The sequence below is a fragment of the Trichosurus vulpecula genome, chromosome 7, assembly GCF_011100635.1.
Source record: "Trichosurus vulpecula isolate mTriVul1 chromosome 7, mTriVul1.pri, whole genome shotgun sequence".
In the NCBI taxonomy this organism is placed as follows: Eukaryota; Metazoa; Chordata; class Mammalia; order Diprotodontia; family Phalangeridae; genus Trichosurus; species Trichosurus vulpecula.
The window spans coordinates 88,893,682-89,037,860 of NC_050579.1; the positions used below are offsets into that span (position 1 = coordinate 88,893,682).

The 144,179-nt window shown below is 38.7% G+C and overlaps 1 protein-coding gene across 2 annotated transcripts; it reads left to right on the forward strand.

Annotated features, from left to right (window-relative positions):
* Positions 1–6,734: 6,734 nt before the first annotated feature.
* On the forward strand, positions 6,735–83,982 carry C7H6orf118 (chromosome 7 C6orf118 homolog). 2 transcript variants are annotated; one of them, XM_036765843.1, is made up of 13 exons: positions 6,735–6,830; positions 10,502–10,609; positions 19,885–20,022; positions 25,595–25,676; positions 28,614–29,290; positions 38,713–38,835; positions 39,765–39,824; positions 52,463–52,587; positions 61,186–61,244; positions 67,761–67,942; positions 71,372–71,425; positions 74,379–74,440; positions 83,477–83,644. In XM_036765843.1, exons 5-13 carry the CDS (start codon positions 28,625–28,627, stop codon positions 83,535–83,537), a joined length of 1,392 nt encoding a protein of 463 aa, XP_036621738.1. In that variant the 5' UTR covers positions 6,735–6,830; positions 10,502–10,609; positions 19,885–20,022; positions 25,595–25,676; positions 28,614–28,624; the 3' UTR covers positions 83,538–83,644. The 2 variants fall into 2 exon arrangements, with proteins under 2 accessions (XP_036621738.1, XP_036621737.1); XM_036765842.1 differs by lacking the exon at positions 10,502–10,609 and having other exon boundaries at positions 6,739–6,830; positions 83,477–83,982.
* Positions 83,983–144,179: the final 60,197 nt, after the last annotated feature.

The following is a 144,179-nucleotide window of genomic DNA, read 5'->3' on the forward strand; positions in this document are numbered from 1 at the left end:
TCAGGGATTTTCTGCGACTGTTTTCGGAGATACTTCTAGGGATCTACAAATTTTCAGTTCTTCTAAAGTGGTATGATCAAAGAAGAGGTGTTTACTCCTCTCCTGGCCTGAGCTCTGATCTATGAGTGAACACAAGCACTCTTTTCTGCCTTGGGACTGTGAGGAGGATTCCCTCTCCATCACCACCACAAGCTCTGCCATGCCAGTGCTCCTCCTCACCCTAAGCCCGCCACCCAGGACTGTGACCCAGATCCAAGCACAGGCAAAGCAAGAGAATCCTGCCTGAGTGCCAGCAAAGAGATCCTTGTAATGCCCCTTTGATCAACCAATCAATCCCCCCACCATCTATGGGCCAAGAGCTCTGGAAGCAGCTCCTGCACCTAGACTGGGGCTGGACTGCACTCCTCTCTCACCCAGGTTCAACAGACCTTTCCTACTGACCTTCTAAGTTGTCTGTGGCATTTGCAGGTTGAGAAATCTAGAAACCACCACAGGTGCAAGTGATTCAGTCCCCTAAGTCCTACTCCAGGTTCACTGGGGCCTGGTCTATGCTGGCACATTTTGTGCTAGACTATGTTTCTCTCTCAGCCTGGTGCAACAGACCTTTCCTGATGCCCTTCCAGGTTGTCTTGGGCTGAAAATTTGTTTAACTCTGTCATTTTGTGGGTTCTGCTGCTCCAGAATTTGTTTAGAGTCATTTTATAGGTATTTGGAGGAGTTTGGAGGAGAGCTCAAGCAAGTCCCTGCTTTTACTCTGCCATCTTTTCTCTGTCCCCCCCATGACCCCTTTTCTTTATCTTTAGACAGGAAACAAAAATTTCAACCACTTAGGTCAATGCAGAGATCAATTGCTAACTCTTTGAGAAAAGTCTGTAAGATGGTAAATCATATTTGCTGCTTTCAATTTTCAGCTGAACTTTTTAAAGTGTATTAAAGCACCATCTAGAGTTGAAAAGCAAAAATACCATGTAGTATAAAAATAAATCCTACTTGGTAAGTCATTCTCTTTTTATTCCAAATTTAGAAAATACCAAATAAAATGGTCATTTGCATACACACACTAGAAGGAAAAAAGAAGGTGGTACAAGTAACTGCACATCTTATTGCACATAGCTTGTTTTTCTTTTAAAATATATAATGAATTCAACATATAACTTTGAAAACTGATTTGCTTATCTGTGATTCCTTCTAGTCTTGCTTCTCTTTTATGCTTTTAAAATGATTCAGTGGTTCTCTTTCCTTTCTTTCCTCTTTTTTTTCTTTTTTCCTTTTCTTTTAAGGGGAGGAGGTTTTCCTATATCTAATGCTCCTCTTCCCTCTAAAATTGAAAAATGAAAAAAAACCCTTTGCAAGAAATATGTATAGTCAAACAAAATCAATATCTACGTATTCTACAAAGAAAAAAATATGTTACATCTTGGATCCATCACCTCTCTGTCAGGAACCAGGTAGCATTGTCAATCATGGTCGGTCATTATATTGATCAGAGTTTTTAAGTCTTTCAAAGTTATTGGGTTTTTTTGGTGAAATATGATACAAGGTTCTCACCTGGGCGGGGGCGGAATCAGGGATAGCTATAGGAAGTTTGAGGAGGGATGAAAAGGTTTTAGAAAAGCCTCTGTAGAAAGTGGGATAGTAAGCTGACAAGGGAGGTAGAGTAGAATTGCCTAGCAGCAATAAGGGCCCAGTGGAGGTTAAGTAATGTAAATTTTTAGTGGACCCAGTCAGAACAATTTGGTGATTTTTTTCCCACCTTCATTGAGCACTATGTGTGTAGGAGCAAAGGCCAATGAATGGTGGGAATGGTCCAAGGCTGAGGCTTGGCTAAGTGTAATAAGCAACATGATAACGAGGCTAAGGATTCAAAAAAGGATGATAGTGTAGAGTTGAATTAGTTCACCAAGGAGTCAAAATGGGGAAAAGAGAAGAAAGCACCTCATGCGAGGGAGGTGGCCTGGGAAAGAATTGAGGGGTGAAGTGATTGGAGGGCACGGTATGGATGAAGAGAAGGGTTATGTAAGGGAAGACAGAAAGAGATGAGAAGCCAATAGATTATGGTTGGATAGGGCTATTTTGGAATCCTTGAACATGGAGGTGGTAAATTTGTGGGTGACAGCAAGAGCAAGGGTATGATCGTTTTTGTGTGTGGCTGAGGTAGGGTGGAGTAGCTCATGAGACTTAAGTAGGTTGAAGAACTGAATAGTTAGGGTGTTTGAGGGAGAATCAATGTGTACGATGAAGCCCCCTAATGTGAAGGCAAGAATTGGGAAGGAGAGAAAAATTGTAAGCCATTACAGTTCTTTCTTCCTCATTGAGGAAGAAAGAAGAGTGATCTGGGTAGTCTACAGGCAACAGCTACCAGGATTTTGATTGGGTGGCAGATATGAACAGCATGAACCTCCAGGGAATAGAGGTTGCTGAATGATGGAGGAAGGGGAAGAATCTGGAAGTGGCAATGTGGAGCAAGGAATATTCCAACTCCCCTTCCTTGATTAGTGAGTTGAAGAGAATAAAAATGCAGCCATTACTGGAAAGGGTGACCAGGGAGACTACGTTATCAAGAGAGAGACAGTTTTTAGAAAGAGCTAGTAGATAGAATGAGAAGGAAAGGAATAGATTTAAGATAAAAGGGAAGTTGCCTATGGAACGCGCATTCCAGAGAGCCCAGTGGAAGGACTGGGTTTAGTTAGGATGAAACTTTGGGGTATGGGAGTTGAGGGGGATGGGAATGAGGAATCAGGTGGTAGGTGGTGGAGAGAGGGGTTTGGATGATGGTCTGTAGGAGTTCAGAGCCACTGGGATGTGAAGGGTGTGACCAGCTGTGAGAATGTTTATCATTGACTTGAGGGTAGCACTCCTGTACCCTCAAAGGGCAGGCAAGCAGGAAATGGGAGGTCTGAAGTCAAAGGGAGGATCACTCTTGGCACTGTAGTTCTCCACATCTGGTATCCTGCTATGGGTCTGCACAGCCTCCTATATTTTTCCTTCTGCCTACCCTGGCTTGTCTCTCTACTCAGAGCTTCTACAGACTTCTGGCCCTCTCTTTGTGAGTCCTGAACTGAATGAAAGAGTTTATACCTTTTTATCTTTGGTTTTATCATTCCTACTTCAGGTGCATTTTTAGAGATTTACCAGGGTGTTTGGAAGATGTCTGAAATCTCTTTGTTCCTAATGTCTGTGTGCCACTATCTTTCCACAATTTCTTGGTAAGTCATTCTCAAAGGCTGAAGATGTTACTGGAAGAACATTAGAACACAGCTAGTTAAAACTTTCATTTTTTTTCCATAGACAAGAAAACTAAGGACATTAAAAGCTAACTAACTTGTCACAGGTCAGTTTGTGAAAGAGCCAGAATTACCTCCAGGTCTTTTGTGGGTGATTGCAACTTTCTTCCAACTACACCAGTTGATAAAGAATCTTAGGTCCGTAGAATGTATGAGTTTAAGATATCATATCTCTCCATTTTATAGAGAAGAAAACTGAGACCCAGAGAGGTCAAAATGATTGTTTGAGGTAGTATTTTTCATTTGAACTATTCAAAAAGAGTGGGCTGCCTTGAGAAATTACTGGGTTCCTTCAGGTTTTCAAATGATGACTTACATGATCATTTGCTGTTGATATATCCTCCTTCAGGTTTAAGTGGGATTAGATGATCTCTATGGTCCCTTTGATCCCTGGGATGCTGTAATATGTTGGTCCTCTCTCAAAATTTTGTATTGTTAACATAGCCAAATTGGCTATGTTATTTAATCTGTTCCTGTGATTTCATTGGGAGAAACTGTGTGAAAACTCTCTCCACCAATGCAGATGGGCAATTATTGTAATGTGGTCTTAGAAAGTTGCTGGGAATACTGTAAAGTGAGCTTGGTCATTTAGCTTGCATGCTTAGAGTCTTCTGACTCCAAGACTACCCCTTAGTCTATTTTACCATACTGTCTCTCCAGTGCTTGTTAATCTTTACAAATTATCCAGACTAGCTTTGGCTCACAGCAGTTCTTGAGGTTTCCTGTGCCAATATAAATTCACTACATTGGCAAAAGTATAATTGAAACTAATTTTGCTCTTGTAAAGGTTTTTATAGTAGAATAGTGAGAAATGGGAGACCTGCAAAAAAAGATTTTAGGAACCAAAAATGGATTAGGATGATATTTTAAGGTTTTTTTAAGCACTGTTTAATTTAGTTGGAAATGTAATGTCATGCAAGCAATGCCATCTGTAAACCTGTAGACCTGGGCACAGATGGATCATTTCATTTTCATTCCCAGCTGGGTTGTTAGGGCCAAGGCAAGGCCTTTTCATGGGCAAATGAGCCAAAGGCATTTTATGCCAATGAGCAGGTATGAGGGAAGCCATATGCTGAAACTTTGAGCTAAAAATTGGCATCAGGCATGTTAAGTTCTAATTGTTGGCACTGTCCTCATACTGTCCCATGCCTTATTTTCTCCATCTTTGAAATGAGAATGGAAAACTACTATATGCCATCTGCCTACATGAATAACATTATTCATTTAGAACTGGAAGAGACCTTAGCCACTATCTAGTTCGATTTCCTCATTTTGGAAAGAAACCTGCTGTGGAATTATGCCTCCAAAAATTACTAGTTGTTTGATCGGGGGGAAGTCATTTAGCCCCTTTGAATCTGTTTCCTTATCTATGAAATGAGAATAATAATTCAAGTCAAAAGCATAGTGGGAAGCACTGTCCAGGGCAGGACTGAAAACCAAGCAGACCAGGAAGGAGTTCAGAGTAGAGGCAACAGCGCTGGAGCTTCCCAGGGGAGGAGATGAGGAGGGAGATCATGCCTTCTAGGTAGCAGGGAAAGCTTGTACAGAGACAAAGAGCTGGGCTAGAAGACTCCTAATGTAAGACCCAGATGAGATCATGTAAAAAGAGCACTTTGCAAACATTAAATCATTATGCAGATGGAAGTATTGTTTTTTGTAGATGAAGAAATTAAGACTCAGAGGAAGGGAGTAATTTGTCCCAAGCTATCTAAGTGACAGAATCAGGTACTGAACTTAACACTTTCCAGGTTTAATGCCAGCACTCTTTCTACTATATGTCCTTTACTGAGGATTCTGAAACCTGTAAAGCATGTTATAATTGATGTGCCTCATTAAGTCCCTAAATAAGTAGAAATATCACTTTCCTTTTTGGATTCTGAGCCTGAAGGCTCAATGCTCAAGGTCAAATATAGGATCATAGATTTAAGCCTAAGAGGTCTAGACTGATCCTCCTATTTAGACAGAGGTAAAGTGACTTATCCACGATCACATCAGCCGTAGTCAGGAATAGAGCTCCTCGACTCAGGTCCTTTGATTATGCATCTAGAATGATTTTCTCAAGTGAGAATTTTGACTTAACCTCTTTGGTCCTGATTCATCATCAGCTAATGGTGTGATGCCCAAAGACATTTTTTCTTGGGTGTTGGTAGAACTGAAAATGATGCCCCTAATTCTATTTAGAAATTTGTTCATATTTAGGTCTTTTTTCACATTGCTCTAGGCCTAGAGGACCTTCAAAATTAAGGGAAAGAGGAAATAATCAGTTTATAATGGAATCTTTTCCCAGATAAAATTTTCAGAAAGCCCCAAGAAAGGGGTTGCATTGACAGATTTGTTTATATTTTAGCATTGGTTCAAAAATATGCAAATTTAGAATGCCTAATAACTGGTTGGTGGGGATTGGAATATAAACAAATCTTATAACTTCGGCCATCGTCCCACCTCTATCATTTGCTAACTATTGATGGTGGGAAGATCATAATGGGCTTGAGTTTCATCTGCAGAATGATGGGGTAACCTGGATGACCTCACAGATCCCTTCCAGCTCTCAACATCATGAGAACTGTGATTTGTTAATAGATAACTTTCTTTTTCTCCACCTAATGTTCCACATCCCCCTCTCTGCTCCCACCCCCTGCCATTCCCACCAGTGACCATTCTCGCCCATCTTTCAAAGTTCAGCTCAAATGCTACCTCCTATGGTAGAAGACTATGAAATCTTTCCTTATCCCTACTGTCATCTACTTTTATGTCCCTTCATAGTGCTTCATACTCCTCTTACTAATTTGTATGAACCTAATTTGTATTATATTTTTATAGACGCCTTGTCCTTCCCTACTTGTCTGTAGGAAGTGGGAAGATCACAGGCTCTGGGATTCTGGGTTAAAATCCTAAGCCTTATACTACCCATGTGACCTTGGGCAAGTCATTCACCTTCCCTGGGCCTCAGTCTCCTCATCTGAATAGTAGAATTAATTAAATATAGAATTAAGGACGTTCGTCTAAATTGCCTCTGATCTATGATCTGATACCTTAACTCCTCAAGAGTTGCGGCCCTGCTTCATCTTTGTACTTCCCTCACCATTCCACAGAGTTGTTTATCAAATGAGTGTTGAAGGAACGGTCTTTCATGCTATAGGGAGGATCTCTGCTCCAGCAAGAGACAAGAACCAGAATACCTCTTGAGACCTCCTTTTAGCTTTCCATCTACCTTTTTTCTGACTCTCACCTGGCCAAGACTCCAATAGGCAAAGCAAATTGCTTAGCGGTACTCACCAAATGGAACCGCGGGGCAGGAGGGCTAAAAGGGGGCTAAAAGGGGCTCCCCCAGCCCCGGAAGGAGATGGGGTAAGAGGACAGCGAAGAGGAGCGGAGAGTTCTCTTAGCTGGGGGTAGGCAGTTCTATGTTGCTGTGCAGCAAAAACAAAAGCTGGGGGTGGGACATAGAATGTTTGACAGTTTCCCCAGTAACCCAGCACCTTCTGCCTGTGGTGGTGGTGGCTGCAGCAGGGACGCAAGTAGATGGCCCGAATTCGGAATCTGCATGTAAGTAGACACGGAGTATTTCGTTTTTGCCTTTTGTTTTTGACACCCTCAAATCTTATGAACTGATTAAAAACAAAAAGCCTTTTTTTTTTTTGCAAAAGGGAACAGATTCCTTTTTTTTTTTTTTTTTCCATTTTCTGGAGGCTGGATATGGCGTCATAAGATGCGGGCATTGGTCTGGGAGATAGCCGGAGAAAATCTGTTAACCACTTTTCAAGTTCTAACTTAACAAACTGAGGACAGGAACATCCAAAGAACTCAGTGAAAGGGGACAGTAGCGAAAAGTGGGAAGGTGGATGCATGAATATGTTTCTGTCTGATTATGTGTTTTCATCTGGGAGGCTGGGAGGAGATACAGGTTAAAAGGCAAGGTGTTTAAAGTCAAGTTCAGGTTATATACCTTAAAAAAAAAGGTAGGTCTCAGAAAATTCTCTAGCGGTAAGTGCTATCTCACCCATTCCTCTCATAAGTTGAATTCATACAGCCTAGTCCCAATATTACAGACTAGTAGGGGAAAGGACTGACTGAAATTAGTTAAAAATTTGAATTACATAATTTTTTTAGAGAAATGCCATTTTATTATTTTCAAGTATATATAAAATGTATAGTGCAGCATAGTAGAAAGAGGACTACTCAAAGTTTTATAAGAGTCTTCGTTTGGAGTCCTACTATGTGCCAGTCCCAATCCCAAACACATTGCTGGGGACACCTCTCATCCTCAACACCCACATGAGAACACCCTGATTCACTCTCTAGGAAATGTCAAATGGACTGCAACAGCCTGTATACTCTGACCTCTTCACCAGACCCCCTTATCTCACAGGTCCCACACTCACAATAAAATAGCTGACTCGACTCTGCTGTGCTTGGGATGGTGTCTCTAAACACTCTCCATGCCAAATAAGACGCTATGTCCTGATGCTTCCCTTTAGAAGCTCCTTATATTGGCAGGACACAAGTAAGAAATGTTACTTCTTGGCACCTATTTATGCCTTCTCTGCCTTCCCTTTCCTTCCTTCTTATGGCCCGTGGCATCCTAGTAGTGGGAAATAAGTGGAAAGCATAAAGGATTTGGAATCCCAGGATTTATTTTGGAGTCCAGACTTTGTCCTCTACCACCCAAGTAACGCTGGGTGAGTCACTCTTTCTGAGCTTTGGTTTCCTTCTCTGCAAAATAAAAGGATGGGACTCAATGATTTCTAAGGTCTTTCTAGCTCTAAGTCTGTAATACCAAATTCCTGACAAGCTAAAAAGGTTAACTTGAAATGAACTCCTGTCCAAACAATTGAAATACTTAATTAGTTGATTCTCAACCGATTAAGCTTTACATAGACATTGGAAGTTAAAAGTTTGGAAACAATTGACCTTCAGGTTCATAAGATTAAAAGCTAGAATGAACATCATAGATCACCTAGATAAATGCTCTCATTTTATAGAATAGGAAACTGAGTCCTAGAGGCAGAAGTAATTTGCCATAGGTAGCAGAGCCAGGAATCAGACCCAATTCCTCTGTCTTCAAATCCACTGCTCTTTCCCTATGCAGGGGTAGGGAACCCTCAGCCTCTAGGCTGTGTGTGGCCCTCTAGGTCTTGAAGTTCGGCCCTTTGACTGAATCCAAACTTCACAGAGCAAATCCCCTTAATAAAAGGATTTGTTCTGTAAAACTTGGGCTCAGTCAAAAGGCCATGCTTGAGGACCTAGAGGGCCATGTGTGGCCTTGAGGCTGCAGGTTCCCCATGCCTGCACCATCCAGAAGAAATATTTAATCAGCAAGAGACCTTAGAGAATCTATTCTAACTCTCCTAGCCCACCCACACATACACCCAAAGAACTGAAATTACTTGCCCCTGGCCGTACAGCAGAGCTGTGATTGGAATCTGGTATTCTTACACCCTGTCCCATGCTCTTACTACTGTGCCTGGCTACTATACTAAGTTTTTTAAGCCTCAATCTTTCTATCATTCAAATATTTTCTTTACACATGGTAAATTCAAAAACTTTTGCACAAAATTGTGCTCATTATTATAGGGAGGAGGTTAAACAGCAACTTAGAAGTCATTTATTATCTTGTTACTTTTTTCTCCTTACTAATAACACTTCCTCTTAAGGAATATAATTCCCTTAGCTTAAAGCACCAAGTAAGTCTCTTGGCCTTATGCAAAAAGAGTGATGCGCTAGTCAGAATGTAATGATTTAACGTTGTTATTTCTGTACTTTTTGACATGTACGTCTGTAGACTATAAACCAATGGAGGAGAAGCTCATTGTCAACCATATTTCCAGCCTACCATCTAGGCCCAAAGAGACATCGTATCAGAATTCATGCCTCATGACCCCATCACCTGTATTTCAGGCATGAAGATTCATGGGAATGGAGTCCTGAACACCTAGCCCAATTAGGGATACCTTCTTGTACAAAGGCATCATTGAAGATAAGCCTTTCTCTGTTACATTTGGTTGATCTATTAATAAGATTTGTTTGTTTCAGGGGCAGGTCTTACACTGGCTTTTGTACATGTCTTTCTCCTCTGTGGCTGTATTCTGGACCTTTTGATGACGCTAGTGCTATAGTTCTACCATATCCCTCAAAATAATATACTTCTTGGATCAGTGTGAAATTGTTTAATGTGCTCTGTCTCCTAGGAAATTTTGTTTTTAACAAGGGACCAGCAGGATGAGGAATGAATGCAAAGGACTGACTAGTGGTGGAATTTAAGACCCTCCTATCTGGTAGCAGCAGGATTTGGTGTTTCTGAAATAAAATAAGTTGTGTTGACTGCCTCAAGTCAACTTAGACTCCACTACAATGATTTTTTCCATTTGAACTACCTCATCAAATAATAATGAGCTTTAAATCTAACTCTAACTTTTATGATTCTGAAGGTCAGTTATTCTCAAACTTTTAGCATTCAATGCCTAAATAAAGCCAAATTTGTTGAAAATCAACTAATTAAGCATTTTGATCATTCTCCTTCCCAAAGAAAATCCAAAATGCTGTTTCTCCCTCCCCATAACTTTCCTCATTATTCTTTCCATACTTTCCAACATCATTCTCCCTATCCTCTGGCAGAATGAGAGACTAAAGAAAATTCTTTCCCCTTGCCTTTCAAACCCTAACTGGGCAAGCATACATCTCTTGTCTCTTCTTTGTCTCTTCCTCCCCCCGTTCAGGTGACTTTCCATACCCTCACAAAAAATATGGATTCATTTACAAGGAAATATAGGTTTGAATAACTGGAACATTAATTGAATTTCTTCTTCCTTTCCTCCTCTTAGATTCTGTAAACCTCTTTGATTTTTATCTCTTTCAAGGCTTTTGCCCCTAGGTAGTCTTTCTTTGACTCTCAAACAATGTGAAAGTTTTTTTTAACCAATACACTTATCTAGTTTTATAACCATTAATACTTTAATTTTACTACTTAATCATCTCTTCTACTTAGCTGTTATTTACTTTTTATGTTTTGAAAGGTTTATATATTGAATATATTGATCTCTGTTTTTCTTTTGGACTAATAACTTAAATGCCTCCTATTTGTTGAAAGTCCACTTTTTAAAAAAAAATTGGTTATTAGGAGGATTGCACTTTGCAGGGTATGTTATTTTGGGAGTACAATTAAATCTCCTAAACTTTTCAGAATGTCACATTCAAGTATCTTCTTCGAATCCTCATAGATAAAGTATATCCCTGGGCTATTGAGATGGATTTTCCTTGATGACTGAACACTTTTCTCTTGGCTATTTACAGTATTTGTTGTTGCATCTTGACTACAGAATTTCTTGGTGAGTTAAATTAAGATTTTCCCTTTGTAGGTGATCAGTGGATCCTAATGATCGACATTTTGATTTCTACGAAGGAGATAGGGAGTTCTATGGAGAAGTGATTATCACAGTACCTGGTACAGGAAGAGGGATACCATCAGTACAGTCCACTTAAAAGCTGAAATATTTTAGTTCAAGGAAAGGAGACATCCATGCTGTGGAAAGGTGGCAAGACCATGAGTTGCTTTGAATAGGGATTTGGTTGCTGTGTGGACAAAACTGGTCAACAGTATGACCGCACCAGAAACTATGCAAGACCTTTTCCCATGTCCTAGGGTATAGTTCATTTTGAAAAGTTTTTCTTAATTTTCCCATCTGAAAGCCATATGGATGACCAGAGCAATCTTGAAACCCAAGGATTCCAGCACTGAAAGCTGTATCTGCGTTGTTGCAGCAAGGGGGAGGCATTTTCTCATTTTAGACTTGTCGATCTTAAAAATATCCCTTTCCCAGGCTACTCTGATTGGAATCAGGGATAAGCTTGCATTTAGTTGCTGGGTTTTTTTCATTCCTTTTAATTGTTTTACTTTAAAAGTACATGTCTCAAATTTCTAGCCAGAAGACAGTGAGAGTCTACTTGTCAGCAAAACCTCTATTCCTGGTACTTCAGAACAAGGAATATAGCCAATAAGGTAACAAGAATAGAAGCTAGAAAATACCTCCACAAAATGTAAATTATTGCACTATAATAACAGAAAGCTATACGAAGGACCTACTCTCAAATATCAAATCAGTCATGCAGTGAATATGATGAATGCTGGAAGACAGAGCTGGGTTTTGAACTTTGTGCTTTCTATCTTGTTTCTGCAACCAGACTCCCATCTCCATATCGTTAATGGAAAGAGGGTATTGAACTCATGTATTCCAGCGATGGAGAGAACAGGTGACTGACTGACAGACGAAGATTGAAAGGCACACAACGGTGTAAAGTTGGAAAGAACAGAATTAAAGGAAATTGCTAGCAGGAAAAGGAAGTTTTATAAATCCAGCTGTGTTCTTCTCCTCACAAAATTTCCGTAGATCAGAAATATAGTTCTCCCCTCACCTCCTTCCTTCCAGCAATACAAGATTATTGAAGCCACCAAATCCCAGTGGTATGGATGGGGGAAAGGGAGAGGACAAGTGATGTTGGAAGGACTAAACAGTGAGGGAGCCTGGTACAGTACCACTCAGAATAGAAGAAAAAGGGCAGAAGGGAAGAAAATCCAAAAAAGAAAGATTGGGGTTAGCCTCAGCCCCCAAAGAGATAAACCAACAATGTGCTCAACAAAGTAGAAGGAAAACAGTCATTTAGTTTTGAAAAAAGGCTGAAAAAGAATAGTTTTGCCATCAGTCATAGAGACCCCAAAACTCCCTATAAAAAAGAAAGCATGGAAATTCTATAGGATTCCCAGAGAAAATGGAAAAGTAAGAAAGCCCAGAACAATTAGGAAGTGAAATGAAATATTTTAAAAAATAATTAAAAGAACATTGGGAATTACGGCAGAATTTAAGCAGAGCTCTCAAAGATGAAATTAGTAAGACAAATAAATGATTAGACAATTTATAACATCTAAAGGAGAATTTCTCCAAAACAATGGATTGTGTGAAAAATAAAAATCAGTTTAGAAATACAAAGGTGGAAATAAATTTTTAAATAAGATAATAAAAAGATAACAGCATTGGAAGAACACATACATTCTATGCAAAACCAAAGCAAATGACTTTAAAGATAGGATCAAAGAAGACATCAAGGCTCAGATTTAATGAAAAAGTCTGCATGACATGCTTTATGAAAAAAATTAAATTGCCCATAAATACTGAAAAGGTAAGGAAAAATACATATCATTAGGATCCATAGATCACCTGTGATTTGAATTTAAATTACCAGAAACTTCTGTAGTTACAACTAAGAATTTCAGTATCAAACAACAAATATTGTAAGTAGCCTAGAGAAAGACTTTGGGTCACTAAGAAAAATCCACCTGAATAGCTTAGAATATACTTCATCTCTGATGATTCAGAGAAGATAATATAATAGTCTAAAAAATAAAGAAGATTGGATTGCACCCCAAAATAACATCTTACAAAGTGGATCCTAATAATCTTTTTTAAAAATAGACTTTCAACAAAAAGGAGGTATTCAAGTTATTAGTCCACAAGAAAAACCTAGGAGATCAGTATATTCAATATGTAAACCCTTCAGAAAAAGAAACACAAGAAAAGTAAATAATAGTTAAGTAGCAGAAAAGACTAAGCAGTAAAATCAATGTACTAATGTTTATAACACCAGACAAGGGTATCATTATTTTTTAATGCAACTTTTCACACTGCTTGAGAATCAAAGAACATCTAAGGGCAAAAGCCAAGGAGATAAAAATCTAAGGCATTTACTTGATTCAGGAGAAAGAAAGGGGGAAGAATTTGATGCTTCAGTGATTTAAACCTATATTGCCTTGTAAAAGAATCTGCATGTGTATACACATATACATACATACACACATACAAATATGTGCATGTATATATGTGTGCGTGTGTGTGTATGTATATATTTGTGATGGTGTGAATAACACACAGGGCAGAGAGGAGGCAAGAGACAAAGGAGAGGCAGAGATTCACACTTGCCCAGTTAAGAGTTTGAGAGGCAAAGTAGAAGTGATTTCTTCAGTCTCTCATTTTGTCAGAGTATAGGAGGAATGCCATTGGAAAGCATGAAAGGAAAAAAAAGGAGGAAAGATATGGGGAGGGAGGAACAGGATCTGGGACCTTCCCTGGGAGAGGAAATAATGGAGGAGATAATATACATTCACATGGAGTTGAATGGAAAGAAAGCAACCTAACAATGGATTTTAACCAGAGAGAGAGAGTACCTTAGAAGATCCCCTCCTTAGAAAAAGGATCATGCTTCCCACAACTGTATTCTACCCCTAGGAAAGGGGATTACTGGTGCCCTAAGGTCCCTTACTGTGTAAGATGAGTTTATGTTAGGAAGATAAAAAACTAGTTTTAAGATTAACTGGCCTTAGGGTGGGCAAATGCTAATAATAAAGTCACAGAGGAAGTCCATCCCCTATGTCAAGGGATATGTATATCGACACCCAGCTCATCACATTACCTTCTTCATCCTTTAATTCTTCCAAGAATAAGACTGCACAGAATAAGGTTCTTTAAAAGATTTTTTTAAATTAAGGGAGAGGAGAGTGAGTGCTATCTGCAGACAAACAAAAGTAAATTACACAGAGATAGAAAATTTCTATCTTCCAGAAACCTATTTTGTATGAGGGACAAAAAAAAGAACCTGTAAATATAAGACCTATAAATGAAATAATGTGTTTCAGAATAGTGTAGAAGAGAAAGAAATTAAGAGGGAGATGAAATAAATGAATATTCCCTGAAAAGGGTGCTACAAATGAAAATTACTAAAGTTGATAGTAGGTGAGGAGGGGGTGGCACAAACAGGATGCTGAGCTCTTATCTGGACAGAGAAAGAAAAAGCTGAAAAGACAAGGAAAAATATTAAAGAGAGTAATAATTGAAATGAAGTCAAAGTTAAGAAGAACAGAGAGGTTATGGGAAGAAAGTAGAAGGAAACTGGATCAAATTGGTGTAAGCAAAATTAACCACAGAGACAAAACGTTGACTGAAAAGAAAGAAAAAAGGAGTGATGATACAAAAAAATTAGCAAAGTTGCAAACCTAACACCATAATCTTAAACATGAACTTTCTAATAAAATGAAAGATAAAAGAAACCCCAACTATTAACTACTTACAAGATTAAGATCTTAAAAAATAGAAACACATACAAAATGAAAATAAGGGTAAGGAAAAAATAACTGTCCCAAAAGAACAGTAATTTCAGTCATAATGTCAGGTAAGGCAGCAATTAAAATTGACAATATTTTAAGAGATAAATTATACTATGTTTAAAGGAGTTATAGTCAATGAAATAAAATCATTAAGTATATATGGACCAAATGACATAGAGCTCAGTTGCTTAAAGGAAAAATGACCAAAGACATTGAGAGTATCACAATAATTGTGATAGTCCTTAATGTTCATCTTTCAGAGCTGGATAAATGCAACAGATACAAAGGAAAACAGGTGAGATTTTTGTTATTTTATGAATGGGAACATCAAAGAATATAGATATTTTCAGCACTAAAAAGTATCTTTACAGAAGTATATCATGGATTATGACACAAATAAATTGTAAATGTAAATAGGAAGAAATCTTAAATATAATATTCAGGCCAGAGTACAATATAATACAGTAATCAATTCAGGGAAAACAATCGGAAGATATGGACCCAATAGAAAACTAAGTAAAATATATAAATAATGAGTTCATCAAAGAAGAAATCATAAATATCATAAATACATATATTAAATAGAATAATAACAATGGGATGCCATTAACACTTTGGGGATAAGTGAGGATTAATGAACTGAACCAGAAAATGCACACATTAAAAAATAAAACCCAGAACAAACACAAAAGAAGAAATCCTACAAAGTTCTATTTGAGTGAGCAGAAAGACACTGGATGAAAAGCATAAATTTGAAATGATTCATAAAACAAAGAATTCAACAACACTGACAAAATAAACTACTAGCTAATCTGATTAATAAGAAAAGAAATTAAAAGTTATATTAGTCAGTTTGTAGTAAACAGACTAATAAAGTCAAACCTTTATTAAGTGCCTACTATTTCAGCATGGGCACCTAGGTGGTGCAATGGATAGAGTTCCAGGCCTGAAGTTAGGAAGACTCATCTTCCTTAGTTCAAATCCAGCCTCAGGCACTTACCTAGCTGTGTGACCCTAGGCAAGTCAAACCTTGTTTGCCTCAGTTCTTCATCTCTAAAGTGAATTCAAGAAGGAAGTGTCAAACCGCTTCAGTATCTCTGCCAAGAAAACTCCAAAAAGGGACACGAAGAGTCAGACATAACTGAAGGAGCTGAACAAAAACAACACATTTTCAGCAGTGTGCTAAACACTAGGCATTTAGAAAGACAAAGTCCCTGCTTTCAAGAAGCCTGCAGCTTAACGTGTGGCATGCAAACAGCTATGTACAAACAAGTAGAAACAGGATAAATTGTGAGGGAAGGTGTGAAGATTAAGGTTTCTTGTAGAAGGTGGGACTGAGCTAGAAGGCAGAGTGTTCCAGGCAAGGAAGACAGCTAGTAAAAGCACCCTGTGTTGGGAAATAAAGTATTGTGTGGAATAGCAAAGAAGTCAGTATCAGGAGACTACAAAATATGTAGTGGGGAGTAAGGTATAAGAGAAATAAAAAGGTAGGAATGGGTCAGTTTATAAAGGGCTTTTACAACAAGAAGATTTCATATTTGGCTCTAGAGGTGATAATGAGCCACTGGAGTTGATTGAATAGGGGAGGGTGACATGGAATTTTGTGATCAGGGTGACCTGATCTTTAGGAAGATTAGGTTGATAGCTGACTAGAGGATGGACTAGAATGAGCAGAGACTTGAGGCAGATAGACCAACCAGCAGACAATAGCAACAGTCTAAGGGTGAGGTGATGAGATGGCAGTGGTAGGAGGAGAGAAGGATGCACATACAGGAGATGTTACTAAGGTGTCATTGACAGGACTTGACAACTGTTTGGATATAAAGGGCGGGGGAGGGTAAGAGAGTAAGAAGTAGAGGATGACACCTAGGTTGCCAGAAGGTACTGGAACCCTAAACAGTAATAGGGAAATTAGAATGAGGGAAGGGTTTATGTGGAAACATAATACATTTAATTTGGGATATGTTGAATTTCAGATTTCCTCAGGATACCTAGTTTGAGATGTACAATAGACAGTTGGAGATGAAAAACTGGAGGTTAGGGTTGGATAAGTAGATCTGAGTCATCTGCATGGAGATGATAATTGAACCCAAGGAAACTGATGAGATCACCAAATAAAGTAGCAAAGAGGGAGAAAAGAAGAGGGCCCAGGACAGAGTCTTGGGGAAGACCCATGGTTAGCAGGCATGACCTGGATGACCATCCAGCAAAGGAGACAGAGACAGAGTGGTCAGATAGGTAGGAGGAAAACCAGAAGAAAACTGTCTTGAAAACCCAGAGAGAAGAGAGAGCAAGGAGGAGGGGATGATCAACAGTTGTCAATGGCTTGTAGAGAAGTCAAGGAGGATTATTAGTGACTTTAGAGCAGTTTCAGTTGAATAATGATGTCGGAAGTTGGATTTTAGAAAAGTCAAGAAAATAAGAGGAAAGGATGATAATGGGAATGAAATTATTTAATTGAGTTTTTTAAGGATAGGAAGAACATGGACACTTTTGTAGGCAGTAGAAAGCAACTGGTAAACAGGAAGTGATTGATGATGTACAAGAGTAGGGATGATGGGGGAGGGGTGAGTAATCTGTCAGAAAAGACAGGATGTGATGACATCACTTGGATATGTAGAGGGGTTAGTCTGGATAGGGAGAAGGGCTGTCTCTTCATGTGACACAGAGGTTAAGGATCAGACGGTGGCAGAAAGCATCTGGATGATGTAAGATGAGGAACAGGGCAAAAGAGGGAGGTCTCTGTGAGTGGCCTCAATTCTTTTCAGTGAAACATCAGGAAAGGTTCTCTTTGAAGAGAGTAGGAGGAGGGGAAGCTGTGGGAGGTCTGAAGAGGGATAAAATGATTTGGAAAAGCTCCTGTGGCGAGTGGGACATGTTGGGAGGTATAAAGGATTGCCTTGCTACAGTGAGGGCCCTGTTGAGATTATGTAAACTTGTAGTAGTAGACCCAGTCAGCAGTTTTAGGATTTTTATCCAGCTTCAGTAGGATATGAGTTAGAGCAATGGCAGTGGATGTAAACTGAGGCAGGGATCTTATATCACAAGGTCATTGATAAGATAAGGGACGAGGGACTTGGGAGAAAGAGACACTGTAGAGTTGAAGTGGTTCACCAAGGGGTCAAGATGGGAAAGGGAAGAGAGTGTAACTAGTGCAACGGTGATGGCCTGGTAAAGAAAGGAGGGGTAAAAGGTCATGGTGAAGGCAAAAGACAGGATTTGGAGTTGTAAGGCTGAGAGGTGAAATGACAACAAATGATCGTCACATAAAGGACTTTCAGAGTTCATGAGCATGGACGTGAAACACTTGGTGATGGCAAGATGAAAAGGTATAGCTATCTCTGTATGTCGCTTTGGTGGGGTGGAGGAGTAGGTCATGGAAATGAGTAAATTAAGGAATTGAGAAGTTAGGGGTTTTAAGCAAATATCAATGTGTACGTTGAAGTCCCCTGGTATAAAGGCAGGAGTTGTGAAGGAGAGAAGGACTTTGAGCCAGATGAACTCATTGAGGAGAGAGAGAAAATCCTGAATGTCTATGCTGTTATTCAGTAGTTTCAGTAGTGTCCAACTCTTCATGACCCCATTCGGGGTTTTCTTGGGAGAGATACTGAAGTGGTTTGCCATTTCCTTTTCCATCTCATTTTACAGATGAGGAAACTGAGGCAAACAGGGTCTAGGGTCATACGGCTAATAAGTGTCAGGCCAGATTTGGACTCAGGAAGATGAATCTTCCCAGTTCCAGACCCAGCACTCTATCCACTGTACCACCTAACTGCCCCACATATCTATTGATAATTGCTAATTTGTCCCAGAGAGGGACAAATCAGAAAAGGAGAAATACATATATATCTATATATATATATATATATATATATATATATATATATATACACACACACACACACATATATATACATGCACATGCACATATACATACAGGTATATATATAAATACATTTATGCATGCATATGTAGATGTGTGCGTGTGTGTATAGAGAGGGAGAGAGACAGACAGACACTGTTCTCTTCCCATCCTGAGAGTGATAGGAATTACGATATCTGAGATAGGGAAGGTTTTTCTGTTTCATGAAGAGCTTTGGAGCAGATTCTGCAACAGAGCAAGAGAGAAAAGGGAAGAGTTGCTTGTAAAAATTAATGGAGTATCCCATGATATTGGTTCCTTTGAATGGAAATTAAAATAAGTTGCTGATATGATTAGAACTTCCCTTACTCCCTACATCACCTCTTAAAAGAACTTTGACGAGGGTAATTAGAATAGACTGAGACTGTTATCTGTGACCATCACTGTATACAGGGGCTATGGAAAAGCTGTGAAAGGTTTAACTTCCCCTGTGACTGTTGCTGGCACACACTTTGTCTATGATTTTAAAATTTCATTAAACTTTTCAATATTATAATTTTATTTGCTCTGAAAATGAGCAATCGCCACTTCTTTGTGATGCATTTATTTCATCTTGACTTGGAGGCTGTGATCTGAAAGTAAGAGAGAATCTTATGGTTTTGATTATTAATAATATTTCCCTGAAGGCAAAATTAAGGATCATTTTTTTTAATCCTAGTCTACAAATGACTCAGAGGTCCTTTTTTTTTCTAACTGGGACAAGGCAGGTGCTATTAGGTCACATATCCTCATTTACTCCTTCCTCTTTCCTCCCTGTTCTCTGCAGGGATGGAATCAAGGAGACAGGAGCTGCCAAATGATAGGCTAGATAGGTATAGCCAGACCTGCCTGGTTAACTCCCAAATTCTGAAAGTTGGAGGGAGAGCCATCACACAGCAAAATCTTGTCTCACAGCGCCACCTAGTGTAACAAAGGACTCTAGGCTCTGAGTAGCCACCTAAACACTAAGTTAAAAAAATCAAGCCCACAAACATTTATTAAGTGCCTATTCTATGGCTAATATATACAGCTTAGGTAGAGGTAAGCCTAAAGGAAAGCCACCAGCATTAAGAGGAACAGGAGAAGCTTTTCCGTAGAAAGGATTTTAACTGGTACTTGAAGGAAGGCTGGAAAGCCAGGGGTCAGAGATGAGGAAAGAGATCATTGCAGTCAGGGGGACAGCCAGTGAAAATGCACAGAATCAGGAGAGAGAATGTTGTGCTCAAGGAACAGAGTATAGGAGAAGAGGTTATAATATAGTTAGGGACACAAAACTAGCTAATACAAGAATTAATTGTATTCGACATTTTAAAAACTGCATTTGGGTTAAATAAAATTAGGTATATAAGAGTCCAATAAAGGGGTGTTGTGCACATGTGATCTGTTATTATCGTTTTCAGACCATTTTCAGATCATTTTCCTCCTGAGAGTATGGAAGGGTGAAATACCAGGTTTGGATACACAGAAGAAGAGGGACTGAAAGGGGAGGGAAAGTATGCCCGAGGAGTGGGACAGGTGACAAACTTTGCTTACTTCACGCTTTTACCTAGGGCTGCCACTGAGCAGATGACTGTTCTCATCTCTGAAAGAAATCAGCTGTGCTGCTAGATCTTGGGAGGAAGCCCTTTCCCTGGCAGACAGTGTTGATGCACCAGAAGAAAGAGCAGTAAAAGCAGATGTCATTGGAGGTGAAGTACCGCTACCATTCATTAAGAAAGATGGATATTTCAGTAGGAGGGAGGGCATAATTAAAGGACTATCAGGTTACTACACAGGAGAGGGCTAACAGCCAGTGCTATGATTCAGATTTCCAAGGAACCAATGAAAAATTCATCCATTCGTTCAACAGGCATTTATTAAGTGTTTACTATTTGTAAAGCACTAGGCACTGGGAAATCAAAGTAAAAAAAATGAAACAGTTCCTGCCCTCAAAAGCTTATTTTCCTTTGAGGAAACTCACAACTATCTCTGCATAGAAAATTGAGGGGCAGCTAGGTGGCACAGTGAGTAGAGCACCGGCCCTGGAGTCAGGAGGACCTGGGTTCAAATCTGACCTCAGACACTTGACATATTTACTAGCTGTGTGGCCTTGGGCAAGTCACTTAACCCCAATTGCTCTGCCCCCCCCCAAAAAAAAGAAAATCGAATCCAATATATGTACATAACAATGTCACACATTGCTCACTTTTCCCTACCACCAAACTTGTGGACACTGGGTTCACATGGATTCTAATTTCGTGAGGGGGAGAGGGGAAAGCTGACTGAAAGGAATCATTATCTTTCTTGTTGGCTCATTGTTCCGGCCCCAGAGTAAGTCTGAATAAAGCTTAGCTATGGCTCAGGTATAGGTAACTAGATCCCCAATTCTCACAAAAATACTCAACATATAACATGGGTCCTAAGTAGCCTTTATTTAAAGGACTCACCTGAGCCCCTGAATGAGGCTGAGTGAATTCAGAAATAAAAAGCCCATCCTTAGTGTATCCCCCTGGCTTCCCCCTCAGGTAAAGACTTTGGGGCTGCTAAATAAACATTTTCCTTATTCTACATTCATTTGCATCTCCACTGTCTAAACAACTTGCAGCAATATCATAGAGGTTGAACAGATCGATAGACATCTCTTCTTCTCCCATGATGTGGCTTCCTTCCTTCAGCAGCAGCAGCTGCAGCACAGTCATCTCCCTAAACTGCAGATTGTTGAGGAAGTCTCTCTGTGGGAAGCCAGTGCCTCAGTCTCTTGGGAACGAAAGGGTCCATTCTCAGGATCACACGTTTTTTGACTTCTGCTCAAAAAAGGAAAAAAAAAGGCAGATTGGAAAGCTGGAGGTCCAGCGAACAACCTGATGCAGAGAAGGGAGGGGGCTGTAGTTGGAAAGAAGAAATCCTTTCTCCCCTCTCCCACCTAATGGGCCAGTTTTGGAAGTACCAGGGAGATACTCTAATTATACATAATAATAGAGGTGCAACTCTCCTAATGAAAGTATGTCTCCCTGACTCTTGGTTACCATTTTACCTAGGAGGAAGTCCAAGTGACTAGAGCGGAATTCAGAGGAATTCCCCGTGTCCTCTCTCAGTAAGGAGGGATTAGGGTAGTTACCTTCCTGGGAGGTGTCCTTCTGATAAAGGCCCATACCTAAAATCCCATTCTGGCCATTTTGTCATCTGCCTGGCTTCTCTTGAGTTGGACCAGCTCCTTCAGTGCTACAACTATATTATTACCCTACAGCAGATCAAAGGAAATGTATTCATTTAACTTTGGAGCTCCTGCCCTGAGGCTGTTGTCTTAAATTGAGGGCTCAATGTGTGCTTACTTAGCCCAATATAATCCTATGGGATCTCCCACCACACTCCACAGGCCCAGAGATCATCTTCCTATCTGCCTAGCTCCTGAAGGGGTATTACTGCACACCCCACCTTTTTTTAATTACCACAGTAATTAAATCAATAATCATCTTGCCCCATAGAAGAACTGATCCTCCAGAACCTTATACCCCCAAGACTACCACTCCGCCATAGTAGTTATCTCTTCTTATTAGAATACAAATACCTGGAGGGCAAAAATTGTCTCACTTTTAGTGTCTGGCCAGTAGTAAGCCCTTAAATGAATGGTTTTTGATTCATTCATTCATACCTTCATTGTGATGAATTATCAAATGAGATCGTAGGAGATTTTTGTGGAAGTAGAAGAGTCAAAGAACTCCCTCCCTAAAGCTATTCTTAAACTTTAAAAATGCAAATTGTAAGTCAGCCCTTCAATTATCTCTAGCCCTATAGGCAGTCCTGGAGGTGGGGCAGAGAGGAAGAGTCAACTTCTACTTTCGCTTTCAGTGATTTAAATTTTGCTGTTCTATTTCTGAGTAGGTATAAACTCTCCTCAAAAACCTCTCATGTTCACTTCCACAAACATTAATAAAATGCCCACTTTGTTCAAGGCACTTTCCTCTACCATCTTCTTCCTCTAACGTATAGGGTTGCAAGGATAGTAAGACGTTCTCTGAAGTGCCTTAAGTTCCTTGGACATAATATGAGAATTTCCACAATGGGTTGACCACAGGCCCTGGAATCAGAGGACCTGAGTTCAAATTCCATTTTGGTCGATTAGATCTAAGTGACTTCAGCAAGTTATTTAACACCTCTGGCCTTCAAAATAATAGACATTTGCATAATTCAATATCATGCAAATAAATTATGCCTCACAGGTACTTTCCTGTTCTAGTGCAATAATTCTATGGTCTTAGATTTTCTGCACTCAGGAAGTATATGTTTTTACTGGAGGATATAGCTTATTTATTTCCAAAAATTAGATGCTAATTTTCTTCACAAATCTGTTCTTTGATATAGCAAAGTAGAATTTAGAGTTGTTCAGGACTATCTTTTCTAAACTCCTGATTTTTCAAATGAAAAAACTGAATATTGAAGAATTCAAGGGCCTTGCCCAAGGTTATACTTGGTAGAGTTGAGGTTTAGGAGTGCTGGGACCCTGAAATTGTGAAACACGGGTCCTGCCCTAATGAATTTGAACCAAGCTTTCTTTCAGCCAAAGAAAAACAAAGTTTATTAAAAATCCACCATTTTGGCCAGACTCTTAAGGAATCTCAGCATTGGCTAGACTCTAAGGAAACTGAACACTGGTAATGCTAATGTAAGAGGGCCAGATTGATATCTGAGCACTTTCGCGGAGGCCTAGAAGGATCTTACATACAGAAAGACTGTGGAGGGATCTAGGGTTGGCCAAGTAGTTTGGGGTGATTGGAAGAGAGGGTCTAGGGAGGATGTTGATGGGAGGGGCCATAGGCTCTGGTGACTGGAGGTAGGAGTCCAGGAACTAAGGTAGGATTAAGGGTGGCCAGTAGCCATAGGAGATCTGGAGATAACAGACAATGCAGGGATAGCTTAGGTTAAGGGTAACAGAGAATTGGGCATAGCAATAATGAAAGGCTTTTAGCCTCAGGCAAATGCCGGATCAAGTGGGGAAATCCAAGGAGAGTTCAAGGGCCTATAGACAAATGGGACCCAAATTCTTTTGGGGAAAGGGACAAAGGTCTAGGCTTGGGCCCTTATGGTCATTAGATAGGTTTCTGACATCAATCCCAGTGGATTTTCCGTTGGACCAGTGGTTCCCATTTATAATAACCCAAGTAGTTTGTGCTTTAAAAAATCATTAATGGTACCTTAGGTAGTAAATAATTTTAAAGAATATTATAAGTATTATATTAAATTACTCCAGGATCACAAAACATTTTGTATTTTTTTTTTGTTATTGCTGTTGTTGCTATGTTATTGTGCTGGTGGTTGTTGTTATTGAAAAGAGTTAGTGGAACAAAAAAGGTTGTGAACCGTTTCTGCTGTTCAGTTGTTTCAGGCATGTCTGGCTCTTTATGAGCCCCTGTATGGTTTTCTTGGCAAAGATACCACAATGGTTGGCCATTTCCTTCTCGGGCTTACTTCACAGATGAGGAAACTAAGTCAAACAGCATTGAGTGAGTTGCCCAGACTCACACAGCTAGTAAATGTCTGAGGCCAGATTTGAACTCAGAAAGATCAGCCTTCCTGACTTTAGGCCTGGTACTCTATATACTGTACCATCTAAGTGCCCTGTAAACAATGATGCTGATTACGTTTAGCATCCAGTGCTTCCCCCTTCTAAACTAGCTGTGTCTTCCCATCATGCACTTGTGAAGAGGTAGCTAGGTGGTACAGTGAACAGAACTCTGGACCTGGGGTCAGGAAGATCTGAATTCGAATCAAGCCTCAGATGTTTACTAACTCTGTGACCCTGGGTAAGTCACCTAACCTCTTTCAGCCTCAGTTTCCTCAATGAACAATAGGTCTGATAAGAGAAATGGGTATGATATGGGTATGATTTCCAGGTTTGTCGAGCGGATCAAATGAGAGAATATCTGAAAAGGGTTTAGCGCAGTGCCTGACACATAGTAGGTACTTAGTAAATGCTTTGTTCTTTCCCTCCTTTTTGAATCCCAATTTAAAACCCAAGGTAAGATGTTACCTTATTTGTTTTTAAAGCGTGTTGTTATTGATTGACTATCTACAGCATCTCCCAGGAAGGGAAAATGGCTGGAAGAGAATGGATGAAAAGATGCTTCATTAAGGGCAGTTTTCAGGAGGGAAATCAACTATAAGTTCTATAAAGTCTCAGAAATAAAGTTAAAGGGACCAATTCAAAACATATTTGTTAAGCAACTTCTATGTATAAGGTATTGTGCTAGGGGTGGGAGTTGGCAGGGGGTGGGAAGAGGGTGGGATATGAAGATGAAGAAAGAAATGATACAATCCCAGACATCAAGCATAAGGCCAATCTGTAAGTGAAAGATCTTTCTCACTCATTGAATAGGTCTCAGGTGAAGTCAACAAGGGAGGCCTGATTAGAGTCAGGCCCATACCCTTTCACTAACTAGGTGTGAGGTCCCACACCTTTTTGCTAAGTAGGCTGTGAGCCCTCAGGGCCCTGAACAGGGTATAAGAGCTCTGAGATTGGTGTTTTGCCTTTGGGGACACACTCATTGAAAGAGTTTTGGTGGCAAGACTCTGGGTAAGCTGTTGAAGCAATCCCCCAGCTTTGAAAACCCAGATGTTGGTGCTTTTCTGGTAACTATATATTGTGATTTGGTTAGATGGAAATGCTGATCTGTTTATATTGATTCTGTTTGTAATTTCTGTTTTCATTTGCTCTGAAGTTCGGGGTGCTGACTTTCCCCCCTGAACTAAGTGAATAATATATGTATGTTTAATTAAAGTGAGATCGTTAACCCCTTAAAGTTGCTTTCCATAGAAAAGGAGAGCAAAGAAGCTGTGCTAGAAGCCTTCCTGTGTGCGTTTGTTGTTGGCCTTTCACCCTCACAACACCTGCTAGCAGCATTGTTGTTACATCAAGTAGCATTCTCCTTTCAGACATGGTAGAATGGAAGGGCCCTGAGATCAGTAGTTATCAGTTTTGGCATCATGGATTCATGATGAAAATGTTAACTGGGGGGAAAAGGTAAACCAGTGCAGTCTTTTTAGATGTTAAAATATGCATTGGTTACATCTCAAAAGATCTGTTGTGTTTGCTATTTTCAATGGGATTGGGTCCAAAGTCAATTTTGCTTTCCTCTAACCCAGTGTTCCAACCCCTTGTTCTCCATGGCAAACACTTAGGGTAAAACAAAACTTATGTTACCAAAAGTCCTTGCTTCTTAAAAACTTATAAACTTATAAAAGTAACCATTATTTTTCTTTGTTTCTTGTTCCTGCCTTCCCCAGCTTCCCCTCTTCTCTAGCTCCATGCCCCCTGTCTCCTGAATTGTTTAATACAACAGGTGTTGAGACCTTGGATAGCAGAGAGGTAGGAGACAGAAAATGGTATTTCATTTACTCTTCCATATAACAATTTGGGTTGAGAATCATTGTCTTAAACTATCACATTTTCAAATAGATTTATATATAAACATATTTTTTTTTAAATTAGGAATTAAAGAAAGAAAATGATTTCTGTTAGTCCAGTGGTAACAAATAAGAAACGTCGTTGTTTTCAAGTAGTAAATAATGGGCTCTAAGTATAAAATTATTTGTTAACTCATTTCCCCAGGTGGGTTGGTTATAACTTGAATTTCTTATATTGTCTTTTTGGAGAAGATGAAGAGGTATAAACTGGATGATAGTACAGTTAGGTGAATTCAGGGAACTATGCTCGGTGCTGGAGTAAACCAAAACCAAAACCAAACCAAACCATCCCTACTCTCAGGGCAGGGAGTAGAGGACAAGAAAATCAAACCAAACTGACACAAAAGTAGATTTAAAAGTACCTTCTATAGGAAAGGAAGGAGTAGTGCTGATGGTCTGGCTCTCTCTTATCTCATCCAGCTTGCGAATGCATCGTCAGCCAGCCACTCATGGCCTTGATCTCACTGCTGATTTTCTCCAAGTTTTGATGGGTATGCTTTGTTTTTGACCTGGACCAATACATCCCTCCTTAGGGATCATGCTTCCAAATACTCAATAAAAGTGTGTACACTTGATTGACTTGCTGTTCAGAACCCCCAAACTCAAGCAATACAACAGTGTCAACCTCCCTTGTAGCAGGAATTACAGACGTGAACCACACCTGGCCCAAGTCAAAGTTTGAAGGAAGCTAGGTATCTCAGAAAGCAGGGAGGAAGAGGGAGTTCCAAGCATGGGGGAGAGCCTGTATAGAGGAATAGAGATGAGAGGTGGGATATCATGTATGGGGAAACAACATTTAGGCCAATTTACCTGGGACACAGATTGCTTGAAGGAGAGTAATATTCCATTAACCTGGAGGTGTAGGTTAGAGCTAAGTTTTATGAAGGGTTTTAGATAGCAGACAAAACAATTTGTATTTTATCCTAGAGCGGTGTTTCATAAGCTAGAGTACATGGACCCCCAAGGGATTGGTAGATGGATTTCAAGGAGTCTGTGAACTTGGATGGGGAAAAAAAAATGCCTCTTTATTTTCGCTAACCTCTAATGGAGACTCAGCATTTCCTTCAATAGTGAATGTAGGTCAACAAAGATTATTCTGAGAAGAATCACCAGATTGCTAAAGGGGATCCATGACACACAAAGAAATTTAAAGAACCCTTGTCCTCAGGAGAATGGAGAACACTGGAACTTCATAGGCAGAATAAGAACATGTGCAGATATGTGCTTTATAAGTATTATTTTGGCAGCTCTGTGGAAGATGGATTGGCAAGAGGAGCATCTGGATGCAGGGAGATGATTTTGGAGGCTATTGAAATAGCCCAGGAAAGAGGTGATGAGGTCAGGTTGTACCTGTGAGTTAAAACAAAGGGACAGATGTAAGTGTTATGGTAATTTTTGCTGTTCTTCTCTTTTGGAATGCTAAGGCCATCAAGTGCTTTTAATGAGCCTTGCCTTTGTTTGAATGGGGCAGGTAAAGTGGGATCCTTTTGTCTTTTGTAGTGCTTCTCAGCACTGAGGTAATCAAGTACCTTTGATGAGTCTTGCCTTTCAAATGTAATGACAAGCAAAATGGGACTTTTTGCTGTTTTTTTGTTTGAGTGTTTCTCAGCCCTGAGGTAATCAAGTGCCCCAGGGCCCTGAGACTTGTATGTAAGATCTGAGGTTGGCATTTTGTTTTGGGGGCACACTCATTGAAAGAGTGTTGGTGACAAGACTCTGGGCAGCCATGGAAGCAGCACCCCTGGCTTTGAAAACCCAGATGTTGGTGCTTCTCTCTGGTAACTATGTATATATTGTGATTTGGTCAGACAGATAAAAGCCTGCCTGTTGATCTGTTTGTAATTTCTCTGAAGTTCAGGGTGCTGGCTTTCCCCCCTGAACTAAGTGAATGGTGTATGTATGTTTAATTAAAGTAAGATTGTTAACCCCTTAAAGTTGCTTTCCTTAGAAAAGCAGATCAAAGGACCTGTGCTAGCAGCCCTCCTGTGTGCCCTTGTTGGTCTTGTTTTTGGTCTTTTGCCTCCACAGCAGCTGCTAGCAACATTGTTGTTACAGCAAGAGATATTGTTATTTCAATGGGATCAAGAGTACAAATGGAGGACTGGCCATGGCAAGGGGGTGGGGCCGCCTCTTCATCAGAGACTAGAATAAATTAGGAGAGAATGGAGTTTAAAAGGAATTTTGAGATGAGAAGTAGGGAGAAGAACATGGTCCTTTATTTTCTCAGTGAGATTTTCTTTTGAGAGGGAGAGGGGAGGTGGAGTAGAAGACTTGAGAGAGGAGAAGGATTGGATCTAATACACTATAGTGTAGAGTCTCACTGTGGAGAGTCTGAAAAATAGCATCCGTTAGGAAAGAAATGCCTTGCATGAGTGAGGGCCCAGTTAAAATTAGAGACCATACACTTGCAGTGAACCTAATCAGCATGGCTGTATGACTTCTTCTATCACCACTTAGCGGGATGTTGAGTAGGAAGGGAGATGGTTTTTAAATCTTGCCTCTTAAATTTAGTTGTAGTGATACCCTGGGCAATTCATTAAAACTTTCTCAGAACCTCAGTAAAACAAAGGAGTGGAACCAGATGGTCTCTAAGATTACTTCTAGCTCTGCAAATAGCGCTGGGCTTGTATTCAAGAGACCTAAGTCCAACTCTTGGCTCCTACCATAAGCTTCAATTTTTGTCACATTTAAAATGAGAACACTTTTCCTACCTTTCAGGATGGTAGGTAAAGTACTTTGTAGACTTCAAATCTGGCATTTTTATTATTAATATTAGATGTGTCTTGCTATGTAACTTTAGATAGTGACTTTTAATATTTCTTTGTTCTCTTTTGAACAGTCTGCTTAAGGATGAAAAGCTCTACAAGGCTGGACCCCAGTCATGGGTGGAAGCTCTCTCAGCTTCTCGATGAACTGCAACGAGTCCATCGAGATGATGTTAAACTTTATACCTCAGGACACCTGAATCCTAATAAACTCTTCAATCCCCCTAGGCCCACACGTTTCTGGTCTGGTTCCCTTGGGCCAATAAGCAAGAGGACTGTACCAAAAGATCAATTTGATGAGAAATCAGCAAAGATGGAAGATGCTTTGTCTGAATTTGCCATCAAAACTGCTCTGGTCTCAGATGCTTCTGATCGTCCTGGCTTCTTGAAGATTCTGGATGCTCAACCACAAAGTGGTTTACTTCCTAGCCTTCCAATCTCTGATATAGCACTTGAACAAAAACTGAAAGAAGAGAGAAAAAAACTACACGATGAAATGTTTAAGAAAGACCTCAAATTGCCGGAGCTCCGACTGCTGAAGTATAAAACAGGCAAAAACAGTCGCCAGTGCCTTTCTTCTTCTAGAGATGAATACCAATTTATTAGCTCCTATTTGTCTGGTGTGACTAAAAGGGATAAGTTTCTTAAGTTTTTACAATTTGAAAAGGATGTGGTGGCGAAGCAAGATCTTGTCGAAAGTGATTTCACTGGGGCCAAGGTCGCAGTAAGCCATGAAAAGAAGTTGGAACAGGTAAGGAATCTTATCGTGTGCCCCTGTGGCATCACTCCAAAGCTTTAGGGTAACTTACACTTGTGTGATGTTGGAAATTGGACCAAGTCTGACATTTGCTAGTTATGTGATGATGGACAAGCTACTTAACCTCTCTTTGTGTCAGGTTTTCCATCCAGAAATAATGGAAATAATAATATTTGTAGTCCCTACCTTGCAGAGTGGTTAGGCTCAGATAATGGATATAAAAATACTTGTGAAATTTAAAGATATTATATGAATGCCTCTTCTTATGCTCTCCCCCTTTCTTGTTTTTCGTGCTTTTTTGTTGCCATTCTTTTTTCCTACTTCTCATCCTTCTTCCTTTTCTTCCCCCCCAACCTGCTTCATTCTCCTCTACTTCCTTCTCCTCTACCACTGCCACCAAATAAAATTGGCATGGAATATCTACCTATATTGATGGCTGCTGAATATGCTTTCAAATCTTTCTCAGTTGGTGTTCATTAGCAATATCTTCAATTATTACTACTATTAAATTATCAATAACTCAGAAGGCATAGGGTAGCATTTGGATTATTTCTATAAATACCTTATGCTCCAGTTTCTTTCATTTAGCAGTATAGTGGCAAGGAATCCTTGCAGTTGATTTATTAAGTACCTACCACATATCAGGCACTATGCTAGACCCTGGCCATACAATGACAAATAATGAATGGTACTTGCTCTTAAGTAGCTTATATTCTATTATAACACCAAGCAATGTCATTTCCCTTTACCTCAAGTCGTTTAATGATTTTAGGTACATCCTTTTACCTTAGCTCCCTTCCCCCTTCTCCCCCCGCCAAAAGTTCTGGATTTGAATTTCTGCAGCAGTGACTTCTCATGACCCGTGTATTTAGGGGACTTGGTGATGAGAAGATTGAATTGATCCTATATCATTGATTTATTTATCCTATTTACAACCAATTGATTTTGTCCTGTAACTACTTAAGTCACGATTTTTTTGTCTCTGTACTTGGTTCAGAATTCAGCTGATCTATTATGGGTTGAGTTTAAAAATCCAGCTTTCCTGCTAATCACTGATCTATTCTTGCCTCAAGGAATTTAGTTGACCTTGAGGGTTGCATGTGAACCCAAGGAAATTGGGTCTTGTGTCTTTATACCACCAAGCTATCCTTCAGTGATGTCTGCTTTGCTGTCCAAAGTCTGGCCCACTGTCTTGAACCTGGACTCCGAAGAGAGAAAGAGGGGGTCATTGCTAGCCCCTGTTACCAAACTTCCAACCAATCATATTGTTCCTTATGCTTCATTTCTATAACCAAACACATTGTCTTTAATCTCATGATATATATCATCTACCTTGTTCTGTTCTTTGTTCTGTATTTCCCAAAAGCGATTAAATGGGAACTCTCCTTTTACTTGGGGTCTTTGGCATAAATGGAGGCAAGCTATTGACCTATTTATTGACAGACAGCGTGTCCCTGTTAATAAATGTTATCCTCCTTGGAGAAATGTGCCTCAGTTTACCTCCTTGTTAAATTTCACTTGCTACAGTTGCAATCCAGGCTTAACTAGTGCAAACAGCACTAAAGGACAAACAGAATAAAGGAAATTTGGAAATTGCCAAAGGCGACTTCCGGGGGTGGAGCCAAGATGGCAGCTGGAAAGCAGGGATTAGCGTGAGCTCCCCACCGAGTCCCTCCAAAAACCTATAAAAATGGCTCTGAACCAATTCTAGAACTGCAGAACTCACAAAACAGCAGAGGGAAACAGGGCTCCAGCCCAGGACAGCCTGGATGGTCTCTGGGTGAGGTCTATCCCACGTGGAGCTGGGAGCTGGGAGCTGGGAACGGAGCAGAGTGCAGCCCAGCATAAGCAGCACGGACCAACCAGACCAGGAGCCTGGTGGAACAGTCCCTAGCGCTCTGAATCAGTGAGCTGCGGCAGTTACCAGACTTCTCAACCCACAAACACCAAAGACAGTGGAGAAGGTTAGTGGGAAAACTTGCAGGAGTGGAAGATGGTCACGGTTCGGCCACCGCCCCCCCTCCCCGGGCAGCAGAGGTGGGGCAGCTACAGCTGCTGTTGCTTCCTGCCCCAGGCCCACCTGGTGGGAGGAATTAAGTGGCTGATCAGAGCAGGATTGCACAGCCTGCTGAAGATCTAAGCCCAGTCTGGGTTGGGGGTTCTTGGGAAGGAGGAGTGCTGGTGCGGCAGACCTGGCACATCCCCCCCAAACGTGGAACATAGAACTCTTTAGTCTACAAGCAGTGTCATACCCCACTGAAAAACTCACGGGTCAAGTTAGTTGGTTGGGAATATGGCCAGGCAATGAAAACACACCCAGATTCAGTCTCAGACTTTGGATATTTTCTTTGGTGACAAAGAAGACCAAAACATACAGCCTAAAGAAGTCAACAAAGTGTAAGAGCCTACACCAAAAGCCTCCAAGAAGAACATGAACTGGTCCCAGGCCATGGAAGAGCTCAAAAAGGATTTAGGAAAGCAAGTTAGAGAAGTAGAGGAAAAATTGGGAAGAGAAATGAGAAGGATGCAAGAAAACCATGAAAAACAAGTCAATGACTTGCTAAAGGAGACCCAAAAAAATACTGAAAAATACACTGAAGAAAACACCACCTTAAAAAATAGACTAACTCAAATGGCAAAAGAGCTCCAAAAATCCAATGAGGAGAAGAATGCCTTGAAAGGCAGAATTAGCCAAATGGAAAAGGAGGTCCAACGGACCACTGAAGAAAATACTACCTCAAAAATTAGATTGGAGCAAGTGGAAGCTAGTGACTTTATGAGAAATCAAGTTATTATAAAACAGAACCAAAGGAATGAAAAAAATGGAAGACAATGTGAAATATCTCATTGGAAAAACCACTGACCTGGAAAATAGATCCAGGAGAGATAATTTAAAAATTATTGGACTACCTGAAAGCTATGATCAAAAAAGAGCCTAGATATCATCTTTCAAGACATTATCAAGGAGAACTGCCTTGATATTCTAGAGCCACAGGGCAAAATAGAAATTGAAAGAATCCATCGATCGCCTCCTCAAATAGATCCCAAAAAGCAATCTCCTAGGAATATTGTTGCCAAACTCCAGAGCTCCCAGATCAAGGAGAAAATACTGCAAGCAGCCAGAAAGAAACAATTTGAGTATTGTGGAAACACAATCAGAATAACTCAAGATCTGGCAGCTTCTACATTAAGAGATCGAAGGGCTGGGAATACGATATTCCGGAGGTCAAGGGAGCTAGGACTAAAACCTAGAATCATCTACCCAGCAAAACTGAGTATCATGCTCCAAGGCAAAATATTGACTTTCAATAAAATAGAGGACTTTCAAGCTTTCTCAGTGAAAAGACCAGAGCTGAATAGAAAATTTGAATTTCAAACACAAGAATCAAGAGAAGCATGAAAAGATAAACAAGAAAGAGAAATCATAAGGGACTTACTAAAGTTGAACTGTTTTGTTTACATTCCTACATAGAAAGATGATGTATATGATTCATGAAACCTCAATATCATAGTAGCTGAAAGGAATATGCATATACATATATGTTTATGTATATATGTGTAAGTGAATGTGCATGTATGTACATATGTGTGTGTGCATATATATATATGTATGTATATATATATATATATATATATATATACAGAGAGAGAGAGAGAGACAGAGAGAGAGAGAGAGAGAGAGAGAGAGGGAGAGGGAGAGAGAGACTGAGAGAGAGTGGACACAAGGTGAGTTGAAGATGAAGGGAAGATATCTAAAAGAAATAAAATCAAATTAAGGGATGAGAGAGGAATATATTGAGAGAGGGAGATGGGGGAGATAGAATGGGGTAAATTATCTCGCATAAAAGTGGCAAGAAAAAGCAGTTCTGTAGGAAGGGAAGAGAAGTCAGGTGAGGGGGAATGAGTGAATCTTGCTCTCATCAGATTTGACCTGAGGAGGGAATACCATACATACTCAATTGGGTATCTTACCCCACAGGAAAGAAGAGGGAAGAAGATAAAAAAGGGGGGGATGATGGAGGGAAGGGCAGATGGAGGTGGAGGTAATCAAAAACAAACACTTTGGAAAGGGGACAGGGTCAAGGGAGAAAATTCAATAAAGGGGGATGGGTTGGGAAGGAGCAAAATATAGTTAGATTTTCACAACACGAGTGTTGTGGAAGGATTATACATAATGATACACATGTGGCCTATGTTGAATTGCTTGACTTCTTAGGGAGGGTGGGTGGGAAGGGAAGAGGGGAGAGAATTTGGAACTCAAAGTTTTAAAAACAGATGTTCAAAAACAAAAAAAAGTTTTTGCATGCAACTAGAAAATAAGATACATAGGCAATGGGGCATAGAAATTTATCTTGCCCTACAAGAAAGGAAGGGAAAAGGGGATGGGAGGGGAGTTGGGTGACAGAAGGGAGGGCTGAATGGGGAACAGGGCAACCAGAATATGTGTCATCTTGGAGTGGTGGGGAGGGTAGAAATGGGGAGAAAATTTGTAATTCAAACTGTTGTGAAAATCAATGCTAAAACTAAATATGTTAAATAAATAAATTAAAAAAAGAATAAAGGAAATTTGAAAAGCCCTCTCGGAGATCATCTAGTCTAATTAGTTTCTGAGGACCACAGAAGTTAACTGACTGCCTTGGTAGATGGGATTTCTATACAGGAACTCTCTATACCAACCAAATCATGGGCTAGGTATAAAAACAACAACAACAAAAAATAAAACAAAAAGGTTACTCTTACATAGAATCACAATCTTAACAGAAGTTTCAGTCCATAGTGTTGAAGAGGCTCAAAATATAAAATGAAAGAGAAAAAGAAAAAGGAACAGAAAATAAGCTGTAGCTTAAGTAATGTCAAGCAAACATACAGGAAAGATAGTTTATAAAGTATAATTCAATGCATTTCAACTAACATTTGCTAATGACCTACTTTGAATGAAGCACTGAGGACACTTTTGTACTTTGATGGATCTATTATTTCTTCTGTAGATAGGCTTTTCAATAGGGCAGTTCATAATTTATCTATGTTGGCCCCACCTATGTGACTCTTGACCCTTTTGTCCATGTTATTTCATAAATCCTCCATCAGGGACTACCCAACATGCTGAGTGAGAGCCTTCCCCTAAGTCTCTTACCAGTGCATAGACACCACTAGGGTTATTTATCTCTCATATAAATGATCTACTTACTGTTGTAGTCATACAGCTCTCCAGTGGTATCATTTAGGTTGCTTCTCCTAAACAATTCTCCATCAGTAATATGTTGTAGCTTATTTCTTATCCCAGTGAATATACCTCTATATTTCTTGTGAGTGATCTTGCAATAATCCTGTGTCACTGCAAGAATTCTATTGTTAAATAGATGGGTTTGTTTCTAGGAGAAGCTTGCATACAAAGAGAAGCACTGCACAATTTTCCAAAGAGGATCTGGTCCTTTTTCTTCGTCTTCTTCTTTGTGGGCCCAGTTCTTTATCCATAGTGATGGTCCAAGATATATTTATTAATGGACCAGCTCTGTCAGTCTAACAGCCTATTCCTCACTGCATTGGCATTCCTTTTCTACTTGTTTGTTCTCTCTCTCTCTCTGTCTCTCTCTCTCTCTGTCTCTCTGTCTCTCTGTCTCTCTGTCTCTCTGTCTCTCTGTCTCTCTGTCTCTCTCTCTGTCTCTCTCTCTGTCTCTCTCTCTGTCTCTCTCTGTCTCTCTCTGTCTCTCTCTGTCTCTCTCTGTCTCTCTCTGTCTCTCTCTCTCTGTCTCTGTATTGTCAAGCTGAACTCTTTTGGGTCATTACAGATTTGATTTAGTAGCTTCTGCAGTGTTCAGGAGCTTAATGCAGTAAGCACAATTTAATCCACAAAATGGTGTCTCTGGAGCATCGCACTATTTTATAGGGAATCTCTCTTCCTTTTGGACTTTGTCCTGGACATCCTAAATAGTGGCAGCAATCACCTTTGGCGAGCATAGCTTTCCCTGTTTTATGCTTCCCTTGGTATTAATAATCAGAAAGTCACTGAACAACGTTATCTCTTAACCCATCTCTAATGAATCTGGTATGATTTTGACCTATGCATGAGAGAAAATTTCTTGGAGGAGAAATTTTACATGAGTATTTTGCTTACCAAATCAAATTTTTTTAAATAGTCAACAAACAATAAGCTAGGTGGCCTCTTGTGTATTATCTACAACTTTCTATCCGTGAGATTCAGATTCTGCTTCTAATATGTACTAGCCCTGTAACCAGGAGGAAGTTTATCACCCTCTCTGAAAGTCAGTTTTCTCATCAGATAAATGTAGATACTACAGATAAGTGTAGAAACTACATCAGAGGGCTATTGTAAGAATCATATGAGATAATCTATGTAAAATATTTTAAAACTTGAAACATTATATAGACATCTTCCATTATTATTGTCACCATAACTATTAGTATTGATTATATTTCTATACATACATAGTCTGCTATAGATTTTCATTTTTAAAAGCTTAGATATTGGTGACAGAAAGAAAAAAAATTGATAAGCCTTCCAGAGCTTGTATTCTTCCAAAAGATACAACATAGACATGATATTTGAGGAGCAAGAAAGCACTAACAAAATGGGATTGTGGGGGCAGGGAAGACCTCATGGCAGGCAGCGGCACTTCAGTTATGCTTTGAAGGAAGATAAGGATGTTCAGAGGTCAGAGATCAGCAGGAGCATATTCTAGGCACAGATGATGACCCCAGTCTAGTCTGAATAGAATATGGCATATATGTAAGGGGGTATGATGAAAAAAGACTAGAAAGGTAGGTTGGAGTGATATGGTGGGCATTAAATGCTATGCTGAGGGATTTGTATTTTGCTCTAGGGATAATAGTCAATCTTCAACATGGTAGAAAAGAAGAGGATTAAGAAATATTGAGACATAAGACGTCACTTGAGGTGTATAAGACTCTAATAGTTGAATTCAGAGCTGATTAATGACCTACAGTCATTCACATTTTTATGTCAGCTTGGTAGGTGGTGTTGAGCAGGGTACCCTAGGGACGTAGCCCTGGGGTATTCTGCTGTTCAACACTTTTATTAATGAATTGGATAAAGTGTCGATGACATGCTTAGCAAATTTAAATATGAAATACAGTTAACAAAACTAGCTAACATTTTGCATTAGAGAATCCAAAAGAGCTCAAAAAGTTGAAATGATTGGCTGATTCCAGTTAGTAGGTATAAATGTATATTCTTACACATATGTTCAATAGATCAGTTTTTGTAATACAAAATATGGAAGGTTATGGTTGGATAGCAACTAATTTAGAGAAAAAGATTTGGTCGTTTTAATATGAAACAAGCTCAACATAAGTCAACAGTGTGATGTGGCACCCAAGAGAACAAATAGCATCCTCCAATCCAGTCCAATAAATACTTACTAAAAGCCTGTGACATGCCAGACACTGTGCTAAGCTTTGGGGATACAATTTATAAAAAGAAAGATAGTCCCTGCCCGCAATGAGCTTATACTTTAAAGGGGAAATCAGTATACAAAAGGAGGCAGGAAAGAGGGGAGGGGGGAAGACCCTGGTGCTGGGGCATCTTTTTCCATGGAGTTGAAACTTGGCAGGTTAGTAGATGCAAAGCAGAGTGATCTGAGAGTCCAATTTCTGCCGTCTATAAAACAAGGCATTGTGAGGAGTTTGATTCTCTGCCCTCTACCCCTGCAGAGGGGAGAGGAGGCTAAGAGAGGCGGTGTCAGTTAGGCCAGAGTTAGCAGCATGGTAGTGAGTTTAGAAGCTATGAGCTTATCCTTGGAGGGGTAACTTGTTCCTTGGAGTTGAAACCAGGCAGGGCAGCAGATGGAAAATAAACAGGTTGCTTTAACAGAGAAATAGTGCCAAAAACTAGAAGGGTGATATACTATGTTTTCTGCAGACCTTGTATTGTGTTCCTCTCACATTTTAAGAAGCCCATTTTTTTTAGTTGGAGGTCATCCAGATGAAGGTGACCAAATTTGTAAATCACTTCAAGATTATACCATATGGGGATCAGGGCATTGAGATGGTATAGTCAATAGAATGTTGGACTTGAAGTCAAGAAGATCTGAGTTCAAATCTTGCCTCACTTAACTTCTGGGCAAGTCACTTAACTTTTCTCAGACTCAGTCTTCTCATCTGTAAAATGAGGCTAATAAAAACACTTACCTCAGTGGGTTGTGGTAAATAACATATGTAAAGCATTTGCAAACCTTAAAGCACTAAGTATTAGCTATTATCACATACTAGAACTGGAAATGTTTGGATAGAAGTATCTGAAGGGCTGCCAGAGAGATGAAAGAGATCTCCATCTTCTTGGCTTTAGAAAGCTTGTGCTCAGAAGCCATAGGTCAAAGTTGCAAAGAGGCAAAATTTAGCTCTATCTAAGGAAAAAACATCCTAACCAAAAGTGTTATCCAAAAGGGGACTGGACTGCCTTGGAAAGTAGGTAGTGTCCCATCACTATAGGTCTTTGAGCAAGGGTGGCCTGGAACCAGCTCATACTGGTTCATGAGCTGAGTGTGAGAATCAGAATTGGAAATCAGCAAACACTGTAAATCAGGGTTTAATTTATTGTTTTATTGATTGTCTAGACTAAAAAAATGATAGAGAAAATGTTAATAATTCAAATTAAATTTAAAAAATATGCAGTACATACAGAGTAGGTTGTTAAATACTTACCAGCACACTACTACCTTTAAGCAAAACCAGAACATCAGGAATTTAGTGAAAGGATTTCTTTTTCAGGTGTGGGTTAGACTTCTTATCATGTCCTATTCAACTCTGAGAAATTCTGTGAACAAAAGGGAGCCACTGATAGTTTTTGAGGGAGGGAGTGCAATAGGCAAAAATGTGTCTTAAAAAATAATTTAACAGCTATGTGGAGGAATATCTGGTAAGGAGTGAAACTAGAAGCAGGGAAGACAATTAAGAAGCCATGGTAATTATCTATGCAAGAAAAGATGACAAGGGCCTAAACTGGGGTGGGTAAATTCTAGAAGGAGGAGGGTTTGAGACTCAGAATTCTGGTGAAGTACCCAGGGAACCAGGTGGCTTAGATTAAGATTATTCAAGTAGTTGGCAAAGGACTTTCCCCTTTATCCCCTAGTTAAAGTCTGGAGGTTGGAGGCCAGGAAGGAAGAATTTATAGTTGTCTACATATGAAATAAATAAGCTTGGATATGACATTTGGTTATGGAAATGGAGGAGGCAAGAAAATTGATCTTGGAAAAAGATGGTGGAGGGATAGGTGAAAATATCTGGTGAATCATTGAGTAAGTAATATTTCTTCTGTTGGGAAACTAGGATATCACAGGCAGTGCATATTACAGTGATTGGGGGGCTGAATAGTGGAAAAAACGTTTGTAGGGAACGAAAGCATCCTAAATGAATCGCTAATTCTGATTTTCTTCAAGGAACTCCAGAAAATACATAATAATGCTCCCCCAGAATTTAACAGACTGCATGTGTTTGGGAAAATCTTTGAGGACATTTGTAACAGCTCTCTTATGTTTGGTGACCTCCTGAAGGAAGTGAAGGTAACATAACCTCAGACATTTACATTTTTTTTTGAAATTTTTAATTTCCCAAATAGTACTCTTCTACCAAACCTCAATCAGAAAGACTTGTATATTTTCACATGGCATAATCTAAATTGTAAGGCTCACTAAAGTAAATACTGACTTATGTCTGTCTTCAAAGGACTAGCTTTCTAAATTTGAGGAGGTTCATTCCAAGGTCAGCTGTAGGGTAATGGGCTTTTGGTTGTTTTTTTTTTTTCTTCACCCAGAGCAACTCTCAAAGGCTGTCAGTAAAATTTTAGATGGGTTGCAATCTTTATTAGCAGGAGTACTCACACCAACTAAATCATATCCTTTTTATACTTTTGAAATATGGGTTAAAGAAGCTGTAATTGGTTGTCATAATTAAACAAATATTATTGCTTATGTTCAACAGAGAATCCTTAGCTGTAGTAATTTATTAATATTTCATGACCAAAAAATGACCCTTGTTGCTGAATTTGAGTTAGAATAAGAAGGTCCCTTTTGAATCCAAAGTAGCAGCAGAACACTCACTGCAGAAAGTTCTAGGTTTTGTAATGTGTTTCCATGGATGGCATGCTGCGAATCAAGTCCATTGGCTTTGTTCTTGTGGCACAAGGTAATTATATAAGGCATGTATCAGGTCATATGGTCTTGACACTATAAAGTACTAGGTCGAGTAACACTGAAATTTGACATTGGAGAAATGTCTTTTTGTTGATAATGCCTTTTTTTATTTACCCAAATAATAAAGTGAACTATTTAACAATAGGTGATGGCCTGAAACATAATTAAGAGTGGAAATCCTTGTCAGGAGATTTTTACAATATCACAAGATTTTCTGAAAGGACTACCTTAACTTCTGTTTAGTTACGTATTATCTCCTCTTGTCTCATAACACTTTTCAATGCTTTTTATTGATTTAGAATGAATATGAACTCTACATGGCAATTCTTCTGGATTCCCAGTCTTCCATCCAGTACAAGGTAATAGCTACTCATGAAAGTCTTAAAAGAGGGTGTTTAAGTATTCAGGTGAAGCACATGGTTCATGAATCATTTCTCCCTCATATTCAAGAAAGCCTCCTGTGAACTTCACTATTTGGGGGTCTTCAATTCCTGGGTCAAGTGTGAGTTTTGTACTATGGGGAAAAGTTTGCTAAAGAAGTTAATGTAATAAACGATAGTGCAGAAAGGGCAGCCATCCTCCTTAAGGGAGGAGCTTGCTTTTAAACCCTTTGGCACTTATCTGTATGCAGGCCTTTGATGCATTAACTACAAAGAGGTTTTACGAATTCGTTGCAGCAAGACAAGGATGCCTACTTTCCAACACCATTTGCCTTATTTCTTGTGATTGTTGAATTCAAAACTAATTAAAAAGCATCACTTGTTAAAGTTCTTGCTCATTCAGAGTGGCATTCCTCCAAGCAGTTTGAATTGGTAAGCTAAGAAAATAGAAATAGCTGACATATAAATTACCTGAGGTGACATTTCCTTTTTATCCATCTCTTACCATAATCCTCCAATTCATAGAAACACTAAAGCTGAGTTAGATTTCAACTACATCTTCAATTTCAAGATAATTTGAACGTGAATTTCAATGTAAGTAAAGGAAAGGAGAGCTACTTTAAAGAAATGACAAGAGATTACAGAAATCTAGCATCTTTCTCTGCCCCCGATGTTCTCCTTGACATGCTTGTTAATGAACACACAGTTTATGCTGGTGAACAAGTAGTGCTGTTAACAGCTCTCAGAGCTTATCATTCTTCAGCATTTGACTCCAAAGGACTTTGTTAAGACTCAGTCTAGTTCATCTCTGATACCACATGCCTATGAGCTGATAAGACACTGTGGTGTCGGGGACAAGGTACTGGATTTGGAGTTAAGAACTTGATTCAGATCTTGTCTCAGGTGCTAACTATATAAACCTAGGTAATTCATTTTCACTTTACTATGCCTCAGCTTTCTCACCTTTAAAATGAAGGTGTTGGACTCAGTGACTTCCAGCTCTAAAGGTGTATGCCTGATACCTTGGCTTTCCAAAGGGCTTCATTTCAGAAAATATTAAGAGAAGAAAATGAGGAGCTGAAATATATCTAGAGGGTAAAGCAACAAGGCAACAAGCATTTATTAAGCATTTACTATGTGCTAGGTACTGTGGGTTGGTTGGTTATTGTCCTTCGTTCTCGGAGAGGACCAAAATGACATCACTATGCTAGAGTTAAGTTTCAGTGTGTCTGACTGTGACTGATTAGACCAATATGAGCTGAGAACGTTCTACCACGGTCTGGGAACAAATAGTCCCTGTGAACATTTGGGGTGGATTCTCTAAATTTGTGCACCCTGCATTTCTTTGAGCTGTTTCAATTCTGCTTTGCTTATACAGCACAGCACCTTCTCTGATGTGGGTGCACCATGCTGAGAGGTTCTGTGCCAATGTCCCCCATGTCACAATCAGTTCCAAAATTCTTAAGAGAGACTTTGAGAGTATCTTTGTATTGCTTCTTCTGACCACCATGTGAACACTTGCCCAGTGGGAGTTCTCCATAAAATATGATGTATCTCAACTATTCAGTGCTAGGCACTGTGCTAAGCATTGGGAATACAGATAAAAGCAAAAAGAGAATCCTGGCCCTCAAGGGGAGCCCTCAATCCCCTTACATTCTAACGGGGAAAGCAGACTCACAAAAGGAAGCTGAGAAGGTGGGGAGAAGGTACCCTTCGTGGAAAGTTGAAAGAAGAAACAATAGAATTAAAGCTGGCTGGCCTGGACTCCTCTCCAAAATGGAAGCCCAGGGAGGAGCTTAGCAATGGGAGAAGGGGCCAGTTTGGTGAAGGGATATTCTAGGGTGAGAAGGCCACAGGAGAAGATGGATGTTCTAGGGTGAGGGGGCCAAAGGTACCAAGAGAAGTTCTGGGTGAAATGACATTTGAGGCATTGTGGCAAAGTCTGAAAAAAATCTTATTAGAGTGAATAATAAAGATAAACGAGGGAGGTACTAATGGATTATCAAGTTTTATAGCAGGTAGAAAGAGGCTTTTATACCCTTTTGAGAAACATTTTGTTTGCTGTCAGTTCTCCTCTTTCTCCAGGAAATGTTTTGTCATTAAACAGAAAAAAAGAAAAATAGTAAAAGCAAAACAAAAATCTTTTGCATGGCTGAGAGTTTTGAATCTATATTGGATTATTGGCCAAATAAGTACTTAAAAACTTGTCCCTATCTGTTCTATAAGTCTTGGGACATAAAGAGTTAAAAAACAAAAAGAATCAGACCAAAATATGTAAGACAATAGAGCTTTAAGATGAGTGCATTTGAACTCACACACAGCAAATCCTATGGCTAGATAGAAAGGGAAGCAAGATTCAGAATGAAAGCCACTGCTGGACCTCACCTGCCAGAGTGGGGGGTCACCAGGCTTCAAGTGTGATGTTCTTTAGGCCCTGGAGGAGGAAGAGGAAGGTGCCCTGAGGTTATGTAGCCAAGCTCTCATCACTCCCCTAGGTTCATGCCTAAGTTTTATTGCTTCTGCATCAGGGCTGCTCAAATGATGAAGGGGAGGACCATGACTTTGACAGAGCTGGGAAGCAAGTCCTTCCTAGAAAGAGGAAGTGTGGTATAGAAGAATGAGCCCTTACTCTGTAGTTAGAGGGTGAGAGTTCTCCATATCCAGGTGCCTTCAGACTTGCCATGATGCGTTCTGTCCATCTTTATATCATGTTTGTTCCACCCCCCACTTCCCAACTGGTAATCCAACTCTTGACTTGGGGTACCATATTCCTAAAAGTGGGGGTTCACCATATCTAGGCACCCCCAATTCTGGCTCTCTTCATTTATTACTGCCCTTCTCCTCCCCTTACCCAATTTTCTACCTCTAGCTGTGAGAACAGTGGTCAAATTAACAATATCATTCCCAGAAAGGATATGTTGTTCCAATGCCTTGCAACCTCCCAGACCAATATGTTTCTTCCTGGTGACCGCTACCCAATATGTGTGGATTTCCTCTTTTAGAATATAAACTCTTTGAGGAATTATGTTGCTTTCTGTGTTTGTATCTCCACCCTTTGGCATAATGCCTAGCATTAAGTACATGGTAAGTTCATTCATCCATTCAAATCCCCTTTCTATTACTCACCACTGGTATAACTAACCTTGGGCAGATCACCCAGATTCTCTGGTCCTCAGGTTCCTCCTTGGTAAAAGGAAGGAGTTAGATTAGATGGCCTCTGCAGCCCCCTCCCACTCTAGTTCTGTATTCCTGGAATCTTAAGGGAGGGGTTGTAACCAGAATGGCCTTTGTTTTCTTTGAGTGACTCAATTTATCTCAGTGAGCTTTACTAGGTGCTAAGCCCCAGGCCCAAACCCCATTAGGTGTTAGTAATCCATGTGGATGTGAACCTCCCAGGGTCCTAAGGGGAGGGGCCAACTCAAGAAACAATCACCAGAGCCTGAGCTCTGGTGATTCAGATGATGTTTGATGTCTGAAGCCCTATAAGAAGGGAGGACAGAGCCATTTGTGTGGGGCTCTGGAGATGGTGTTGATGAGGAGACTCCGGGCAGCTGTAGTTAAGGAGCCCTCCAGCTTGTAAACCCGGATGTTGAAACTTTGTTGAACTCTGGTAACTATCTTTTGGGAGTTGAATCAGACAAAGTTTGTTGATGTCTGTAATTTGTTTGCATTTTGTTTTGAAGTTCAGGGTGCTGGTTTTTTTCCCCTGAACTAACTGAATGATATTTGAATTAAAAGTAAGCTTGTCAACCCCTTCACCTTGCTTTCCTTAATTAAGCAGATCAAAAGAACCTGTGCTGTTGGCAGCTTTCTGGGTGCTGGCTGTGGGTGAATCTTATACCCCCACAGAAGCTGCTAGCCAGGTTGTTGAAACAGGGGTCAGTTAATCCAAGGATAATAAATAACTGCACATTGGGGGGGGTTTAGGGGTGTGGTGACCCCCATTAGCCAGAAAATCCATATAAAATATTTTGTACCAGAGAAGAAAGAAGTCTGAATTATTATGGCATTAAAAAATAAAATATGTTGATATTATGCAATACTATCCATATACTTTATGCATTTCTGAGTTTCTAAACTTTTCCTGCATCATCTGCTGGCCTTCATGTGTCATCTGTGGCTTCTGTAAAATTCCCCTAAAATTCCCATTTAATTTCTTGTGCCAACCTGCGCAAGTGAAAATTGCAATGTTGAAGGGATGACTGTATTTTCTCCCTCACATTTTCTAAGGGACAGTTTCTAATATGCTGACACAAATAACCAACAGTGCTGTGTACGTGAGTGTGGCTCACAAGGCACATTTGTACACCAGATAATTTGGACCTGCCTCACAACCACAGGACAGTGTCATTTTTCATAATGAAATAAATGTCCTTTATGGGAAGATACAGTTTACTTTGTTAATCTAGGAATACAAAAAATAATGTCTCACTTTGCTCACAGAATAATAACGTGTGGTACATTTAATATAAAAGTATAAGTAATTCAGATGAAAATTATGAATTTACGAATTAAATTTACTTTCAGATTTTGTTGACTTTTGTTTTAAATAGACCAACAAGCAATTGAAGTTAGAAAGTATCTCTTTTATCATGGTAGGTCACAGTTTGCATTCTCTTTGCAGAATCTCTGAGAACCCAGGCTCACTGTCATGAAAGTTTTCCTCATTATGGAAGGAAAGTGAACCTGGGTCCTTAAGGCAATGTCAGCAGAACACACACTTTGAGAGATCTTTCCAAGCTTGAAAACCTTCAAGGATGAGCCCACAGCCTATATCTATTTGCCAAGAATTTGTCTAGCTCAGTTCAAGGATTCCCATCAGTGCACTCTAGGACACCAAGTGATGGCTTACTATTTTGTTGCAGGAATGCATAAAACTGGTTCATAAATTAAGGGGTGGCTGTATCCATGAAGAGAGCAACTGCTCCCCACTCCCCCCCCAAATAATGGACCTTTGAAGTATTAAATACCTCTTAGCTAGGACAATTTATGAGAGGGAAAACCAAAACCTAAAAATTTAGTAGAGAACAATCAATATCATAGTCAAACCAAACAGTTGTTTTTTTTAGGAAAGCTTCTGGGAGGGAAAAAAAAACAGGAAGAAGAAATCTTTATTGATTACATGGAATTCTATTTAATCATTTTTACTTTTGAAATTCACAACAGTTTTTCACCCTTTGGATGTTTCATTTTCATGATCTTCATGGGTTTCTGAAAACTGAAACTTTGCTGGGATTGAGAAAAAATTTCTCTACCTTCACAAATCAACCAGTTCATTTCTTGATTTCATGTAATTTAAATGTAACCCATGGGCTTTGTGACTCTGGGCTCCCATGAGCTACTGGCTTCCGGGTGTAATTTTTTGGGAGATAAGTACCCCTCAACTCAAACTCCTGGCCCAGTTCATCCGGGAAACTCAAAAATCATTTGAAGTGACTTTGCATTTCGCTAGCAGACCAGATCAGGAACATAGCTTTTATAAGTAAAATATTTAATTGGAATTATTTAATCAGCAAGAGGATAGAAAAAAAAAACACATCAATAAACACTTTCAAGGCGAATTACAATTCAAATCCCACCATATTCCAGGGACTATGCTAAGTAATTTACAAATATCTCCTTTTTGAGCCTCACAATAACCTTGCTTGTAGTAGGTGCTATATTATCCCCATTTTATGGGTGAGAAAACTGATTCAGACAAATGTTAAGTGACTTGCTCAGGTCACCCTGCTAGTAAGTATCTCAAGCTAGATTTCCAGTCAAGATTTCCTAACTCGAAGCCCACTGCTCTGTCTGTGATGCTACCTAGCTGAAGGAGAGGGAAATCTATTGGTTCCTCTAAAATTTGCTACTTCTTTACCCAAATGAGGCATGACTGGACTTTAGTGGAGGTGAGCCTGAGTACCCAAAGGCTATGCTAGGCCAGAGCAAGCTCTAGCTGGCCCTAATGAGGTAGACAGAGACTCTAGTTAGATTTGAAAAAAATTCAGCATTTTGGAGAGGCAGCCAGAGAGATTTGCATCCAAGTCTGAATCATATTGGCTGTGTGACCCTGGGAAAGTCACTTCACTCCCCAATGTCCCAAACAACTCTCTAAGAGCATAAATAAGTTACCAAGATGGTGGAAACTTACATTGTTAGAGAGAGTTTCCTCACTACCATATTCCATTGAAATCACAGGACCTATCAAAAAATTAAGACCATTTTCAAGGAGATTCAAAGAAGTGCATAATTATCTCAATGAATCACGTTTTTAAACTTAATATACCATACATGATCATTCTATGGCTAATTCGAGTTGTAAAATCTAATGTTTAAACAGTAAAGATCTGGCCTTTAGAAGCTACTTCTTACGAAGTAAAAGAGAGATACTATATATTTATTAGCTCTAAATGAATCACCTACCTATCTTATACCTGAGGTGATAAAGAAACTAAGATTGGTTTTCCATCTCTGTAATGTACAGTCCTTATCTGCATGGTAGCCTGGGGAGCCAGAGGACGTAGGTTCAAATCCTGCCTCTGACACACTTCTTGTCTAACCTTGAGCAAATCATTTCATTTCTCTGGGTCTCTGGTTTCATCATTTGTAAAAATGAGGAGATTGGATTAGAATACCTCTAAGCTCCCTTTCCATTCCATGTCTATGATCCTGGAATCCCTAATCTTGGAGAAATGATGAGAACTTGATGTAGTCTTTACGTGTCCAACATCTATGGATTTCCGCTATATCTTCACAGAAAGAAGCCCTTTTCCTCTATCAGCTTATTTTTGGCAATAAGCAAGCATGCGGCCCACCTGCCATCCCTTTTCCTGCCATAGGCATTGGTTTAATTGCATCCTTCACGTGACTTCCTGCTTTTATTCTTCTGCAGCCCAGAAATCCCTGCTAATAAGTCAAGGTCTGCCCATCCAGATGTTCTGCACTGAACTTTCTTTCTTATGGGAAATTAAGCTCTTGGAAACATCTATCAATGAATAAAACCCCCCTGGGAGCAGGCATCATGGAAAGTGGACATGGAAAGGAATTGCAGTCTTCTTTTTCCTACCCAAGCTTTCGCTGAAACACTGCACGGTCTACACAATGGAAGAATATGAAGTGGGGGAGCAGCTACAACTAGAAGGCAATGTTATATAAAAGTCTTATCATCGTGTTATAGAAGGAATATCTCTGGTTGAATTTCAGAATGCCTTCCTGAATCAAACACCTGAAGGAACTCTACGTTCTGCAACATTTGAAATTTGCTCTTTAACATGAAATGTCTTGCTTATTTTGTAGTGTAGTCTAATGAAGTAGCAAGGCTACCTTACATTACTACTTTTGAATCTTGGATCTGTGAGATTTGTAGTCTCTTATAGACATGCAGTGTTCTTCCCATTTTTTTTTTTTACAAATAAAGTCTTCTTTTCTTTTTCTTTTTTGAGGCAACAGGGGTTAAGTGACTTGCCCAGGGTGACACATCTAGTAAGTGTCTGAGGTTAGATTTGAACCCAAGTTCTTCTGATTCCAGGGACATTGCTTTATCCATTGTGCCAACTAACTGTCCCCCTAAAGTCTTCTTTTTAAATGTGAAGATAAAATTAGATTCTCAAAAATAATTTACTTTTATCTGGGCTATTTGGAAAGGAAGTCTGACATTTGCACTGCCTGATTTAAACCCAATGATTATTGAAGAAATTGGCTTTGAAATCTCCAGTGAATTTTGGAGTGCAACCCAGAACATATTCTCAACAAATACAGTGTTCCCAGAAACAGACCCAGAAGGGTGAACTTCTGAGAAGTTTAAGGTGTGCAACTATTTCTGTTTCTAAAGAATTTATTTTTTTTCACTCAACTCAGTTGCTGCTTTTTTATCATTTGAAATTTTTCCATTTGTTTCTTCTTGGAGAAGGCAACTATCAAAGGAGAAACATCACATGAAGAGCTGATAGGATGATGATAATGAATGATGGTGAAAAGAACCACTTAACACTTTGCTCCTGACTTCTCAAAAGAGAATGATCTTTGGACTGGAAGGAACAGAACAAACACCACTAATGGGTATTTGGAAACCTAGCTAGGCGAGTAAGGAAATAACATGAAAAATACTTTGGTGAGTTAACAATACTAGATCAAGACGGACCTCATACCAGAATACTGGAAGAGCTGTGGAATATGATTGCTGAGTCAGTTGCTGTCAGTGAACTTTGAAAAGTTATAAAGGAAAGGAGAGAGATCATAGAAGAGAAGAAAGGAACATTCTGTTCTATCTTTGATAAAGGAGAAGAGAATGAAATCTTTGAAATTTTTACTTCAGATGTAGACTTTGTTATTGAAGGGATGGTTTCTTAAAATCTGGAAAGGGAAGATGTGATTAGAAGGAGGTAGCATGGCTTCATCGATAGGCCATTAGAGTGTAAATATTTGATTTTTTATGTTACTATGATACTAGATCAGGAAAATGCTTTATAGCTCATCAAGGTTTTAGAAAAGATTTTAAACAAAGTTTGTAATGTGGATAAGATGGATGTCAGCTAATGGGTTTTATTGGGCCATACAGTGTTTAAGGGCAATAATGTGGGTGAAGCCTAGACTGTGAAGAGTTTTAGTTGCCAAATGGGTGTTTGTATTCAGTCCTAGAGGTACTATAATGGGAAGCCCCTAGAGTTTATTGACTGATGTGGTCACACATGTACTTTGGGAAAATCGCTTTGGCAGCTGTGTGGAGGATGGATGGATTGGAGTAGGGAAAGACTTTGAGGCAGACCATCAAGGCAACTATTATAATAATGTGGAAGAGAAGTGATGAGGGCATAAATGAGGGTGCTGGTCCTGTGAGTGGAGGGAGGGCAATGGATAGGAGACACAATGCGGAGCTTAAATCGACACGTCTTGTTAGCTAATTGGATATGTTACGTGATCAGTGTCAAGGAAAGCTGAGATTGCAAACCAGTACGGCTGGGGGTAGGGAGGCACTCTTAGAAGAAACAGGGAAGTTGAGGAATAGGGTAAGTTTTAAGGGATATATAATGAATTCTATTTTGGGCATATGTTGAGTTTAAAAGTACCTGTAGGACATGTTCAATGAGCAGTTGGTACTTTGTATTGTAATTCAGGGGAGAGACTATAGATATAGAGAGATGTAGAGATTTGGGAGTCATCGGCTTAGAAGTGAGGAAGTCACCTGGAAAGAGTGTGAAGGTAGAAAAGAAGATGTCCCTGGATAGGACATTAAGGTATACCCACAATTAGGGGCCAGGATTCTGATGCTCCAGAAAAGGAAACTGAAAAAGAAGTGATGGTAGTAGTAGTGTCAGAAGGGAGCAATGTCACAAACATCCAGAGAAGAGAGGGAAGCCAGAATGAGAAGGGTGATTATTAGTGTCAGATACTGCAGAGAAGTCAAGGGGTCAGCACAGCTATAGAGAGGATTCTTTTTCAGGTATTGGTTGAACAATATAGCCTTTGAAGCCCTTTCCAACTCAGAGATCCTATGATTCCTGGTACACTTGACATGTTTTCTGGCTTAATTTGTTCTTCTGTAGACTATCACTGAGAGCCCAAATTTATGACACCATTAAAAAGCTGCTTGAGGACATGGTGGGCGCATAGACCTAATGGGTGGGCCTTTATCCTTTATGATTTGCTAAGCTGCTACTGTGTCACTTGCATCATAAGCCTGCAGAACAAATATTTTAATGATCCCCATCTTAAATTTCCAACTGGTATAATCTTTAGTGTTTCTATTCCCATCTGTTCTAGTACTTCTGTGAAACAAACAAACAAAAAAACCCCAAACAAAAACTTGTTAAGAAGATTGGATTTGGAGTCAGAGAATCTGAGTTACCACCATTCTGCCCCTTACTAATAATGTATCTGTGGGAAGACATTTCCCCGATCCAGTCCTCAGTTTCCTTATCTGTAAAATGAAAGTATTGGTTTAGATGAGCTCTAGTATTCCTCTGAGCCCAAAATAATAATAGCTAGCATTTATAGAGACATTTAAGGTTTGTAAATTGCTTTACAAATTGCTTATCTCATTTTATCCTTACAACAATTTTTGGAGGTAGGTGAGGTGATATTATCCCCTTTCTACAGATGAGACAACTGAGGGAAGAAGGTTGAAGTTAAGTGACTTGACCAGGGTCACACAGCGAGCGAGTGTCTGAGGCCATATTTGAAGTCGGTGCTTCTTAATCCCAGGTCCAATGCTACATCCAGTGTGCCACTTCATTGTACCAAAATCTATAAACCTATGACCCCATGAACTGTTTGAGGTATTATCACTAAGATTATGACTACCTTAATGATGTCACAGTCAGGCAGTGTTGCCTAGTAGATAGAGAGCTGGCCTCGAAGCCAGGAAAACTTGGGTTCAGATCCTGTCTCTGTGACGCAGTCACTGTGGAACCCTAAGTCTTCAACCTCCCAGGGGTCTAGGTGGCTCTCTAAGATTACAAATTGCAAACAAGTTGCCCACTTGCATTTCTGGAGGGAGTTTCCTTACCCACGGGTTTCTCACACCAGTGAAATCTCCAGTGTAGTCCCTGGCTCCTGGTCAGTTGTTTCATTCCTGTCCTACTCTTTGTGATCCCATTTGTTGTTGTGTTTGTCCTTCGTTCTCAAAGAGGACTGTGGCATCAGGGAGCTGATGACATGACTTGCAGTGGGTTGTGATTTGAGTGAGGGAAGGCTCTGCAAGGTCTCCAGTCTCATTTTCTCCTCCACAGCCATCTGGGTCCAGGGGCTTGATATTCATCAGGAAGACTGGAAATGGCCCAGGATGCAATGAGAGACCCTGGCCTTTTTAGGCCAAGGCCATTTAGAGTTTTCTACACAAAGATACTGGAGTGGTTCGCCATTTCCTTCTCCAACTGATTTAATAGATGAAGAAACTGAGGCAAACAGAGTTAAATGACTTTCCCAGAGTAACACAGTGTCTGAGATTGGATTTGAACTCAAGTCTTCCTGACTCCAGGTGTATGCTCTATCCACTGCACCATCTAGCTCTCTGGTCCCTATCCCTCTCCTTATATAATTATCTATTTTTAAATAAATAATGCATTGCTTTATTGCTGCATTTAGTTTTAACAACATAGACAAAAAATATGATTTAAAGGTAGTGATCTCTTTAAATACCATTTGTTATACATGTCATACATGAAGCAAAGTGTTTACCTTTGCACAGTATGCCATTTTGAGTGAAACCTAATTTGTTTTGTTGTATGTAAGATATTGTTCATTTTCTTACATTCTTATCGTTGTTGAGTAGTCTTGCATGATTCAAATTGATGCCTTTTAATACACTTTCTCCTAATATCTGAAAAGGTTCCTTGATGTTGAAGCTCTGTAACCAGTCAAATGTGCTTTATTGACTAGTCTCTGGAAAGGGTTAGGATCAACAAGCAAAGAAGTATGCAGATAACAAGAGAGAGGCCCTGCACCTACTCTCTTTTGGCATGACAGACGCCATCTTTAAAATGGCCTCCAGTTCAGCAGAAAATGAACAACCATGTCCTTTCCTCCCACCATCTTGGTTTGTTTCTGTTCTTCACCCGTTCCCATGTTGTGCTAGTCCTTCTAATTCTAGGTGTCTTCCCTCTGTTGACTGTCTCCAGTCATCCTGCACATAGCTTGTTTGTGCATGGTTGTTTGCATGTTTGTCGCCACTGTTAGAGTAGGAGCTCCTTGAGAGCGTGGGTTATCTTTCTTCAGATCTCTGTTTCTTAGCAGGTACCTGGTACTTGGTTGACACTTCCATGTTTATTGACTGGCTAATTGACCAAGTTGCCTTTCTCTTTTTTCCCTCTAAGGCCGGGAGACAGCTCTCCTACCTCTCTATCCATAGTTGTTCAGATAGCACTTGACTGATGAAGGAAAGCTGTCAATCAACTTATCACTGCCTGCCAAAAGCTTGTCTATCTGATTTATACTCCAAATTCGGATTGCCATGGTCATTTTTTACTATTAAAAGAGGCACAGTTCTTTCCTTTTCAAGACTCCAGAGGGTCAGAGACATGTTATAATTCTTGTCCTTAATGTACGGAAGTGATGTAACATTGTCCATTATCTTATGTGGAAAACAACAACAAACAAACAAATCAACACTTCTATCACTTTTAGAAATTATCTAGGGATACCCAAGACTGGGAAGTCAATGAACATCTTTTATCTTAATTATTTCATTCATAAATATAAACACAATCTAATACAAAATATTCAGATTTTTCTAATACTTTTTAGGAAAAAAAATCACAACCTTCAAAGTCTCTGGAAGAAAAGCATTCATAGGATCTTAGATTTAGAGATGGAAGGGAACATCTAGTCCAACCCCATCATTCTATGGACAAGGAAATTGACGCCAACTTAACTGAAATTAAATGACTTGCTCAAGGTTGCTCAGGTACCATGTTTTATAGCTGGAATTTTAATCTAAGTCCCCTGACTACGAATTCTTCCCATTACACTTAACGTTTCAATAAAAAGCTTCCCACCTCTAAATGTCCCAGTAAGCATATGGCACCAGATTTCTAAAAAGGCCATGATTCATCTTAAATAAAGAATGAAATTTAATTATTATGCAATTTCTCACATACTCTTGTGTCTCATTTTACTCCTGTGTGTGACTACACTGCCAGACTTTGCTGGCTCAAGTAAAGGGAATAGAAAAGAGAACTGTGATGACCTCAGATATAGAAGAAGCCAGAGATGAAGTAAAGAGGCTTGTGAAGGTGGCCAAAGGAGCTTTGGAGAGAAATGAAGAGTGAGTGTCATGATATTTAATATTTAACATTTTATTCTTTTAAAATATATTTGGCACGATTAAGTTCAAATCCACAGACTTTTAATGTTATGCATACTTTTATAAACTCTGTTACTAACCTCCAGTGGTCTCTTCACCAAGCCATTAATCATGTAACTTGGACTTCCTCTTGATAGTGGGAGCTTAATCTGGGCAATCACTAATTCCAGATTCAGAGGAAGACTCAGTCAATATCTTGGTTGCATTCTGGGGACATAGGTAATGGTACCTTTTGGCCTTTTGTTGAAAGATTACTATTTGTAAGCTGATACCAAAGGATATCTTGGATTTCTTATCTTGTACCCAATATAAATGGAGATACCCCTATTAAAACACACAAACAAAAATCTCTTTTTACCAAATCATATAAATTCAGCAAATTTTGTTTGGCAAAGGAGAGGGCTATAGTGTTACTGATTTTATAAAAGGGTATAGAAAATAAAAGTCAAGGGTTGAATTTTCTGTCATAACAAAGAAGACTCAGTAGTGTTTGTTAAAATTCAGTCAGTTAATCCTGAAGTTTAAAAATCACTATGGATCAGTTGTCTGTCGCTGATTGTAAGACAGACTCTTTAAAGGAGTTGTCTTATAAATTCTGTCTCCATATCTTCCACGTCTGCTCCTTCCTGTCTATTTATATGGCTATGATTCCAGTTCAAACCTATATCACCTCTTATTTAGGATACTGTGGTAGTCCACCAGCTTGTCCTATTGCCTCTAAGATCTTGCCTTTCCAACCCATCCTCCCATAGATGTCAAAATAATCTTCCTAAAACACTGGTAGAGATCACTCCCCTGTTCAAAGACTTTCAGTAGTCCCTTTTGCCTATAGGATAAAATACAAACTTCTGAGATAAGGCTATCTTTCCAGATTTATTTCATATTCTTCCCCTTTATACACTCTACTTAATAGCTCTTCTCAAACTTGCTGTTCCATGTCCTGCTGCCAAAGCCTTTCCATAGACTGTCCTCATTCAAGCAATCAATAAGCATTTATTAAGTGCTTACTATATACCTGGCCCTGTCCTAAGCACTGAGGAATCTGAAAAAAGGTGCCTGGAATATGCTCCCTTGACAGCCTTCCTCTTTGAAAGGCTTCTTTGAAACCTCAACTCATAAGTCAACTCTTACATAAAACCTGCTCTGATCCCCCAAACTATTAATATTCTCTTTCTTCTCAAACAGTATTTACTTACTGATGTGCCTGATGTATTCCCAGAAGAGTATAAGCTTCTAAGAGGCAAGGGATATTTTAGTTTTGGTATTACTGGTTCTACACTAGTAGAGTGTCTTACCCATAGTAAGTACTGAATACATATTTGTTATTTTGAACTGAATTCTTCCTTCAAGGAAAGCTACCATGTTCAAGGCAATGTGATAGGTATGAAAATGATCAGGGAGAAAGAGCTCCTGTTCTCTGTGAGCTTACATTCTACTGGCCTATCTCTAAATTCAAACCTCAAGATACTATCAACCAATGCTACATTACTCTCCCACTCAAGAATATGTAAAATCTTCCTTTACTTGTAAAATGAAGTCTAAAACCCCGGGCTGCCATTTGAGTGTGTCTGAGACCAGGCGCAACCTGCCTCTTTAGTATTCTTTAGTATTCTTCCCACTATTCCGATTATGTAACCTATATTTCAGACACCCTGGATGACTCACTGTTCTCCATACATAATCTAGGTTTTTTTCCACATTGGATCCTTTGCTCATTCTGCTTCTTCTGATTGAGATGCTCTCTCTTGCAAATTTCCCCATTGGAGGCCAGCCTAATCTTCATGATGCCTACCATGATCTCTACTTGTAATTTCACCATCTTTTTGCATCCTCCTAACAATTTTTCTATGTATCTGTTAAAGGCATTTTTTGTAGTCTACCTTGTTCAAACTCTATCTTTTTAATGGATTTATTCAACATAGTAAGCATTTATGAGATGCCTATGCTGTGCAAACCACTGTGTTAGTTGTTGAGCATACAAAGTTATCCTCACCCCTCTCCACCAACTTCTTCCAAGCTGCAAACTCTTGAAGGTAGGGACTATTTCTTACCCATCTTTATTTCTCACATAGCACCTAACTCAGTGCTTTGTGTAAAGGAGGGTCTCAGTAAATATTATGCTTGTATTTATGCATATACATATGTATATATGCAGAATATCATGCTTATAAAGGAGGCTAATTTATTTATTTTTAGTTTTCAACATTTACTTCCATCCTATTTCCCCTGACCCCCTGTTTATGCTTATCTCTCTCCCTTACCTCCTCACTGGAGTTTTGTTTTGACCACAGCCTCCCTCAATCTGCCCTCCCTTCTATCAGTCCCCTCCCTTTTCTTCCCTTTTACCCTAACTACTACTTCCCTCCCTTCTATCCACTCCCTTTCTTTTCCTTTTCCCCTCCTACTTCCTATAGGGTTAGTTAGATTTCTATACCTAACTGATTATGTTATCTCCTCTCAGCCAAATCTGATGAGAGTAAGGTTCAAACAATGTTCATCTCCCTCCCTTCTTTCCCTCTACTGTAATAGGTTTATGTACCTTTTCATGTGATATAATTTACCCTTGTCTGTCTCCTTCTTTCTTCTTCTCCTAGTACAATCCCTTTTCACCACTTAATTAGATTTTTCATTATCAACATCAAAGTCAACTTATACCCATGCCCTCTGTCTATGTATACCCCTTTTAAATGGTGTAATGATGACATAGTTCTCAAGAGTTACAAAAGTCATCTTTCCTTGTAGGGATGTAAACAGTTTTCCCTTGTTAATAAATAAATTTTCCATTATGAGCCTTTTGGAGTTGTCTTTGAACCTTGCAATACTGAGAAGAGCCAAGTCTATCAAAGTTAGTCATCACACAATGTGGCTTTAAAGATGCACAATGTTCTCCTGGCCTCTCATCTTTTAATGCAGAAGCTGCAAGGTCCTACATAATCCAGACTGTGGCTCCATGATATTTAAATTATTTCTTTCGGTCCACTTGCAGTATTTTCTCTTTGATCTGGTAATTTTGGAATTTGGTTACAATATTTCTTGGTGTTTTCAATTTGGGATCTCTTTTAGGACGCGATTGGTGGATTCTTTCAATGACTATTTTACCTTCTAGTTCTAGGACCTCAGCGAAGTTTTCCTTGATGATTTCCTGAAAGTAGCTCTCCAGGCTCTTTTTTTCATTATGATTTTCAGGTAGACCAATGATTTTTTAACTGTCTCTTCTAGATCTATTTTCTAGGTGAGTTGTTTACCAATGATGTATTTTATGTTCTCTTCTATTTTTTTCTTTCTTTTGTTTTTGTTTGACTGACTTTTGATATCTCATAGAGTCATTTGCTTCCACTTGCCCAATTCAAATTTTTAGCAAATTTTTTCTTCTGTTAAATTTTCTACCTCCTTTTCCATTTAGCCCAGTTTACTTTTTAAGGAGTTCTTTGTGAGTTTTTGTGCTTCCTTTTCCATTTGTCCAATTATACTTTCTAAGGAATTATTTTCTTCAGTGTACTTTTTTCCCATGTGGCCAACTGTATTTTTAAAGGACTTGTTTTCTGCAGTCAATTTTTGTCCTTCTTTCTCCAAGCTATTGGCTCTCTCTTGCATACCTCTCATTTCTTTTCCCAATTTTTCTTCTACCTCTCTTATTTGATTTTTAAAACCCTTCTTGAACTCTTCCAAGAAGGCTTTTTGGGCTTGACACCAGTTCATATTCCCCTTTGAGGTTTCAAATGTGGTCATATTGACAATGTTGTCTTTTTCTGAATTTGTGTCTTGATCTTCTCTGTCCCCATAATAAGAATCTGTGGTCATTGTCCATTTCTGGTTTTTGCTCATGGTATTTGCCTATTTCCTGGCTTTTAAAGTTGAGTTCTCTTGCTGGAGCACAGTGGCACTGACCCAAGCTTCTTGTGCTGTGATCCTGGGACCTGATCACTGGCTTTGTGTGTTGGTGCCTCAGGTTCAGACAGCTGGAGGTTGTAGGGGTCTGGCAGTTTACCTGGTGCTGAGCCTGGGTCAGCAACACTGGAACTCTTGGGTGTGGGTGGGAATTCTGGCTCCTGGGGGATGCCTGCTCATCTGGGCTTCTTTAAAGCACTCGAATGTTTGGCTGCTGGTGGATGTCTGCCAGCCTGGAGCTGTGCCTCCTTGAATTGTGCTTCCCTGGAATTGTGCTGAAGCAATGGGAGATTTGGCTGCCAGAGAACCCTGGTGCACTTGGTGGTTTTCTGAGTTGGTGTCTACCAGTTCCCCTGACTGTTCTGAGGCACTTGGGGGATCCTGCTATTGTTGCTCTCCTGCTCCACCACCCTGGGGCTCAGGATCTCCCCTTGGTTTGTTGAGGTGGAGCTTGCCATTGGCTTGCTGGGACACCTCTCATCCTGTACTGCTCCCCTTGCCCCAGAGGGAGAGGGGACTTTCTTGTTAATCCTCCACGCTCCCCGGGCTACCAGCCTGCTGCAATCTATCTTTCTGATGGCTCTGCCCTTTCAAGGTTTTTCCTGGGGTGATATTTTCTGGGCTTTCAGAGGTCAGTAAAGGAGGTGAGAGTGACTTACTTCTTACTCAGCCATCTTGGCTCCCAGAAGCAGAAATCCACTTAACCCATTCCTGATCAAGAATCTCCTCTACAAGGTATTGCACTTCTAGTGAGGAGGAACCCATTATCTCCTAAGGTAAGCCATTTGACTTTTGAGTAGCTCTAAATGTTAAAAAGGTTTTCCCCACAGTAAGCTTAAATTTTCACCATTGCTTCTAGCTATGCCTTCTAAGATCAGGCAGAAAAAGTCTAATAACTATTGTATGTGACAGTGCTTTAAATATTTGAACATACATTATGTTCCTGATATATGGTGGCCAGAATTGAGTTCAACAGTACTCATGTTGTCTGGTCAAGGTAGTACTATTACAACACTCTCTTATGTTTTACACACAATACCTCGAAAAACAGTCTAAAATTTCATTAGGTTTCTTGTACTGCATGTTACATTGTTGACTCACATTGAGCTTAAAGTCCATTAAAAAGGGTCTAAACCTTTAAAAAAAACTGCTATGTAATCAAGACTCCATCATCATGAGCTTCATTTTTTTGAACCTAAATGTAAGATTTTATAAATATCTATCTATATCTATCTCTCTGTCTACCTCTATCTATCTATCTATCTATCTATCTATCTATCTATCTATCTATCTATCTTTATTAAATTTAGTCTCATTAGATTTGTTCTGGTTTAGGGCTGTCAGAATAATTATTAATCAGGCCTCTGTCATGAAGCATGCTCTCTATCCTTGCTTTATGTTTTTCTGTAAATTTGAAAAACTTGCCATGTATATAAAACATGCCATCCAAGTCATGAATATAAAGATTAAACACCACTAGGACAAGTATGGATGCCCTGGGTACACCACTGGGGACCTTCTTCCAAGTCCACATCAAACTATTAGTCACAACTCTTTGAGTCAGGTTGCTCAACTAGTTCAAATTCCATCTAAAGGTACTATTGTCTAGCAGTCCCCATCTCTCCATATTTTATCAAAAGAGTAGTTTTATCAACTGCTTTGCTGTGGTACAGGTAAATTATATCAATGGTATTTTCCTGATCTACTGGTTTAATAATTACATGTCAAAAAAGGAAATGAGCTTAGTGTAGCATAACCTGCCCTTGATGAAGCTCTCTTACTTCTTTGGCATCTGCTTCTTTTACTAACTATCCTTTAATAACAGGCTCTAGAATTTTGCCAAGAAATGAAGTCAAGTTTTCTTGCTTATAGATTGCTAACTCTTCCCTTTAAAAAACAGGGACACATTTTCTATTCTTCAATCCTGTATTACTTTTTGGAATTGTTTCAAGTATCGTCTATCTTTTTTCCACCACAGAACTGTAGGATAGAATTTATCTTATAGGATGTAAATTCCTGTTTCGTTTCTTGAATTTATATATCCAATACCTATGACAGTGCTTGGTACATGGTAGGTGCTTAATATAAATGTTTATTCATTGATGGATTAATTGATGGACTACTGACTTGAACTCAGCAAAGGCAGATAATGCTTTCCTTGACAACACTTTCTTATGTTCAGAATCCATTTCTTATTAGCCATTTTTATTCTGTCTTTTCTAGTCAAATGCTCATTTTCATTGGCAGAGAAAGAGAGAAGCAAAATAAATATTTAGCAGCTCTGACTTCTTTGTTGTCATTTATCATTGTCTAATCTACTCCAGGGACCAACTATTCTTTAATCCTTTTCTTTTCCCTAATATACCTTTCCCCCTAGAAAATCTCCACTTTTTGGGATGGTTTTTAGCTTCCCTTATGAACCATTGCTCATAGCTTTAGCCTTCCTGAAACTATTTTTACAGGACAAGGCCACATATTTGTATTTATCCTCCTTTCCTTGCCCTTGCTTTCATTTCCTATCATTACAAAATCAAAATTGGATGATGAGTTCCCTATGTAACCACTTTGATCTCTTTAGGTAACTACCATTTCCCCCTGTTCATTAGAAGTATTTTTCTTTGTGATTTCAAAATTTCACTTTTGAGAACTTCCCGTTCCTCCTGGGGTGACTTCCTTTGTAGAAATTTAGTCCATGGGAGTCTAGTTTTTCTCTGAACAATTCAAAATCTGTCCTCTTCAAATCCAACATATATGTCAGACTACTGTGAGATTTCCTCTCCTCATTAATTCCTCCCTTCCTTCAAAAAACATTTATTCTTCATCATAGTTTATAAGAAGGAGTAGTCACTTTTTCCTGAGATTGCTATTATTTCAACCCTAGCAACCAATTCTTTAATAGATCCAGAATACAATGTCCTCCCTATTAATTTCATTACCGTTTGAAGGAAAAATTCATATTTATAACAAGCCAAGTTTTGGGAAGAATGAGAGTTCTAGTAGATGTGTTGTTGAAAGTCTTCCTTCATTAATATATTGTACTTTTTTGTCAGACTTGTGATATCGTCCCCAAACTCTTCATCTATTTCCTATTTCTGTCAGGTTGGTCTGTTAGTTTACTCTAATGACAATGCCCTATCTGCTTCTTAATTCATCGATCTTTAACCAGATGCTGTCCACCATGCTTTTCTTCTCTGTTTCCTGGATTTTGTCACATGAGTAGAGCATCTTAATATACAACTATATTCTATTTCCCCTTATAACTATACTATTGTCTTGTAAAAAAATAGTTATATCCAATTAGAGTTATGTTTCAATCATTGATCTCATCTAACAAAGTCTCAGTGATAAGGCCAAATTAATGCCCTTGCATCATGATCTATAGTTTGCCTTCCTTGTTACCCATATATTGTGCACTTTTTGTCAACATCTGAGACCATGGAGCCTCTGAGCACTTTCTTTTTTAAAAATAATATCTTGTTTTTTCCAATTACATGTAAAAACATTCATTTAAAACTTTTTTTTTGTTTCAAATGATCTCTTTCTCTCCTTCCCCTTACCCCTCCCTTAGATGGTAAGCAATTTAATATAGGTTATGTGCAGTCATGTAAAAATATTTCTGTATTAGTCATATTGTGAAAGAAAACCCAGACCAAAAAAACCCCCATAAAAATAAAGTGAAAAATAGTATTTGTATTCAGACTCCATCAATTCTTTCTTGGGATGTAGACAGCATTTTTAATCCTGAGTTCTTCGGAATTGTCTTGGATCATTGTATTTCTGAGAAGAACTGCGTTATTCAAAGTTGATGATTATACAATTGTGCTGTTACTGTGTACAATGTTCTTCTGGTTCTGCTCCCTTCACTTTGCATTAGTTCATGCATTTCCAGGTTTTTCTGAAATCATCCTGCTTGTCATTTCTTATATCACTGGAGTATTACATCACAATCATATACCACAACTTGTTTAGACATTCCACAATTGATGGACATCTCCTCAATTTCCAATTCTTTGTCACCACAAAAGAGCTAGGTCTGAGCACTCTGGAAGATTTTTTTTGCTGCTTCCGAGTTTTTGCCACAACTCTTCTTCCTAGATTGTAACTACTCTCTTGATAGATATCCGTATGCAGTTTTCTCCCTCCCACTTCCATTTCAGTGTAAATCCATTTTGATAATATTTCCAAAACTCTAAAAACAGTATATCCTTATGAGCCCTTGTTAGGAGCATGAGAACTGTAGCCAGAATCCTATTTATTTCTGTAAGATCCCAAATAATAGTATTTGACTTCATTTCCTTAACCAGCTATTTGCTTATCATAGTGATGAATGGAAAATGAAAGGAAGTTATTCTTATGAAAGGAATTTATTCTTACTTTAAAAGACTATCTCTTTTAACTAGGAGTATATATTTATATATATGTATCTATATATATATACATATACATATGTGACTATGCTTTCCAGTGTTTTATTCTCTTTATTTTTAGGTCAAATTGTTATTATTTTGTCATAGGAGCCAAAGCGCCTGGTTAATTTTGAAAAGTTAAAAGCAGTAGTTATAAAAAAAACACTTTTTTTTAACCATGCCATGGTTATTACGACACAAAGTATAGAGCAGAAAACACATAGTAGTGATCCAAATTGTTATTCACTCTTTTCTGTATTTATAGACTCCGAAGTGAATTGGAATTAGAAGAGTCGCTTAGCAAGACTCCTAGTGCTAAATCAGGCAAGTAAATGTATGATTGATCTACTGACATTTTTCTGTGACCAAGAGTATATATACAAAACAACTTTAGACATACTATTAAACCTTAAGGCCTTCTATGAAAGTTTTTAACCATTTGAATGGGAAGGAAGGAAAGATGCATTAATTAATCACTTCCTATGTGCAAGGAACCATTCTAAATGCTTTCCAAATATTATCTTACTTTATCCTCACAACAACCCTGGAAAGTAGATGCTATTATTATCCCCATTTTACAGTTGAGTAAACCTAGGCAGGTGTAATATTAATTAAGTTGGGACTTTCTTACTGTTTTAAAATGATTAATTAAGTGTCTTTGAGTCTTGTTAGGTGCTACGTCTGGTGCCCAACCCCCTATTAGGTGTTAAACCTATGTGGGTGTGAATTGGTAACTAAGGTGGGGCCCCAAGTGCGGCTAACTAAGGGAGGCCTGATTAAATCTTTGCTCCTAAGTTTGCCCCAAACCCCTAATTACTAGGTGCTAAGCCTATGTGGGTGTGAAGCTCCCAGGGTGCTAAGGGGAGGTGCTAACTCCAGAGCCAATCATAGGAGCCTAAGTTCTGGTCGCTCGGATGATGTTTGATAACATCTGAAACTGTATAAAAAAGGGAAGACAGAGCCATTTGCTTGGGGCTCTCACTCTTGGTGGCACGCTGATGTGGAGACTCCGGGAAGCTGTAGTTAAGAGCCCTCCAACTTGCTCAGATGTCCAATGTCCAGACTTGGCCTTCTTGGTAACTATCAATTGTATTTGGTCTGTTTGTAATTTGTTTGTATTTGCTCTGAAGTTCAGGGTGCTGGCTTTTTCCCCTGAACTAAGTGAGTGATATTTGCATGCTGGATTAAAGTAAGCTTGTTAACCCCTTAATGTTGCTTTCCTTAGTAAAGCAGATCAAAAGAAGCTATGCTGGCAGCATTCTTGTTGTTGGGCTTGTGTTGGTTTTTCACCCCCGCAGCAGCTGCTAGCCGGATTGTTGAAACAGCAGGCAGAGCTTAAGTGACTTTCCCAGGGGCGCATAGGCAGTATTTGAATTCAGGTCTTCCTGACTCCAGTACTCTATACAGTGTACCATCTAGCCACTTCAGCATGGGTGAGTGATGTAAGCTGCAGAAGGGGTTTCCCAGCTGCCTACAGACAACTTTATGTCTCCTACATTCTTAAAACACTACCCCTTTCTCCTATCATTGCATCTAACTACCATCTTATATCTCTCTTGCCTTTCATGGCTAATTTCCATGAGAAAGCTGTCTACACTCCATGCTTCCATTTCATCTTCTTCTCATCCTTCTAATTACTCTACATTCTTGCTTTCAGACTCATCATTTATCTGAAACTATCCTCTGTAAAGTTACCACTGATCTCTCAATCACCAAATCCAGTAGCCTTTTTTTCAGATCTCATCCTTCTTGACCTTTCTGCAGCTTTTGACACAATTGCTTATCTTTACCTTCTGGTTATGCTATCCCAAGACTGGGGAACCTACAGCCTGGAGGCCACAGGTTCCCCACCCCTGTGCCACCTCTGCAGTATTTCATGACACAAATCCCTCTTAACTCTCCTCTTATCTATATAACTGCTTCTTCTCAGTTCCCTTTGCATATTTCCCACCCACCCCATGCGCATTGACCATGGTTGTCCCCCAAAGTTTTATCCTGCACTCCCTCCTTTTTTACCTCTATACCATCTCATGGGGGTATTCTCATTAACTTAACAGCTTAATTCTGTTCATTTATCACCTCTACACAGATGATTCCCAGATTTCTCTATCTCTATCTATCTATCTATCTACCTATCTATCCCAGCATAGCCTCTGAAACTTCAGTCATCCAACTGGATGACACTTCAAATTCAGCATGTCCCAAAAAGAACTAATTATTATTATCCAAAAACCTTCCCCTCTCCCAGACTTTCATTTTTCTTTCGAGGGCACTATATCTTCCCAGTCACCCAGAATTCTTAAGTCTTTCAAAGTTATTTTTCTTCTTAAGATCACATCCTTATAAAATTTGTTTTTCTAGTTTTTCCTGTGTAATTATAACTCTATTTTCATTTCTCATGGTGCAATATTGTGCCATTGCATTCATATTCCATAATATATCCATTTCCCCAATATATGTGCCCCTCTTGGATCACTGCTTTGTCATGGTGGAGGATCTTGCATAATTCAGTGAAACTCTGAACTATACCATGCAGGGTTATCAAAGATGGACAGGTCATAGTGGAGAGTTCTGACAAAAGATGATCCACAAGAGAAGAGAATGGCAAACCACTCTAGCATCTTTGCTAAGAAAACCCTATGGATGGTATTAAAATGATAAAAGATATGACACTGGAAGATGAACCCCTCAGGTTGAAAGGTGTCCAATATGCTATGGGGAAGAGCAGAGGACAACTACAAGTAGTTCCTTTACAATGAAGCCGCTGGATCAAAGCCAAAAGGAAGCTCAGCTGCAGATGTGTCTGGTAACCAGAGGAAAATCCAAAGCTGAAAAGATCAATATTGCATAGGAACTTGGAATAAACCAAAGTAAACTGGATCTAGTCAAACAGGAGATGGAAAGATTAAACATAAACATCTTGGCTGTCAGAAAATTTAAATGTATGGGAATGGGTGAATTTAGTTCAGGTGAGCCCTACTATGGGCAAGAATCCCTTAGAAGAAATGGAGTAGCCCTCATAGTCAATAAAAAGATGAGAAAAGCAGTACTGGGGTATAATCACAAAAATAAAACGATATCTGTTTGAATCCAAGGCAAGCCATTCAACATCGCAGTAATACAAATCTATGCTTCAGCCACTGATGCCCAAGATTGATCAATTCTATGAAGACCCACAAAATAACACACACACACACACACACACACACACACACACACACACACACACACATACGATACATGCAGATATCACAGTTATAAAAGGGATTGGAATACTAAAGCAGGGAGTCAACTGATGATTGGAATAATAGGCAAGTTTGCCCTTGGAGTATAAAATGGAGCAGGGCAGGGACTAATAGAGTTTTGTAAAGAAAACTCATTAATCATAGCAAATACTCCGTTTCGACAACCCAAAAGGTGACTCTACACCTGGATATCGCCAGATGGTTACTATTGAAATCAGATTGATTATATACTTTGCAGTTAAATGTGGAGAAGCCATATATAGTCAGTTAAAACAAGACCTGGAGCTGACTGTGTCTCGGATCATGAGCAAAATCCAAACTTAATTTGAGGAAAGTAGTAGTTTTTTTTTCTGGATTTTCCTTGCTTTCTTCATTATCCAGTGAATGTTGACAATTTGGTCTCTAGTTCCTCTGCTTCTTTAACAACCAGCCTTCTCTTCTGTTGTTTCTTGGTTTACATATTGCTGAAGCCTAATCTTGCTGGCATGTAAAATGAATGCAATTGCTTGGTAACTTAAGCATTCTTTAGCCTGCCCTTCTTTAGGATTAGGAAGTAAACTGATCTTTTCCAATCCAGTGACCACTGTTCAGTTTTCCAAGTTTGCTGGCATGTTGAGTGAAGCAGTTTAACATCATCATCCTGTAGGATTTTAAATTACTCATCTGGAATTCCGTTATTTCCACTAGCCTTATTGCAAGTAATGCTTCCTAAGCCCATGTAACTTCATTCTCCAGGATGTCTGGCTCTCAATCAGTAACCATACCACGATGGTTATCAGTGATGCTAAGACCTTTCTTGTATAGTTCTTCTGTATATTCTTGCCACATCTTTATAATTTCTTTTACTTCTGTTAAGTCCTTGCCATTTTTGTCTTTTATAAAAACGTGCCCATTTTTACATGAAAGGTTGTCTTGTTGTCTTTAATTTTCTTTTCTTTCCCATTCTATGGTTTTCTTCTATTTCTTTGCATTGCTCATTTGAGAAAACATCTATCCTTGCTATTCTCTTGAATTCTGTATTAGTTGGTACACTTTCCTTTCTCTTTTACCTTTTGCTTACTTTCTTTCCTCAGCTATTTTTCCTTATAAGAAAGCCATTTTGCTTTTTTGTTCTTCTTTTTCTTTGGAATAATTTTGTTGCTGCCTCCTGTACAATATTGGAAACCTCTGTTCATAGTTCTTCAGGCACTCTGTCTATCAGATCTAATCCCTTAAATCTGTTCATCACTTCTACTCATATTCATAAGGGATGTTATTTAGGTCATATCTATACATGAGCTTGGACAGACTTTGGGAGATAGTAGAGGATAGAAGAGCCTGGTATGCTGTGGTCCGTGGGGTCACAAAGAATTGGACACTACTGAATGACTAAACAGCAACCAATATATGTACATCCTCTGCTTCTGGTTCTTAGCTAAAACAAAAAGGGTTAATATTAAGAGATTTTTAATATATGGGTTGTTTTCCTATGTATTTTACCTCTTTGGAAAATATGCCCAATACTGGCATTGCTGGATCTGGGCATGCTCAATTTAGTAAATTTTTATATATAGTTAAAATTGCCTTCCAGAATGACTGGACTAATTCTTGAAACTGTCATGACAGACTCCCCTTAAGGGAGAATCTATGCATGGAAATCATTAGGTTTGATGATCTTGAAGCCATCATGATGGCTCTCTTGAAGGAGACTGTAACCTTATAGAGCATATTCATGGAAAAATACTGACAATAATCTTTTTGAAGATTAATATAGCTGCCTCCTCCAAATAATATTTAGTCTACCACCATCTTGTTTTTCTCTCTGATGTGCAAACCCCCAAAATAAAGTTTTGCCCTGACCCTTGATATACAAATTGGCCAGCTTGGGGTGGGGCACCCAAAATCAGACTATAAAAACCTCACTCTCAGAATGGTACTTTGGAGTACACCTTCCCCTAGAACAGGAGCATATCTTTTCTCTGAGCACCCCTTTCCCGTTGAATGGACCTGCTTCTTTGTGTTTCTCAATGCAGCGCTGCCATTATTTGAGTTATATTCTATGTCAATGTATATGTCTGAGTTATATTCCCGCTGCTTTTTCCTCTTTCTTTCCTTTTGACTCTACCCTATTGCTTGTAGTAAAGTTCTATGTCCTATAAAGAGGCACTCCCTTATGTCAGAGGACTGTCACAAAATAGTTATAGACCCCCTTGCCAGTCCAGTGAAGTCTATTGACTCCTCATAATGTTTTTAAATGCATAAAATAAAACAATAAAATTAGAAAGGAAATCAATTATGTTGACATAGTTAAAATTTTTTTTATAAGATTAATGGACTTCAAATTAAGAATGCCTGATTTAAGAGTAATCTAGTTTGGATGAAGACTAGAGAGTGAGATAAGATGGGACAGACTAGTTGAATGGTGTCATATTGTAGAGAGCCTTGAATACTAAGTCTGAAGATATAGAACCCATCCTGTAAGTACCTCCATATCTTAAAGTTGGTTCTATGGTTGTTTTCTGCTCTGAGCTTCACTAAATTGCTGAAGTAATTTCCCAGAAGATTTAAGCTTCCTTCTCTTCAAACTCTTTTTCCTTTGAAATAATTTGGCAAAAGAGCAAAGATTAAAGCCACAGTGTTTGCATGTCAGTTATTTCAATCTCCAATGATTGCTTCTCATCTGAAGGGAGTAATTTTTCCCTTCTCAAAGGACCATACTTCCCCCATTCCAATTAGGTGTCTGGTACTTTAGTGTTTTGGGAACATTTTGACTTGAACGGCTCCTTAGCAATTATCACTGTCAGAATCAAATACCATGGTATATCTCATCACACACATTTCAAGAAATTCACCTACAGAGCTCAGCAGGAAAAAAAACCATACACACACACACACACACACACACACAAATACACACATACACACACAGAAATAACATTTTAAATTGTGTGGACAGGCATTCCACTCAATGAGCATATTCCCTGTAATTAGAATGAGAAATGAAACTGCTGTTCCCTAAGTCTGTCTTACTTCCCTGAGTATCACTCTATGCTGTGTGATTCTTGAATCTCCCTCATCCTATCTGCAGACAGTTCATTCCTTATGTTTAAGTAATTTTCCAGAGAAAATATTAACTAATAAGACAGATGACTTCAGCTAGCCTTTTAGCATCCAGATAAGGTAGAAGACCCCTGATATATTTCCTTTGATTTTCTGATATTTGGGTAGAAGGCCTGGTTCTTGACTCTTTCTTGGCCACTGTGTAGAGTAAAACGTATGTACATTTTCCCCATTATAGTAACCATCTCAGATATATTTGTTTTTTTTAATTGCCTTCCTTTGAAAGTGATCCAAACCCCCTTTCAGATACAACTGTTTAAAGATAGCTTACTGCTCATTATAGCCAATTTGTTGGATTTTAAGGGGTGATTTTTGACCATACACAATTGTCACCTTGCTTGCTGACTTTAGGACCTAACCTCTTCCAAATATGCAACTCTACTTTATGTTTGCTTTCTAGTTTAGATTACTTGCTATCAAAAAGCTTGGAGTCATACCTGGACAGAAGTATAAGGTGATTTCTTCACAATCATATGTTCTGCTTTTATATTTTCAGAGTCACCTGAAATTGAAGGAACTGAAGAAAAGCCACTTACTTTGATTGAAAAGATTGAAGAAAAGAGATGTGAAATTCTTAATAAATGGGATGCAATCTATGCTCTTGAAAAAACCATCAAGACCAACTGGGCTCATGCTGGAATTATAAACATTACCGAGAATAGCATTAAAAGCATAGAGGTGTGTGCAATTTCCTTATTTAATTGTTTAAAAATATTATTTTTTGAGCAATGGCAAGTATATGAACCCTATTCCAATAGGATCTTGTTGCATTTAACAGTTGTTTTTTTTTAACCAACAAAGATACAGTTAGTAATTTTGTTAGGGCAATTTCTCTTTCATCTATTTTTATTTGGTTGATTTGATTTGCATTTGAACAAAATCAGCTGTAATGTCATGCACACTGAGGCTTAAAAATAATATTTGATGATAATGATGATAAGAAAATTTCCATTTATGTAACACTTTTTGTTTTCAAAGCATTTTATCCATAACTACCCCTTGAGGCTACTAGGTGGCAAAGTGGATAGAGTGCCGAGTCTGGAGTTAGGAAAAGCTGTGTACAAATTTAGCCTAAGAAAATTATTTGCTGTGTGATACTGGGCAAATTACTTAATTTCTGTCTGCTTTAGTTTCCTGAACTATAAAATAAAGATAATAATAGCACCTACCTTAAAGAGTTGTTATAGGGGTCAAATGAGGTAATATTTCTAAAGCACTTGGCACATAGTAATTGCTTAATAAATGCTTATTTCTCCCCTCCCCTACCTTTCCTCCCTCCCTCCCTTCCTTCCTTCCTCCTTCCCTTCCTTCCTTCCACCCTTCCTCCTTCCCTTCCTTCCTCCTTCCTTCCTTCCTTTTTTCCTTCCTTACTTTCTTCTCTTCCTCCCTTCCTCCTTTCTTCCTTCCCTCCTTCCATCTCTCCCTCCCTCTCTCCCTCATTCCTTCATTTCTTCCTCCCTTCCTTCCACCCTTCCTCCCTCCCTACCTTCCTCCTTCCTTCCTTTTTACTTTCCTTCCTTTTCTTCCCTTCCTTCCTTTTTTCATCCCTCCATCCCTCCCTCTCTCCCTACCTCCTTCCTTCTTTCCTCCTTCCTTCTTCCTTCCTTGCTTCCTTCCTTCTTTCTCTCCTTCCTCCCTTTTTTTCCTTCTTTTCTTCCCTCCTTCCTTCCCTCTCTCTTCCTCTCTCTCCCTATCTATCAAATCTATAAAATAAGAACATTGGACTCAAGATCGTTGATATAGAACTTGAAGGGACCTAAAAGGACATCTAATCCAACACAAGGACTCAATTGGAGTAGGTGGCAGAGTTAGGACTCAAACCTAAGTCCTTCGACTTTAAATTCATGATCCTTAGTGTCAGACTTTTGTTGTTGAGTCGTTTAAGTCATGTTCAACTCTTCCTGACCCCATTTGAGGTTTTCTTGGTGAAGATTCTGGAGTGGTTTGCCATTTCCTTCTCCAGCCCATTTTATAGATCAGGAAACCGAGGCAAACAGGGTTAAGCAGCTTGCCGTGCAGATTGAGTTCAACTATACCATGGTCTTTTCACTGTATCACTCTCCATAACTGTGGAGTCATAGGAATAGTCCTTGTTCTGGGGTGACTGTCAAATTCCTGCTAGTATTCTTCTTTTTTTAATACTACACATTGATTTAATTCAGCTTCGCATGTTCCAAGTGATTCACATAGTATCTCCTCCATTAGAATGTGAACCTCTTGAGGAAAGGGATTTTTTTTTGGCCTTCCTTTATATCCCCAGCATTTATCCTAATGCCTGAAACATACTGAGACCTTAAAAGATGCTTTTCGACTGATAGACTATGGATTAGTTCTGAAATCAATGAATGTCTGGAAAATCTAACTAATTTTCAACCGGCCATTGAATTGAGGGTCACAGACCATAACCTCACAATTTTCTAGCACCAAGCTAAAAACAAACGGACAAACAGTCAGCAAATATTTATTAAGTGTGTGCTATATGTCAATCATCGTGAGTCAAATCTTTTATGCCAAAATGAGACTTTTCAAATGCTTCTGGACAGAAAAGAGATGGCTCACTGTCAGGTATGCAGTGGACAAACCGTCTCCTGTGACAGAATGACATATTTCTGACAAACCATGGAGTCTGAGCACAGACAGAAGCAGAAGCTCTTCGTGGACAATTCTGCGATACTGTCATGCAGAAATCACCCAAACCGACATTTCTAAGTGCTGAGGTCCTAGTTGTAGAACCTGCCACTAATTACATGTTTAACTTTAGGCATCACTTGGTATCTTTGAACCTCAGTTTCCCTATCTGTAAATGAGAATAATCAGAAGTGCCCAGTCCACTACAGAGATCTGTTATGAAGATGAATTGAGATTCTGAGAAAGTATTTTAAAAGTGTACAATCCCATGCCAAGATGTGAGGTATCATTCTTATATAAGAGTTTAGCTGCTCTCAAGCCCTCCTCCATAGCCGTGAAGGAATGGGAGGTGATTTTGAAGCTATGTTTTTTAATATAAGCTCCGATAGACCACCCTGATGGACGGATCCCTATTTTTCCAAAGCCTACCATTTCATTTGGCAGCTAGGTGGCAAAGTGGATAGAGTGCTGGACCTGGAGTCAGGAAGACCCAGATTTGTGAGTTTCAATCTGGCATCGGCTCATTTTACAGATGAGGAAACTGAGGCAAACAAGTTTAAGTGACTTTCCCGGGGTCACACAGCTAGTAAGTATCTGAGGCCATATTTGTCCTCACAAAGCTGAGTCTTTCTGACTTCTGGTCCAGAACTCTGTCCACTGCACCGCCTACCTGCCTCATAATGTTATTGTTTAGTTGTTTCAGTCATATCTAATTCCTCATGACTCCATTTTGGCAAAAATACTGGAATGGTTTGCCATTTCCTTCTCTAGCTCATTTTATAGATGAGGAAAGCAAGGCAAACAGAGTTAAGTGACTCGCCCGGGGTCATATAGTAAGTGTCTGAGGCCAGATTTGAGCTCAGGAAGACGAGTTTTCTTGACGTGAGGGCCAGCACTCTATCCACTGAGCCACCTAGCTGCCCAACATTTTTGCCGTTTAGTCATTTTTGCCAGGAAAGCCCCAAATGGGGTCATGAGATGTTGGACATGACTGAACAACAACAACAAAGAAAGAAAAAGAAAAATGAGCTGGATATGTTCGATCAGACATTCACATTAGTTATGAGAATTTCTTTTCTTTCTTTTCACACAGAGGGCTATTATTCATAGGACTGAGTTCCCAAAGGAGGCAGCAGAGTTTTGTGTCTTCAGAATCCCTTAAAAATAAAAGAGACCCACATCTCTGCGATGGATGTGTTTCTGGCTCAAAGGTCCCATGGTGGTATAAGGCATCCTAACTCACCTCCTCTAAACTTCTAGATCTCATCAATCATATGTGGCTTTCAAGTTGTGTGCTGGGATACTTCTCCTGCACAAGCTGAAATTCATTTATTCAGCTAAAATGTAAATAGTGATACCATACCACTTTTGCCTGTATTTGGGACATTAGGACATGTAGATTTTTTTTCCTATGTATTTTAAACTAAAAATCCATGTTAAATAGATATCTAATCTTTTTTTTTCCCATTTCTCATTCAGACTGAAGCTATTAAGTTGGAGACAGTTAATGGGATTTTAAAGAAAAAAATAATGGTGAGTTCTTTTTCATTTGGTTTTATATTGAGATTAGTTTTCCTTAAGTCTGCTTTTTCTATAACACCAACAAGCTGTCTTCCTAATATCTCATTGAACATATAGCCTTTAACTATTCCAACTTTAATCTGGAGAAATATAAGGTAATTCTGTTTAGGGGAAAATAATTCAAAACTATACATACAGAATGAAGGGCTCTAGGTTTTCAGGAAAAAAGGATTTTGTAGTCATTATAAACTGCTCCTTGGAGACTTGGTCTCTGAGGGTGGGCTGTCACCTCAGCAAGGAGCTTTTGGTGCAGGTTTGGGATCTAGTTTAATTCAGGAACATCATTGGGCTCATTGGAGAGACAAGCCAATAAAGACATCTAAGAAGTCAAAACCAGGAATTTGGTCTGGGGGTCCAAAGCAGAGAGAGTCAGAAGTTCTAGTGAAATGTACAACAGTTGTGAGAAGGGTAATGATGACTCATCTTCCAAAGACTTAGCATGCTTTTCCATTCCTAACCAACTTGTCTCTCTCTCTATCTCTGTCTGTCTGTCTCTCTCTCTATGTCTCTGTGTCTGTCTTGGTGTTTTATTGATGCTTTGGACCCTCCCTTGTAACAAGGAAGAACTATTAAGCAAAAGCACCTAATACAGTCACTCTGTTACAAGGTATATAGTATTCTGCCATAGTAGTGCCCCACCTCTTTGTTATAAGGAAGCAGTTATGTTTTACCGTTTGTTATCAAAGATCATTTCCCCCCAGTCATTCAGAGTTTGGCTTCTTTCAGTGATCTCTTTGTTTGTATTGTTGTAGCGTTGTGTATGTTGTTCTTTTGTTTGTATATTCCATTCTGAATAAATTAATAAAAATCTTCCCTTGTTTTCCTGGAATTGTTTGTTTTATCATTTTTTTTACTTTGGTCCATACTTCTTAAGGTTTCCTGTAGTCTTGGTAATAGCTGAGCTCACACAGAATGAGGTAGGTCATAGCCAGATTTCAGAGGGACTTAAACTCCAAGATATGAAATTTAAATTTTATTCTTGATACAATAGAAAAGGTTCTTGGTGAAGGAATGAGGTAATATAAAAAGCATGAGCTGGAGAGAGCAGAGGTTGTAAAAGGAGAACAGTTAGGAACCTATAGAAATAGTCCTTAAGGTGTTATAGGTGGCTATTGAAGGAAGCTAAATTATATCCTTAATCTTTTCAAATTGATGTCATGGAAAGTGACCAAATGCTCTAACAGCATCCATTGGTGCCTTTGCCAGAGACAATGAGATCATATTTAATGGATCACTGTTTTTTTTGAGCCTGTGTGTGGGTGATGTAGGAGGCGGGAAGCCAAGGTTACGCACTGAAGGAACAGAGCCAAGATGGGCAAACCAAATAAGCAAGGTGAGTCAGGACACACATAAATAATGAGAATTAGGACAAACAGCAGGTCAGAAACCAGGCAAGCAGCCAAAAACTTGGAGGGCATAAAAACTAGAAGGTAAAACCAAAGTAGGTGGCAAGTGAGCAGGAACCAGGAGAGAGAGGGAAGGACTGGCCAACAGAAGAAACGAATCTCTGGTAACAAGACCTTGACAACTTTAGGCAACCCTGTGCCATGACCCCTTAAAATTTCATGCATTTCCTTTTAAGATAGGAAAAGAATTTCTGAGAATGGCTAACCTGTAGGTCTAAGGTAAATGGAACCTGACTAGAGTGTGAGGTAAGGGGGCTGGGAGAAATTGAGCTCCTAACAAATGTGACCCAGCATGGCATTGATACTAGCAAGGAATATACCATTTAGACTGGTCAAAACCTTCAACAATTTTAGATTTTTCCATTAGTATATTACTATTAAGTGACACTATGTAATATTGTAATCAGATTTTGCCCAGTTTCTATAACTATCCCAAACATTGAAATCAATTGTAAGAAGGGCGTAAAGTGACTGGAGAAAAAAGAAATTGAATTGTATTGTCTGAACCAACCCTTCAGTCCTAAATAATTGTAGTCTGGCATTCTTTTTTAAAATTTGATTTTAAAGTTTCCAGTGACAAGCATTTATTTTCTTTTCCTTCCACTATCTTTATTAAAAAGAAACAAATTATGGAGTTGGAATGCAGATCGAAGCAGACTATTTTCTTTTTTTGTTTTATGTTTTTCTTTCTTATGGTTACTTCCATTCGTTCCAATTCTTCTATACAACATGACTAACATGAAAATATGTTTAATAGGAATGTATATGTAATGCCTATATCAGATTGCATGATGTCTTGGGGAGAGGGAGGAGAGGGAGGGGGAGAAAATTTAAAACTTATGGAAGTGAATGCCGAAAAAGAAAAATACATAAATTAACTTATTAAAAAAAGAAAAAAAATGAAGCAAACAAAAAAGAAAACTAAAACCTCTGTAACAAATTTACCATGTCCAAAATGTCCATTTCCAAAAATGTGTGAATTATTCTACATTTTGAAGCCATCACCTCTCTGTCAGGGAGTGGATTATCATTGTTCATCCTCAGTTCTCTCATGGTTGGTTATTGTATTGATCAGAGTTCTTAAGTCTTTCAAAGCTATTTGTCTTTATGTTGTTGCATAGAAATTGTTCTGGTTATTCTCACTTTATTCTGCATCAGTCCATAAATCTTCTCAGGTTTCTCTGAAACCATCCTTTTTATCATTTCTTATGGCTCAATCATATTCCATTACATTCATAACCAAATTTTCTTTAGCAATTCCCCAATATATATGCTACCCCCTTTAGTTTTCAGTTATTTGAGAGCAGGTGTGTTCTTAACTTTGTCTCTAATTAGCTTGATATGTGTGCTTCCCTCCATAATACGTATGTGCTTGCTCATATATAAATGTGTGATGGCAAGAGTTGGCATAAGGCCTCTAAAAGGGGAGATAGAATTGAATTACAGATCTTATATGAGATAGGCTGGTTCATTTATTTATTTTTGGTTCTTTTTGGTAGGACTCTGAATTAAAAATCAAAGAAAACCTTGACAGGTATAAAGTAAGCCAGGAAGAGCAGCAGTAAGTATGAGTAACTTAAGGAAAGCAATGGTAGCAATATATTTTTGTAACAGCTCAATTCATATCAAATTAGACCACACTAAAAAGCAATACACCTGGAGTCAGGAAAGATTCAAAACCTGCCTATTATTCTTGATTTCTATGTACTCGAGTGGAAAACCTTTCTGGGTCTCAGTTTCTTATCTGTAAAATGGAAGTGATAATACATACTTCTCCCTCATAAAGTTGTTAGGAAAAGGTCAAATAAGATGGAGCATCATAAGCTTTAAAAGGAAAAGCAGATAAATTAAACCAGACTACAACCTATTATGGGCAGCTAGGTGGCACAGTAGACAGAGTACCAGACCTAGAGTCGGGAAGACTCACCTTCCTGAGTTCAAAATTAGCCTCAGATACTTATTAGCTGTGTTACCCTGGGCAAGTCACTTAACCCTGTTTGCCTCAGTTTTCTCATCTGTAAAATGAGCTAGAGAATGAAATGGCATAGCACTCTAGTATATTTGCTGAGAAAATCCCAAATGAGGTCATAAAGAGTCAGACGACTGAAATGACTGAACACCAACAAAATCTATTGTAGGCATGAATCTATAGTCAATTCCTGTGCTCTAGTAACTTATATTGCAGGATGGGCATCTGCACATACTTACCTTTTAGTAGCTTCTTTTTGAGTGTTTGCCTCATTGTTGATTAGCATGTTGTAGAGAAAGTATTAGAGACACTGAGATCATTAATGTAGTTAGTCAAGCATTTATTAAATACTTTGTGAGATGCACTTCGAGAAGTGTTGGAGATACCAAAAGAAAAAGAAGAAGAAGAAGGAAGGAAGAAAGGATGCAAGGAAGGAAAGGAAGAAAGAAAGAAAGAAAGAAAGAAAGAAAGAAAGAAAGAAGGAAAGAAGGAAGGAAGGAAGGAATGAAGGAAAGAAAGAAGGAAGGAAAGAAGGAAGGAAGAAAAAAAGAAAGAGAAAGAAAGAAAGAAGGGAGGAAGGAAGGAAGGAAGGAAAGAAGGAAGGAGGGAAGGAAGGAAGGAAGGAAGGAAGGAAAAAAAGAAAGAGAAAGAAAGAAAGAAGGGAGGAAGGAAGGAAGGAAGGAAAGAAGGAAGGAGGGAAGAAAGGAAGGATGGAAAAAACAGTACCTAACTTTAGGGACTCACATTCTGATAAAGGAGAAAACATTTAAATAATCAAGTATACACAAGATTCATACAGAGTAGATGGAAAGTAATCTGAGGGGTGAAGGCCTCCTTAGTAGCTGAGGAGAATCAGAATGTGCTCCTGAATAATGTGAGATTTGAACAGATGGTTAATGAAAGTCAGGGAAGCTGAGAGGTGGAGGGGAGGGAAGGAGGGAAGGAAGGAGTCAGGTTTTCCTGACTCCAGGCTTGGTGCTCTATCCACTGCACCACCTAGCTGTACCTAGCTGTAGCAGAGTACTTAGAGGGGGATAAAATGCAAGAAGACTCGACAGTAAGGAAGGGCCAGGTTATGAAGAGCTTTAAATGCCAAATAGAGGGCTTTATATTTGATCCTGGAGATAATAAGTAGCCACAAAGGTTTATTGAGTTAGGGAGTGACATGGTCAGACCTGCACTTTAGGAAAATCACTCTGACTTCTCAGTGAAGGATGGATCAGAGTGGGAGTGGAGACTTGAGTCAAGGAGGATGATTAGAAGGTGGATTAGAGAGGATAATTAGGATGCAGTAGTCCAGGCACAAAGTGATGAAGTCCTAAATGAGGGTTTTGGTAGTTGTTGGAGAGAAGGGGACACCCAAACATAAGAGAGAAGTTGTGAAGGTAGAAAAGGCAAGATTTAGCAACAGATTGGATGAGGGACCAATGAAAATGAGGAGTCAAGGATGATGTCATGGTTAAGAGTCCGAGGAATAGAGAGAATGGCAGTGCCTTTAACGGTAAAGTGGAAACTCAGAAAAGGGGAAAGTTTGAGAGAAAAGGTAACGAGTTCCATTTGGGGCATGATGAGTTTGAAGTCTTCCAGCTGTTAAAAGAAATCTTTGTTCGGACTTTGCCCTGATTAATCAGGCAGATCCATGAAGAAACAGTTAAAAGGATTTTATTCAACATGCCAAGGCAGTAAGCCTTGGGTAGGCCAGCAGAGATTCAAACCATGTTGCTTTTTACAGAAAGGGTGGGAAGACTGGGCATTCGGAAGAACGCTAATTGAGGAACACACATAGAGAAGACATGCAACTAGCAAAACTCATGCTTCTGAGACTTTCAGGATCCAATGACCCATTTTCCTTCATGCTGCTCTCCCGGGGTGATGTGTCTCTGTTGGGTAAGACCCCATTTGGACTCCTTGGTCCCATTCCTCTTGTTAGCTCCACTGCCAATAGCCTTTGCTGTCATTTTACAGTGATCCTCCAGTCTTATATCTTCATTAACCAGGTCTGCTTTCTGCTGTGTGCTGCAAGACAACCTGGCCAATGGGAGAGAAATCTCTTGAGATCTGGATAGTTCTTCTACAGCTAGCTTTCTATCCAACCGTTCAAGCTTACAGTCCTCATAACTATCTACTATTTAGGGCATGTTTCTTTTTATAGGGTAACTAGGGTGTGGCTGGACCTTTGACCAGCATCCTTGATTCTGGAGAACTTTTGCATGCATTATAAAGGGGGTAAAAACATGTAAATATTTTTCATACTTCTTTTTGGATCATAGCATCTTCGTGTCTGTTACTTGCTCATTAGATCCTGCAAATTCCATCAATTTGTCGGCAGGGGGTGGGATCATTTAATTAGGAGTCTTCTGATCAGAGAATGTCAGTATTACATGAGCGTTGCACTTTTCCCTTGTCATCTTCTAACCAACATAAAATTATCTCTCTCCAAATTGTCTAAAGGAGAGGGCGAGACTATTAAATGGATTGCTGAAATTCATCAGAGCAAGAGATGATCAAATGACTGCTAGCTAACTCAGACTCATGGAATTTAACTAATTTTAATTGAGCTAATTTAGGCCTGTGATTCTTGTTCAAAGTATTTCTTTGCCTATTCTACAACTTCTTTTAACTTTAACGCGTGTGCATTTCATCATAGAAGTAACTCAAAGTTTTAGTCACACAAAGTTCTTCAAAGTAGGTAACTCCAAGTGTTCCTTGTACTATTAAAACAGTCTTTTTTTAAATTTTATTCAGAGAAGGCAAAATATGCGGTATTATAGGTTGAATTGGTAAGACATTTCTAGGAACTTGCTCCCTGGGATGGTGCTAATAGACAATTTGACCTTTGCTACTGCTTCTGGGACTAGTGTGTTTCACTACTCCTTTCGCTGATAATATGATCTTCCACTCATCCATACTACTAGAAAGCAGAGTTGTACCTGAATGATCACGTGACTCTACATAAGGCATGTTCCCTCCTGCAGTGAGTGCCATGCTCTTGGGGAATACTGCTCCTTGCCACCCCCCTCCCCCGCCAAAGACTATAACCATGGTCAGATTTTCTTCTGCAACTCCTCTCCACCCCCACCTCCACTCAAATGAATTTGTCCTGAGTTTAAGAGTTCCAATTACGGCTCTTGTCTTGCCACATGACCTGCCCATCTATTTTTTCCCCCAATAATTCCTTGAAGATATCCTTGCTTACTGATCTCCAGAGTCCTCATTGATTCCATGATACAACTGGTTATACTCTACCATGCACCTTTTCTTTGCTCTCTGATGCTCTTCTTTATTTTTTTTGGAGGTAATGGTGTTCCTGATCTTGCTGCCACAATGCAACATCACTATGATGCATTGGAAAGAGGAGCTTTTGATGTTGTAGGAAGCTTAGAGTCTATAAAAATGCTTTACAATTTCCAGAAATTTCCAGAGCCAATCCGTTCTTCTCCTTTTCAACTCTGGGCCCAGCTCACTATCCTTTCTGTATTGTCTGTCCTAGACATACATACTGTTGGAAGAACTCTGTTAGATGTCCTTTCAGATGCCTGTTGAAATCTAGGCAGTATATATTCTTCATCCATTTTGTCTTTCCTGTGTGGATGGACAGGCTAAATCTCTTCGAGTGAATCTTCTAGGAAGCTTTGTAGTGTCTCACAATTTGATGAAATTAATACAATGGCATCTGCAAAAACAAGCATCTGAAGACCTCACCATCTACCAGGAATCCTTCCCCAAGTTGGACTCTGCACTAGACTGCCTCCATTACAATATTTTTTCTAAGTATTCTTTTATGCTTTTCCCAATGTTTATTTGTAGAGCACTACTGAACAGGATTATTTCTGCTGTTATATCTTCCAAGAAATCTTGAATAATCTTGATATAAAGATGGGGAGATATTTTGTTGTAAAAGATCCAATAAAGCAGGATTTTGTTTTACCAAGTCAAATGCTTTTTCATATTCAATAAACAATAAACACAATAAAATCTGTATTTCAGCTACATCTTTAGATCAGTGGTGAGGTGGTAAAGATAAGGCCCCCGGATGAACAGCAACTTCAGAAACTTTCTTCTTTCCTGTTAATATCTTTAGCAAGGATGCACTCAATTCAGTATATATATATATATATATATATATATACATACATATATCAGTATATATAGATGATCCTCATGATGATTGTGCATAGGTGGGAGTTTAGGCAGTCAGGTTGACAGCAATTGATGTTTTCGTGGTTGCCTTTTTGGGTATTAACAGAGTCTGATATTTTTCCCACGTCTTTAATATCTTATCTTTTAGATCAGTTCCATTTTGGTCCCTTCGTGCCTTCAAAATTGTTGTTGATTCTAACATGGAGCTCCTTTCTAAATAATAATAATGATAATAATAATAACTAATATTATATCAGGTAGCTTGGCAGTACAGTAGATAGAGTGCTGGGCCTAGAGTTAAGAAGATCTGAGTTCAAATATGGCCCCAGATACGTCATAGTCGCGTGACCCATGGCAAGTCACTTAAACCTTTAGCTTCAGCTTCTTCATCCGTAAAATGAGCCGGAGAAGGACATGGCAAACCGCTCTAGTATTTTTGCCCAGAAAACAGCAAATAAGGTCATGACTGAAATGACTGAACTACAAGAATAATAAAGCTTTCATGTCTTGCCTGCTCTGTACCAGATGCTACGTTAAGTGCTATGCAGGTATTTTCTCATTTTATCCTCACAACAACTCTAGGAGGCAGGTGCTGTTTGTATTCACATTTAACAGCTGAAGAAACTGAAGCAAGGGGGTTAAATGACTTGCCCAAGGTCATATAGCTAGTATCTGAGTCAGGATTTGAATTCAGGCCTTGCACTCTATCCGCTGCTCTATGTACTTGATCCAGTATAGCTGCTTTCCCTATTATTACTCTCTTTTGGGCCATTTCTGCCTCTTTTATGAGAACTTCAAGGTCCGTGAAATGGGGGTCCAAGTATAGTGGTTCCACCGTTCTTGATGGGGAAAAAAGATAAAATTGTTAAAATGGGTTTTTCTCCTGGTAATTTTTTCCCCATTTTTCTTCTGTTTAAGTCCAATATACTGTCTTTCCATTTTCATTATCAAGTGCCCTTGGGATGACCTCCTTAGTTAGATATCTTGCTAGGTTTTTCTTAAACATTCCTCATGATCATTCTTTATTCTTTTTCACAAGATTTTACAGATGAATTTGCTCTGACTTGTTGCCTTTGTACCCAGCCCTCTGTTTGTTAAGTAAGTCAAATATTTGCCGACTAACATTGCCCTTTCTAGGCTCTAAAAATGCCCTTTCTGGGCCCTAGCAATGCCCTTTCTGGGCTCTTTTGTTCCCCTGTAGCAAACATTTTACATTGATTTAACTTTTGGTTCTAAGTGGCACTATAGTAATGGTTATTATTCCTTTCTCAGCTTTTATATTAAAAATTTATTTAGATAATATAGGATTAAATCTTTTAAACTGTATATATCTTTTTCTCGTTACTATTCTTGTTGAATATAAATCTTGATTTTAACTTCTTTGAATTGATGGTCTCTTCACAGACGCTGACTTGGGGATAATTTCTATATCCACAATAAGTCTTTTCCTGTCTGCTGAAATGTAGTTTCATCTTTCTTGATGTTATTGGTGCTCAGGAATTTAGCAATTCTTTTTCTGAAGAAAATGTTCATAATCTAGAGGTATGAAACTTCCATATTATCTTTAGCCTCTATCATTGCTTCTGATGCATACTTTTACATATACATACATATATATTTACATGTGTGTATGTATGTATACAGGTATATACATACCTATATGTATATATATATATACACAAACACATATATGTATATACATATTTCTTCCCATCTTTGCCTTTTCTAATCTTTTCATTAAAGTCACCAAGTATCACAGAATATGTTGATTTGATTTGGAAGGTCTTATAAAATTCTTCGTAAAATTTCTCTACTACTTTGTCCTTCGCTGTTAACATCAATGAATAAGCTGCAGTTATTTTCCTGGTGGTCCTTTTGCAAATACTTCTCATTAGTATTACAATAAGTGATGAGAAAATACCCCTAGGAAATAATATGTCCTGTAGCTTTTGGTTACACAGCAAGACTCACTCCCCCAAATCCTTTCTTTACCTCTTCAAAGACTCTTAAATCTTTTCATTTAACTGAAAACTCCTTCTTCTTCTAGTTTCCTAATACAATTCAGCTCCCCTGTCAATATGTCCACTCAATGGTCATTGGATGAAGATATCACAGGTGAAATTGAAGTTTTTATAGACTGAAACTAATTTTTAGTCCCCTTTGCTCTCTTTCCTACCACACTTCCACCATCATTGTAGAAATGGGAAATGGGCTGCATAGGACTGGTGACCATTTGCCATTTTTCTCTGTTTCATGGATTCTCATTAGCAACAACAAAGACTTCATTATTAGGTGGCCACACTACCGGTGATGTGTCTATCCATGGTTAGCTAAGCTGATTTTCAGAAAACAGACTCCATCTTTTGCTGGAGCCATATTTACAGCATATCTAGAATGGAAAACCTGCCACATCTTCACATGGGAATGGCTTTCAAGAGCTTAGTGTCACCTACAGGTCATGAGGAAACATCAGAGTAGGACTTTGTGGAGGACTTCAAATCAACATTCATTCTGAAACAATCATGAAAATATTACAAGGTATTCAAAGTAAGTCATAGAATAAAATGACCGTAATGGTTTGCTCCCTCATCTTTGTTTTATGATGTCGATGCATCCATGGACAAGATAGAACACGAATATGTACAGTTATTGCTTGGCCTGTTTTATTCCATTGTCATCTGAGAAGTGTAACACATTTCGGGAAGAAGTGGGCCACGAGTGGGGACAGAATGGCCCATTGCTGACAGATCCCCATGTTTAGAGAAGAAGCATGTGTGGTGGATGGACATGGTGGAGAATAGACTTTGATTGTAGTGTGACCTGATTGACCTTTTAAAGGCAGTATCATGTGAAAGTAATGATGAGATCTGGAAGAGAAAGGCCATTTGAAATAAAAACCACAATAAAAGAAAGCCATGGTGTGAGAGAGGCCCATTATTCTCTTCTCTTTCATTCATATTCACTTACAGTGGTTGGAACATAATGTGCTGGCCTCTAATAATAATAGTCTCAGATCTGGAAAGAAACCCTTCTGAGGTCATATAGTTTAGCCCCTTTATTTTATAGATGGAGAAACTGAGATCAGATAGGTAAAGTGAAGTGATACTTAAATTCACCCAGGTGTGACTAGTGGCAGAGCAAAGGTCTTTTGGTCTTTTGATGCAAAGTATGCAGTGATTTTAATAGTAATAATAGTGAAAACTGACATTTACATAGCATTTTATAAAGTTTGGAAAATGAGTTTACATACATTAACTTCTTTTGTTCCTCACAACAACAATGTTGAGTGGTAGCAAAAGGTATCAACCCATTTTACCAAATAAGTAACTAAGTGAGAAAGGTTAGGGGAGTAAATAGCCACAAAAATAGTAGGAATAAAGGTGAGGTTCAAACCCAGGTTTCTATTGATTTGAAGTGCAGCTTTACAATTATGCGTCTGGTTGCCAAGGGTGAATAATAGCTGATAGTAATAACTTGCATTTATATAAGTCTTTAAGGTTTTGAAAATGCTTTACAATTATTATCTCACTTGATCCCCACAATAACCTTGGATTGTAGGTGCCATTATCACCCCCATTTTACAGATGAGAAAACTGATGCAGACAGAGATTAAGTGACTTACCCAGGGTCACACAGCTAGCATCTGAGATGAAATATGAACTCAGGACTTCCTGAAACTAGGTCCAGCTCTCCACCTACTATGTATGACACACTTCATCTTCTAGGATCAAGAGCAGCTGGAGAGGTAGCAGAAGTCCCCTTAGGCTATCCCTCAACTGCTGCTGCCCCCTGGGTAATTTGTTATAGTAAAAAGCACTTGACTACATGCATTGCTTCTGAGGCAACAGTAGTGGTGGGGGCTGGATGGTGGGCACAGGACTTAAGACCTTACTGCTCTGTGAGCTCCTAGGGCTTATTTTCCATTAAGGGATTTTTAAAGTCCCTAATAAAGAATTTTGCAAGTTCCAAAGTTTTATAAGTTATACATCATTTTTATAGCTGCAAAGGGCTTTAGAGAATGCCACATCCAACTTTGTGATTGAAGAAATGGATTAACTGAGGCTCAGAGAAGGAAAGGCCTTGTCCGTAATCACACAGGGTGTAATGAACAGAGCCAAGTTCTGAACCCAAATCAGCCCTGGTTCCGCTGATCTACATAAACTGTACATGCTTATAAATCTAGAAAGTAATGGAACCAAGGCTTGAACTCAGGCTTCCTGACTTTACTTCTAGCAGCCTCTTACTATATCACACTATATCCCTTACCATCAATAGGAGAGTGCTTCTATAATGTTGGTAAAATCTTAGCTTCCTATGTTATTGTAGAAAGGAACTAAGATGCCCATCAAAATAAAGGTGAAGGGATATTGTCCGAATACTCAATTCAAAGTAAATTATGTTCAAAAATAAATGTTAAAGTTGAAATATGTTTTTATTTTCAAGACAATTCCTCTTACCTAATGAGTTTTTTTAATTGTCTATTTAAAGGAAATTTTGGGATTTCCTTGATGCCCTTATAAGATCTGAAGAAGCGGAAGAATACTACTGAGTACTTGAAAAAATGGCATGTGAACATCAAGAATGATCTCATGAACGAGCCCTTGACATTTTGAAACATACAAATTAAATCAGTTTGATCCCTTTTTTTGTTTATTTTAGAATCAAGTTCAGTATTATTTTCCAACAAAAAACATAGGGATATGTATATATACACATGTACATACATATACATATATATGTTGTGAAAACATTTTTGTAAATTTTTTCTGCTTATCTCTTTGTATATATTTGTAATGCTGTATCTATAGAAGCTTTGCAGAAACAATGATTTCATTTAATAATTTCCCTTTGGGAAAATACTTTGCATAGTTTTCATAAATAGGAAAATTAGCATAAATGTAATATAGGTCCAATTTGGTTTTGAATGTTTGCTTAGTGCAAGTTCAGATTTTTTTGTGTTTAATAAAACCTGACAATGATCTAATTGATACAACTGATATCTTGATCCTCATGTGGCTTCCTGGTTGTAGTATCAGAGTGAACAGCTGCTGTCAGGAGGATGTATCAATATTTTCCATGGTCCTCTCCTGGACTACTCAGTGAACACAGGAGATAACTCATAAAAACCTACTTCAGAATGTCGTGAGTTTCATTTTTATCTTGAGGTCTTGAAACCTGGGGAGTCTCTTCTTTGGTGCAGTTTCACAGAGAGTAATACTATCAGCAATAAGAGTAAAATTAGGAATTTCTGGGTTAAAAGATTCAACCTGAAAGTCTTCAGGAGGTAGGGAACTTTAGACACACGGAGTGAATCACAAGATCCTTGAATCTCAGAGTTGGAAGGGCCATCCAGAGGCTATTAGGGTCTAAGCTGTACCTGAGTAAGAAACTTCTCTATGACATTCCCCAACAATGCCCAGTCTATCTTTGCTTGAATGTCCACAGCCTCCCCAAGGCAACATATTCCACTTTGGGGTAGCTCTAATTGTAAGGACATTTTTAATTTACATTAAGCTTAAATGTTCCTCTCCCTAACATCCACCACTTGCTACTAATTCTGTCCTTCAGGGCCAAACAAAACAAATCTAATCCTTCTTCCCTTCAAGTACTTTAAGATGCAGTCATGGGGGCAGAGCCAAGATGGTGGCTGGAAAGCAGGGACTTGTTTAAGCTCTCCCCCAAATCCCTCCAAACACCTGTAAAAAATGGCTCTGAACAAATTCTAGAGCTGTAGAACCCACAAAATAGCAGAGGGAAACAGGTCTCCAACCTAGGAGAGCCTGGATGGTTGCCAGGAAGGGTCTATCACATGCTGCTGGGAGTGGAGTGCAGTCCAGCGTGGGCTGCACCAGGACAGACCAGACCCAGAGTCAGCCAGCCAGAACAGGACTTGGGGCCATGAATCAGTGAGCTGTGGCAGTTACCAGACTTCTCAACCCACAAATGCCAAAGAGCAGGTTAGAGGGAAACTGTGGGATCGAGTTTGGAGTGGTCCAGCCACCAGCCCTGGTGGTGGTGGGGGTGGTACAGCAGTGGTGGCAGCAGCAGGAAGCTCCTGAGGCTGCTTCCAGAGCTACAGCGTCAGCTGCTTCCCAAGTCCCTGGCTCACATGGTGGGAGGAATCTAGCAGTGGATCAGAGCAGTAGTGCAAGGAGTGCTTTGTGGGCACAGAAGCAGGTTGTCTTGCTGTGCCCTACTTGGATCTGGATTGCAGTCCTGGTTGGCAGTTCTTGGGGGAGGAGGAGCACTGCTGTGACAGAGTATGGGGTGACTGTGGAGTAGAAGTAGCTCTGAAAACAGCAGTGCTTGGACCTTAAAGTTTGGGACTAAATATTCTCTACTCTACAAGCAGTCATATCTGGACTAAAAGCTCAAGGGTCAATTAGTTGGCTGCGAACATGAACAGGCAGCAAAAATGAACTCAGACTCAAACGCAGACTCAAACTCAAACTCTAGACTCCTATTTTGGTGACAAAGAAGATCTAAACATACAGCCAGAAGTCAACAAAGTCAAAGAGCCTACATCAAAAGCCTCCATGAAAAATATGAATTGGTCTCAGGTCATGCAAGAGATCAAAAAGGATTTAGAAAAGCAACTAAGAGAAGTAGAAGAAACATTGGGAAGAGAAATGAGAGATGCAAGAAAACCATGAAAAACAAGTCAATCACTTGCTAAAGGAGACCCAAAAAATACTAAAGAAAGTAACACCTTAAAAAATAGACTAACCCAAATGTCAAAAGAGCTCCAAAAGGCCAATGAGGAGAAGAATGCCTTGAAAGGCAGAATTAGCCAATTGGAAAAGGAGGTCCTAAAGATCACTGAAGAAAATACTACCTTAAAAATTAGATTGGAGCAAGTGGATACTAGTGACTTTATGAGAAATCAAGATATTATAAAACAGAAGCAAAGGAATGAAAAACTGGAAGACAATGTGAAATATCTCATTCGAAAAACCACTGACCTGGTGAATAGATCGAGGAGAGATAATTTTAAAATTATTGAACTACCTGAAAGCCATGATGAAAAAAAAGAGCCTAGACATCATCTTTCAAGAAGTTGTCAAGGAAAACTTCCCTGATATTCTAGAACTAGAGGGTAAAATAGAAATTGAAAGAATTCACTGATTGCCTCTTGAAAATATTCCCAAAAAGAAAACTCCTAGGAATATTATCACCAAATTCCAGAGTTTCAAGGTCAAGGAGAAAATACTGCAAGCAGCCAGAAAGAAACAATTTGAATATTGTGGAAACACAATCAGAATACTACAAGATCAAAACAAAGTTTTTGCCTGTAACTAGGAAATAAAATATACTGGCAATGGGGCATAGAAATTTATCTTGCCCTAGAAGAAAGTAAGGGAAAAGGGGATGGGGGAGAAGTGGGGTGACAGAAGGAAGGGCTGACTGAGGAATGGGACAACCAGAATATATGCCATCTTGGAGTGGGGGGGAGGGTAGAAATGGGGAGAAAATTTATAATTCAAACTCTTATAAAAATCAATGCTGAAAACTAAAAATATTAAATAAATTTAAAAAAGGTAAGGGGAAAAAAAAAAGAAATGAGACCTTTATCAGAGACACTGGTGGTTAAAAATTCTTTCCCAGTTTTCTGCTTCCCTTTTAACTTGGTTGCATTGGCTTTGTGCAAAAACTTTTCAATTTAATGTAATCAAAATTATCCATTTTGCATTTCATATTGCTCTCTATCACTTGTTTGGTCATAAATTCTTCCATTCTCCATAAATCTGACAGGTAAACTATTCCTTGCTAAAGTATTCCTTGCTCTCCCAGTTTGCTTATAGTATCAGCCTTAATATTTGATTCGTTTATCCATTTTGACTTTATTTTGATATACGGTAGATGTTAGTCTATACTTAGTTTCTGCCATACTATTTTCCCGTTTTCCCTGCAGCTTTTGTCAAATAGTGACTTCTTATCCCAGAAACTGAAGTCTTTGGGTTTATCAAGCAGTAGATTATTACAGTCATTGACTACTGTGTGTTGTGTGCATAACCTATTCCGCTGCTCCACCACTCTATTTCTTAGACAGTACCAAATAGTTTTGATGATTGCTGCTTTATGATATAGTTTTAGATCTGGTATGGCTAGGTCACTATGTTTTTCCATTTTTTCATTAATTCCCTTGATATTCTGGACCTTTTATTCTTCCAGATGAATTTTATTATTATTTTTCAAGCTCTATAAAATAATTTTTGGTAGTTTGAAAAAAAAGAATAACACAAGATCTAGAAGCTTCTACATTAAGGGATCAAAAGGCTTGGAATATGATATTCTGGAGGTCAAAGGAGCTAGGATTAAAACCAAGAATCACCTACCCAACAAAAGTGAGTATAATGCTCCAAGGCAAAATATCAACTTTCAATAAAATAGAGGACTTTCAACCTTTCTCAATGAAAAGACCAGAGCTGAATAGAGAATTTGACTTTCAAGCACAAGAATCAAGAGAAGCATGAAAAGGTAAAAAAGAAAGAGAATTCATAAGCGACTTCCTAAAGTTGAACTGTTATGTTTACATTTCTACATGAAAAGGTGATGTGTGTAATTCAGGAGACCTTTCTCAGCATTAGGGGATTTGAAGGGAATATAGACAGAGGGTACAGGATGAGTTGAATATGAAAGGATGATATCTAAAAAAATGAAATAAATTTAAGGGGTATGAGAGGAATATATTGAGAGAGTGAAAAGGGAGAGATAGAATGGGGTAAATTATCTCACATAAAAGTGGCAAGAAAAAGCGGTTCTGTGGGATGGGAAGAGGGGGCAGGTGAGGGGGAATGAGTGAATCTTATTTTCATCAGATTCAACTTGAGGAGGGAATAACATACACACTCAATTGGGTATCTTACTCCACAAGAAAGTAAGGGGAAGGGGATTAAAAAACAGGGGGATGATAGAAGGGAGGGCAGATAAGGGGAGGAGGTAATCAAAAGCAAACACTTTTGAAAAGGGACAGGGTCAAGGGAGAAAATTGAATAAAGGGGGACAGGATAGGATGGAAGGAAATACAGTTAGCCTTTCACAACATGAGCACTGTGGAAGTGTTTTACATAATGATACTTGTGTGATCTATGTTGAATTGCTTGCCTTCTCAGGGAGGGTGGGTGGGAAGGGAAGAGGGAAGAGAATTTGGAACTCAAAGTTTTAAAAACAGATGCCTAAAAAAAGTTGTTTTTTTGCATACAGCTGGGAAACAAGATATGTAGGGAATGGGGCATAGAAATCTACCCTGCCCTACAAGAAAGTAAGGGGAAAGGAAATGGGGGATGGAATGGGGTTCAAGAAGGGAGGGCTGACTGGGGAACGAGGCAACCAGAATATATGCCTTCTTGGAATGGGGGGGAGGGTACAAATGGGGAGAAAATTTGTAACTCAAAATCTTGTGGAAATCAATGTTGAAAACTAAAATATTAACTAAAATAGTAAAATAAAATATTTTTAAAAGGAGAAAAAAAGACTGCAATCATGCTCTCTATGCCCAGCTCTTTTCTTATTCAAATTAAACATTCCCATTTCCTTAAATCAATCTTCAAATGGCAAGAATTTGAGACTTTTTACCAACCTGGTTACCCACTTCTTGATATTTCCCAGCTTATCACTGCCCTTCCTCAAATATGGTATTCCAAACTGAATATTATACCTTGGACTCCTCCTAGAAATCTGCTTCTCCTCTTATATGATTAGGAAGTTATGAAATATATTTAAGAGAAAAAAAGTTTGTTAATTTTTATTCTTGAATTTTTACCTACTAACTAATGTGGGCCAATAACTAATCCTGTCTAGAACTTGGTTCCTCAGGACTCTTTTTATTGGACCAAGGTTGGTGTTTGTGACTTGCTGCTGTGATGTTTTCCTAACTGGAGTTTGGGAGCCACTGTACTAATCCAGTTTCAATGAATGAAAAATGATTCAACCCAAGAGCTAGAGGTCTTTGAATGTACTGGTTTCCAGATGATTGTTTCTTCCTCCTCCTCCTTTCTTCTTCCCCATGCTCAAAAACATGGGACCCTCAAGAACTATGTGTTTGTGTGTATGTGTGTGTGTTTATATACACACATATACACACATACACACATACATGTGTGTTGCAAAAATATGTTTCTGATATATATGTATATATAGATATATATAAAATACATATGTTTCTGTTAATTAAAAAACAAACAATTCCTATCATCCTGCAATATGAGGGCTAAGTAAAGGGCTCTAATAATAAGAGTGTTAATGGTGGAAGCTATCTCCCTTATTCTTGCTCTGATTTACTCTGAGTCCAGGTCCTGTTACCCACTAGTACAGTAGCCTCTTTAAGACAAAAAAATACTGTCATATTATATTTTGGGATATTGTATTTTCATATTGATCTTCAGATAAGCAAAGGGTGAATTTGATGAAGAACTTTAGGAAGTCCAACATTGTTACAATATATGATTTTTGATCACCAAGAGAACTTATGGCTGCTTTATATTTCCAGATTGAAGCCATCCCAGGGACTTAAACACTCTGATAGGAGTCTATAGAAGCAAGACCTGGGAGGAGGAGAGGAAGGTGTGGTCAATCAACAAATTTTTTTTTAAGTGCCTACTGCGTACTACGTGCCAGGTACTGTGTAGGAAATTGGGAATACAAAGATAGAAGCAAAACCCCATCCCTGCTCTCGAGGACGTCAACATATACATATTTAGGCATACATAAAGTACAGAGTGTCCCAAAAGTCTTAGTGCAATCGTAAGTTTTAATAAGTCAAATCTTCAGTAAGACTTCTGGGACATCATGTATTTAAAAGATGATTTTGGAAGGAGGATACTCACTGCTAGGGGTATTGAGAAAGGTCTCATACAGAAGTATCTTTAGATACTTCAGAGTTTACAAAGGGAGCCTTTGGGGAGGATTTGACTCTGTATATTTTGATAATTGTGCATTCATTTAGTATGCAAAGGTCATATGGATTGATTGATCATTTAATTATGAGAACTAGGCAAAGGAAGTATGTGACACCTTATACATGGACAAAGAATGTCTCTAATGTGTGCACAAGGAACTCATTGAAAAGTTAAAATTTTTTTTAAAATGTGCAGAAAATGGAAGCAAGCTCAGTTAATTGATAGGGAGCATAGCCAAGTCATTTGTTCCTTCAAGCAGATAGTTAGGGGTGCTGGCATTTAAAATGAGCTTTCTAGTAGAATCAATAGAATCACAAAATCAATTGAAAAGGACCTCAGAGGCCATGTATTACTCCAAGCAAAACCTCAAGAATCCCAAATAATTTGGGCAGCCAATTTTGCTTGAAGACTTCAGTTGAGGGGGAAGCTACTACTGTGTGAAGCAGCCAATTTAAATTTAGATAACTAATGATTAGGAATTTTTTCCTTATGTCAAAACTAAGACTTCCTGTCTGAAGTTCTTATCTACTGTTCCTACTTTTGTCCTTTGGAGACAGGTAAAACAAATCTAATCCTTTTCTACCTGGTACTTGAAATGCCAGTTTCATACCCATGTAATACCTCCTACCTGCGTGTATACACCTACATTTTCTGGTCTTTAAGCTAATGATCTGATTACTGGGCCCAAGCTTTCCTGATTGGTGGAAACCACTTTATCTAATTGCCTCAGATCTTTAACTGGAATTCATTGCCACCATCTTACTATGAAGGTGCTATACCCCTTCACCAGTCAATTGACTAACCAATTTGTAATAATGCTAAAAAATGTGTCTAAGAAGTTCCTGCATCCTTGGTACTTGTGACCCAAGAAGGTCAAAGTCAGAAAGCAGCATTTTTTGTTGTTGTGAAGAATTAGAAGCAAGGTATATGCCCAACTACTCAGGGATGGCTAAAAAAAATTGTGGCGCATAAATGTATTGCACTATTACTGTGTTGTAAGAAACGATAACTATGAAGAAGCCAGAGAAATGAGAAGATTTATATGCAGATTGAAGTAAGGAGGACAGCAAAAACAACATGCACACGCATTTTATTGTTGTTCAGTCGTGTCTGACTCTACATGACCCCATGGATTTCAGTTCATGGGATTTTCTTGGCAAAAATGGTTTGCCATTTTCTTCTCCAGTGTGTCCCCACTTTACAGATGAGTAACTGAGGCAAATAGGGATTAAGTGACTTGCCCAGGTCATAAAAATAATAAGTGTCTAAGGGTGGATTTGAACTCAGGATTTCCTGACTTCAGGCCCAGCACTCTATATATGGCACCACCTAGCCACCCTTGTCTGCATAAACACTACAACAATGCAAATAGAAAGAGTAATTTTAAAATGAAACTGAGAGCTATATAATTATGATGACTGGATAAGAGTTGACAAAAGGCACCTCCCTCCCATCTTTACAGAAGTGGGTGGCTCTGTGTGGGGAAAATTGCATGTACTGTCAACCTCATTTCATGTGATAGTTGGGTTTGCTGTAATCCTTATTCTTCCCGTTCTGTTTCTTATAAAGGATGGCTCCCTAGGTAGAGGAGTAGAGAAGAATGTATTTGAGAAAGAAGGTGATATAAAATTAAAATATATTAATAAATGGAGTTAAAGAAAAAAATCTTATTAAATTTGGCCCAATGCTCTAGCTCATCGAGATCTTTTTGAATCATGCTCTCTATGGTATCAAATTCGATAAGATCGCCACCTATGCTCTTATCAAGAGATTGCTGAAAATAGCTGGGCACAAGGTCAAGTGCACATCCCTGGGGCATGTTTTTGGAGATCTTAAAATTCAACATGGAACACTGATGATTACTCTTTGCTCAGCTACTCAGTGACATCCAAATCCACCTAACTATACCACAATCATCTGGGCCTTCTATAATGAGAGAGAAGACTGTGAAACTCAGACAAAGGCCTGTCAAATGTTTTGCTAAAACCTGAACAAATACCCTCTTAATCTGCTAGTCTAGCAAACCAGTTTTAAAAAAAAAGGCAAGTCAAGTTCTCAATGGAACCATGCCTATTACCTTTTGTAATCCCTGCTTATTAACATAATTACATTTGGCCTCATTATTAATGAAATTGATACTAGAATATTTAAAAATAATTCCGTCATTTTTTTAAAGTCCTGAAGCAAAATTTCTTTCGATAGTTCTTGTCTGTTAGTTTTCAGATGGACAATTTTCTGTATATAGGCATTAAAATATTGATAAAAGAAAATCTCACAAAGTAGAACTTCAATTGAATACTTTTGGTCATTATTATTTGCCTGACAATGTGGGCACAAATACATGAATTTCAATTTTTTTAGCTTGTCTCTTTGGTTTTAACACTCAAATATACTCCCTACTTTGGATTTTTGCCCTTTGAAACATATATTTTTTAAAAATACATTCTTTTAAAATCACTAAACATTACTTTTTTCATGAAAGATTTTCTTGGAGAATTTAACAGAGAAATTGTAATTCTGATTTAAGTTTCCAGGTGATGTCAATAGTGGGTGCAATAGATCTATTCTCTTTTATTTTCCTTGACAAAGGAGGGTTTCTCTAGAGGGCAGGCCTTTCCACTCGTTTTCTCCATGTTTCTAAAGTTTCAAGATTTGTCACAAGCTAGATACAAATAAAGGGCAAAATATCTCTGTGGCTCCTGGGAAAAGGAGGAGGTAATTAACTGCTGAATTGAGCCACCTTCCCAATCTAGTTCTTATATTGCTATTACCTAATTTACAACACCTGCCTAAACACCTTCTGTTACTAGGCAACAAGCTCCTCCGTTGATCATAGATCCCAGCCTGCTTTATAAGGGACTCAGGGTACATTAATAAGGTCTCAGTATGATGTCAGTTTTGCTCAGCACAACCTATAAAGTTGTTGGATGCCTTTGAAGAGTAGGTCATTCCTGGGTGTGCTGATGAATTGCCAAAGCCTTTGTGAGTTGTCTTGATGGAGTTTTTATAGCTGTGGGTCCATTTGTGAATTTTTTTTTTCTTTCTTGTTTTTTTTTTTTAGTGGTAGCATTTCAGACAGCCGGGTCTTCACTTGAGTTCCAAAGGATTCATAACACTATTGTAAAATGGTCAACAAGGCTCCTAAGCAAAATTGGGATGTGACTTTGGTGTCCTCACTCTCCCAATTCAGGGTAGTGGTTATTTCTTTGTTTTGATTTTTTTTTGTTCAGTGACTTAGAAAGTAGCCCAGAAACATTAACACTAAGATTTAAATGATTAAAAACACCTGCAAGGTTTACCTTTAACAAGGGCCAAAGCCTTAAGACAAATGAATATATAAGTAAATGAATGAATAGAGCTTCTATTCTGGGCAGAGTGGGGGTGGTGGTTTTGGTTATGAGCCATAGGGGTGGGAGGACGTAGTATTTAGGACAAGCAGATCTTTCTAGTTCCCTTTAGATGACATGGTTTCAATTATTATTTCTATGCAGATGACTCTCAGGTCTACTTGTCCAGCCTTAACCTCTCTCCTGATCTCCATTCTCACATCTCCGGCTGTTTACTGTCCATCTCAAAATGGATGTCCCACAGAAATCTTTAAACTCAACATATCCAAGACCAAACTCAGTGTCATTCTCTCTAAGCTCTCCCCTCTTTCTAACTTCCCTTTTACTATCAAGGACTCCCATATTCTCCCAGTTACCCAGACTGGCAATCCCTGTGTATTTCTCTCCCATCTTCCCCCTCCAATCTGTTGTCAAGGCCTGTTGTTTTCACCTTTGCAAGGTCTCCTAAATACTCTCACTTGTCTCTGACACTGCCACTACTCTAGTGCCAGCCCTCATCACCTCATTCTTAGACCATTCCAAAAGCCTTCTGCTTGGGCTCTTTGACACAAGTCTCTCTCCATTCCAATCCACCTTCTATTCAGGTGTCAAATTGACCATAAAGCCCAAGTCCGACCATGTTATCCCTCTATTCAATAAACTCCGATAGCTCCCTATTGCCTGTACCATAAAATATAAAATCTTCTGTTTGGCATTGAAAGCCCTTTCCTGCCTTTCCATTCTTTCACACTAGTCCTCTGTGCATTCTTTGGCTTCTATGCCATTTCTCACATGGTAACAGTGCTTTTTCGCTGGCTGTTCTCCATACCTGAAATTTTCTCCCTCTGTTTCCTGGCTTCTCAGGCTTTCTTCAAGTTCCAATTAAAATCCTACCTTCTATAAGGAAACTTTTCTGATCCACCTTAGAAGGCTAGTGCCTTCCTGTTGTTGATCACCCCAATTTAACCCCCCATATCTTCTTTGTACATAGTTGTCTATATGTTGTGTGCCCTATTAGAGGGTGGGTTTCTTGCTTACAGGGACTATTTTTTCCCTTTTCTTGTATCTTCAGCACCTAGCACAGTGTCTGGCACAGGGTAGGTGCTGAATAAATTCTTGCACACTTGACATGCACTCTTCTTACACCTAGTTAGGATAAGTACCAGGTTTTTGTCTTCATAGTTTTTTATAAGAATTTATAATTAACATGTATTGTGACAATCATTCATAGTGAATAGCCAATGAACCTCTATATTCAAACTGATAGCAAATAAATTATTGAAGTTATACGAATGAAAGCAATTCTGGGCAATTCATTTAATTTCTATTTTCCTCAGTTTCCTCATCTATAAAATGGAGATCTTCCAGGGCTGTTGCAAGGTTTAAGTGAGATAATTATAAAGTGCTTAGCACAGTGTCTGGCACATAATGTTTATAAATGTTATATATAGACTAGATGAATATTAGCTATTATTATTGTCATGATGATGATAATGATGATATATCAGAAATACCTAGTGAATGAGTTTTCCCACTGGGAGTGAGATATCTCAGCTCATCCTATATAAATCATTCCCTATTTCAATCAAGGGGGAATTCCCTGAAGTCTCTTATGTTACAAACTGGGAATAGGGATATGCCGGAGGCACTGTCTCTTCCACATGTCAATTCTTCCCTTGAATCTTTCCCTCCTGGGACATCTACATGAAGACAGCTTGAACCATGACTGTCGTCTCTCAAATCCAGAAGACCTAGGATATCTCTTATCCTAAGCTCTTGCCAACTTTGCCCGTCATGCAGGCATAGGAGCATAGACTAATCATTTTCTCCACCAATAAGGAGAAAGTCTTATTATACAAATGTCACACTTGAGCCCCAGGTTATGCTAGATATTATTATTAGTGGAGAAAAATCTTTATTAATAAAAGCTTAACATATGACCTGACAATGATATTTACAGCAAGGATTTAGTCGATTAAAATGGTTATATTCTTTGTGGTGGATGCATACATCAAAAGACCCTAGCACTTCCCTTCCCTCCCATATCTACCCCATATAAGGGAACTCCCAATTGAACACATGGGGGAGAAATCTCATTCATTTCCATACCCAATAGACAGGTCTAGGCTGAGCTAGAGAGGTAGGCAAAAAGATATGGGAGAGACCTGAAGCCACAAAAGATGGAGTGTTAAGAGAGATGCCAGCATAGCTGAGGTAGGAAGGAATAAAAACAGGATGGGGCAGTAGTGGATGTGGGGGGAATGAGCTTATTGAGTTCTCCACTGACTTGGTTATGAGTCTGTGCTATATTCTTTATTGTGTAAATAAAACCTGCTCTGTGTTTGATGACTCATTACCTTGAATTCTTATAGAGGAGATAATGGTTTTTCTAAAGCCAGGAGTATGCTGGAGCCAGCTCATACTGGCTAAAGAGTTAGTGTGAATTCAGTTGAATATTTATACCTTTCAAATAGGCAAACACTACAAAACAGCATTTATTTTATTTAGGTGATTGTCTAGACTTGAGACAAAGTGGTGGAGAAATGTTTATAAAACAGATTAAGCTTAAAAGTATGTCCTGGGTACATTTCTTTTTCTCCCTCTGGAGAGCCAGTTAAACATTTGTTGGCCCAGGATTGCCTAAAACTATTGTACTTTGGGAGAATGCTCTAGCCTAAGGTTAACAGGTGAAAACTAGGTGGGGGAAAATAAGTCAGATCCTTAAATTCTCTGTGTATACCTGAGCAGAGGCAGACACATTAAAGAGAAGTAAGAAGTCCTCAAAATGACAGGGACCTTTGTTTTTTGTCCTTCATTCTTGAAGAGGACCATGGCATCAAGAAGGTCATGCCATGACTTGCAAGTGAATTGGTTTAAATGAGGGAGAACTGTGCAAAGTCACCAGCCTCACTCTCTCCTTCAAAGGGATAATGATTTAATGTCAATTTAGTAACTTCAATAAGGGCCAGAGCCTGAACTAATCAACCAGAAAAAGACGTGGACCTAACAACTTCTCTATTCTCTAAGTAAACTCAGAAAATACCTCTTCTTATGTCAACAAGCCCAGATGTGGTTGTCTTAAGAACATTCTTTCCTCTGTTCATGGCCGTTAAGGATGAGACCCTTAACCCGAAACACTGTCTTAAATAATGGGACTTTTTTTTTTATCTTAATATTTTATGGTATGTTAATGATAAAGAAAATACAGATGTCCTGGATCACAATTTCAATTGACTCTTTGTCAACTCTCTTATTGTATTCACAATCCTATCCAATTAAGAAATTCCTTTCTTATACTGTGATTAAACATACATGGAGATCATAAATTTGAATGACACAGACACGCTGAGTTGGGACTGTCCTGAAATGCATTTAAGCCTTTTCATTCTTTTGTTTAAACAGTCAGATTTCGTCTGACTCTATACATGTATGTATGCTGCTAGCTTTAAGAGAATAGACAATATGAATTTACATATCACCTAGCCTGTTTGCCTCCTTTAACCAAACTTTCAGGTTGACAAAAGTCATTTGGGTCCAGTGGCAAAATATAGATCACTGGACATGACCCCGGATGACTGGTACCCTTAATGTCAAGAGGAAACCTCTGACACAAGGATTGCATATTAACAAGCCTTCTACTCAAGATAAATCTCAGATTATATTTGAAATCCCAAAACTATATAAACAACTGCATATTTAAGTCTATTTCAAAGCAATTACTTGCTTCACTGTACTTCTATCGCAAAGCCTTTCAGTCTGTAGAATATAATTAATTTTTCCTTCTATATCATCCAATTTTTGTTGCATATTTTCCTATAGCATCAACTTAAATTGAACTTAGAATTGTTGACTTGAATGCTCTTTAGACTGTGTAGTGGAAATAATTTCTATTATTTTTGAACCTCTGTGGTATTTTGCACATATGTGAAAGTCTTCTATATACTTTTTTGGGAGGCAATTGGGGTTAAATGACTTGCCCAGGGTCACACAGCTTGTAAGTGTCTGAGGCCAGATTTGTATGTAGGTTTTCCTGATTCTAGGGCCAATGCTTTATTCACTGCATCCTCTAGCTGCCCCTCTACATGCTTTTAATGGAACTCATCATTTCTTATCAAATTGTTTAACAAACGTAACCCTGGAATGCCCTCTTCAGGAATAAAACTTAATTTTTTCCATAACCAATTTAATCTTTCTCTCAAACTTCAGAATAGGTCAAACTATTTCTTTCCATTGTTTCATAGATAAGGCACTATGCCTTCCCATTTATTCTTCATATATATGCCAGAAGCACAAAATTTGAGAGTGGGGGGACCCTTGATAGTCATCTAGGCAAACCCATTCATCAAAGGAATCTCTGCTATCACATACCTGACAAATGATTGTCCAGCCTCTGAGTGAAGGCTTCCAAGAAGGGGGCACCCACCATGCCTAGAGGAAGCCCAGCCAACTTTTGCACAGTTCTAATCCTTAGAAAAATTTTCTTAACACCAACCAACACCAATCCTAAGTTGGGCCTCCTTGTAACTTCTTCACGTTGCTATTAGTTCTGCTCTCTTGGGCCAGAAAAAGTCTAATCCCTCCTTGACGTGACAACCTTTTATACTTGAAAATAGCTCTCAAGCCCCCTCCTTACCCTACCCTACCCCTCCGTGAGAATTCTCCCAGCTAAATACAAGTTTCTTCCACTAATATTTGCATGACATGGGCTCGAAGTCCTTTACCATGTTAATTACATTCCTCTGGACGCTGTCTACCTTATTAATGTCTTCCTCAAGTCATGGTGTCCATAACAGAGCACATTGCTCCAGATGGTTTACCAAAGGTAGAGTACAGAGAATTAGCACCTCCTTTTTCCTGGAGGCTACGCTCCTCTAATGGAGCCCAAGATTGTATTAGACTTTTTTTAAGCTGTCAAATCACACTGCTGATTCATATTAAATTTGCAGTTCACTACCCCACCCCATCTTGCACCCTCTGAATCCTCTGAAAGTATCTAGGGTGTACATCAGGCAATGCCCAGTATTCATCTGCTTCTTTATCACAAATTCTAGTAGGGAATGGCCACTCCATCCTCAGAGTTCTCATCATTTCTACTCCAGTAACCAATTCCTCCTTCTTTTTAAGAATCAGATCCAGAATTTTCTCATTGGTATTTCATCTACTTTTGGAAAGATCAGATTATCAGTAAGGCAAGTAAAAAATTTAAAAGTTCTGTATTTCACTAAGAGAAATTCCAGAATATGTCTGGATAATTGAAGTCCCTCATCACTGCTGCTATATTATGCCTCGATGCCAGGCTTGTATTGTTTGTCAAACACCTTATCTGCTCACCCTTTATTATCTAGGTGGCAAATAGAGCATTCCATTGACAATATCATTTCTGCGTATCTCTTGGTTGACTTTCATTCACTCTGTCATGTATCTTCCCTTTGCTTCATGAATTTCCTCACAAATTTACTTTTTAATATATAATGCCAACCTATCCCTTGCTGCCCTTTACCAGTCCCATTTGTTTTGAATGGTTACAGTCATCTAGATCCATAGTGCAGTCATGAATTTCATCTAGCAGTACGCAGAAGCCAGTTTGAACTGCCTTACAAGAGCTGATTAAGAGCTGATTTCATTGTGATCATTTTCACCATGGAAATTTAAAAATACTACAAATAAAGGCTTAATTTATTGTTTTGTTGATTATTTAGATGTAATAAAGTGATATAAAAATGTTAATGTAGATTATGCTTAAAATTTTGAAGTGCAAACATATGCATACATATATAGTATATACATATATTTGCTAGAGATGTATGTATATAATGTGTATGTGTGTATGTGTGTATGTATGTATGTATGTATGTATGTAGCTAGGCAGCAGGGCTGGCATTAAGAAGACTCATCTCCCTCTGTTCAAATCTGGCTTCAGACGTATACTAGCCATGTGACCCTGGGCAAGTCACTTAACCCTGTTTGCCTCAATTTTCTCATTTGTCAAATGAGCTGAAGAAGGACATGGCAAATTCTTCCAGTATCTTTACCAAGAAAACCACAAAGGGGGTCAAAAAGAGTTGGACACGAATGAAATGACTAAACAATAACATTTTAGAGAACCAGTCGTTCAACATTTGTGAGGATACCACGGTTCATACCACTAAGAATCAGCGATACCTGTCAGGTCAAATGCATCTCCTTCCATTAGAACCTTAAGCTCCTCTCATTTGTTGCCTAAGACATCTAGACCTGAGAGAAATCTATGAACTAGAAAAATATTCAGGAAAATAATGCACATATAATTCTATCAGAGCCTGGATAACTACTTGCTGGGATAATGTAGATGAGATTCATGCTTTGGGTAGCAGTTGGACTATATTACCTCTGGAAGTACTATCAACTGTGCAATTCTATGATATTGCAAGTACCTGTAAGTAGTTAAGGTTGCATCATGGCACTGACTGTGATTATATAGATTACATAGTACAGAAAAACCTTGAAAAGGCAGTTGGTTTGTTGGAGCATAGGTAAAGTTGAAAATTTTTATGCCCTACATTGAATTATCTACCAGAGGCACTGAACCATCGCTGTAATATGTCACTTGACATAACAAAATAAATACCCACTTTCTACAGAATATAGGAAATTTTGTCATTGAAGAGTGTGCATTTATGAAAAATAATCTTAAAACTGATTGCCCCCCCCGCCCCCCGTGTTTGGGCCTAAACAGCTGTCTGCCCTGTATAACCTTAGTTCTGGCTCCAGGTATACCTCGCAAAATATGGAAATTTCTTTCTGGGAAATAGTCTAGGGATACTTAATTGAAAAAGGAACTCTAAAATGAATACAATTATAACAGAACTAACTATTCCCTAAAGTATTTGTGTGATAAATAAGTTCCTTTGTTGAATGAATGAATATTTGTTATACATTAGCTTTCTTTAATGAAGAGAACATCTGGGAGAGAACTGATTAGTTGTACACATAGACTTGGGCACAGGCTATACCCTGAGATACCCTCATGTGTTTAAAAAAAAGTGGTGCTGAATTAGTGAGGGTACATACTGTGAGTGAATGTAGTCTTTCTTTACATTTCTGCATCTATATTATGTAATTTGGTGCTCATTGCAAATGTATTATGCAAACGTGTAAGTTTCCAATGACTATATTCAGCAAATTCTAAATTAACAGACTGTTATATAGATTACAAAGTAGTCACTCTTTCAAATTTTGTAGAGGTTTACACATTTATAATGTTTCCATCTGTTAAAATCTTTCCACTAGGCAGTCTGAATAAAAAGAAAATCAAATTGAAAGACATTGAAACTCAGTCTATAATGGACATTCCTGAGTAGGTAGTATGTAATGTGATGTTATAATTTTAAAAAAATCTGCTATGATATTAAGAAGTGTAATCTGTTTAAAAAGGAAATAGTTATAATATGTAAGTAGCCCGGTTTTTATTAGAAATCGGAGACTGAAAGTGTTGGAACTGAGATTAAGAATATGTCTCACTCAACCCCTTCATTTTAGAGAAGTAGAAATTGAGGTGACTTTCCCAAGGTCGAACAGTTAGTTAGTGGGTTAAGTGATATATTAAGTAATAAAGAAATAAAAACATAGAGAAAGCCAACATTCATTCTTGGTGTGTGTGCTCACTGCTGTGGTGCCATATTACCAGTTGGTCTTTCCCTTTTTGAGGACCAAATTTCAAGTTCATGTTCAGCATACTTCCAACTCCAACTCCATAGCCCTGGGTGCTAAAGGCTAAACAAGGCAGATGGGAGGAGGGCTTCTGGGAGAGAGAGAGAGAGAGAGAGAGACAGAGAGAGAAACTGAGGAGAGACTGAGAGAGAGAGAGACAGAGAGACAAAGCAACAGAGAGAGAGATAGAGAGAGAGATTCTCATGATTTTTCCTAAAGATTTCATTGCCTTTGTTGAAAAATAATCTTAATATTTCATTTAAATTTTCTATAATTCAAACTAATTTGATTTTGTATTTCATGTGAGAGGCTATGCGATGTAGTGGGTAGAGAATAGGCCTAGGAGTCAGGAAAACCTGAGTTAAAATCCCACATCTGTCACATGCTGGTTGTATGATCCTGGACAACTTAACCTCTCAGTACCTCAGGCAATTCTCTAAGTCTATAAGTTGCAGAGAAGGTGCCAATTTGTATTAGAAGGGGAAGTTCCTTTCTGAGAGCTCCTTTGTTGTTGTTCAGTCTTTTTTTTGGCAGAGTTACTGAAGTGGTTTGCCATTCCTTCTCCAACTCATTTTACAGATGAGGAAACTGAGGCAAACAGAGTTAAATGACTTGTCCAAGGCCACACAGCTAGTAAGTGTCTGAGGTCAGATTTGAACTCAGGAAGATGAATCTTCTTGAATCCAGTCCTGGCACTCTATCTACTGGGTCACCTAGGAACTCCGTATCTCTGCAAAATCAGGTTAGAACACAAATATGTATATATATATATATACACACAATAATATGTACACAAATAAATATATAAAATAAATACATATGTATTTAAAAGATATAAACATATGCAGTATATATGTGTGTGCATATATAGAGTACCTAATAATTTTATTATTCATTATATATTATAGAATATGTGACATATTTATAATTTGTGTATACACACATATACATACATACATATATACATACATACACACACACATATTCCTCTGGGAACATGCACAATAGCTATTTTCCAGTTCTTTAAAAACCATTATCATGCCTCATCTTTGGATAATTTTACTTTTGTCCATCCCATTTAATGAAGGGAGGCCCAAATTTAGTACAGAATTGCACAAGGAAGGCAATTATTTTAATAGAAGAAACTCTGGGATAAGAATCCAAAGAAGTTGGCTTCTAGGCTTGGTTAAATTGCTATGTGATTTTGGAAAAAAAACCACTTCTTTCTGGGCTTCATCTGTGAAATGAGGATAATGAGTTATTAAAAAATCTACCAAATTCCCTTCCAGCTTTTCCATTCTATGGTTTCTAATACCAGCCAAATCACTGATGTAGAATATTACCCAAACTTCCTGGTTTCTGCACCATATGCATCTTACTACTATGGTAGGTTTTTTTTTCTTTTGGAGGAGGAGGGCAGGGCAATTGGGGTTAAGTGACTTGCCCAAGGTCACACAGCTAGTAAGTGTGTCAAGTGTCTGAGGTCAGATTTGAACTCAGGTCCTCCTGACTCCAGAACCAGTGAGTGCCCTACTCACTGTGCCACCTAGCTGCCCCTATGGTAGGCTTTTAAAAAAATGATAGCATCATGTTACATAGTCAGGAATGTCCATTACAGACTGAGAAGGTGAAATTATATTTTCCCTTTGTTTCAATCTGCTAATGGAAAGATTTTAATATATTGAGTTCATTGCATACTTGTAGCGTCTTCAGAGTTGGAAAGAATGACTGCTTTTGCCATTTATATAAGTTTGTTTAAAAATTAAATTTTGTGAAACTGGAGCCTGAACTTGTGAATAACAGCAATAGAGAGTTTGCCATAAAAGGAACTAATTAGTAGTCTGTAATATGGGTGAAACTTAAAAAAAAAAACAAATGAACAAACAATTAAATCAGGCAAGTCTTTTTTTACTTTTATAACCAACTTTCTAACACTTAAATCTTTTATCCTGGATGGTTAGAGCTCCATAATGAAAGAATTGGAGCACCTTAAAAGTTTATTAAGAAATAATGAAAATGTATCCCTGCTTTGAAAATAGTACAGGAGGTAAGTGGTAAGCAAGATGATGTGAATATATTTGTATGCTCTACCTGCCCTTCACATGGATTTTTCAAATGAATCTTAACCTGTTTTAGGTTTGAAAGTTTTTTTCTCATTTTTCATTTCATTTATGCCTCCAGTTCTTTGGGTTCATGTGGAGGCCAGAAACATAAACAGTAGAGTACCAGAAAAAGAGGCTTTTCATGTATTATGACCACTGTCCCACTGATATGTGACTCTCCACCTTTTCTTCTAAACATTTTCTGTCTCCCCCTCCATAAAATCCTTCAAAGTTGTTTTATGTAAAGGTGAAGGGAGGGAGCTTTTTCTCTAGGACACAACCTGCCTGATTCCCAGCTATTCCAGGCATCTTCATGATTTTCCGTTTAAACTGATGAGAGCTTAGTAAAGACAGTGGAAGGGGCCCTTAAGGATGCTTGTCAGTTTATAAGTTTGAGGTTTGAAGAGAAGTCTGGTTATTTCCTTAATGTGTTTTTGTCTTGTCTCAGGTCACTGTAAACAGCTAAAGAGTCGTGGCTTATACCGGTAGTATAGGCCTAAAGGTTAGGTTGCTCAGAATAAATAACTAAGGCTCAGAGGCATTCTAAATGATTTGTGGGCATTTAGAAATTAAATGTAGAAAAATTTATTAATGTAGTTCAATAAATATGTATGTACAACTACTACATTCGAGGCATGGAAACAGAATGAAAACACAAATTCCATCTTTTTAACACTGAGTGATAATGCATGGTTATCAGTGAATCTTGGAACAACACAGTCTCTGAAGAATCACAGTTGTGGGTAGCTCAAAGGGCAGTGCTGAATGTAAGCATTCCATAGTGCTTGTCCAATGATGACCTGTGTAAAGCCTTAAGGCGATATCTGATCAGAAAAGGAAGTGTCTGACCCTGTAGGGAGAATGAGCTGTAATAACCAGACAATACCCACAAAACATAAAAAGAACAAGAGAAACTTTGGATAGAATTACCATCTTTGGGGATCTTTGGGAGAACACGGACAAGATTCATTTCGTGAATACCCACATTAGTGAAATCAAAGAAGTAGGCATGTCAATACAATGTTAATGGCTCTGTGACATGGTTGGACTATTTTGGAAAGCAATTTGGAACTTGGCTGAAAAACAAGTGATTAAAATGCCCATTTTGTAGCTCTTCCAACATTGACTACTTTTATTTTTTTTAATTATCTTTACCAATCTCTTGAGAGTGAAGTGAGGCTTCAGAGTAGTAGTGACATGCCTTTCCCCTTATTATTGGTGATTTGGAACCATCTGTAATATAGTTTGAAATTCTTGAAAGACTCTTTCTCGTATTCTTTGACCATTTATCTGTTGATAAATGGACATACATGTATGTATACATACATATACATAGATACATACACACACGTACACATACATGTATCTGCCTATCTGCTTGTCTATATGGAAGACTAGGAGAAGGGAAGGGCTAGAGCTAGGCAGGGAGGGAGGGAGAGAAAGAGAGAGAGAGAGAGAGAGAGAGACTGACGTGGGACTTTTTCTAATTTATATATATTTAAAAAAATAGAATCCTTCCTTACGTCTTGCTAAAATGTCATTTTCAACAGTTTCAAGTAATTTCCTTTTATATTCCACATTAAAGGCAGTGTGATATAATAATTGAGATTCTTGCTTACCATGAAATCACCTGACGCATGGTCAACTATTCTAGCCTCTTGTTTTCATACTGTGTTTTTCTTTTTAGGTATGATTCTTATATACAGCAAATCATTTAGTTTTTTTTCTTCTCTATTCTCTCACTTTATTAGATAGTTTAATTCATTTAATTGATGATGATGATGATGATGATGATGATTAGGCTTGTGTTTTACTCTATGTCTTTTGTGTTGACTTTTATTCCCTTCCTCCTTCAATTTACCACTTTGTCCTAGAATTTAGTTTTGTTCCTGCTTTTTCAATAGAACTCTTTTCCCACAGGCTTTCATTCAGCTGCCCTATCCCAAGGTCCTTGAATTTAATTATATTGTTAATGTATCTTTCATTTATCTATTTCCCCTCTTTTCTTATCTTTCCCCTGTTCAGTTAAATACATGCTTCAAAATCTTCCTTCTCTTTGCCCCCACTTTTAAAAGTAACTTACTTTTGTAATGCCCTTTTCTATATAGTTTCTCCTTGCTTTGGCATAATGATTCTTTTTTTCCCTTTTTTCTCTGTTCTGAATCCTATTCTCCAGCTCATAGGCTATATAAACTTCCTTGTCAAATCTCTATATGTCCTGTGAACTTCATGAGGGTAGAGTATCTGGATACTAACCACACTTGAAGAACCTTGTCTGGACCATTTCTATGTTATTAGAATTTGAATTAGAATTTGTTATTAGAATCATTAATTTGAAACTTTTATTGTATCCTATTTTTTCTTTTTGCATTACTCTTAACAATATCAACTCATGAAGAAAACAGTTAAAAAATGAAACACAGTGTAACTGGGTACATTCCATCCTGTTGTTTGTGTTTTTAAATTCCATGTTGAGAGCTATGATTTTTAATTTAGTGTCATCCTTCCAATGTATGTTTATAAGTTTTATTTCTATTGTACATAACTCTGGACTTCCCTGCTGCTGTTGCGTGATGTCTAATAAGTTGATATGATGCATTTTTTTCATTGGAAAGTTTTTGTTCATTTTCTCTGAGGTTATTTCATGAGATTTGTATCTTTTATGGAATTTCTGTTTTACTATCTTGTGGATTCAGGAAAAGAACAAACCACTCTGCCATCTTAATCATAATGACCAATATATATCTACTTGTATTACTTTCTATTTATTGAATTGGGTTAATTTTGTATCTTCATAATGGAATGTAAGCTTTGCAAAGACTATTTTGTTTTTGTTCTGGATCCCCAGCACTACCACAGATCTGGGCATACAGCAGGTATTTAATAAATACTTGTTGAATTAAATTGAATCACATTGAGGTGATGCCAAAATCTCATGCTTAGTGATCAGAATGACATCATTTTCTGGGGCACAAATGCTTCCAATTTGTTTCTGAATACCAGAATACTCTCTCCAAGGTAAACCCTCTTGACAGTTCTGCTCCCTCCCCTTTTTTAAGTTCCCAAGAAGTAGGGAGAAACCACTTAGCATTAAATGACCTATGCATGAGTCAAATCAATAGCAATGAGTCTGGCTTGGTCTCTTAAAATGCTAAATATCTGGACAATACACAGTTATTTTAGAAATTTTAGATGAAAAAGAAATAGAACACTTCCATGGGGAGGGGCGGGAACCTAAAAGCCCCATTAACTTGTCAGTGTCCACTTACACCTTTGTATTCACTTGTGCTATGTTTCCCTTATGTTAAGTTGTTTACTTAAGGATCATGCAACACATCCTTTGACAATATCTACTTTCCAGTTTAGAATCTTTCTTTGCCCTTGGAAGTTCTCTGTACTGACCCAGGAGCAAAAAGACATTTAAAACCAGCTTTGATTCTTCTTTAGACTCATCTTTCATTTTGATGAGGGTTTTTAACATAGAAAATGAGAGGCAGGGAAGTTAATGTTCTAAAGCCTGGAGAGGGTTATTATTGGTGCTGAAAATGGAGCCCAAAATGCACAGAAAAGACTAATTTAAGTTGCAGTAATGCTTCCAAATGGAATGTATTTCGCATTTAAGACAGTGGAGTCTGTTAATAAGGAAGTTTTATTTTGGTACTCCCCCAAATCAGGTTTTCTATTCAGTTCCTATCAATCATGTTCACAAGGAATATGGTGAATAAAAGAAGAGATATATTTAGGTCAATAAAATAGAAAGATATTGTTAGAGGCTCAAGATAAAATTTTTGGAAAGAAACAATTTAGATATGTTCAGTAGGTATGAAGGGATACGTGGAAGTGGTAATCATCCCACTTTCATGGATAAATACATAATGCATCTCAATGGATATTTCACAAAATTCTTATGATCCATGAAGTATTTTTTTAAAATAGTACACTGACAAAAAGTAAAATGCTAGGAAAAAGCATATAATAATCAAAATTTAGATATGTAAGTAAATCACAATGCCTACTTTCTTTGGCCAGTCAAAACACATTTATTAAGTGCTTTTTGTGGGCAGAAATTCATCACTGGGTCGTGGGATTAGGGGTGTGTGTGTGTGTGTGTGTGATGTGTATAGAATTTGAATATCATACATGATTCCTGAATTTTTGTGTTAGTTAAACACATATGAAAAACAATAGCAGTCAAAATGAGGAAGGACAGTAGTTCATCCCCAATTGCTTACCAAGCAAATTTCAAACTCTTTACCCTAATATCCATGGTTGTCTCTATCTCTCCAAGTCTCCCTTCCCCATCCTTACTACACAACCTTCTTGTGTCTCTGCCTGTTTGAATTTTTAATTGATTCTTTAAAATCCAACTCAAATAGGGGGTGGAGCAGCCAAGATGGCAAAGCTGTAGGAAGAAGTACAGCTGGGGCTCTTTTTGACAACTAATACATGAGGGTCTAAAAAATAAACTAGATGGAGTTGTTATGTGAAAATCCAAGAAGAAAAAATAACAGTAAGTCATTCGGACTACCTAGGGCAGCAAAGGATAACAGAAAAAGAGGTCTTCTCTCATCGGAGATGGTGTGGCCAGAAGTAGCTACAGAGAGACTCCCAACATGGGAACTGAACCAGGACTGGGCCGTGACATTCATCAGAGGAAGAAGAGATGCCAGACCTACAAAGAAAATCCCTATCTTGTGTAGGGAGCAGAAACAGGTTCCCTCTGTAGCTCACTAATCAGAGCTGAGTCACAGATACCGAACTGACTGTCTAGAGTATCAGAACCTATGGATGATAGTCCAGGGCAAGGAGTGATTGTGGGTAAGGAACATGCACAAAATCAAGCAAAAACTGTGTGGCTTGGAAATCAGGAGTAGAGTGGAGTGGACATCTCAGCTTCCGTCCTAGTCTAAAGTTTGCAACAAAATCACCAGAACAGAAATGCCAGAACAAAGGAGAGCTTAGAGTTCTGTCACTCTGAACCATTCCAGCTTCCTAATTGTGGCTGAGTCAGTCTATTAGAACTTCAACCTGAGGCAAACCCAAAGTTGTGTTGCTCAGACCCAAAATCATCTCAGGAGTTTGCAGATCTCAACCCAGGAGAACAGGCACTCAGATTTTGCCCTTATAGACCTCTTTGGTAGTTCTGAAAATTTGCAGGTCCCTAGCTTTAGCTGTTCCTGAAATCCTGGAAAACACAGAACTCAATACCTTGAGAAAGCAGCTGCAGAACCCAAGAGGACACAAGAAGAGCTCAGGCATTCTATTGAGAAGTACCTGGAGCCTGGCTGTAACATAAAGTCTGAAATCAGAAAGTAGGCTGGAAGAATGAGCAAACAAAAAATCCCATCAAAAAGAGCTCTTAGGATGATGGGGATACTAAAGGCACAAACCCAGAAAAAAAGATTGAACCTAAAATACCTATAAGCAAAGCCACACACACACACACACACCCATAGCTTGGATACAACTTCAACTAGATTCTTGGAAATATAGAGCAATAGTTACAAAAAAGAGTTAAAAGATTGCATGAATGAAATGAGATACCTAGATGGAAAAAATAGAAGAGAAGTGAGAGCAATGGAAAAAAGCATTGGAAACAGAATTAACAGCTTGGCATAAGAGGTACAAAACCTTACTCTAGCAACAGAATTCCTGACAATCGGAATGGACCAAATGGAAATTAATAACTCCACAAAATAAGGAATATTAAAACAAAGTCAATAGAGTGAAAATTGAAGAAAATGTAAAGTGTCTCTTATCAAAAACAACTGACCTGGAAAATGAACTGAGGAGAAAAAGCTTAAGAATTATTGAACTACCTGAACGTCACAACAAAAAAAAATCATTAAAAAGAACCAAGTCATATTTCAAGATATAAAATTGCCCAGGCCTCTTAGAAGTGAAAATAGAAAGGCTCCGTAAGTTACCTCCTCAAATCCTCAAACAAAACCTCCCAATAACATTATAGCTAAAATTCAGAGCTTTAAGGACAAAGAAAAAAATACTGCCAAAAAAAAAACCAGAAAGAAAGAATTCAAGTCTGTGGAGCTGTAGTCAGTATCACACATGATTTATCAGCCACCACTGTGGAATATGATAGTCCAATGTGATATTTACAATCAAGCATAACTTACCCTGAAAAACTGAAATCACCTTCAATGAAATAGGGGACTTTTAAGCATTCCTCATGAAAAGGCTAGAGCTACAGAGAAATTTTGAAATACAAACATGGGGTAAAGAAAAACTTGAAAAAGTAAATGTGGGTATCTAAATATATAGGTCTCTAAATATAAGGGACTAAAGGAGGATAAATTGTTTACATTTTAACATGTAGAAATGATATGTATCTCATCAGAAGTCTATTATCATCAGGGGTTATTGTTCAGTTGTTTCAGTCATGACTGACTCTTTGTGACCCATTTGGGATTTTCTTGGCAAAGATACTGGAGTGGTTTGCAATTTCCTTCTCCAGCTCACTTTACATATGAGGAAACTGGGTCAAATGGGTCACAGAGACACTTTAAGAAGACAGAAAGCCTGAAACTGTTTTGTATATTTTTGATGATCTTAAAAAAAGAATGGCAAAGGAAGGGAAAAAGGATATATTGAAGGGGAGAGAAAAGATGGGAAAATCACCTCACATAATCAACATATGCAAGCAGAAGACTATACAAACAAGCAGGAAAGTCAATATTTGAACCTTTCATCTGAATTCTCCAAAAGAGGAAAGAATATACACACCCACACAGATAGATGCAGAAATACATTTCACTCAAAAGGGAAACAAGACAGAAAGGGGAGAAGAGAGAGAGAGGAAATAAAGAAGGTAGTGTAGGAAAGAAAAGAGAGTAGATTAAGGAAGGAATTACTACTAAGCAAAATCAACTCTAAAGTGGGTGCAGCATGAAGAGGGATTGAAAAGAAAGAGGTAAAGGATAAGGATATTGATTGGACTCTGAATAAGGAAAGAGAAGAGGATGTGGGACTGCAAGCAGAACATATCAAACCTAAAACACTGATGCTGAGCACACTCCTTTCTCATCATCTTTTTTCTTATAATAAAGAGGAGGCAGAAAACAAAGAGAAGGACAAATATAAGATGATATGATGGAGAGAAGTACACAATTAATGATTATAACTGTGAATGGGATGAATTCATTGATAAAATGGAAGATAATAGCAGAACAGATTAGAAGAAAGATTCCAACAAAATGTTTACAAGAAACATATTTGAAACATAAACATTCAAATAAGAGTCTGGAGCAAAATCTACTTCAGCTGAAGTGAGATGAAAGAATCAAGCAGCACTTATGATGATCTTAGATCAAACAACTGAATTGAGAAAGTGATTGAATAGATACATTCAAAGTACTTGAATGGATCTGTGATGTCATCAGTTTGAGAGTTCTCTCCAATGATGCAGATAGCAACTGGGTTGCTTATCTGCATCTCTGCCTAGTCCATGCAACTTCTGTTCATATTCTCTCATTAGTTCATCACTGGGTTGGAGTGTGTCCAACCAAAGTTCTGGAGGTTTTCCTCTGATATCGCAAGGCTATCAGTGGAGTCCTCATATTGTCCACCTATTTATTATTCCTTATGAAGGACCCAGACTGTGGACCAAATCTGCTTTCTGAAAACTGAAGTAGTTAAGACTTATCATCAGTAGGCTGCCCAATAAGTTATGAATATTTAGACCATGGCAACCCATAAAGCAAATTAAAATACAAGCTGGTCCTCAGTCCTCTGTAATCCTATCCCACTTCTGTAGTTATTCTGTCAGAGTGACTGCAAAGGGGGCAAGTTTGCTACGAATCACATTGTCTTTTAATACTGTCCATAAACTTGAATTGGACTATTGGTGACTACATAAAGAATGAAAGAGTAAGGGATAAAAAAATTCAAGACAATACTTACCGGGCAGGATAAAAAAGAATTGAAGTGAAAGAAACAAAGTAATAGTGTAATAATTAAATTTTAATTATTATTAATTTTTCTTATGAACACTCATTTAGAATAGTATAATAATTAATTTATAGTATAATAGTATTAATAATATAATAGAATCCATTTAATGAGTACAAGATGAAAATCAAGATGATCATTTTTAAAACTAGTTCAAGGAATAACTGAAGTTGAAGGAATAAATGCAATGTGTCAACTGGGCAATATGTATTTTCATCCATTTTGCTTTCTTACAGTGGATGGCTACCAGGAGGGCATAATCAGGAGGTACAGGTATAGCTCTGATTTTACAGTAACCAAAGTGTTATGGAAAAAAGTATACCTTCTTGTGTTCTTTCCCAGCCTAATTTTCCCCACTCTAATCCATGCTAGTATTTTGAGACCAAGTTGCTAAGAGAAGTATTTGATTTGGCAGAATTTATGTCTAAATTCATGCCTTACCACACCCAAGGGGACCCTAGCCAGGATTTCTCCAATGTATAGTGTTAAATTGGCTGTTGACAATCTGTGTAACACAAAAGGTTCAACGAAACCAGTATTTGGTATTAGGGCTACATACCTATAAAGTCACAGGAATCCATATATCCCACACTTTTCTGATGTTTGAAAGCTTCTGCTGCCCACTGGCCTATTCTTTGTAGTCTTAGAAGACAGAAGTCTACAGTCTCAAAACCCAAGATTTAGAGAAAAGCTACTTCCTAACCATAGTTTCAGCATGAAAGAAGTCAAAGTTACAAAAATATTTACAGTAATATAGAATTGGGAAAAAATGAGTACCCATCAGGTGGGGAATGGCTAAACAAATTATGGTATATTAGTGAAATATATATTTATTGTGCCCTGAGAATGAATTCAGAGTAAATTTGGAAGACTTATATGAACTGACACAGAGTCAAATGAGTAGACATGGAAAACCATTTATACAATGACCACAATAGTGTAGAGAAGAACAACGCTGAATGTACATACAAGATTACTGCTCAATGGAATGACTCATTTTGACTTCAGAAAACTAGTTCAAACACCTCACCTCACAAATGAGGAAACTGAAGCTTGTATCTATAAGCCACACAGCTAGGAAGTGTCAAGAGGTGAAATGTGAACCCAAATCTTCTTGACCCTAGTCCACATAGTCTCTGTCATCCTCCACATGGGCATTTGGTTGTATTATGCTGGGGAGAACCATGATGGGATCTTCCCTAGGTTTCCTGGAGGTACTGGGGTGTTGAAGTGGTTCATAGAAGAAAGCCTGACTGCGGAGTAGCCAGAGAGGATAAAAAATGAAAGAAATAAGAAAATGCTTTAAAGGTTCTTGAGCCCTTCTTACTAAGAATGTCTTTTATTTATTTTTTGACTCGATTTTTAACTTCATTCATGGTCACCTAATAAGCCCCCCTTCTTATGAATGTTGGACAGAAAAAAGGAGATCATAATAATACCCAGGGAAGTATGGATGATTATTGATGTAAGAAGGACATAAATTCTTCCATGCTATCCCTCTATGTATTTCCAGTGTCATTGTTAATATGTACAATTACAGAGTCATTCATTATGGGTTCTTGTTAGGGTCCTTCTGGATCAAGGATCTCAACCTTGCCCTGTCCTTCTGTCTTGTTTCCTGACCAAAAGTGGGTCCTTGGAATCATCTACCTTCATGACTACGTGGCAAATAATCAGTACTTGTCAATAGGAGGGCAAAGATCTTGGAGACATTGTGACTTCAATTCCACCTATCCTGTTTAGCTCTTTTGGATTTCTATGTTTCAGAGAGCCTGTGAAATCACCTATCTGGGACTCATTTTCTGCATATCTAAAATGAACAAATTTGACCGGATGACTTCTGAGATCTCTTTCACCTCTAACACAGTGATTCTGGGTCATCCTATGCCTTTGTATTTCTCTTTTTAAAAACTGGGAGATTTCCTCCACAATAGCCACAAGATGGCAGGGCATCCTGTCTAAAACAGTCTTACAAGGTATAGTACAAGGCTAAAATGCTGTTCGGATTGTTAACAATGATTGTTTGACATTTTGCCTGATCAAAACCCTGGGTCTAGAGGCAGCCTGAATGAGAGGGCAATCCGCTCCCACCAATACCCTGAGGCCATGGCTTGTTTGTTCTTAAGTCTGTGCAAAAAAGCATTATTGTTAGACTCACTTTTGTGTTTGCATCAAATGCCAAACCATTTCAGTGAAAGGCATTCAGAGTGGCTCAAACTTGTAAGGAGCAGAATAGCATTTCGCCTACTGTTCTACTTACTGATAACAGCTGAAAGGCTGATTTCCTTATTTTTATTTTTATTTATTTTTCGGCAGGTGTGGGTTTGGACCTGTGATGCCATCATTATAAGGGAATCCCTGCGGAGACTCCCTCCACTAATACAGATAGGCAAATTGTAAGATACAATCTTAGAGAATACTTTGGGGACACTAAAGGTTAAGTGACTTGCCTGTGGTCCCATAGCCAGTATGTGCTTTAGTTAAAACTTGAATGTGGGTCTTTAATTTGAAGGCTGGCCTACTATGCCACACTATCTCTCTTTATTCTCTTTTAACAGTGGAAAATGGTCATTTCATCATTGTAACCTGATCATCAAACTATAACCAAATTTATGTTATGCAGCAGCACTTTAAAGATTACAAAGCCCCATAGATAAAATTATCTCGTTGGAGCCCCACAGCCAATCTCAGAGGTAGATTCTACATTGTTTTATTATCTCCATTTTACAGATGAGTTAAATGAGGCTCAGACAGATGATGGGACTTGCATATGGTCACACAGTAAAGTGTCCAAGATGGGGTTGGAAGGTAAGTCTTCCTAAGTATCCACTATGCCTTATGGTTCATGTCAAAATAACATAGAATAAGGGATACCCAGTTTCTTGGTCTACCCCTAGGGCTTTGACCCTCTATCTTCTAAAAACCCACCATTACCTGCCTGGCATCCTTCAACAATGTCCTTATCTTTCACTTAAGGCAATGGTGAGCAGCTGGAACAGCGAGACAGACTGTGCACCCCTAGGGCTCCTCTTCATCCATCCGGTTTCTTCTGCCACTGAACCAAGAAAGGATGTCACCGCCTTAGTAGTAGGTTCCTCTCTCATTTTGATGATGCTGTGTAGGAATTCATCAATGTGCTTTATTCGAAAGATCCTGGGAATGCCTCCTAGTCCCTAAATGTCTCTTTCTATAAACTGATACGAGGCTTACAACAATTCACATTCATAGTGTACTTTAGGGTTTACAAATAATAATCCCGCAAGGCGGGTAATGGGAGTATTGCAAGTATCATCACCACTATTTCACAGGTGAGGAAACTGAAGCCTAGGCAAATAAAATGACTGGCCTAAGGTCACCAAGCTAAAAACAGCAGTGTCAGGATTTCAATCCAGGTTTTCTCACTCCCAAGATGTGTTTAGTGTTCTTTCCATTTTTATACCAGAGATCGTCTACAACTGGAGATTTAGGAGACCTGTTAAATAGTATTATTTATCAATTATTAGATATATATTTATATATGTATAATATTGATATTATGATAACTTATGATAAATATATATTTATCAATTATTAGAAGATCTGGGTTTTAGTCTCTACTTCATCACTAGCTTTGTGACGGATGATGTTGCTTCATGTCTTTGGATTGGTTTCTTCACATGTGAGATGAGGAGGCTGAATCTAAGGGCTTTTGACATTTTAAGTTATTTCAATTTCTCTTGGCAATTTCTTTTCTTGTTTTGAATCAGTTTGTCATAAATTAATTTACGAAATTATTTTCCAAAGAGTTGCCTGAGTAGCTTGAAGGAATGGGACAAAGGGTGGTTAAGTTTTGATGTAGAAGTGTAAATATGTGGCATGGAGTACTCACTGTCCAGGGATGGTAAACCTTGATGGGGTAGGACTGCAAGAGGCAAGGGGAAGCATGAAGACCTTGGGAACCTGGAAGATGATTATTGAAAGGAGAGGTAGGGGGACAGCAATATCAAACTTCACCTCCTTTCCCCTTTCCCCCATTGTTGGCAGCTGGCCAGGGTTAGAAGCGCCATGGGATTAGGAATAGGGCATGAGCCGAATGAGTATAGAAGAAGAATCTAGTTTTATAAAGTTTTGTGCTCCATAAACGGTCACCTTATAATCGGTCTCTCCTAAGTCTGACAATCCCTTTAGGATGCTATATCTTAGTCACATCCTAACAAATTTGTTTTTCACATGTTAGACAAATAATCACACTATCCTCTGAAATTCTGCCATTAGAATTTTAAACTTCCATGTAGAATTTAGGAGAAAAACATTTTCCAAGTTAAAATGCCAGAGCTAGTTGGTTCTTTTACTATTTTACAATGAATAATTGGAAGGACCAAATAAGTGATTTATTTATTTATTTTTTGCTGATCTTCATAAAACGTTAAGCCATTTGAAAGGACTTTTGTGTTTGTTCCATCTAAATGTTAGTCACACCATTTAATTATTTAAGCTGATGGCTAGAAAAAATATGTTAATTATGTATTTCCTAGATTCAAAAAGAACGGCGACTGATTAAAATAGGCTATAACACAATTTTGTATTCATGAGACTTAGCATTTAATAATACCACCAAGAGCATTTATTTTAAACGTTTCCATGTTCCATTTATGTCTGATTAATATTTAATTGTTAATGGATTCATTATGCATTTTTCTCCTTTCAGTTTTGGATTTGAAGTTACTTACATCACTGGGACTGTTACCAATGCTGGCAGTTTCCAGCAAAAACAGACCAGCAGGTGATGTCCTCTCTCCAATTGCCAGCCTTTAGCTATAAGGACAGCAAAACTATGTTAAATGAGTGATTGAGTTCACACCATGGCTCTGTCATTTATTAGCTGAGTGACCTTGCCCAAGTCACTTCATTTATCTAAATCTCTGTTTTTTCAATTTGCAAAATGATGATAACAATACTTATACTATCTTCCTTAGGGTTATGAGGAAAGTGCTTTGTAAACTTTAAAGTGTTACAGAAATATGACCGGATGAGGGAGCATGGCATAGTGGGAAGAATGGTGAATTTGGAGTCAGAGGGTGTGTGTTCAGATCCATATGGGACAGAACACCCCCCCTATACCTTGGTCCCAGTTAGATTAGATGACCTCTAAGGTCTCTTGCCTCTGTAAATATCTGATTACATGGCTATGAAATTATGATTATTTCACGTTCATATTGATACATGATATATCAAGATGAGAGAAAACACACCTGAGAAGCGATATTTGAATGAGAGAGTGAAGTCAGAAAGCCTATTTCAGAGATGAAATATTATTAGTATAGTAATTCTGTTTTACTGGTACAAGCAGGTATTTAACCAGTAATGTAGCTGGTATAAAAGTCTGCTTTTCGAGTCACATCGCTGTTTACACACAGTGAATTTGGATTTGTATAGTTTTATTTTTTGGAGCGTATTTATGACAATCTTAATGAAGTAAGTGGCTTTTTCTCATTCCCTCTCTCCTTTCTTCTCCTTCCCTTCTCTCTGTCTCTGTCTCTTTCTGTCTCTGTGTCTGTCTCTCTGCATCTCTATCTCTCTCTGTCTTTTTCTCTCCCTGTGTCTCTGTCTCTCTATGTCTGTCTCTGTCTCTCTCCCTTTTTCACACACTCATTGTTATTCTTTACTTGTTTATTCTTTTAACATTAATGCAGAACGTGTACACAATTTAAATGCTAGGAAAGCGATAGCAATGTCTAGGTAAAATTTAAATATTAATGGGAAAATTATTGTTTTAGTTCTGTGTATGAAAAACTTAGATACCATTCCAGGGTTAAGTTGATAGATATAATTACTTGTAGGAGTTTTAGGAAGATTGATTGGAATAGGAGGTACATTATGAGATAAGGATAAATGTTCTTTTCTCATAATAGTTTATGTAAATCAAGTAGTAATTTATACAAAAGAATTTTGTAAGGGAGAGAAGAGGTAGTCTATACACAAGTTTATTTCTTCTGTAGATTTGTATACGAAACTATAATAATTGATTTTGGTTCATTTTTATCTCAAAAAAGTTTCTTAGTATTGATTTGTCATTAATAATGTGTTATATGTTCATAAGTAAATAATAATGATCAGAAGACCACTCCAGGAAACCTTATGCAAAATAAATGATTGAACCTTGGCAGCAGAGCCAATATAATGAACTCTTAGAAAACCCTCATTTCTCCTCCGACATGTCAGAGGCTACATTCTCTTGGGGGTGGGGAGGAGGATGGGTACCCTAGACTTTATCAGAAGGTGGTTAGGGCATATTGATAGACTTGAGCCATCCTCTAACCTCTAGACCTACATCCCAGATGGACTTTGGCCTCTGAAACTAATTCAGGTTGGGCCTGGTCTCTCTGAATAACCCTGACTTGAATAATGCTCATAAATGTGAGGCTTCATTTATTGATTCATTCCATAATAAAAGCAAACTGGGTGTTTATTTCAAAGTCACAAAATTTTGATAGTCACTAAAACTATATTCCTCACACTTTTACTTTATAAAAGTAAAGAAAATATCTGAAAATTTTAGGAATCATGACAAGGATTATAAAATGAATATGAAACTCATTGGGGGTGTGTCAGAATTATAAAACATACAATATGAGTTTCAATTGAAAATGTAGCAGTGGTTCTTACTTCATACTTGGTCACTCCAATCCTTCCTTCCTGCCCAACCCAAACACACACATATACATCCTAATTCAACACCAGGATGTTTTTATTCTGAATGGCATTGGCAGTCTTGTCTATCCTAATCTCTAAGGCTATTTCTTATGCCAAAGGCTTTATCTTGACTGCGCTGAAACTCATGGGGAGCTTTGATTTCTGATAATCCCTAAACTACACAAACTGTATGTTCCCTCCCTTCCTTTGGTGCCCCCAACCTCATGGCTATATATTACCCACTTTAGCCTTGTTTTCTTTTTTTCCTCAGTTCCTAAAGTTTGCTAGTCCTCAAATAGTGACTGCAGAGGACAGGCCCCAGTAATTAGAAAGGTACCAATGGATATTGCCTTTCATTTTTAAAGTAAAGAAGCAAATATTAAAGTAAGAAGCAAGTATAATTTAACTCAGTAAGCATTTATTAAGTGCCGACTATATGCCTGGCACTCTGCTATGTTCTAGGGATAACAAGAAAGGCAGAAACTGTCCTTGCTCTGGAACACCTCACAGTCTAACTGGGGAGACAATGTGCAAACAACTGTATAAATGAGATATTGACAGAATAACATGGAGATAATAATCACTGCCTTTCCAGGGATCTCAGGGGTGTGTTGGAGCCAGCTCATATTGGAGCCACATTTACTCCTTGGAAATCCGCAAATGCTACAAAATAGGGCTTAGATTTATTATTTTGTTGATTGGCTAGACTTAAGAAAGTGAGAAAGGAAATGTTAATGATGTGTATTAAACTTAAAAGTGCATTGTAAAAAAAATGCATTGTGCATTTTTTTTTCTTTTTTGGAAAGCCAGTTGTTAAACATTTATAAGCACACCCTTGAACTCAACCCCTGATTTATGGATCTCTCACTTTAAACATACCACTCAAGTACCACCTGAGTCTTTTCTGATTCCCATAACTACTAGTTGCCCTTGCTCCCTAACTATCCTATGTTTAACATTTTATATTTATTTTGCATCCATTTGCTCTATCTATCTATATTTATTTATTTGTGTATACATTGTATTCCGCCTCCCCCCATTGAACATAAATTCTGACAGCAGAGATTATTGCTTCCTTTTTTAAAGGCAAAGTGCCTGATCCAGGCAGAAGATGCTTAATAAATGCTTGTAGATTGATAGAGGAATTGTCTTCTTTCCTTTTGCTAGCCAGGTGATCAGCAGCAAGAATCACATGAATGAGAACACAGCAGCCTCCTCTCAACCTTGATGTAACCTCTTATTTGGTTTAGACATCCACAAAACATCTCAGCTGTTCCTCAATTTGCAATCCTCTGGGATTTGATTGGAATCAGTCAGATCACCTGGGTTGGGGCAGAATTTCTCAAAAGCTTTTGGGAGCCTTCTTCTAGGTCAGACTGCAACTCCCCCAAATCCATTTCAGACAAAGGGAAAGGTTTTTATACCAAGCCCAAAGCTGGTTCCCTGTAGCAGGGACTTAGGGTATTGGTCTGAAGCCTGAGAGATACCTGCAAGGGCTCCTTTTCCTATGACCAGAGAGATTTGGGACCTTGGATTGAAGAGTCTTTTCTGTTGGGTGTGTGAATATCAGAGGTGTGTTTACAGACTGTCTGCTCCTGAGTTGCCTTTGCTGTTCACAAAAGCCAATGTTTATGCCAATAAGAGCTGCCTGTTCTATGCACAGCATGTGCTCAGACCAGGCGTTAAGAACAAGGAGTCCTTGGCCTGTTGGTGCCTGATTTTCCTGATTTGAACAAGTGCCTTAAACTCCCTTTCCCCTTCTGAATTCAACTTGGAAAATGAAACAATTACAATATAATTATACTGAAAATACTTTATTCTAGGATGAAATGTTGCTCCTTCACAGGTAAGAAAAATCATGTAAAACCTTCTCCATTCGCTCCTTCTTGTTCAAATGTTCTTGTAGTTCCTATTAGTGTTTTATATTTATTTTACTTAGTGGAATATTAAGATCCCATAACTCTGTGACCTCAGAAGCCAAGACTTTGGTGACCTTCTCTCCTAATTGGTAACATTTAAAAGAAATCCCAACAGCAGTCAATAAGCATTTCCATTTTTATATATCTAAATTTATGCTTATAGATTTAAATATATTTATATATATATATATTTAAATGCATAAAATCAATTTTATCAAACATATTTTGTGACTATTTTAATTAGTTTCCTTTTAATTTTATGCATTTAAAAGCATTATTCTGAGAAGGGGTCCTTAGGCTTCATCAGATTGCCAAAGGGGACCATGGCACTAAAAAGGTTAAGAATCCATACTTTAGAGGAAGGACCACAGAATATTGAGGAAACCTTCTGTGTTCACAAATAACATATACCTGGCATATAGTAACTGCTTAATATGTGTTGACTGACTTCAGAAAAGAGCAAAAAGGTATAGCTGTGTTAAAGGTATAGACTATATCACAATTCCTTAGACATTTTTGATGAAGAATGTTTTTAGCATGTCATGGTATCTTTTTAGCATGTCGTGACATCTTTTTAATGGAAAAAATATTATTCGGACCCAAAAGTCAGAGAATCCTGATTTGAATACTCGTCTCTTGGGCAAGTAATTTAACATCTATGGGTTTTATTTTATTCATCAATAAACAAACACCCTCCCCCACCCTGAAAACAGAGAAAGAAGCGGAAAATACAAACATAGTATATAAAATAATTATTTTATTAGACTACAACAGATACTATATAAAGTAATAACACTTATCACTAAATGGTGGCTAGTACAGATATAAAATTTTACCAAATCATGATTAGATGCATATATGTGCTATTTTATATTTCCCATGTAAATTAAAAACAAAGGCTCTTAAAATGCTGTAAATCATAATTTCCTTGACATTAAGGATGTGGATAATTGCTTTGCATACTGAGTAGTTGGATATTCTTGCATAGAGCATATGCAGGACAAAGAAGATATTCTTACAGCACTTTATACTAACATGAAGGTCCATGTAGAAATAAAGTACAGAGAATAAAAGCTAAAGTAACACTATGATCATGTGATGTATTTGATGGAGAAGCTCCATCTGAGCTCACTCTGCATGCATACTGAACTTGCAGGTTTGGTCCTCAGAGGGTGGCTGCTACTCCTTCCCTAAAGGTAGTAGGGGTAACCCTAAGGGGATGAGGTTTCTACCCCCCCACCCCCATAGAGCAGACTGATGTTTCATGAGCTTCCATTTGGCAGGCACCCACCCTCTCCAATGTCAATCAGCTAGTTAAAACAGCAAGGACAGAAGTCACAAAATATTCTCCAAACAGGGATACGCTCTGCCTTGGAAGGGACAAGATTCCTGAGAATGGTTTTGAGCTTAAAGTAATTAGTACAAATTAGTGGTGAGGCCCACATGGGGACAGGTGGTTCCAAGAGTCCTTTTTTAACCTTCGTGGATTCCCAACCAAGTCCATGTCAGGGTGAAGAATTGGTGATGGACAGGTCATTCCCTAGATCAACTGGGCTGGCCCATTGCAGGGTGTGGTAGCTTTGGCTGATGGATCAGTTCAATGTTCGGTGAGGGATCTTGTGCTTCGTGCTCTCATGGCCTCTGCTACCAATTCCAGATGCTGAGTGGACCTTGGATGGTTCTTTTGACCTTTTGAAGCTCATAAAGCTATAACCTGGTCACTTCTGCCTCATTCACCCAAGATCAGGAATGAATAAACGAAAGAGACAAAATAGACAGTTGTACCATGCGTTCAGACACTTGGGGACTGGGTGGAGAAATGTGGCATTTGCTGCCCCTTACTCTACCCAGCTGCTCACAGCAGTGCTCCTCGCTTGAAAGTTACCATGAAAGAGAGGCCTGAAAAGTAAGAAATGCCTCCTTAGTACACCCATCAATGTCCTGCTTAGGAGCCAATTAAAAGACTTTTTATCACCACACAACGTGAATCCTTAAGTCATCATGGTCAACAGGGAGAAAAGAGTGTCTGCATTATGTTCTGAAATTGAGGTGGGGGAGGGCCCCTCCATCACACGCCCTGGGCAGAAGCCTAGTGTGCCCATTGTATAACCTGGTACCAGAGCCTAAACAAGACAGAAGCAGGTGTTGCACTTATATCAGGACCACAGATCTCAAGAGCATAGAAAAAATAGATGAAATTTTCTTCTTCTACCATGCTAAGCACACCCCATGATTAGAATAGAGACTGTGTGTGTGTGTGTGTGTGTGTGTGTGTGTGAAATTTTATGCTCTCGCCTCCCTTGCAAAATTAGCTAGTTCTGATTCTCTCTGGCACTGTTTTTATTCATGTGCGTTTTCAATGTTTGTATATTATTTTCAACCACACTCTCACGCAAGGATAAAAGGAGCACAGTCTGTGAACAGAAAAGACAACAATTTATGTCCCATATGTCTGTCATCAGCCTTAGGTTGTAAATTCATCAAGGGCAGGCATCGACGACATCTGCTAAGTTTGGTCTTACAAACGGCACCGAGGTAGGCACCTAAAAAAACCCTCAATATTTATTAAGTGACAATATTAATGCAGCGTCCCCTCTGAGCTCACTCTCCCAACTCCCACTCGCTCTGGTAACCTGGATCCCCAGAGATCCACTGGCTTCTTCCTTCAAAGTTTTAAGGGGTAACTCTGAGGGGGTTTCTAGTACTACTCTACGTGAGCCCCTATCAGGCATGTTTCCTAATATCGATCAACCATTTGAGGTCGATCACTTAGTTTTTACCAGAGTATTTACTGAGAAGATATAGTAGCTAATGAGAGTCTGAGGTCACATTTGAACTCAGGTCTTCCTGACTTGAGGCCTGGCTTTCTATTCACTGAGCTACCAAGCTGTCTTCCTAGCAGCAAAGTCACTGTTGATTCGTTTCAGTCATATTCGACTCCCCATGACCCTATTTGGGATTTTCTTGGCAAAGATACTGGAGTGATTTGCTATTTCCTTCTCCAGTTCATTTTACAGGTGAAGAACTGAGGCAAACAGGATCATGTGACTTGCCCGGGGTCACACAGCTAGTAAGTGTCTGAGGGTGGATTTGAACTCAGGTCCTCCTGATTCCAGGGCCAGTGCTCCATCCAGTTTGCCACGTAGCTGCCTCCATAGCAACAATAGGAGTTAAGTAACAATACCAACAACCAAACAGCTTGCAGACCATGGGGCACACTTGCCTGTCTTTGCAGTATGGTCTTCAGGGGAGGGTGAGTTTAAGTTTAGATTACAAAACGAGCAAGCAACACGTGAACCTGAGGGGTACTGTGTGTTTCCTCACACTGAAGGTCTTTTTGTCCCTTTGTGAAATTCCCACCAAGTCCACTTCAGGACCAAGTACTGATGATGGCTGCTCCTTTGGGCAGCCCTGCTAGCTGCTTATAGGGGTGGTATCTTTGTTAATGGGCCAGTCTGGTGCTAGACAGGTCAAGCAGGTGGTTCTAGTTCTAAATTCTGCCTTTGCTCTTATAAGCCAGAAGGCTCTGGAACCTGCCTGCCAGGATTCCAAGCTAAGGACCTACGGTAGTGCTTCTCAGGTTTATGTGGCAGCCAGATTGCTACAATCTCTCCCCTTGCCTTGCCTTGGTGGCTGTGTGTATTTGGTCTCTCCGAGGGTGAGGGCTGCCTGCTGAGCTCTGCATTCTTATGATTTTGAATTACCTGCCAGGTTATTCTTCCCTGCAGGGGCTGCCACAGGCCCCTGAACAGTAGCTCCATTCAGAGTCTTACCAATCCCTGTGGGTTGCCCCTGGGTTGAGACTGACTGTATTGTCCTGAGATTTCCTAGCCTCCTTGAAATAAAGAGCCAGAGCCCACGAGCTTTACCTGCAGGCCAGGCTTGTCCTTTGTTGCAGGGAGGATGCTGTGGGGGAGGTAATGCTTAACAGGCCTGGTTATTGGATTTACGGAGCTAGGATTCAGAGAAGTTTAAAAATGAGTGTAATGTACATGGGAAGGTAAGATAGAGAGGAAAGCTGAAAACCTTCCTGTATTATATCCCCTCCAAAACTCAAAGCTGATCAACATCGTACTTCCTGATTGTATTAAAATTCTAGAGGCAGTAATTGCCTAAATGGCAGTTTTTACTCTCAGCTCTGATACTGCTTGGCGATATTTGTGATGTGTATAAGAAAGTCGCCCTTCGGTTTGCCCCACACAGTAAATGTATAGCTAAGAACTGTATCCCTCATGCATCCCCCTATTTGGATGGAGGGAGAGTCTCAGTGGATCATGGCACTTTGATTTATCCTGGAGGATATGATAGGGATGGCCTTACAAACTTTTCTGGTTTCAGGACTGGGGAACATGTGGCCTTCTAGGTCCTTGGGTGCAGCCTTTTGATTGAGTTCAAGTTTTACAGAACAAGTCCTTTTATTAAGGGGATTTTGTTCTGTGAAGTTTGGATTCAGTCAAAGGGCTGCACTTGAGGCCCTAGAGGGCCACATGTGGCCTAGAGGCCTCAGGTTCCCCACCCCTGGGTTAGATGTTGCTGGTAGGGAGTAATTAGGCGTCTTTAGAAATGCAGAAGAGATTTCAGCTATGTTAGGGCCTTTTTCCACCTGTAGGTAAAGCAGGTGAAGCTGGAGGGGATGCCTTAAAGAAGAAAAATAACAGAAACTCCATAAGATGTTTTAAACCAGGGCTTATACTTCTTAATCAAAAAATATGAAATAAGTATGGGTGTATACGCATATGCACATATACACACTTATGTTAATATATATGTATATACACATACCTCTACTTGTATACACACATATACACATACATACACACACATATAATGTATTAAATAACTACTTTGAAAAATTTAAATATACAAATATATGCATATGTATTTACTATTTTACTTGTAGTCATTATTATATATATAACATACATATCTGTATAGTTTTAGACTTTAATGTACCAATTTTATGTATTGTGATGTATAAAAACTTTAAGAGACATAGCTTCTGAGCAATTAATTATTTTATTAATAATATTAACATATTATTAATAAAATGATGGCCATTTGGCCACCTCTGTTCAATCAAAAGACAAATCATGGGACCCACTCAACACTTATATGCCTGTTGAAGAGTGGGCTTCCTAAGAGTGGAAATAAACTCTGATTGGTTAACAATTATTGAGGGAATGAATATTATAATGAAAGGTGGACCTATTCTAATGAGCGTCTGAAGTACATGACTCTGATCCCTCAGTTTAGGTCAAAGAGAATTATCTGTGTCCATGTAACCCATCTGACAAAAAGGAGAATCCACATTTACCCAGACCTGTCTGAATAAAACATAAGGTGTCAGAATCCATCAATTTACCCAACGTTACCTTTCGAACAGAACCGGGTTCTCCCTCCCAGTATCAGCCCGGCACTTTAAAGACTGCCTAAATTACATGCAGGGGCTGATTTCTGAATGAGGAAGCAGAAAAGTGGAAAAACCTTGGTCCTAATTTTAAAATGAGTTATTAAATACAAGAGAGAAACAGTTCTCTCAGTATACATAATATATACATATATGTATATGTATATATATGTGTGTGTATGTATATATGTGTGTATGTATATATACGTATATATATATTGTGCGTATACATATATACATGTATATATACATATATATACATATATACATACACACACATACATATATATATATATATGGTTGGTTGTTGTCCTTCATTCTTGATGAGGACTAAAATGATATCCCTATGCTTGTGTTAAGATTCAGTGTGTCCAATTTGGCTGATCAGGCCAACACAAGCTTGGAAGTCAGGCACAAAAGTCTGTGTGAACATTTGAGATGGATACTCCAAACTTGCACATCCTGTGTTTCCTTTGAGCTGTCTCAATTCAGCTTTGCTCATACAGCACAGCCCCTTCTCTGATAAGGGCATGCCATGCTGGGCAGTCTTGTGCCAGTGTCTCTCATGTCACACAATCAATTCCAAAGTTCTTGAGATAGACCCTGAGAGTGTCCTTGTATTGCTTCTTCTGACCACCATGTGAACACTTGCCCTGTGTGAGTTCTCCATAGAATAGTCTTTTTGGCAAGCATACGTTTTGCATTTGAACAATGTGGCCAGTCCATCCAAATTACACTCTCTCTCTATATAAAAAATGTATGTATTTTTTGTTCAGTCATTTCAGTCATGTCCAACTTTTTGTGACTCCATTTGTTTTTTTCTTGGCAAAGGCTCTGGAGGGGTTTGCCATTTCCTTCTCCAGCTCATTTTTTACAGATGAGGAATTGAGGCACACAGGCTTAAGTGACTTGCCTAGGATCACACAATTAGGAAGTGTCTGATGCTGGATTTGAACTCATGTCTTCCTGACTCCAGGAAGTTCTATCCACTGTGCCTCTAGCTGCCCATCATTTGTATGTATGCATGTATGTATATATCTATATGTACATGTAAATGTATACACACATGTGCGTGTGTGTATATTCGATGCAGTCATTTTATGGAGAACAGAAATTAGGATACACACACAATATACATATACACGTGTATATAAATATATTAACACACACATGTTTAGAGATATGTATGTACATGAGTGAACTGGGAGATATAGCTATATATATAAATATATGAACAAATACATGCATATACACATATATAAACTTGGACAGCCTACGGCAGCTAAAGGAGTACTAGATTTAGAGTCAGAGGACCTTGGTTTAATCCTGATTTTGCCATTAATTACCAAATGGCTTTGGAGAATTCAGTGCCCTTCTCTACACCTTGGTTTTCTTATCTTTTTTTTTTTAATGTGGAACTAGTATTACACCTCTAAGGTTCTTCCCACCTCCACATCTATGACCTTAGGGGAAAGGATAACTAGTAACTTAAAAAAAATACTGGCTGTTCTCATCATTTACTGATTCCTGTGCGGCAAGGCCTTCCCCCACATTGTAGTATGGAGGCATGATTGTGTGACTTAAAGTTGGTAGAGGAAGGATAGACATCTCTAGTCTCCTCTCCCTCTATCTCTCTTCCCCCTCCCCCCAGCTTTCCATCCTCCAGGGAGACTTTATTTCTTGCCGGGAGGGAAAATCCAAAGCAGAAGGAAGAGGCTGATCACTCTGCTTTCCTTAGAGAGAAGGGGTACCAAGGTAGAATTCCACCCACATGCTCCCTTAAATATTATTAGTCTAAGGGAGATAGTTTTCAGGTTCAAACTAAACTTCTGATCACTGTTCATTAATTGGGGCGGGGGAAGAGGACCCCAGCTTTACATCCAAGGCCTGATTCCCTTTCCACCAAATACCAGTTCCACAATGAACATACCACATAGAAAGTAGCAAAGAAACCTATTTATCCAAGGTGATAGAAAAACAGAAAGCAGAGAAATTACACATATGAGAATATATAACAGATAATACAGAGTGAAGGAGCTCTCCCACGGGGAGGAAGATAACAGTTCAGCCAAGAGTCCCAGATCTCACCCAAGGGGAAAATTCCCTAAAGCCTCTCCTGTAGTAAGTTGAAAATAAGGACATGATGGAGACTGCTAGCTGAGGCGTATAACTGATCTATACCAGTGAGGAGAGAATCCCATACCAAGAGGCTTTGGACTTGAGTTACAAATGGTGCCCATTATTTAGAGTGCAAAAGTTTCCTGAGGTAGACTTGGACCAGCCTTCCCAGGTTCTAGTCTCAAGCTGGTCCCATAGCTCCACACACTGTGCCCACCACAGACCCTATCCTGACCTCTCCTTGTCCCATGGATAACTTCAGGCAAGACCAGAGGAGGAGACTGGAGGACTTCTATCTTCAAGCTGGGTTAGATGGGAACCCTCCATACTGCAATGATATTGCCTACCCCACAATCTCCTTTGATTTCTTGGGAAGAGGAGGCAACCCAAGGGGCTAACAGGAAGGGAAGGGAAGGGAGGGGAATCAGATCAAGTGAGTCTTCTGCTTGTCCTTACAGGTACTCCAAAGACTGCGCTAATCCTAATTACCTATGTTTAGCAGGGGTTCTTAATGTGGCGTCTGTAAACTCTTTTTAAAAAGAATTGATAATTGTATTTCAGCATAGAGGTTCCCTTTATAATCTTATGTATTTATTTTACGCATTTAAAAACATGACTCTGTGACAGGGTCCACAAGCTTCACCAGACTACTAAAGGAGTCTAGATAGGTTAAAGAAAGATTAAGAATTTTTGCTTTAGAGTTTGTATTTTGGGACCTTGACATTCTTGCTTCTGTGCCTATTAAAAAACAAAAGTAACCTAGATTTGACCTACATTGTTTCGCAGCTCTCCCCTTCCCAGCTTCTCTCTTGGGTTAGTCATTTGCACTTTGGGGAATATACTTAAGTCTTTCTCCGAAGAATCTCATATAGCACTAAATACTGCTGCAGTTAGGACATGGGACTGGAGGGACCTATATTCTGATTTGGTGTTAAATAAAAACTTACTTCTGTTTTCCTATCATCTGAAAAGAATATATACTACAAGCAGGACTGGAACTTTCTGTCTTGGTGGGTGTTTAATCATGTTTGGCTAGTTTTTCTACAGCTTTGATCTCTTCAGTTTCAACCTGAATTTTACATCTTTTTCTACTGCACTTTGTTTTCCTTACAAAGGACTGGAGTTCAGCCTTTGATAAATTCTCATTTGCAGAATGGTAGAGAATAAAAAAGGCATCTGAGGCCTTATAAGAAAGCTTCTCTCTCTCTCTCTCTCTCTCTCTCTCTCTCTCTCTCTCTCTCTCTCTCTCTCTCTCTCTCTCTCTCTCTCTCTCTCTCTCCCTCTCCCTGTCTCTCCCTCTCCCCGTCCCCCAGTGCTTTCTTTTCCCCTCCACCGCACTTCTTTCACCTTCTCCCTCCCACCCCCAGCCCCCAAGTGGAGGATTGTTTTGAAGTTTGAAAGGGAGAGATGCAGTCACCTATACCCTACTGCAAATGCAAAATGAAATGCACTCGGATGTAATCAAGGCACCCAGCAAAGGGATGGAACTCAAAGCTGTGATGGCTTTGACAAGCCTTTTCTTTCTTCTCTTGAGCTAATTGTGTCATTTGACATGCTGGCATCAGGGTACAGTGAGATTCTGACAGGCTAATTTGAGCTTGCGGTTCCAATGAAATGTACATACGGCTCTTGTTATATTTCGTGACAATCAGTGTCATTTTCTGTTTAAAAGCAAGCAGCTCAATACGTCTGTGCCATTGCCTCTGCCTAGAAATGCAATGGTCCTTTGAGGGGGTGGTTAAAGGACTCGGTTCCAGAGGACTGTGTTTGTAGTGGGGACAATGTTCAGGGTCTAGATGAGAGGGCATTGGTGAAAGGACTGCGTATTAAGCTGCTTTGAATGTAAGACAAGACAGGCAATCAGTGAGTAAGGACCTGAGCAGACAGTAGGATAATTGCCATAATCTTGCATTTGACATCAATGAAAAAAGGACTACAGAACCTTCTGCAGTAATTTGGCTCCAAATGCTAAATTCTTCTGAATTTCAAAAAAGCAGTGACTTAACAGAGATTGTCTTTAATGCCAAGGTCTCCTTATGATAGTTAGAAGAAGGATAAAAACCAGAATGTGAGGAATCTTTTATACATCTTAGGAAGTGGGAGGGGGAGGGGGAAGTTGAGGGATGGAAGGGGGGAGAGAGAGAGAGAGAGAGAGAGAGAGAGAGAGAGAGAGAGAGAGAGAGAGAGAGAGAGAGAGAGAGAATGAATATGAAAATGATCACAGTAAAAGAGGTAGAGAAACTCGCTAGCCAGCTGGTGGCACTATCTTACCGTTCAAACAGCCCTCATCCTGGCTCTCTTGGAACTGCGTGGATGAGAGCAGTATAAAATTTCCTGCTGGCGGAGAAGGTGAAGTCAAGGGTTGTAATAAAGACCACTTTGAGTCTTTGAAAATGTCAAGTCAGCAGCAACTGAAGTTGACCCTTACAAAGAAAACAGATTAGGCAAAAGGGGACTGGAGTAGGGATACTGAAGCAGGGCTCCAGGTGACTGCTGGATGATGCCATGGGTAAAATTGGGCACACAGTGCCCATCTGTTTATTCAGGTCATAAAATGAACATGTTGTTAAGGTCATTGACAAAGTCCTTTAATCATAAAAGAAATGGGCAAAAGCGCCTTTACTAAACTCATTTCTGGAACAATTAACATATAAGCAAAGGCATACCAGACAATATATCTCCTAAAAATACCCCTCCTCCCCCAAAACAAACACATTTTTATCTATTTTTCCCCTCAAAAGAATCTCTTTGCTTGGAATTAGAGGGATTGTTGGAGGTCAAGGTGTAGTGTGCAAGAATAGGACCAGATGGGAAAATGTTTCTGCCAGCCATGATTCTAATTTAGTCTTTTCCTTTCTCTAATGCAAAATTGGCACTGGTTAATAGAGCCATACCACTAACATGACCACCATACATGGGCAGCATTCTGATTTCTATCTGCGGAATCTCTTTTCAAAGAGCCGAGAGTTGTTGGTTGCATGAGGGGTAGAACTGCAAATGCCAAAAGACATTGCAAGAACTTAAATAAAACATAATAGATTGAAAATACTGCCCTGACCCTTCATAGCTTTAAACTAAGCAGGCTGGCTTCATAAGCAATGGGCTCTGTAGGGAGGAAAAAGCTGATGCTTTGGGCTGGTGAGTTTTTCTTAACGTAAAGACAAGACCCTTCCAGTAAGACGCTTTCAAAACACATATATCAACAGTAATTTGTCCCTTGTTCTCCCCTGCTTTCTCCAAATATGAAGGCGATCTCCAGTAGAAGTTTCAGGGAAAACCTTCTTCCTTCCAGATCACTATTTTAAATTAGTTCACTTGAAGCCAAAAGAATAGAAAAATAATGGAATTGTGGTTGTGTTATTTTTCTAAAACAATGATTTAGAAAATGACTTTCAGTGGCATGTTCCTAAGGAAGAGTTTAGTTGGGATGATAAAAATCAAGGGTGGATGGATGAGAAAGATCGAAGAAGCAGGGAAGTTTTGGGAGCTACTATAGGATCAGAAAAGAGAGAGCTGATGGGGCAAAAAGAGAAAATGGGAAAGGAGGAAATGGAGAGAAAAGAGGGAAAGAGCCAAGGAGAAGGAAAGAGACAATATATGAGAGAAAAAAGGCAAAAGGGGTAAGGGAGATCATAGGATCATAGACTTAGAGCTGGAGGGACCTTAAAAGCAATTGAATTCAAGATCTTCATTTTATATATGAGGCTAAATGACTTGCCCAGGGTCTCAATAGCTATTAAATGTTTGAGGGAGGATTCAAACTCTGGTCTTTCTGACTCCAAATACATCATTCTATCTACTAATCCACCTAGGAGAGAGAAGATGGAAGGACGAATATAGATGTTGACAAAGAGTTTTAGCAATTGGATATCAAATTTTAAAAGCCTTGTATCATCACTAATGTTCTGAGCTGCCCCAATTAGAAGCTGGAAGCTATTATCAAAGACAGTGATCTTCACTCAGGAGGGTGTCATTTCAGAGGCACCCTAAAATTCCAATGGGAACGTTGGGGTATAACGCTGCATTGAAATCCAAGTCAATGTGAGAATAACCATGACAATAGGGACGCTTTCCCAAGATTCTACCAGCCACTGACATCATGCAACTGGGGGAAAGGGATTTGGGATGTGTTCATATGGAATTCAAGGAAGAAGATGGGGAGAAGAAGCCAGGATGGGAGTTGGAGTTATCGTCCATCTTGAATTTCTGCAAAAGCTCTCACAGCTCTTGTTTTAGAGCTGCTTTACAGCTGCTTCTGGAGCAGCAAGTGGGGCTGTGGCTATGCTGACAGCCCACTAAGTGATGATTGGTGAAACTCTCCATCCTCCTGCCTTCTTGCTTCTGAGTTGGGAGAAATAGTGCTTTAGTAACTGGGAAATCTCTAGGCGATTCCTGTGCTTTCCTCCCCAGGAGGGAGAAAGATACTGAACAGGTGAAGCGTCTCCTGTTTATAGTCAGATGTATTTTTTATTGGCTTCTACCCTCCTTTTGCCTTCCCCTTCCCCCATCAGATCCTACTATTGATTGGCCAGGTGCCTTGATCTGACCTGGGCTGCTTTGCTTTTCCTTAGGTATACTAGTGCTTCCCCTACCCTGGCCTAACCCCTGGTGTTCACTACACTCATTCTGGACTTGGTATGGTCATTTGATTGGTTTAGTCCACTGAAACTCAGAACTCCAGAATTCATGCAATCCACCAGCCTGAGCCTCCCTAGAAGCCAGTATTACAAGTGTGCACCACCACGTATGATACTGCTGTTATTTCCAATTAATTGTAATAGTCAATCCTTTCATGTTCCTCTTCCTCCTGGCATTTTCTATCCATTCCCTTAATACTATTTATTCATTGTTATGTAAAAGAAATTAGCAGCTCATAACCTTTGTTTTATATTTGATGTTATTTATTATGATAGAGTGAGTTGGGAGAAAAGCAATAGATGGATCTAGTTCCCCAAATGGGAGCAGCCTAGAGAAGGATGAGTAATGAGTCCTTTCCCTGGACATCATAAGCCTCTGATAATTTTCCTTAGCCAGCCTGAGGTGATAAGTAGAAAAAATATGCATGTAAAATCATATTCCTGGAAGCTAGAGATATTAATGAGTCAAAGTTTAGAAGGAAGAGGGAATGGGAAAGGGCTTTTTTGTAAATACCATAGATATTAGTTGGAATTATTTCAGATGTACTCTTGGGTGGTACCCCTTCTACATCTAATTTTCCTTTCCAGCAGCTTACTAGTGGATGAGGAGATTTACAGAGTGAGGGACTGCTCTCATCCAGTAACCCCAATCACTAGTATTTACCCTGAAGGTGCTTATTCTAAAAATTCCCTTAATAACTAAGTTCTATATCAGTTATAAGCCCCTCCAACCTAATTTCCAATCTATTGCTTTATTTATTATAGTCATCCACAAGTACTTGCTCAGGTGTTAATTCCCACACTTATGACACTGTCCAGTTTAACTCTCCTCTTTCCCCTTCATTTACCCATATCAGAGCTATTTTAACTGTATACACTGTGGAATCCAAGGTCCATTGTGTGCAAATTCTTCTTCATCTTACATGACTTCAACCAGTGCTGGTTTGACCACCTTACTTTGAAATCTGACTCCCTTGCAATTCCCTCTCGAGGTGAGGCCATTTCTCCTTTTCCTCTCAGTTCCCAGGACAAAGGTCAGAATACTGCATATGTCGCTGCTGCTTTTCAAACTTTGCCATGTCGCTATCACTAAAAAATCAGAGCAGTAGGTCACCACCACCAGTATTTGTGTATTGCCTACAATGAGCCGGGCACTGAGCTAAGTACTTTATTTATCTCACTTGATCCTCACGGCAATCCTGTGAAGTAGGAACAGTTATTATCCCCATTTTACAGAGGAGGAAATTGACCTAGAGGTCAAAGGATTTGCCCATGCCCTGCCCTGCCCTCAGGGACAGCTGGGTTGTGCAGTGGGTAGAGTATTGGGCTTGTAATCGGGAAGATCAGAGTTTGAATCCTACCTTTGATACTAGCTGTTTGACAGGGTACAGGCCATTTATACTCTCTGGGCTTCATTTCCTTATCCATAAAAGGAGAATATAAAACTCAATGATCTCCACAATTTCTTCTAGCTCGAAATCTCTGATGCTACCAACTTTTCATCCTTAGAAATCACCAGGTCTCATTGCACTAACTAATGTGCTCCATTTTCGCGGTTGTTTGGTAAAATACTCCCTCACCATCCTTAACCTTCGGTGAACTAACTCACAGTCCAGTTGCCTTCAAAGTATCTGCCTCAATCATCTACCATTGTCCTTGGTTACTGTTGTCATTCAGTCATTTTCCAGTCTTATTTGACTCTTCCTGACCCTACTTGGGGTTTTCTTGGCAAAGATACTGGAGGGGTTTGCCATTTCCTTCTCCTTGGAAATTAAATCGTTTATATTGAGGACCCTGATATATTTGGATCTCAAAGTTCCTCAACTTGCTCTCATTAGCCACCAATTTAGGCATGCCTGGAACCTCATCACCCTTAGGATCTCAAATAAGGTCAGAGATTCTGAAAATTTATCCTCTGACAATAGTTATCTATATCAATCTCCTCCTTGTGGTTTCCATTCGTTCCTGTGGTTTCCACCTCTACAGAGATGATTTCTTGACCTACATTTGTCTTTCTCTGCCTCTTTCTTCTCTAAAATCCTAGGGCTTTTCATTTATGCTGTTCTGTGATGTTTCTCATGCCCTACGTCATATTCTAGCTTTTTGTGTATGTGTCTGATTTCCTTTGCTATACTGTAAGCTCCTTAGCTTATGCATCTTTGTTTCTGCTTTAGATATTAGCACAACAATACATATTCAATAAAAGCTTGTAGAACAAACATAGGGATAGATGGATGGGGAAATGTATGAGGGCAAACTGATTAAGGTGCTATGAACCAGAAAAGAAAATTGCCTATTCAGAGAATTTCTCTGCCAGAACTGGCTGAGTTAACAGTTCAGATGCTATTGAGGAAAACAGTTTGATCCTGTGAACCACATAGAATAAAGGCTGTACTTCTCTGAGGATTCAGGGAATTGTGAGAGAAAGGATGATAGCAATGATTCTGAAAGCTAGAGCTAGAGAAGGGGACTGTTGGCTAAAACTTGATTTTCAAAGGTCATCAATTTTTTATTAAGTTTGATATTTTTGTTTTTATTCCTCATCCTTCTTTTAAATTTTTTTAATTTTATTTTTAATTTATGAAGTATAACAAACATTTCCATAACACAGTAGAATTAAAAAAATGTTGATTGCACATGAAACTGCAAATCTATTATGTACAACTTGCTATACATTTTAAATATATAATAATGTTATCATGTAAATTATTTTCCCCTTTTTTTCCTTCCCCCCACCCCATCCTTCTTCAATTTCAACAAGAATTTTTTAGTACTGGGATGCAGAGCACCATGTTAGGTCTGCTGTATTTGACATGATTGACCATGACTAACTTAACAAGCTCTTACTTCTCTAATCTGCTTCTTTCTATCTCTCTGACCATTACTTTTCTGTAGCTTTCATCTTGACCTTCTAATTCTGAAAGTGACCAGAAGTTCAGTCCTATGGCTTATCTGTGGCTCTAAGCAGTCTGGGGTGGCCGCACCCCAGTAAAACTGTCTTTGCAGACAGACAAAACCAGATAACCCAAAGGTCTCAGGCCCATTGGTGAATTAGGGGGACGTCTATCCGAAGCATGTGAAAACTTCTCCAAATGGAATGGGTGGATGAGGACAATTTATTCCAATAGCCACAAAGCTGGATGAAGCAGGCGCGGTGGTGTACTTGTTTGTTCTTCATTTTCAAAGAGGACCAATGATATCAGGAGGGTGATACCTTGACTTGCAAGTGAATTAGATTTAAGTGAAGCAGAGCTGTGCAAAGTCATCAGCCCCATTCCCTCCTTCAGAGGCATCTGAGTCCAGTGGCAAGACGTAAGTCAAGAAGACTGTCAGCTGCCCAGCATGCAGGGGAGACCTTGGTGTGTTTAAGCTAAGGTCTCAGTTTGTCTGAGGCAATGCCCATTCAGTGATTGAAGGATAGGTTAGAATTGAGACAAAAGATGGCCTAGTTTGCCTTCCCAAAAGAGTAAATCTGGAAGAATACTCTCTCTTGGCTTCCTTTTAATAATCTTTTCATTTACCTTATTACAGTTACGGTATATGTAATGTTTGTTTGGTTCAGCTTATTTCACTCTGCATCAATTCATACTGATCTTTCAGTGTTTTCTTGCATTCTTTATATCCATTACATACACACAGCCACACACCCCCACACACACATTCTGCTATACTCATTACCAAAATTTTTTTCCAGTCATTCCCTAAATGATACATTGCACAGAATAGGCACTTAATAAAAAATTAAATTGATTTAAACTGATTAAAATTTTTCCATTGTTTGATGGATACTTGCTTTGTTTCTAGCCCTTTGCTACCATAGCAAGTATTGCTATCTATATTTTGGTACAAATTGGGTTTCCCTCCTGCCCCCTTTGATGTTCTTGGAGCATATGCCCAATAGGGTGATTACTCGAAGCAGCTTAGTGAGCCTGGATCCCTCCCCACTCTGGTCAAAGAATTTTTCATTTATAACTTGGAGATCTCTGAGATGAGATTTTAGGACTCAGAACAATAGCTCTATTCCAAATATACTAAGATCACTGAGGAAAGGATAAGCGACGACTGAGGGTCACCATGGGTCAGGATTAAGCATGAATAGTTTTCACTATTTAAAACAACCAGGACTAGACAGAAAAAGGAGGTGAAATATAGATATTAAATGCCCCATTTCCATGTCTCCCACAACATGCACTGTGCACAAAAAGGGGGATGGTTTACTAGGGATCCAGAGTAATGTATACACCAGAAAAATTGTTTCACTCAGAGTCAGGAGAGACCTTGGTTCAAATCCTACCTCAGACACTTATTAGCTCTTTAGCATTACTTCAGCAAATACCCTAACCTCTTAGTTTCTTCATCTATAAGATGGGGATAATAATGCCTTTAAGTACCCACTTCATGGAATTGTGAGGATCAAATGAAACAATGAGTGTAGAACCCATTGCAAACTTTGAAATGCTATGTAAATGCTAGCTATTGATGTAGTAGGCACTTAAATGTTTATGGAATTGAATGGACATGTTTAAGTCTTAAAATAAACATTAAAATGATAAAAAGCAAGATAAAAATAAAACAATAGAACAATATATCTGTTTTTTTAAAAAAACTTTAATTAAAAACATGTTTAAGTATGCTATCTTAGTTTTGTTTTAGAAAATTACAAAATGTGAGACAACACTTCTAAAATCTTGGTGCTGAGGAAACCCAGACTATCATAATCTGCCTCTCTACCCGTGTCACAAATGTATACAGTTACTCATAAGGAGGGAACTGTAAAATCACGTTTATGGCTTCATGAAAACCCATTGTCACACAGCTCTCAGGTTGCAGTCAGGCCAAACCCCTTTAAATATCGAGAGGTTCTCTTGAGGCTGCCAGAGTTGTCAAATGGTAGCTGTGGCCACCAAGGTGCATTAGTGTTGATTTGCCTCTGTGCTGTATGGCAGACCTTTCTCCTCATCTTGTTTTGTGTTTGATCCTGACCTACTTTCCTGACTTCCCTTAATGGATTTATTTCTTGGCTTGATGGACCTCAGACCATAATGTTTATTGCCTTATGGCTTGACTTTCACAGCTCCTGAGAAAGGTTTGGTTCAATAATTCCACATGATTGCTGCCTGGTATGGGTGTTAGGGCTCTCTTCTTGCCCTCTGCAGAACATAACAGAAGAGGAGCATCTTTTCTAACTATTTTAAACTGCCTAAGACTGTATCCTGGGGTCTTCATTAATTATTCAAATCTTGGGTTTCTACTGGGGGAAAAGAACCTCAAAATCAACTTTGTACAAATGGTGGTTTTACATGCCTTCAAATGACAAGGGCAGACCCTTTTTGGAGGTGCCTCTAACTTTGTAGCATTGTTTATCTTATGATTCAACCAGCCAACACCAAGCTCTAGACCAGATTCGTGACATAGTAGCCAGAAAGCTATATTTGAAGCCAGGAAGACATGAGTTCAAATGTTACCTCAGATATTTAATAACTGTGTGACTCTGGGGGAGGTCCCTTACCTTTTCTCTTTCCCTCTGTTTCCTCAATGGCAAGGTGAGGGTATTAAGAGTTAATGACTACTGAGGTCCTTTCCAGTTCTAAATTTTTGATCATATGTTTTTCTCTATTCTAACCATCTTGCCAGCTGCCAGAAGGATCTTCAGGAGTAACAGATATTTTAGGCCAGGCATAAGTAAGAGGAACCAGGTATCTCTAAAAGGAGACATTATTATCTTTGTATCATAGATCCCTTTGGTAGGCTAATGAAGCTTATGGATCCTGTCTCAGAATAATTTTTGAAATTCATAAAATGAAATAGGACTACAAAGGAAACTAATTATGTGGAATATAGTGATCGAAATATTAAAACAAAACAAAGCAAGTCCATAGTCCTATGAACCCCTACTTTAAGGGGTTGAGCTCATAAAAATGGTTAGGATAGAGGGAATCTGTGGATTAAAAACAATCCATTAAACTTTTTAGCAAATTAATTGATTAATTTGAGAGTTAGATGAGTCAACAGTATTCTGAGAACACCATAAATAGCTTCCCAGGATCCTAGAACCTTAGAATCAAAAGGTTTATCTTGTCCAACCTTCTGCTCTTTGAAGCATGAATGAGTGTGTACTGAAATTCCCTCACATAGTAATAAAAATTAATTGTGCCTTTCAACATGCACTAAGCTTGCTATACTACCATGGGCATGGTGAGCATTGCTGGAGAGAAAGCAGGAGAAAATCATGAATGTCAGAAGTACAAAATTTAGAGGAAATATCATCCCAGTTTTGATTACTTGGGTAGAAGCAACAGATAGTTACTGAGATCAAGCCAGTGGAGGTAAGAAGCCCGATGGAGATGCTATGTTATTCTTACGACTAACCCAGAAGAATATGTGGGTCAGATAACATTCATGGACATCTCAGTATTTAAGGCCATTCATCCAGATGAGCTTTTCATTTGTAGATGGAGTAAAAAAGAGAAGTACTGTTCTGCAGTAAATGCAATTGCTTCACAAGAAGATTTAATCATATAAGTTTCTGGGTGGTTAGAGAGAACCTCCATGCGCAGATATTAAAAAATCATAGTGGAAGTTTTGAGTCACTCTATTAAAACTTCTAAGATAGATGACATCATCCTTGCATTGAAATGAGATGGCAGGTGCATGGTAGTTGATGAAAATAAAACTTACCCTGGAAAGTCACTACAGTCCTGGACTTCTCGTACTGGAAGTATACTCCCCCTCTGCAGACCTTTCCTCTCATTGACTGGTTCCTTCCAGAACAGCATTTTAAGAAAAATGCCCAGGCCAGCCAAATCTTCATTCCTCTCTAGGCTCTCTGCTGATTCTCCAGACCTTCTCTACCATACCCCTGTATTAGTATTTTCCCCTCTTCCAACATTTGGCTCCCTTTTATGTGTTGTCTTCTTCAATTAGAATGTAAACTTCTTGAAGGCAGCCAAGGACTGTCTTTCTGTCTTCTTTTAATTGTATTCCCAGTGCTCAGTATAGTACCTGGGCACATAGAGAGTGCTTAATAAATGCTTGTCAACTTGACTTCTGTTTGGATGCTGTCCTGAGGTTTGCTCATTTCATCATATTTTTCCATAAACATCCTCTTCTAAAACAGAAATATTACTGGGACGGGGAACAACATTGTTGTTCATACTTCAGAATGAACTCTTTTTTTTTATCGTTGCTTTCCTTGTGACAGCTAGTTGAAGTCAGACCACTGAGAGAATGGTACTTTTAATAGACAGCTAAAACATTTGTTAAGTGCCCACTATGTGACAGACCCTGTGCTTGAGGATACAAATACAAGGCAACAAGATGGCACCTCCTCTCAACGAACTTACATTCTAGTAGGGAGAGGGAGAAAACAAAGGGAAGTTGGAAAGTGGGAGTGTGGATTGGGGGGATGGAGAAGGCAGCTGTTGTTGAGGTAGAACAGTCTACCAGAAAGTGATCTGGGCTTATAGCAGTGAGCAGTATGGCTGAAGTCCCTCTTGAAATGAGATTACCAGCCAGAAACTCACAAATCAGGAAAAAAGGTGCTGCTTGGGCAGGAAAGGCTTAGGTGGTGCCACAATTGGCAGTGTGAAAGCACTGGCAACATTTCGAGGGAGATTTGTCCTAGTGGTGGAAAGTGTATCAGAATATGGAGGAGGATGTTGAAGACTAGGGGGCAGAAATGGCAGTGGGGAGAGTACCATACAAAGACTCTTTACCCTGAGCCACCTGTCTATTGGTGTCTGAATTTCCTCGTAACAACTATCTCTACCTTCTTTATTTTTGAGAAAAAAAGGGAAGAAGTATTTTAATTGGAAAGGTTATGCTTGGTTTGATGGCTCTTCACAAAATTGTTTTCAAGTAGCACTGTGGCTGTTTGTTGCTTAGTAAACCCAGCTGCTTCCAATAGGAGAAATACTTGCATTAGAAGGGGGCTGTCCACAGCTAGTTCTGAGGCAGATGAAGGGCAGGGCTGGGGAAGAGAGGTTAATTCCCAATTTTAGGGCTCAAAAAGGTGTAGGAACTGTCTTTGTGGTGTGAATTAAATTGGGAAATAGGCTATTTGAGCTCAAGCCTTTTGGATTTCTGATTCCTTGCGCTCTTTCTTGACCTTGCCTGTTATCCTTTTGGATCCCGCATTACCAGACAGTATTTCTAGATCATGTACTTGCCCCCTGCTCACTTGTTGCCAGGTGATCACCAATCGTTTTGCCTAGTCTGACCCTTTGCTTGCTTCCAACCTCTCATCACTAAAACCTTAAGTAATAGAAATAGTTCTGCCCACACCAGGCAGTCTGACTATTATTAAAAGCCCAATCCATAAAAGACTCTTGGCTCTATCCCCAGTTTGGCCAAGGGGGAATAGCACAGAAACTTCGACTCATTCTGTCTCAGATTAGACTCAGTGAGGGCAAGCTTGATTACAGACTTCTGCCTTGTTAGTCACTCTGGTAATATAAGATAGACCCCAAAGGACCAGCAAACTCCAACAGTACATCACATTTTTCACCATTGGGAACTTACAAGAGGATCCCTCTTTCTCAGGAATATGAATTATAGAACAAGCCCGTCCTGAATCAGTGTCTCCAACCCTTTCCTCTTGCAAAGGGCGAATTAGAATCAAGTACATCGATGCAAAGCAAAGTAAAAAGAGCCAAGAAAACAATATACACAACGACTACATTAACGTAAATGGGAAGAGCAATCACAACACAAGCAAAAATACAAAACTACAAAGAACAAATTTGTCCCCAAAAGTATTTTTATTTTTGAAAATTTTATTTAATGATATTTTATTTTTCCAATTACATGTAAAGATAATTTTCAGCGTTCATTTTTGAAAGATTTTGAGTTCCAATTTTTTTTTGGAACTCCTTCCAAATTTTTTCTTCCTCCCTAGGATGGCAAACAATTCGATACAGGTTATACATGTGCAATCATGTAAAATATATTTCCACATTAGTCACATTGTGAAGGAAGAATCAGAACAAAAGGGAAACACCTGCAAAAAAAAAAACAAGGAAAAGGGAAAATAGTATGCTTCAATCTCCACTCAGACTCCATCGGTTCTTTCTCTGGGTGTGGATGTGGATAGCATTTTCCATCGTGAGTCTTTTGGAATTGTCTTGGGATCTTTGTTTTGCTGAGAAGAACTCAGTCAGTCATAGTTGACCATCGAACAGTGTTACTATTACTGTGTACTATGTCCTCTCACTTCACTCAGCATCATGTAAGTCTTTCCAGGTTTTTTTCTGAAATCCACTGGCTCATCAATTCTTATAGCACCATATCATTCATAGATCACAACTTGTTCAGCCATTCCCCAATTGGTGGACATTCCCTCAGTTTCCAATTCTTTGCCACCACAAAAAGAGCTGCTGTAAATATTTTTGTACATGTAGGCTCTTTTATGCAAAAGAATATTTTTAAAACAATCAAATGCAAAAGGAAGTCATGGAACCTTAAGGAATTTATGATGTATCACAGATCTAGAACTTGAAGGGGCTTTGGAGGAAATCTAATCCAACTCCTTCATTTTATAGATTAAAAAAGAGAATCTACTGTGATTTATGGAAATAAAGTGACTTGCCCAAGGTCACATGGCTAGTATATGAGGAAAAAAATTGAACTTGGGTTATCCTGACTCTAAGCGCAGAGTTCTTTCCATTAATTGATGTAGGGAGAAACTCTAACCATCAATTGTTAGAACCCATCTGCTGGTTTTCTGAATCAATACTGACATGAATGTAGAGGCACTCTTCCCCTAACTGCTACTGACCAGGAGAGCTACCCTATTGGTAGCTAGGATACTGTGGTTCTTCTTACTATCTGTTGCAACTATGTGGTTGGTAACTAGCAGTGGGCAGACCCAGCTGCTGGAATGGGTGATCTGGAAGGTGTACCAGACCTTGTTGACTAAATCACGTCAGACTCAAAAGGGTTAAAGTAGAGCCCTTTTCCACCAAGAAACATTTTAGCACTTAATTTTAAAAGAAAAAAATCCATTTTGCATGTAATTTGATAAATATTTTACAATCCATTGCTTTGTTCATTATGGACATTTTAATGAAAAGAATCATAATGAACTCTAATGCTCCAAGTGTTATTTGCCTTAACTGGCATGTTTCATTTCATACTGCTTTCTCATTTCAGGGGGTGAGGTGGGGGATTTTTCTCTCTTCTTGATGAGTATTAACTGAACTGGCTTTACCATCACCCTACTAGTTAAGAGTTCTTTGCCCGTATGGACCATTAACAAAAATTGTGATCCTCACAGGACACTCCAATGAGCTCTACATTCATCCCAGCCTCAGAGAAAACATTTGCTTCTTTATCTTCTCCCCAAATGCTATTAAAATGATCTGGGGGTTGTCCACTCTGCTGTGATTCCCATACATCTATTTCTAGGATGCTTTTTATCTTTGTGGTATCTAGTCTCTCTGAATGAGTATGCATCCAGAGGAGTGTAAGAAATTCACCTCTAAGTGTGAGCCATTGAAGGAAGTTAATCACGTCATCTTTGTCTTAGTGCACACAGGAAATACCAGAACGACTGTCAAATAGATTTGTTCCAAATAGATATGAAAATTTTTCTCTTGCTCTTATTGAATCAGAATTTAGCTTTGGAAATATTCTAGTTGCTTGAAATCTGAAAAAAGATCCAGATCCTCCTTCCTCACATTTTCCTGGGGTGCTTTTGTCTGGATTTTTTTTCTTTGCTCTCATAGCCACCTACCTTTAGCCCTCCCTCACTCAAATCAAAGTCAACTGCAAGTCATGTCATCATTTCACTGATGTCCTGGTCCTCTTCAAGAGCGAAGGACAAACACAAGCCACCTACCTTATATTATACAGGGTATTTCAAAAGGTCTAATAACTTTAAATTGTGCTAAGACTGTGGGATGCTCTGTACCCCTCCCTGCTTTTTAAACATACTTGTGATTTTACTGATATCAGAAACCTATGTAGAAACTTCCTTTATCAATGTGGATTATTACCTGCCTTTTAACTTAAAGTTTTAGAAAGTAATTTAGGGCCTTGGTATCACACTCAAATTGAAAATAAAGATCTCTGTGGGCCACATTGACTTAGAAAACCACATATTAACATTATATTTTATTGTATGATTATTTATTTTGTTAAATATTTCCCAATTTCATTATAATCAGGTTTAGGGATGCATTTAGGAGTATTGTGGACAGCCTGTTTCACACCTCTGGCTCAGAACATCTGAAAGGTTAGGTGCCTTTCCCAGGGTCGCGGAGCCAGGATGTGTCTGAGCCTCCTGACTCAGAGTGTAGCTTTCTACCCACTACCTTACTGCCTCTCACATCTGGCAATATAGTCTCACTTTACCATAACTGGAATTTAGAAGACCTAAGTTCAAATGCTGCCTCACATGCTTGCTAGCTGTGTGATCCTAGGCAAGTCACTTGACCTCTCTCTGTCTTGCCTCAGGTTTTTCTTCTCTCAAAAAGGGATAATCAGAGTCCCTTCCTCCCAGAGTGGTTGTGAAGAGCAAGTGAGATAATGTATGTATGTTGCTTTGCAAATCTTAAAGCAGCTATAGAACATGAGCTATTAGAATGAAGACAGCAACTAAACCTGGCTTTTTATCCTGTATATCCTTGTCACCTTATCCAGTAACTTAACTGTAATAGAGGCTTAATAAGTGTTTGATAAATGGAGTTGAGGTTTTAAATTTTCCTAGCCAGATAGGTATTCAGATAGCTTTGATGTCTTACAATATGCTCACTTTTACGATTTTCGACAGTTAACTGATTGTATGTTCTGGTCCAGTTCCTATGTATGTGATATAACATGGTCAGGATGAAGCAGGTAGCAGTTTAGAGGCTAATGAACTAAATGTCCTTACATTCTATCCACAGACCACTCTGTGGACCTTGCCTGAAAGTTGTCATTTAAATACATCTGAGCTATAATATTGCACATCATTTAAACTAATAAATATGGTAATAAGTATAGCAGTGTTATCTGCATTCATATCAGAGAAGCAGCTGTGCTAATATGCCTCCCACCCCTCCCAAATACTGTCAACATGTGAGATGTTAAAAGGTCACAGTTGCTTACAGCTGTGATTCCCTGATATCTTTCATTAGGATAACCAGCGTCTGTGTGCTGCCATCTGTCTTGGTTTCTCTCTGCATAGAGTCTAGGTTAGAAAAAAATGAAATGTCTACATGAGTTAAGTTTTAGGATAGTTATAAGCCAGCCAAAATCTTCCTCAATTAGTTTGTTTTCAAGAGCTACACGCCATATAATGGACTATTATTTGTGGAAGGAGCATTCGGCTTGAAGCTAGGAGGCCTGGACTCATATCTAGGTTTCCATGCAAGCTTGTGTGTCTTGATGAAAGTCACTTAGTTCCTCATCTGTAACATGGGGAGAAAAATGCTTAGGCTACCTACTTCGTATCTGTGGGAGGAAAAAATGTAAGCCAT

Coding starts and splice junctions, on each gene's coding strand:
- C7H6orf118 (XM_036765843.1), top strand. CDS start 28,625: ATGAAAAGCTCTACAAGGCTGGACCCCAGTCATGGGTGGAAGCTCTCT. Junction 38,836..39,764: donor ACCTCCTGAAGGAAGTGAAG/GTAACATAACCT, acceptor TTATTGATTTAG/AATGAATATGAACTCTACAT. Junction 61,245..67,760: donor GACTCCTAGTGCTAAATCAG/GCAAGTAAATGT, acceptor TTATATTTTCAG/AGTCACCTGAAATTGAAGGA.